We start from the raw sequence: 117,865 nt of genomic DNA, 5'->3' as shown, positions 1-117,865 counted from the left end.
ATGGGGAAAAGGCAGATGGGTGGAGATGAGTCCATGGCCAGATCAGCCATGATCTCATTGAATGGTGGAGCAGGCTCGACGGGCTAGATGGCCGACTCCTGCTCCCATTTCTTATGTTCTTATGTTCTTAACCGGGGGCGGGGGGTGGTTACTGGGTGACGCAGCTCGAAGAGCTGGAAGGGCCTATTCCATGCTGTATCTCAATAAATACCTAGTGTGTCTTTAAACTGTCGGAAGAAACCAGAGCACCCAGGGAAACGCACGCCTTCCACAGGGAGGATATACAAAGACTCCTTACAGATCAGCGCTGGAATTGAACCTAGAACTCTGGAATGCACCAAGCTGTAATAACATCCCACTAACCACTATACTACTGTGGCATCCATAATTTAACAATTACAACAATGTCAGGCAATTTGTGAGATGGTACACGGAGATCCCATCAGGTGGACTAAATGCACTCTAGAACATAGAACACAGACAGTACAGAACAGGGACAGCCTGATGTCCCCTGAACACAATCCTGAATTAAACTAAATTGCTTCTCTCCATACATGATCCATTCCCTGCGTACTCACCCGTTTGTCTAACAGCCTCTAAACACCCCTATCGTGTATGCCTGCACCACCACCCCTGACAGTCCGTTCTAGGCGCCCACCGCTCTGTGTAAAAATTTTGCTCTGCACATCTCCTTTGAATTTTGCTACTCTCACCTTGTATGCCAGACCGAGGTGGATCTGTGGAATTCATTGCCACAGGCAGCTGTGGAGGCCACATCATTGGGTATGTTTAAAGCGGAGATGTTTAATAGGTTCTTGATTTGGAGGAGTGTCAAAGGCTGCAAAGAGAGGGCAGAAGAATAGGATTGAAAGGGATAATAAATCAGCCATGACGGAATGATGGAGCAGATTCAATGGGCCGAATGTCCCAATTCTACTCTTATGTCTTATGCAGGTCCTCTAATATTTGACATTTCTATGCTGAGAAAGAGATTCTGATTGTCTGCCCTCACATCGTTTCATTTTATTTTATTTTTGCGTTTATTGAGATACAGTGTAGAACAGTTTCTTCCGGCCCTTCAAGCTGTGCTGCCCAGTAACTCCCGATTTATCCCTAGCCTAATCACGGGGACAACTTACAATGACCAATTAACCTACCAACCGGGACGCCTTTGGACTGTGGTGGGAAGCCTACGTGGTCAGGGGGAAAGTGTACAAACAGGCAGCTGCGGGAGTTGAACCCGGGTCGCTGGAACTGTAAAGTGTAGTGCTAACCACAACGCTACCATGCCTCCCATCGATTAAGTTGTGCGAAAAGGTAGCGTAACGCTGTTACATCACCAGTGATCATCGATTGGGGCTTTGATTCCAACCGCTGTCAGTAATGAGTTTGTATGTTTTCCCTGTGGCCATGTGGATCTCCTCTGGGTGCCCTGGTTTTCTCCCACAGTCCAAAGACGTCTGGGTTAGGGTTAGTCAGTTGTTGGCACGTTATGTTGACATCAAAAGTGTGGCAACATTGCAGGCTGCCCAGCACAATCCTTGCTGATTTGATTTGATGCATTTCACTGTATCTCTCAATGTTTCACTGTCCATGTGACAAATACAGCTAATCTTTATCTTTTGAAAAACTAAGTCTCCTCTCAGCCTCTGCCGAAAACAGCCCAAGCTTGTCCGACCTTTTCTTATAGTTCAGACTGTCTAATCCAGGCAACATCCTGGTGAACCTCGCCTGCACCCTCTCTACATTCTCAATGTCCTTCCTGTAATGGGGCAATCAGAACTACACACAATACTCCAAGTGCGACCTAAACAAGGTTTTATATAGCTGGAATGTGAAAGTCTTTTTGGCCAGATTTGCAGATGATACAAAAATAGGTGGAGGGGTATGTAGTGCCGAGGAAGCAGGAAGTCTGCAGGACTTAGACAGATTAGGAAAAAGTGGCAGATGCAATATTGTGCAGGGAAGTTATGCTAGAAGGAATAAAGGTGTGACTATTTTCTAAACGGGGAGAAAATTCAGACATCAGAGGCATAAAGGGACTTGGGAGCCTTCGTGCAGGATTCCATAAAACTTAACTTGTATGTTGAGGGCATTTCATTGAATCCTATCAAAATTTGAAAGGCCTGGATAGAGTAGATGTGGAGAGGACATTTCCTATGCTGCAGGAGTCCAGAACCAGAGAGCACAGCCTCAGAATAGAGGGACATCCATTTATAGCAGAGATGAAGAGGAATTTCTTTCAGCAGAAATTTATTGCTGCTGATGGCTGTGGAGACCAGTGATTGGGTATATTTAATACCAAGTTTGTATGACCTCCCTGGGAATCATATATATTTTCTTCGAGTGCTCCAGTTTGCTCCCACAGTCCAAAGACATACAACTGGTCACTGTCTATTTTCCAGTGATTGGACACTCTGTATTTGTCCTGGTAAATAGGTGGGCTTCTGGACAGCACGACTCTTTAGGCCAGAAGGGTCTGTTCCACAATGTAGCTTTACGTAAATAAACCAGCCATGATGGAGCAGACTCAATTGGCCAAATGGTCCAATTCTGCTCCGAAGGCTTATGGCTCACAATTAATAAATAAAATAAAAATAACTCCCTGGTGGAGTTCTGGGAAATTGTCTTATATGGACAGACCCTATTCTGTCTTCTGGCAACTGGAAGATCTCTCTACACCAACTCCAACAAAACATTCATTATTTGAAGCCCTTCAGACAGATCACCCCCTTCATCTTTCACTACTAAAGGCCCACCAGTGCCTTTACTTCCTGAGAAAACTAAAGAAATTTGGCCTGTCCCCTAAAACCCTCACTAATTTTTATAGATGCACCGTAGAAAGCATTCTTCTAGGGTGCATCACAACCTGATATGGAAGTTGTCCCGTCCAAGAACAGAAGAAGCTGCAGAAGATCGTGAACATGACACAGCACATCACACAAACCAATCTTCCATCCGTGGACTCACTTTACACCGCACGCTGTCGGAGCAATGCTGCCAGGATAATCAAGGACACGACCCAACCAGCCAACACACTTTTTGTCCCTCTTCCCTCTGGGAGAAGGTTCAGGAGCTTGAAGACTCATACAGCTAGATTTGGGAACAGCTTCTTTCCGACTGTGATAAGACTGCTGAACGGATCCTGACCTGGATCTGGGCCATACCCTCCAAATATACGGACCTGCCTCTCAGTTTTTTTGAACTACCTTACTTTCCATTTTTCCATTTTCTATTCATGACTTATAATTTAAATTTTTAATATTTACTATCGATTTGTAATCCAGGGAGCGGGAAGCACAGAATCAAATATCACAAACACAAAATAATCTGCAGATGCTGGGGTCAAAGCAACACTCACAACACGCTAGAGGAACTCAGCAGGTTGGGCAGCACTCGTGGAAACGATCAGTCAACGTTTCGGGCCGGATCCTGACGAAGGGCTCCGGCCCGAAACGTCGACCGATCTTTTCCACGGATGCTGCCCAACCTGCTGAGTTCCTCCAGCGTGTTGTCAGAATCAAATATTGCTGTGATGATTGTACGTTCTAGTATCAATTGTTTGGCGACAATAAAGTATAAAGTACTCCTGGTTAGTTCAACCTTTAATGGGGAGATTCTAGCAAAATAACAATGATTGAAATGAATGAGTGGACTAGCCACATCATGCTGTGGTTCAGACAGTAGCTGGCTGTAATGAAAAACCCAGACTGTGATATTCAGGATGTCAAAATCAGAATAAAAGAGGCAAACACAAACCGACAGGTAGTGGCATGCGGTGATCTGACAGGTATCTCAGAGGGAATCTTGGTCTGTGTGCGCAGAAGACAGCCAGCCCACTGCAATTGGATATACACCAAGGTAATCCATAAATCCTTCACAGTTTGGACAGCTTATAGAGCAATTAGCTTAGTCCACGGTGTATATCTGCACCACAAAATTGCAGCTGAAGCAGTATTGAGACCTGCCTCAACAGAATCCAGAAGGGAGACTGTTGGAAAATTACAATGGCATTGAAGGGACGCTGGTAAGTTAAGAACATCGAACATAAAACCATACGACATTTAGCAGGTTTAGCCCATTGAGTCTGATCTGTTGTTCCACCACGGCTGATTTATTATCCCTCTTAAACCCAATCTCCTGCCCTCTTCCCGTAACAGTTGACACCCTGACTAATCAAGAAACTATCAACTTCAACTTTAAATATACCCAATGACCTGGCCTCCGCAGGTGTCTGTGGCAATGAATTCCTCAGATTCACCGCCCTCTGACTAAGCAAATTCCTGCTCACCTCTGTTCCAAATGGATGTCCTTGACCTTTGTAGACAGCCAGTAAGGTGCAAGATCATAAAGAAGTAAGGCCAAGAGTCCATCTTACCATACCAGAATTTTGTAGCAGCCAGACTGTGAATTACATAAAATACGGTGTAAATTATAATCAGGAAGACATGAAGAAATAATAAGTTGTGCAAAAAGAGAGGAAAAAATAGTGAGGTAGTGAACATGGGTTCATTGTCCATTCAGAAATATGATGACAGAGGGAAGAAAACCGTTCTGAAAACGTCCAGAGCCTCCTCATCTTTCCTGTAATGGGGAGAATAGAACTGCACACATTACTCGAAACAAAAGCTTCATTTCACCTACAATCCCATCAACCCATACATACAGTACTGTGCAAAAGTCTTAGGCACATATATTTAGCTCGGGTGCCTCAGGCTTCTGCCCAGTACTGTATTTGTCAACGTGAAGCAGAGAACGAGTTTGTAAATCTGGTGGGAGCAAAAGATGTTGAGAATGGTGAAGGTAGAGCACTATGTGTGGGTAGGTGAAGGTGGGGAGTGAGGGCTGAGGGTGCTGCAGTTGTGGTGACACCCAGGCAAGGTCATTTGATTCCAATCAATAGTTTTATTGATCATTATAGAATGTGTCTCTAGTGCCTCCCCTCTCCCTTCTCCCTTCTCCCTTTCCCTCTCAGTCCACAATAGAGACCTGTATCAGAATTGGGTTTATCATCACTCACATTTTTTATTAGATTATGAAGACATGCAGTCCTCTTTTATTGTCATTTAGTAATGCATACATTAAGAAATGATACAATATTCCTCCAGTGTGATATCACAAAACAGGACAGACCAAGACTGAAAAAACTGACAAAACCACATAATTATAACATACAGTTACAACAGTGCAATAATACCATAACTTGATGAAGTCCATGAGCACAGTAAAAGTTCAAAGTCTCTCAAATGTCCTACATCTCACGCAGACGGAAGAAGGGAGAAAAACTCTCCCTGCCATGCCGACCACAATCCGACTCTGAGTCATCCGAAAACTTCGAGCTCTGATCAACTCTCCAACACCGAGTACTGAGCGCCATCTCTATCCGAACGATTCGACCTCCTTCTCGGTCGCCAAAAGCAGGCAAGGCTGGGGACTTTGAGGCCTACCCTCTGAAAGATTCCCGACCACGCAGTAATGACAGCAGCGGACGAGCGTTTCAGAAATTTCTCCAGATGTTCCTCTGTGATTTCACTTTGGTAGGTGAAAGCTGGAGTAGCTGATGAAGAACCACATGGACAGAGTAAGTACAGTCACAACCCTGGAGTCTGGGCGCTCACGCAGGCAGGCAGCTGAAAGAACGCAGTGATCACACGCGTAAGAATGGACATATTCCAGCCAATCAGGGTTTCTTTATGACTGCATTTAACTCCCTTCCTTTTGCTTCAGTGTTGTCAAGTCTTCATTGAAGCAGAGCAATGACAACGCTCCCTGCTTCCCTTAGTCCACGTTCCAGGAACAGAGGTTAGTGGTTCAGACAGACTCTGTTCAAGGAGCGGTATTAATTTAGTCTTGAGTTACTGCTTTCGAGACGCAGTGACGGCGTTAGTTTTAGGAGTGCTTTGACTGGCTGCATCGCAGCTTGGTATGGAAACACCAATGCCATTGAATAGAAGATCCTACAAAAGGTAGTGGATTTGTCCCAGTGCACCAAGTGTGAAGTCCTCCCAATCACTGAGTACACCTACACGGTCGTAGAAAAGCAGCATCCATCATCAAAGATCCTCACCACCCGGGCCACGTTTCTACCTCAGGTAGAAAGTGAAAAATGCTTCAGGACTCACAGCACCAGTTACAACCCCTCAACTATCAGGCTCCTGAACAAAAGGGGATAACTACCCTCATTTAAGGACTCTGTTATATTGTTACTTCATGCTTCATGGTTCCTTTAGGTTGTTATAGCCAGGGGTGGTATTGGTCATAAACTCCCAATGGCATGTGTTTCAAACAGCTTCTGACAGCCAAGTCCAGCTCCTGGCCTTCACATGTGGCTTAGTGACTAAGCCTGGCAGAACTGTTTCCACTGACAGGAGGAGCAGCAAAGGCGGATTACTGGTGCTTTAAAACCAGTCATCATGGAGAAGGAAAACTCTGATCTCAAACGTTTGCTGCCTGGTGCCAATACCCACTCATGGAGAAGGCATCAAGAGTAAACCCCGAGGGAAAAATCTGGAGTTGTAGTCCCTAAGGCAGTCCTACATTGAGTTCAACGCTGACTGGCAACTCCCGCGATGCTGCTGGTACCAAACTGTATCAGTCTCCGCCATTCCTTTGGATTCATCAGATCCACGGAGAGGGGTAGCCTGCCACATGGGCAACAGCCTGCTCTTCACATCGTACTGACCTGGCTTGTGTATCTAGACAACTGGGATGCAGTAAGGTCAACTCTGACTGATGAGGCCCTCACCTCACATGCTCGTTAATTATAGCTATTTATTTATATCTGCATTTCACCATTTGTTTAGTTAACAGTTCCTGGTGTTTACAGTTTATAGTTAATGTTTATAGATTTGCTGAGTTTGCCCACAGAAAAAAGAATCTCCGGGTTGTATGTGGTGACATGTATGTACTGTGATAATAAATTTTTACTACTTTACTTTATCCATCATCGGAGGTCCTCACCACCCAGGCAATGCTCTTTTCTCGCTGCTACCATCAGATAGAAAGTACGAGAGCCTCAGGACCCGCACTGTCAGGTTCCACAGCCAAGAGCCTCTTGAAGAAAAGTGGATAATTACACTCAAGCAACACACATCAAAGTTGCTGGTGAACGCAGCAGGTCAGGCAGCATCTCTAGGAAGAGGTACAGTCGACGTTTCAGGCCGAGACCCTTCGTCAGGACTAACTTACACTCAACTTCACATACCCCAACATTGAAATGTTCCCACAACCAATGATCTGACTTTAAGGACTCTTTACCTCTTTATCTCATGTTCTCATTATTTATTGCTATTTATTTATATTTGCATTTGCACAGTTTGTTGTCTTCTGCAATCCATTTGATCTTTCAATAATCCTGTTATAGTTACTGGTCTATAGATTTATAGGATCATGGAAATCTACAGCACATTACAGGCAATTCGGCCCACAATGTTGTGCCGACCATGTAACCTGCACTAGAAACTGCCCAGAACTACCCTACCACATAGCTTTCTATTTTTCTAAACCAGTATCTATCTAAGAGTCTCTCAAAATACCCTATTGTACCTGCCTCCACCACCGTCGCTGGAAGTGCATTCCACACACCCACGACTCTCTGTGTAAAAAACTTACCTCTGACATCCCCCTTGTACCTACTTCCAAGCACCTTAAAACTATGCCCCCTCGTGTTAGCCATTTCAGCCCCGGGAAAAAAGCCTCTGGCTATCCACTGCTATGACTTGCTGAGTATGCTTGCAGCAAAATGAATCTCAGGGTTGTATATGGTGACAATTATGTACTTTGATAATCAAATTTACTTTGAAACTTTGGTCAATGGGTAGACCCAGTTGGAGTCCAGGCAATGAAAGGCTGAGGAATGTTGCAAGATATCAGTTTGTGGGTTTCCTGTGTTCCGGCCTCTGAGAGCGGGATGTGTGATCCACGCGACTATGGAACAGGCTGCTCAGCCTCACAAGCACATGCAAGCACTTTTGAGAACACATACCACCAGACTCCAGGACAGCTTTTAGTTTATATATATATAAAAATATAAATATATTTCTCTCTCTCTCAGTCTCTCTCTATTTCTCTCTCTCTCTCACACACTCTCTCTATCTTCTCTCTCTCTATCTCTAATTCTCTCTCACTCACTCTCTATCTCTCACTCTCTTTCTCTCTCTCTATCTCTCACTCTCACTATCTCTCTCTCTCTCTCACTCACTCTCCCTCTCTCTCTACATATATAGACCCTCACCAATTTTTATAGATGCACCGTAGAAAGCATTCTTCTGTGGTGCATCACAACCTGGTATGGAAGTTGTCCTGTCCAAGATCGAAAGAAGCTGCAGAAGATCGTGAACACGGCGCAGCACATCACACAAACCAATCTTCCATCCTTGGACTCACTTTACACCGCACACTGTCGGAGCAGTGCTGCCAGGATAATCAAGGACACGACCCACCCAGCCAACACACTTTTCATCCCTCTTCCCTCCGGGAGAAGGCTCAGGAGCTTGAAGGCTTGTACGGCCAGATTTGGAAACAGCTTCTTTCCAACTGTGATAAGACTGCTGAACGGATCCTGACCCGGATCTGGGCCGTACCCTCCAAATATCCGGACCTGCCTCTCGGTTTTTTTGCACTACCTTACTTTCCATTTTTCTATTTTCTATTTATGATTTATAATTTAAATTTTTAATATTTACTATCAATTTGTAATTCAGGGAGCGGGAAGTGCAGAATCAAATATCGCTGTGATGATTGTACGTTCTAGTATCAATTGTTTGGCGACAATAAAGTATCACTGAACTCCTGTCAAGAACACTCAAAACTACACACGACAGATACCAGATCTCTCGATCACTGAAGGTATGAGTGGCGCATTAATCTCACAGCATGACTGGAGAATAGAGGAGGAAACGGGAGAGTGCAGGGAAGCCCCACAGGGTCACACGTAGAATGTACAAAACTCCACCCAATTTCAGCACAGTCCCACGTCACTGGAGGACTCATTTGGAGTTTCCGTGAGCAGCCTTGGGCCCCTTATTTAAGAATAAATGTACTGACATTGGCGAGGGTTCAGAGCAGGTTCACGAGAGTGATTCCAGGAATGACCGGGTTAACATATGAGCAGTGATAGAGGCTCTGGGCCTGTACAGTGGTATTTAGAAGAATGAGTGGGGATCTCACGGAAACCTATCGGATGTGGAAAAAACCAAGATAGAGTAAATGCGAAGAGGATGTTTCCTTTTGTAGGAGAGTCTAGGACCAGATGGCACAACCTCAAAATAGAAGGAAGTCCATTTAGAACAGAGATGAGGAGGAGTTGGTTTAGTCAGAGGGTGGTGAATCTGTGGAATTCGTTGCCTCAGGTGGCTGTGAAGGCCAGGTGTATTTAAGGTGGAGGCTAATAGGTTCCTGATTAGTCAGGGTGTGCAAGGTTATGGGGAGGAGTCAGGAGAATGGGGTTGAGAGGGAAATAGATCAGTCACGTTGAAACAGCACAGCAGATTCAATGGGCCGAGTGGCCTAATTCTGCTCCTATACCTTATGGTCTAACTGTTGTATTATTGTGTGAAAAATTGGTGACGAATCAACATATAGAAACAAGATTGAAAATCTTGTTGAATGGTGCTACAGCAAAACCTCGTACTCAACGTCAGCAAAACCAAACAGCTGAGTATTAACCTCCGGAAGAAGAAAGCTGGGTTCCATGAATCAAGCCTTGTTAGGGGATTGGAGGTGGAGAGGGTCAGCGACTTTAAATTCTTTGCTGCTGTTATATCAGGGTTGTCCTCAGACTGTTACGTGTCCAAAGTTTCATTTTCTTGGGAGTCCATAGTTTCGTTTACCGTGGGCGTCAAGTGTCCCCAGTTTCGTTTTACTGGGAGTCCACAGTTTCGTTTCTGTGAGCGTTACCTTATGACGTATGTCGACGGTATAAGAGAAATGTGGGCATTGTGCTGAGAAGGTCAAAGCAAAGAAAGAGAGAGAGTGAAGATCTCAGACATTGAGCTGTCCGGGAACAGCTAGGATTGGGTTAATCCGCGGCACACTGCATTGTGGAGACGTGTCTGTCCTTCGTATGATCCATGGGTGTGGATTTCATGACAGTCACTTTGTGAAATCGCTCTTCGTGGACTTCGGAACAGTATTCCTCGGCTGGGATATTCGGTAACTGTTTCTTCGTTCGCCAGCCATGGAATCTTTGGAATTCGTCGTGATCGCCTCGTCGCTGCATTGTGAATCCACAGGTCTCTCCTCTCACCTATTTCGTGAAGTACTGGGACTCTCTGAACTGCCACTTTAAAACTGAGCTTGAGTAAGATTTGTTAAGAACGGGTTCTAAGTTTGACTGTAAGGGAGCTATAGATGCATAGCACTGTTAACTTCTGTTTAAGAAAGTAGTTTGTTTAATTTTCTATATTTTTGAGTAGGTGTAAATAAATGTAGTGGTTTTGATATTAAAACCCAACTCAATTTGTCATCTCTTGCTGCTGGTACGTTACGAAATCGTAACAGGACCAGCACAGAAGTGCCATCGAAAAGAAGGAACAACAGTGCCTCTATTTTCTTAGAGGTTTGTGCAGATTTGCCGTGTCTTGTAAAACTTTGACAAACTTCTATAGATGCACAGTGGAGAGTATCCCAGCTGGTGATGGCCTGGCGTGGAAACACAAAAAGTGGTAGATACAGCCCAGTCCATCATGGGCAAAACCATTGCCACCACTGAGCACATTGACAAGAAGCCCTGCTGCAGGAGAGCAGCATCCGTCGTCAAAGACCCCCATCACCCAGGCCACGCTCTCTTCTCACTGCTGCCATCGGGAAGGAGGTACATGAGCCTCAGGACCCACGCTGGAACAATTATTACCCTACAACCATGAGACTCCTGGACCCCATGGATAACCTCACTCACCTCAACACTGAACTGATTCCACACCCCATGGACTCACTTTCAAGGACTCTGCAACTTGTGTTCTCAGTGTTCTGTATTTATTTATCTTACTTTCACAATTTGTCTTGTTTTGCACATTGGTTGTTTGTCAGTCTTTATTATAGTTTTTCATAAATTCTGCTGTATTTCTTTATTTTTCTGTAAAAATCTTCAAGAAAATGACTCTCAAGGTAGTATATGGTAACGTATACTCACTTTGATAATAAATTCGACTTTGATCCCATTTATTCAGTCCTGGTTTCGATCTTCATTTTCTGTTTCCCATTCATTTTATCTTCAAGTCAAGTCAAGTCACTTTTTATTGTCATTTCAACCATAACTGCTGGTACAGAACATAGTAAAAATGAGACAATGTTTTCCAGGACCATGGTGCTACATGAAACAATACAAAAACTACACTGAACTACGTAAGAAAAAAACACAAAAACTACACTAGACTAGAGACCTATCCAGGACTGCATAAAGTGCACAAGACAGTGCAGGCATTACAATAAATAATAAACAAGACAATAGGCACAGTAGAGGGCAGTAGGTTGGTGTCAGTCCAGGCTCTGGGTATTGAGGAGTCTGATGGTTTGGGGGAAGAAACTGTTACACAGTCTGGTCGTGAGAACCCGAATACTTCTGTACCTTTTGCCAGATGGCAGGAGGGAGAAGAGTTTATATGAGGGGTGCGTGGGCTCCTTCATAATGCTGTTTGCTTTGTGGATACAGCATGTGGTGTAAATATCTGTGATGGCGGGAAGAGAGACCCCAATGATCTTCTCAGCTGACCTCACTATCTGCTGCAGGGTCTTGCAATCTGAGATGGTGCAATTTCCGAACCAGGCCGTAGTGCAGCTGCTCAGGATGCTCTCAATACATCCTCTGTAGAATATGGTGAGGATGGGGGTGGGAGATGGACTTTTCTCAGCCTTTGCAGACAGTAGAGACGGGCTGGGTTTTCTTTTCTATGGAGCTGGTGTTGAAGGACCAGGTGAGATTCTCTGCCAGGCAAACACCAAGAAATTTGGTGCTTTTAACGATCTCTATGGAGGAGTCGTGAATGTTCAGCAGAGAGTGGTCAATCCGTGTCCTCCTGAAGTCAACAACCATCTCTTTTGTTTTCTTTCTGGGCTGTTTCAGCTCTCACAATGGCTATGGGTGAAACTCTCCCAAGATGCCATCTCACTGGGAAATTCATGGTCAGTTGTTGTAGCCATCTGAGTATTGATACTTACACCCCATGCACATACTTGGTCTGTTTACTGAACAGTTAGTGGAAAAAGCCACTTCACCTCGATATTTTATCCCTTTCCATCCATCCTGTCTGCATTTCTATTCTAGGAAATGATGGTGAGGAAACAGCTTCATTCACTGACATTGGTGTTGTGTACTGATAAGGAGCCAGATACAAATTTAAGCACAAAAGCAGGAAGCCTGACACAGAACTGTTTCCATTTCACTGAATGGTGCAAGGGATTTTTCAAAAAGAAACATTTTATTCTGTGAGAGAGGAGTGACCACCTCACAGCTGCTTGTCTTGTGCTCAGTTCTCGAGCTATTTGGAGGGACCGTCTCCGTTAAATTAACAATGGTTTACAACAATACTACAACCATCTTACAGATCCAGGAGATACGGAACGCACTCATGGGTAAGATGCACACATTTTATCTTTATCGGTAGGCTGAAGGGATGAGAAATAATCTTCCTTCATCGTTTTGATTCAGGAGTTTCAGCTGTATTGTGAAAACTCTACTGTCTATTTCTCTTTTGTCCTTATTTACTCCATTCCCTGACACTGTTTATCATTCTATTCTGTTCTCTCATTCATCCTCCTGTTCTCCCACACAAACTGGTGTCATCACATTCTTCTCTCTTCAGTCCTACTCCGGCATTTTACACGAACTCTCTCTGCCTGCCCATTCACCCCTCTCTTCCTCTCACTTCTCGTCAAGTTCCACATTTGCTTTGTTCCCAGCTCACTTCTCTCACTCTTATTCTGGATCTCTCTGCTTCATTTTCTCTCTTGTATTGAATCTCCCATTTCTTTGCTTGCTTTTCTTCCTGAATTTCAGTCCAATGTCCTTTCCCACATGTTCCCTCCCCTTCCCTATCTCCCCGCTCTCTCAATCTCTATTTCTCTCTTTCTTGTAATCTTCCACCCTCTGGCCCTCTATCCTCCCTCTCTCACACACACTCTCCCCTCTCTCACCCACTCTCCCCCCCATACACTCACCCCTCTCTCTCACACACTCACCCCTCTCTCTCACCCACTCTCCCCTCTCTCTCACACACTCTCCGCTCTCTCTCACACACACTCTCTCCCTCTCTCTCACACACACTCTCCCCTCACTCTCACACACTCTCTCCCCTCTCTCACACACACACACTCTCCCCTCTCTCTCACACACACTCTCCCCTCTCTCACACACACTCTCCCCTCTCTCACCCACTCTCCCCCCATACACTCACCCCTCTCTCTCACACATTCATCCCTCTGTCTCACCCACTCTCCCCCCCATACACTCTCCCCTCTCTCTCACACACACTCTCCCCTATCTCACCCAGTCTCCCCCCCATATGCTCACCCCTCTCTCTCATACACTCTCCCCTCTCTCTCACATACTCTCCCCTCTCTCTCACATACTCTCTCCCCTCTCTCTCACACACACTCTCCCCTCTCTCTCACCCACTCTCCCCCCTCTCATACACTCACCCTTCTCTCTCACACACACTCTCCCCTCTCACACCCACTCTTCCCCCTCTCATCCACTCTCCCCCCTCTCTCTCACACACTCTCCCCTCTCTCTCACACACACTCTCCCCTATCTCACCCAGTCTCCCCCCCATATGCTCACCCCTCTCTCTCACACACTCTCCCCTATCTCTCACACACTCTCTCCTCTCTCTCACACACACTCTCACTCTCTCTCACACACTCTCACTCTCTCTCACACACACTCTCCCTCTCTCTCACACACACACTCTCCCCTCTCTCTCACACACTCTCCCCTCTCTCTCACACACTCTCACACACACTCTCCCCTCTCTCTCACACACACACACTCTCCCTCTCTCTCACACACTCTCCCCTCTCTCTCACACACTCTCTCCCCCCCTCATACATTCTCCCCTCCCTCTCACACACTCTCTCCCCTCTCTTACACTCTCCCCTCTCTCTCACACACTCTCCCCTCTCTCTCACACACTCTCCCCTCTCTCTCACACACACTCTCCCCTCTCTCTCACACACTCTCCCCTCTCACACACACTCTCCCCTCTCTCACCCACTATCCCCCCAATACACTCACCCCTCTCTCTCTCACACACTCTCCTCTCTCTCACCCACTCTCCCCCCCCATACACTCTCCCCTCTCTCTCACACACACTCTCCCCTCTCTCACACACACACTCTCCCCTATCTCACCCAGTCTCCCCCCCATATGCTCACCCCTCTCTCTCACACACTCTCCCCTCTCTCTCACACACACTCTCACTCTCTCTCTCACACACTCTCCCCCCTCACACACTCTCTCCCCTCTCTCTCACACACTCTCCCCTCCCCTCTCTCTCACACACACTCTCTCCCTCTCACACACTCTCCTCTCTATCTCTCCACACTCTCTCCTCCCTCTCTCACACAGTCTCTCCCTCTCTCTCTCATACCTCTCTCTCTCACACACTCTCTCCCCTCTCTGTCACACACTCTCACTCTCTGTCTCACACACTCTCTCCCCTCTCTCTCACACACACTCTCACCTCTCTCTCACACACTCTCTCTCCCTCTCTCTCACACACTCTCTCCCCTCTCTCTCACACACACTCTCCCCTCTCTCTCACACACTCTCCCCTCTCTCTCTCACACACTCTCACTCTCTCTCTCACACACTCTCCCCTCTCTCTCTCACACACTCTCACTCTCTCTCTCACGCACTCTCTCTCCCTCTCTCTCACACACACTCTCCCCCCTCTCTCTCCCTTACCCCCTCTGCTTCCTTTCTTTCTGTCTTCTGTCCCTCCCCGCTGTTTCTCTCCGTCTTTCTCTCTCTCCCAGCTCTTTCTGTTTCCTTTCTTCCTCTCTTCCTCCCCTCCTTCTTCCTCTCCTGTCCTTTCCCTCACTTTCTTCCTTTCTTTTTCTTTCTTCCCTTCTGCATCTTTCTTTTCCATTTCCCCTCTCTCTTTCAATCTCTCTCACTCTCTCTCATTCCCCCTCCCTCGCTATCTGTCTCCCACTCTCTCTTTCTCTCTCCGTCTCCCCTCTCTCTCACACACACTCTCTCTCATCCACCATATTCAACCCCCTTCTCGCCTCTGCTGCCACTCTTTCTCTCTCAATAGCTCTATCTCTCTCTTTCTCACTCTTTCTGTCTGTCTGTCTCTCCCTACCCCTTCACCCTCCTCTCTCTGTTTCTTTCTAATTTTCATTTTTTCTCTCTTCCCTCCCTTCTGCTTCTTGCTTTTCCATTTTCCCCCCTCTCTCTCCCTCTCCCCCTCCCTCACGCTCCCTCCCTCTCTCTCCCTCTGTCTTTCTTTCTTCCTCTCCCCTTACTCTCCAGTTCACCTTTTTTCTTCCCTCTCCTCCTTCTCTCCCCTCCTCTCTCTTTCTCTCTCTCACTCTCTTTTTCTCTCTTCCCTCATCTTCTGACCCTCTCTCTTCTCCATTCTCTCCCCCTCTCTCTCCCTTTTTCTCTCAGAGGCTCTGTTCTTTATTGAAAGCTTTGATAGATATTTCTCAGCTCAATCGGGAATGTCTGAAGTTTGAAATGAGTTTTGAGTTTCATGAATATCCATTGGTTCTATGCTTCCTGCGTACACCTCTCACCTACGATCCTACAGCATGAAATCAGGGCCTTCAGTCCATCCTGCCTACACTAACCATCAACCACCTACCCATATGAATCCCATTTTCAGCACTCTGTCCATCACCTTCAATGTCATGGCATTTCAAGATCTTATCTAAACAGTTAAAAGTTCAAAGATCTCAAAGTAAATTTATTATTGAACTACATATATGTCACCATATACAACCCTGAGATTCCTTTTCCTGTGGGCATTCACAGTAAATATAAAGAATCACAACAGAATCGATGAAAAGCAGCACATGACAGAAACAGACAAACCGCAAAAGATAACAAATTGTGCAAATGCAAAAATAAAACAAAATAATAATAACAATAAATAAACAATGAGAATATATTGCTGTAGCGTCCTTGAAAGTCAGTCTCTAGGCCGTGCTGTGATGGGTGCCTGCAGTTACCCAGCCTGGCTCAGGAACCTGATGGATGAAGAGTAACAACTCTTCCTGAAGCTGGTGGAGTGGGTCCTAAGGCTCCTGTACCTCCTTCCTGATGGCAGCAATAAAAAGAGAGCATGGCCAGGATGTTGCAGGACGTTGATGAGGGATACTGCTTTCCTGTGGCGGTGTTCCTTGTAGGTGTGCTCAATATTTTGGACAACTTTACACGTGACAGACTGGGCTGCCCTTCAATGACATGAGGGTCCCTGCTCTGCCACCCCTGCAGGCTCAGCCACCCTCTAGATTTAAAAAAAAATCTTCCTCAAATCCCCTCTAAACCTCCTACCCATTGCCTTGAGCCTCTGCCCTCTAGACGGAGAGAAAAGAAATGCAATTTCTGGGAATCAGACGCAAAATGCTGGAGGACCTCAGCAGGTTGGATAGCATTGGTGGAAGGTAATAAGCAGCTGACATTTTGGGCTGGGACCCTCTTTATCAGGGCTGGAAAGGAATCGTGAAGAAGCCAGAGTAAGAAAATGGGGGTGCAAACTGGCAAGTGATATTTGAAGCCAGGTGAATGGGAAGCTGGATGGATGGGGAAGGGAGTTGTAGTGAGAAGCTGGAAGTTATTTGTGAGGCTCTTGTGGGAATCAAGTTCTGGTCTATTGCTTGGAAGGCAGCTGCAACCCCTGCTTTATCTCCATGACCCCAGATATTCCTTCCTCTCTCCTCCCATAAAGTCGGGGATACAAATTCAGTGCCTATAGTGGCGAAAAATAGATCCATAAACTAGCTTCATATGATCAATCTACAATCATCTCTTTCGTAAGTCAGGTTTAGATTTTCAGAGTCAGGTTCAATACACCGTGAAATTGTCGTGAAATTTGTTAACTTTGTGGAAGCAGTACAATGTAATGCCTAATAACAGAGAAAAAAGGAAAACAGTGAATTACTGTAAATATGTATATGAAATACTTAAATAAGTAGTGCAAAAGAAAGGAAATAATAAAAAAATAGTGAGGTGGTGTTCATGGGTTCAATGTCCATTCAGAAATCGGGTGGCAAAGTAGCAGAAGCTGTTTCCAATTCATTGAGTGTGTGCCTTCAGGCTCCTGTACCTTCTTCCTGATGGTATCAATGAGAAGAGGGCATGTCCTGGATGATGGGGGTCCTTAATGATGGATGTTGCCTTCCTGAGGCACCACTCCCTGAAGATGTCCCGGATGCACACATGTCAACTATTTGGGCTACGGTATTAATGGATTTGTGGCTAAATTTGCCAATGATACAAAGATAGGTGGAGGATCAGGTAGTGTTGAGGAAACAGAGAGCCTGCAGAGAGACTTAGACAGTGGGCAAAGAAGTGGCAAATGAAATACAGTGTTGGAAAGTGTACAGTCATGCACTTTGGTGAAAGAAATAAATGGGCAGACTATTATTTAGATGGGGAGTGAATTCAAAATGCAGAGGTGCAAAGGGACTTGGAAGTCCTTGTGCAAGATACCCTAAAGGTTAACCTCAAGGTTGAGTCAGTGGTGAAGAAGGCGAATGCAATGTTGGCATTCATTTCTAGAGGTATAGAATATAAGAGCAGGGATGTGATGTTGAGGGTCTATAAGGCACTCATGAGACCACACTTGGAGTATTGTGTGCAGATTTGGACTCCTTATTTTAGAAAGGATGTACTGACATTGGAGAGGGTTCAGAGAAGATTCACGAGAATAATTCCAGGAATGAAAGGGTTACCGTATGAGGAATGTCTGGCAGCTCTGGAGTTCAGGAGAATGAGGGGGGATCTCAGAGAAACATTCTGAATGTTAAAAGGCCTGAACCAATTAGATATTGTAAAGTTATTTCCCATGTTAGGGGAGTCTAGGACAAGAGGGCACGACTTCAGGATGGAAGGATGTCCATTTAGAACTGAGATGCGGAGAAATTACTTTAATCAGAGGGTGGTAAATCTGTGAAATTTGTTACCACGAGCAGCTGTGGAGGCCAAGTCATTGGGTGTATTTAAGGCAGAGATAGATAGGTTCTTGATTAGCCAGAGTATCAAAGGGTTTGGGGTGAAGGCAGGGGAGTGGGGATGACTGGAGGAATTGGATCAGCCCATGATTGAATGGTGGAGCAGACTCGACTGGCCCACTTCTGCTCCTATATCTTATGGTCTTATGATTCTATGGAGGCTAGTACCCATGATGGAGCTGCTGAGCCTACTGCTCTCTGCAGCTTACTTCAATCCTGTGCATAAGTCTCTCATACCAGAGAGTGGGCATGTGGCCAAGTGGTTAAGGCATTGGACTAGCGACCTGAAGGTCGTGAGTTCGAGCCCCAGCTGTGGGAACGCGTTGTGTCCTTGAGCAAGGCACTTAATCTCACATTGCCCTGCGACAACACTGGTGCCAAGCTGTATGGGTCCTAATGCCCTTCCCTTGGAGGTGTCGTGGAGAGGGGAGACTTGCAGCATGGGCAACTGCTAGTCTTCCATACAACCTTGCCCAGGCCTGTGCCCTGGAGAGTGAAGACTTTCCAGGCACAGATCCATGGTCTCGCAAGACTAACAGATGCCTTTACTTTACCAGAAAGTGGTTGAGCCAGTCAGAATGCTCTCCTCAGTACATCGGCAGAAAGTTGTGAGTGTTTTTGGTGACATACCAAATCTCTTCAAACTCCCAATGAAATATAGCTGATGTCTTGCTTTCTTTATAGTTGCATTGATATGTTGGGACCAGGTTAGGTCCTCAGAGATAGTAACACCCAGGAACTTGAAATTGCCGATGTTATGAAACTAACTTGTTATGTAAGTGGCTTCATGGGATGCACACAAGATAATGATATGGCAGACAGAATCTAGCTTGAGGTTATCTAGTTCGAGGCATGACTGCACAGGCGCGTGGACGTCAGCAAGTTAGACTGGCAGGAAGAATTTGAAAGGAGAGCATTTTTTTTTTCAGCGGTTTGATCGAGGGACAACTGTGCAGGCGCGTGAACTTCAGAGAGTTAGACCAGTGGGAAGGGTTTAAAAGGAAGATAGCTTTATAGAGCAGATGTTGGAGGAGTGGGCGTCAGAGTAAAGGGAGTCAGAGTAGGAGGGCTTTGGCTCAATGAGGCTTCGGTGATAGTGGGCTGAGGCGAGGTAGGTTACTTGTGAAGAATAGGAATAGTAAGTATGTCTGCGAGGCCAGTGTTCTGTAGTGGGTGTCGGATGTGGGATGTCCAGGAGACTCCCAACCTCCCAGAAGGCCACATTTACATCACGTTAATCGAGCTGCAACTCCTTAGGGATGGGGTTATGGAACTAGAGACGTAGCTTGATGACCTTCGTCTAGTCAGGGAAAGTAAGGTGGTGATAGAGAGGAGCGATAGGTAAGTAGTCACACTGGGGCCTCGGGAGGACAGATAAGTGGGTAACAGTCAGGAGAGGGAAGGGCAGGAGTCAGAGGCCAGAGAGCACCCCTGTGGCTGTCCCCCTTAACAGTAAGTACTCCTGTTTGAGTACTGTTGGGGGGGAGCAGCCTACCTGGGGGAAGCAACAGTGGCCATGCCTCTGGCACTGAGTCTGGCCCTGTAGCTCAGAAGGGTAGGGAAAGGAAGAAGATGGCAGTAGTGATAGGAGATTCTATAGTTAGGGGGTCAGACAGGTGATTCTGTGGAAGCCGGAAAGGAACATGGAAGGAAGTTTGCCTCCTAGTTGCCAGGGTTTGGGATGTTTCTAACCGTGTCCACAATATCCTGAAGTGGGAAGGAGAACAGCCAGAAATCGTGGTACATATTGATACCAATGACGTAGGTAGGAAAAGGGAAGAAGTCCTGAAAACAGACTACATGGAGTTAGGAAAGAAGCTGAGAAGCAGGACCTCAAAGGGAGCAATCTCGGGATTACTGCTTGTGCCACGCAACAGCAAGTATAGGAACTGAGTGAGGTGGAAGATAAATGCATGGCTGAGGGATTGAAGCAGGGGGCAGGGATTCAGGTTTCTGGATCATTGGGACCTCTTTTGGGGCAGGTGGTCTGTACAAAAAGGATGGATTGCACTTCAATCCGAAGGGGACCAATATCCTGGCAGGGAGGTTAAACTAGAATTGCTGGGGGATGGGAACCGAACTGAAGAGATGGAGGAAGGGGTGGTTGGCTCACAAATAAAGAAAGCTTGTAGACAGTGAGAGGGAGGATAGGCAGGTGATAGAGAAGAGATGCGCTCTTGAAGAGATGGTTTGAGATGTGTCTATTGTAATGCAAGGAGTATCATGAACAAAGTGGATGTGTTTAGAGCATGGATCAGCACTTGGAGCTATGATGTTGTGGCCATTACAGAGACTTGGATGGCTCAGGGGCAGGAATGGTTACTTAGAGTACCAGGCTTTAGATGTTTCAGGAAGTACAGGGAGGGAGGCAAAAGAGGTGGGGGCATGGCACTGTTGCTCAGAGATAGTGTCACGGCTGCAGAAAAGGAGGAAGTCATGGAGGGATTGTCTACTGAGTCTCTGTGGGTGGAATTTAGAAACAGGCAGGGGTCAAAAAGTCTACTGGGTGCTTTTTATAGACCACACAATAGTAACAGAGAGATCGAGGAGCAGATAGGGAGACAGATTCTGGAACAGTGCAGTAATAACAGCGTTGTCATAATGGGAGATTTTAATTTCCCCAATATTGATTGGCATCTCCCTAAAGCAAGGGGTTTAGATGGGGTGGAATTTGTGAGGTGTGTCCAGGAAGGTTTCCTGACACAGTATGTAGATGAGCCTACAAGAGGAGAGACTGTACTTGATCTGGTATTGAGAAATGAACCTGGTCAGGTGTCAAGTCTCTCAGTGGGAGAGCATTTTGGAGATAGTGATCACGATTCTACCTCCTTTACCATAGCATTGAAGAGGGATGGAACCAGACAAGTTAAGAAATCGTTTAACTGGAGTAAGGGGAAATATGACATTATCAGGCAGGAACTTGGAAGCATAAATTGAGAACAGATGTCCTCAGGGAAATGTACGGCAGAAGTGTGGCAAATGTTCAGGAGATATTTGCATGGCATTCTGCATAGGTACATTCCAATGAGATGGAAAGGATGGTAGGGTACAGGAACCGTGGTGTACAAAGACAGTTGTAAATCTAGTCAAGAAGAAAAGAAAAGCTCACGAAAGGTTCAAAAAACTAGGTAAAGATAGAGGTTCAGAAAATTATAAGGTTAGGAGGAAGGAGCCTAAGAATGAAATGAAGAGAGCCAGAAGGGGCCATGAGAAGACCTTAGCGAACAGGATTAAGGAAGATGCCAAGGCGTTCTACAAATATGTGAGGAGCAAGAGGATAAGACGTGAGAGAATAGGACCAATCAAATGTGTCAGTGGAAAAGTGTGTATGAAACTGGAGGAGGTAGCAGAGGTACTTAATGAGTACTTTGCTTCAGTATTCACTACGGAAAAGGATCTAGGTAATTGTAGGGATGACTTACAGTGGACTGAAAAGTTTGAGCATATAGACATTAAGAAAGAGGATGTGTTGGAGCTCTTGGAAAGCATCAAGTTGGATAAGTCACCAGGACTGGTCGAGATATACCCTAGGCTACTGTAGGAAGTGAGGGAGGAGACTGCAGAGCCTCTGGCAATGATCTTTGCATCATCAATGGGGACGGGAGAGGTTCCAGAGGATTGGAGGGTTGCAGATCTTGTTCCCTTATTCAAGAAAGGGAGTAGAGATAGCCCAGGAAATTATAGACCAGTGAGTCTTACTTCAGTAGTTGGTAAGTTGATGGAGAAGATCCTGAGAGGCAGGATTTATGAACATTTGAAGAGGCATAATATGATTAGGAATAGTCAGCATGGCTTTGTCAAAGGTAGGTCGTGCCTTACAAGCCTGATTGAACTTTTTGAGGATGTGACTAAATGCATTGGTGAAGGTAGAGCAGTAGATGTAGTGTATATGGATTTCAGCAAGGCATTAGCTGAGGTACCCCATGCAAGGCTTGTTGAGAAAGTCAGGAGACATGGGATCCAAGGGGACCTTGCTTTGTGGATCCAGAACTGTCTTGCCCACAGAAGGCAAAGAGTGGCTGTAGATGGGTCGTATTCTGCAAGGTGGTTGGTGACCAGTGGTGTGCCTCAGGGATCTGTTCTTGCACCCCTTCTCTTCATGATCTTTATAAATGACCTGGATGAGGAAGTGGAGGGATGGGTTAGTAAATTTTCTGATGACACAAAGATTGGCGGTGTTGTGGATAGTGTGGAGATCTGTCAGTGGTTACAGCCGAACAGATGCAAACCTTAGCAAAAGAAAAGCATTAGTATTTGGGACCAATGATAGCGTCATGATTAGTGCGACACTATTCCAACTCAGGGTGTCAGAGTCTGGAGCTCTAATACATCGTCCTCTGTAGGCAAATTTGAACATTCTCCCTGTGTGTGCGTGGGTTTCCTTCAGGTCCTTCCATCATGCAAAGATGTCCCAGTTAATAGGTAATTGGTTATGGTAAATTGTTCCATGATTAGGTTAGGGTTAAGTCAGTGGATTGCTGTTGGCATGGCTTGAATGGCCAGAAGTGCCTGGACTGCATCTTAAATAACTAAATATATAACATTCATGAAAAAGCATCCATAAGCACAGACTGACAAACAGTTTGGTAAGGAAAAAGGGGAAAATGCTGAATGCTCTAATAATGAAAGACTGGGAAGTACTGCTGTTCAGAGACCTGACACTAGTTATGGAAAGCATGTGCAATAAATTGTATGGAGGCTAAATGGTACCACTCCAGAGCGAATGAAGGGCTTTCAAGCTTGGGCTCCAAGACTCAACATACAAATTTATCTATCACACGTACGTCAAAACATACAGTGAAATAAGTCATTTGCCTCAACAAACAACAGTAGCTAAGGATGTGCTGGGGGCAGCCCACAAGTGTTGCCACACATTCTGGCACTAACATAGCCTGCCCACAGTGCTCGTCAGAACAACACTGAACACAACAAGCAACAAAATAGCAAAATAATCTCCTTTCCTCTACATCCCTCTCTCTCTCTCTCTCTCTCTCTCACACACGCGCGCACACACACACACACACACACACACGCACACGCACACACTCTCACATACACACAGACACCTCCAGCCCTAGGACAGGCCTCCATTTCCCAGTGGACTCAGGCTCACAGACGTTTAGCTATCAACTTCCATAAGACCATAAGACCATAAGACATAGGAGGAGAATTAGGCCATTCAGCCCATCGAGTCTGCTCCGCCATTCCATCATGGCTGATTTATTATCCCTCTCAACCCCATTCTTCAGCTGTCTCCTTGTAACCTTTGACACCCTAACTAACTAACCAATTTCCCCCGGGATCAATAAAGTATGACTATGACTAATCAAGAACCTATCAAACTCCGCTTTAAATACACTCAATGACTTGGCCTCCACAGCTGCCTGTGACAATGAATTCCATGGATTCACCACCCCAGGCTCACGGAGAATCAGAGATAAACAGATTCAGGGCTCCAGCCAATAGGCCTTGACTTCTGGAGCTCCGATTTAAACCTCAAGTCTCAAAATATAAACCTTGGACCGGAAATATTAACTCACTTTCTGGCTCCACAGATACAGGGTGTTATGTTTGTATTATAGAAATGCAACATGGGGAACTGCAGTAACCTAGTGGTTAGCATTACGCTATTATAGGTCGGGGCATTGGAATTTGGAGTTCACTCCTGGTGTCCTCTGCAAGGAGTTTGTACGTCCTTCATGTGTGCATGTGGGTTTCCTCTGGGTGCTCCAGATTCCCCCCATAGGCCTATTTAAGAGTTTCTTAAGCACCTCTGTCATATCTGCCTCTCTCGCCATCCCTGACTACACGTTCCAGGCACCCGCCACTCTCTGTAAAAAAAAAAACAACTTGCCCCAGATGTTTCCTTGGGACTTTACCCCTCTCACCTTAAATACATACCCTCTTGCAATAGACAGTTCAACTGTGGAAAAAGTACATCAGCTATGCCCTCCCACCATACCATCTATGCCCTTTGTCACAGAGCATAGAACATAGTATAAACACCGGAGGGTACAGGTTTAAGACAAGAAGCAGAAATTTGTGGATTCAGCCCAGTCCTTCACAGGTAAAGCCCTCTCCACCATTGAGCACATCTACACAGAGCATTGTCGCTGGAAAACAGCATCCATCAGCAAAGACGCCCACCATGTCAGGCCAAGCTCTCTTCCTGCAGCTGCCAGCGGGAAGGAGGTACCACAGGACCCACATCACCAGGTTGAAGAACAGTTACTACCCCTTAACCATTACGCTTTTGAACCAGAGGGGATAACTTCACTCAACTACACTCGCCCCATCACTGAACTGTTCCCATAACACACGGACACACTTTCAAGGACTCCTCATCTCATATTCTCAATATTATTTATTTATTTATGTATTGTGTTGGCACGTGGCCAAGTGGTTAAGGCGTTCATCTAGTGATCTGAAGGTCGCTAGCTCGAGCCTTGGCTGAAGCAGCGTGTATGTCCTTGAATAAGGCACTTAACCACATATTGCTCTGCAACAACACCAGTGCCAAGCTGTATGGGTCCTAATGCCCTTCCCTTGGACAACATCGGTGGCGTGGAGAGGGGAGACTTGCAGCATGGGCAGCTGCTGGTCTTCCATACAACCTTGCCCAGGCCTGCGCCCTGGAGAGTGAAGACTTTCCAGGCGCAGATCCATGGTCTCGTGAGACTAACAGATGCCTCTTTATTTATTATTCTTATTTTGTTTGTTTTTTGTTGTTTCTTTGCATTTATTGCAAATGCCCACAATTAAGTGAACCTCAGGGTTGTATATGGTGACATCTATGTACTTTGATAATGAATTACGTTGAACTTTGAATTATTTTACACAGGGTGGTGGGTGCCTGCAATGTGAGGTCTGGGGTCCTGTGGAAGACAGGTGTGCTAGCAGTGTTATAGAGAAATTTAGACAAGTACGTTTTTGTTTTTGTGAAATTGTTTATTCTCTGTAATTGTTGAATGTCATGCTAACACACGTCAAATTCCTAATACATATAAATGTATATGATGAATAAAGTTCATCTTTGATCTTTAATCTTTGTCATGAACAGGCAGAGATGGAGGGGTATGAGCAGGCAGATGTGATTGGATTAATGTAGCCTCATGACTGACACAGTTATGCACTTTTTCTATGCTATTCTGTTTTTCTTAACATACACCCAGTGATCACTTTACCAGGTACACGTGCTCATTAATGCAAATATCTAATCAGCCAATCAAGTGGCAGCAGTTCAATGCGTAAAAGCATGCAGCCATGGTCAAGAGGTTCAGTTGTTGTTTAGAATGGGGAAGAAGTGTGATCTGAGTGGCCGGACTGGTTCAAGCTGACAGGAAGCAACAGTAATTGAAATAGCCACACTTTAGAACCATGATGTGTAGAAGAGCAGCACTTTGAGGTAGATGGAGTGCAGTAACAGAAGGCCATTAGCATACGCTCCATTGCCAGTTCATTAGGTACAGGAGGTACCTAATAAAGTGGCCAGTGAGTCCATGTTAGCAATGTTTGAGGCATTTGGAAACATACATTTTCTTATTTTTCTATAATTTGTTACTCTTTATAATTGTTGAATGCTATTTTTTGTTGTATGCCGCGCCAACACACCACAGCAAATTCCTATACATGTAAAGGTATCTGGCAAGTAAAGTTGATCCTTAAAAAAACATAGATGGAAGGCAGATGGGATTAGATTTATATAGCCTTATGATTGACACAGGCATGAAGGGCTGAATGCTCGATCCCTAAGCTGTTCTTTATTTTAGAAACATAGAAACATAGAAAACCTACAGCACAATACAGGCCCTTCAGCCCATAATGCTGCGCCAAACATGTCCTTACTTTAGAAATTACCTTGGGTTACCCATAGCCCTCTATTTTTCTAAGCTCCATGTACCTATCCAGGAGCCTCTTAAACTACCCGGTTGTATCCGCCTCCACCACTGTTGCCGGCAGCTCATTCCAGGCATTCACCACTCTTTGCGTGAAAAACTTACCCGTGACATTTCCTCTGTATCTACTTCCAAGCACCTTAAAACTGTGCCTTCTTGTGTTAGTCATTTCAGCTCCGGGGAAAAGCCCCCGACTATCCATGTGATTAATGCCTCTCATCATCTTATACTCCTCTATCAGGTCACCTCTCATCTTCCGTCGCTCCAAGGAGAAAAGGCCAAGTTTATTCAACCTATTCTCAAAAGGCATGCTCCCCAATCCAGGCAACATCCTTGTAAATCACCTCTGCACCCTTTCTATGGTTTCCACATCCTTCCGAAAGTGAGGTGACCAGAACTGAGCACAGTACTTCAAGCAGGGTCTGACCAGGGTCCTATTTAGCTGTAACATTACCTCTTGGCTCTTAAACTCAATACCACAGTTGATGAAAGCCAATACATCGTATGCCTTCTTAACCACACAGTCAACTTGCGTAGCAACTTTGAGTGTCCTATGGATTCTCACCCCAAGATCCCTCTGATCCTCCACACTGCCAAGAGTCTTACCATTAATACTAAATTCTGCCATCATATTTGACCAACCAAAGTGAACCACCTCACACTTATCTGGCTTGAACTCCATCTGCCACTTCTCAACCCAGTTTTGCATCCTACCAATGTCCTGCTGTAACCTCTGACAACATAGAACATAGAACATAGAATAGTACAGCACACTACAGGTCCTTCGGCCCACAATGTTGTGCCGACCCTCAAACTCTGCCTCCCATATAAGCCCCCACCTTAAATTCCTCCATATACCTGTCTAGTAGTCTCTTAAACTTCACTAGTGTATCTGCCTCCACCACTGACTCAGGCAGTGCATTCCACGCACTAGCCACTCTCTGAGTAAAAAACCTTCCTCTAATCTTCCCCTTGAACTTCCCACCCCTTACCTTAAAGCTATGTTCTCTTATATTGAGCAGTGGTGCCCTGGGGAAGAGGTGCTGGCTATCCACTCTATCTATTCCTCTTATTATCTTGTACACCTCTATCATGTCTCCTCTCATCCTCCTTCTCTCCAAAGAGTAAAGCCCTAGCTCCCTTAATCTCTGATCATAATGCATACTTTCTAAACCAGGTAGCATCCTGGTAAATCTCCTCTGTACCCTTTCCAATGCTTCCACATCCTTCCTATAGTGAGGTGACCAGAACTGGACACAGTACTCCAAGTGTGGCCTAACCAGAGTTTTATACAGCTGCATCATTACATCGCGACTCTTAAACTCTATCCCTCGGCTTATGAAAGCTAACACCCCATAAGCTTTCTTAACTACCCTATCCACCTGTGAGACAACTTTCAGGGATCTGTGGACATGTACCCCGAGATCCCTCTGCTCCTCCACACTACCAAGTATCCTGCCATTTACTTTGTACTCTGCCTTGGAGTTTGTCCTTCCAAAGTGTACCACCTCACACTTCTCCGGGTTGAACTCCATCTGCCACTTCTCAGCCCACTTCTGCATCCTATCAATGTCTCTCTGCAATCTTTGACAATCCTCTACACTATCTACAACACCACCAACCTTTGTGTCGTCTGCAAACTTCCCAACCCACCCTTCTACCCCCACACCCAGGTCGTTAATAGAAATCATGAAAAGTAGAGGTCCCAGAACAGATCCTTGTGGGACACCACTAGTCACAATCCTCCAATCTGAATATACTCCCTCCACCACCACCCTCTGCCTTCTGCAGGCAAGCCAATTCTGAATCCACCTGGCCAAACTTCCCTGGATCCCATGCCTTCTAACTTTCTGAATAAGCCTACCGTGTGGAACCTTGTCAAATGCCTTACTAAAATCCATATAGGTCACATCCACTGCACTACCCTCATCTATATGCCTGGTCATCTCCTCGAAGAACTCTATCAGGCTTGTTAGACACGATCTGCCCTTCACAAAGCCAACCCTCCACACTATCCACAACACCCCAACCTTTGTGTTATCAGCACATTTACTAACCCATTCTTCCAATTCAGGTCATTTAAAAAGATCAGGAAGAGAAGGGGTCCCAGTACAGATCCCTGAGGCACACCGCTGGTCACCGACCCCCATGCAGAATATGAGCCATCTACAACACTCTTTGCCTTCTGTGGGCAAGCAAATTCTGGATCCACAAAGCAAGGTCCCCTTGGATGCCATGTCTCCTGACTTTCTCAATAAGCCTGGCATGGGGTGCCTTATCAAATGCCTTGCTGCAAACCATATACACTACATCTACTGCTCTACCTTCATCAATGCATTTAGTCACATCCTCAGAAAATTCAATCAGGCTCGTAAGGCACAACCTGCCTTTGACAAAGCCATGCTGACTATTCCTAATCATATTATGTCTCTCCAGATGTTCATAAATCCTGTCTCTCAGGATCTTCTCCATCAACTTACCAATGACTCAAGTAAGACTCACTGGTCTACAATTTCCTGGGCTATCTTACTCCCTTCCTTGAAAAGGGAACAACACCTGCAATCCTCCAATCCTCTGGAACTTCTTCCATCCCCATTGATGATGCAAAGATCATTGCCAGAGGCTCAGTAATTGCTTCACTCGCCTCCCACGGTAGCCTGGGGTATATCTCATCTGGTCCAGGAGACTCATCCAACTTGATGCTTTCCAAAAGATCCAGCACATTCTCTTTCTTAATGTCTATATGCTCAAGCTTTTCAGTCGGCTGTAAGTCATCCCTACAATTGCCAAGGTTATCTTCCATAGTGAATACTGAAGCAAAGTATTCATTAAGTACCTCTACTAACTCCTCCTGTTCCATACACATTTTTCCACTATCACACTTGATTGGTCCTATTCTGTTACATCTTATCCTTTTGCTCTTCACATTCTTGTAGAATACCTTAGTGTTTTCCTTAATCCTGCTTACCAAGGCCTTATCATGGCCCCTTCTGGCTCTCCTCATTTCATTCTTAAGCTCCTTTCTGCTAGTCTTATAATTTTCTAGATCTCTATCATTACCTAGTTTTTTGAACCTTTTGTAAGTTTGTCTTTTCTTCTTGACACAATTTACGCCATGGCCTTTGTACGCCATGGTTCCTGTACCCTACCATCCTTTCCATGTCTCATTGGAACGTACCTATGCAGAATGCCATGCAAATATCCCCTGAACATTTGCCATATTCCTGCCATACATTTCCCTGAGAACATCAGTTCCCAATTTATGCTTCCAAGTTTCTGCCTGTTAGCTTCATATTTCCCCTTACTCCAATTAAATGTTTCCCTAACTTGTCTTTCCTATCCCTCTCCAATGCTATAGTAAAGGAGATAGAATTGTGATCACTATCTCCAAAATGCTATCACACCGAGAGACTTGACACCTGACCAGATTCATCTCTCAATACCAGTTCAAGTACAGCCTCTCCTCTTGTAGGCTTATCTACATTCTGTGTCAGGAAACTTTCCTGAACACACCTAACAAACTCCACCCATCAAAACCCCTTGCACTAGGGAGGTGCTAATCAATATCGGGGAAATTAAATCTCCCATTACGACAACCCTGTTATTACTGCACTGTTCCAGAATCTGTCTCCCTATCTGCTCCTCAATGTCTCTATTACTATTGTGTGGTATATAAAGAACACCCAGTACAGTTAATGACCCCTTCCTGTTTCTAACTTCCACCCACAGAGACTCAGTAGACAATCCCTCCATGACCTCCTCCTTTTCTGCAGCCTTTCTGCAGCCATGACACTATCTCTGATTAGCAGTGCCACGCCCCCATCTCTTTTGTCTCCCTCCCTGTCCTTTCTGAAACATCTAAAATCTAGTACTCTAAGTAGCCATTCCTGCCTCTGCGCCATCCAAGTCTCTGTTATGGCCACAACATCATAGCTCCAAGTACTGATCCACATTCTAAGCTCATCCGCTTTGTTCGTTATACACCTTGCATTAAAATAGACACATCTCAAACCATCAGTCTGAGCGCATCCCTTCTCTATCACCTGCCTATTCTCCCTCTTGCACTGTCTACAAGCTTTCTCCATTTGTGAACCAACCACCCTTTCCTCCGTCTCTTCAGTTCAGTTCCCAGCCTCCAGCAATTCTAGTTTTGACTCTTCCCCAATAGCCTTAGCAAACCTCCCTGCCAGGATATTGGTCCCCCTCAGATTCAAGTGCAACCCATCCTTTTTGTACAGGTCACGCCTGTCCCTAAAGAGGTCCCAGTGATCCAGAAATCTGAATCCCTGCCCCCTGCTCCAATCCCTCAGCTATGCACTTATCCCCCAACTCACTCCATTCCAATACTCACTGTCGTGTGGCACAGGCAGTAATCTCGAGATTACTACCCTAATTTATATTTCTTTGTACTCCACCGCATATCAACAGCGACACAGTTTATGTCAAAAAAATGTGCTTTTGCATGGAAGAGCTTCCAACTTGTCTTCAACTATTGAAAATACATCAAGCTATAATAACAGTAACCACCCCCCTCCCCAAGCACAAAGAAGGTGAGACCTCTTAAATTACAGGGGAACAGACTCACTGTGTAGAAATAAATCTTGGGGCTTTCAATTAGCAAATTCATCTTTCATAGAATGGGAAAGTAACTGATTTCGAAAGTCAGACAGCACAGTCCCGGTTACATTTCTGATCTTTATAATTTATTTCCTTGTATTGAAAACCACAGAAATGTGAGTTCTGAAGATTTCAAAGTTCAACACTTGACCCCACCTTAAAACACAAAATCAACTTAGGTGTGCCTTTCAAGGAACTCATTCTTCAGCTGTTTTGCTGTCAGGGATGTTGTGGTTCAATAGAGAGGGCGATGGGACCTGGAATGCCTTCCAGGCATGCTGAAAACCTGCACTCCAGAGGGAGGTGCAGGGGCGCCACAGTGTGTTAGGAATGGCAGAGAGTTACTGATCGAAGTCACAGAATCACGGGATGGTATAAGAGAGGAACAGGCCCGCTGGATCAAATCAGCCATTACTGTCTGGTTTGGCGCAGTATCCTCCTACAATATATAAAAACTGCAGTCAACTGTCAGCTCCTTGGGAAAGAGCATTAGCTTCATTCTACCATCACCTCAGGTCCGGACCAAAGAAGAAGGCAGAGAAAATCATTGGTGGACACACCCACCCAGAACACTGCCCACTTCTGCTCACTTCTGGAAAACGCTGCGCGGCTACTAAGACAAAAACTTCACACCATCGGCGTGACACGGTAGCGTAGTGGCTAGCACAGTGCTTTACCGGATTCAGTTCCTGCCACTGCCTATAAGGAGTTTGTATGTTCCCGCTGTGATCGAGTTCCTCCCACAGTCCAAACACACACCAATTGGTAGGCTAATTGGTCATTGTAAATTAGATTAGATTAGATTATGAGGACACACAGTCCTCTTTTATTGTCGCAAACAACAGGAATTCTGCAGATGCTGGAAATTCAAGCAACACACATCAAAGTTGCTGGTGAACGCAGCAGGCCAGGCAGCATCTCTAGGAAGAGGTGCAGTCGACATTTCAGGCCGAGACCCTTCGTCAGGACTAACTGAAGGAAAAGTGAGTAAGGGATTTGAAATTTGGAGGGGGAGGGGGAGGGGGAGATCCAAAATGATAGGAGAAGACAGGAGGGGGAAGGATGGAGCCAAGAGCTGGACAGGTGATAGACAAAAGGGATACGAGAGGATCATGGGACAGGAGGTCCGGAAAGAAAGACAAGGGGGGGGAGGACCCAGAGGATGGGCAAGGGGTATATTCAGAGGGACAGAGGGAGAAAAAGGAGAGTGAGAGAAAGAATGTGTGTATAAAAATAAGTAACAGATGGGGTACGAGGGGGAGGTGGGGCATTAGCGGAAGTTAGAGAAGTCGATGTTCATGCCATCAGGTTGGAGGCTACCCAGACGGAATATAAGGTGTTGTTCATCCAACCTGAGCGTGGCTTCATCTTTACAGTAGAGGAGGCCGTGGATAGACATGTCAAATGGGAATGGGATGTGGAATTAAAATGTGTGGCCACTGGGAGATCCTGCTTTCTCTGGCGGACAGAGCATAGGTGTTCAGCAAAGTGGTCTCCCAGTCTGCGTCGGGTCTCGCCAATATATAAAAGGCCACATCGGGAGCACCGGATGCAGTATATCACCCCAGCCGACTCACAGGTGAAGTGTTGCCTCACCTGGAAGGACTGTTTGGGGCCCTGAATGGTGGTAAGGGAGGAAGTGTAAGGGCATGTGTAGCACTTGTTCTGCTTACACGGATAAGTGCCGGGAGGGAGATCAGTGGGGAGGGATGGGGGGGACGAATGGGCAAGGGAGTTGCGTAGGGAGCGATCCCTGCGGAATGCAGAGAGAGGGGGGGAGGGAAAGATGTGCTTAGTGGTGGGATCCCGTTGGAGGTGGCTTTTATTGTCATTTAGTAATGCATGCATTAAGAAATGATACAATATTCCTCTGGTGTGATGTCACAGAAACACAGAACAGCCCAAGACTGAAAAACTGACAAAAACAACATAATTATGACATATAGTTACAGCAATGCAAACAATACCATAACTTGATGAAGAACAAGCCGTGAGCACGGCAAAAAGTTCGAAGTCTCTCGAAAGTCCCAGGTTTCACGCAGACGGGAGAAGGAAGAAAACTCTCCCTGCCATACCCGACCACAGTCCAACTCTGAGTCGTCCGAAAACTTCGAGCCTCCGACCAGCCCTCCGACACCGAGTACTGAGCACCATCTCTGCCGAACGCTTTGACCCCCGCCTCGGTCGCCAGCAGCAGGCAAAGCCGAGGATTTTGGGGCCTTCCCTCCGGAGATTCTCGATCGTACAGTAGCAGCGGCAGCGAACCAGGCATTTCAGAAGTTTCTCCAGATGTTCCTCCATGCTCTCACGGCTGCCTCCATCAAATCAGAATTGTGCATGGCATCCTACTTACAAATATGATATCATTTCACCGGAGAGGCTACGCATGCTGCGATGTGCCGCCATCTTCTCCTCCTCCTCCGATTGTCCCATGATTAGGTGAGGGTTAAATCAGGAGATTGCTCCACAGTGCAGCTCGAAGGGCTGGAAGGGCCTATTCCACACTGTATCTCAATAAATAATTAAATTAATGAATGTTTATTCCCGTGGGTGGCTAATCTCATCACCATTCTAGTTAGCACCACCCCCTCTGTCTATTACCCCATCACTGAACAGTAGATACATTAAACAACATTTATAATGCTGGCTACAGTACAGTGCAAAAGTCTTAGGCACATATATACCGCTAGGGTGCCAAAGACTTGGATTGTATTTGACAATGTGGAGCGGAGAGCAAGTTTGTAAATGTGGTGGGAGCAAAGGCTGTTGGGGATGGTGAGGGTGGGGTGCCGTGGGAGGGGTGTGGACAGGTGGCAGAGTTGGAGTGCCAGGGGCAGGGGTGATGTGGGTACAGCCACACTCAGCCCTGAGACACCAGACAAGGTTAGTGCAATGCATAAAATTACTACAGTTCTTTGCAAAAGTCACTGTGTAGGATTCTTAATGTAATTTATAATTGTATTATTATGTAGTAGATATGTCCTAGAACCTGATTACAGTGGGATTGAAGATGTCGTTTCGTCTGGTGGTATCTGTTCTCAAGTGTCTGCATGTTCCTGTGAGTGTTCATGTTCCAGTGTTATTGTGGATCAAACATCCCACTCTCATAGGGGCAACATAGGAACCCTGCAAAATGATAACTTGCAACATTCCTCAAGGCGGAAGGAGAAGATGGCGGCACGACGCAACACACGTAGCCTCTCCGGTGAAATGATATCGTATTTGTAAGTAGGATGCCATGCACAATTCTGATTTGATGGAGACAGCCGTGAGAGCACGGAGGAACATCTGGAGAAACTTCTGAAATGCTTGGTTCGCCGCCGCTGCTACTGTGCGATCGAGAATCTCCGGAGGGAAGGTCCCAAAATCCTCGGCATTGTGGGCTGCTGGCGACTGAGGCTGGGGTCAAAGTGCTCGGCAGAGATGGTGCTCGGTGCTCAATGTTGGAGGGCTGGTTGGAGGCTCGAAGTTTTCGGATGACTCAGAGTCGGACTGTGGTCGGGCATGGCAGGGAGAGTTTTTCTTCCTTCTCCCATCTGCATTAGATGTGGGACTTTCGAGAGACTTTGAACTTTTTTTTACCGTGCTCATGGCCTGTTCTTCATCAAGTTACGGTATTGCTTGCACTGTTATAACCATATGTTATAATTATGTGGTTTTTGTCAGTTTTTTTAGTCTTGGTCTGTTCTGTGTTTCTGTGATATCACACCGGAGGAATATTGTATCATTTCTTAATGCATGCATTACTAAATGACAATAAAAGAGGACTGCGTGTCCTCATAATCTAATCTAATCTAATCTTTCATTGCCTGAACTCCAACTGCGTCTGCCCACTGACCATCTCTGAGTCTACTCAAGTCCAATTTCATCTTTAATTGTCAGTCAACCATACGCATGTATACAGCTAAATGAAACATTGTTTTTCCGGAGCCAAGATACAAATCACAGTACGTATAGTCACACACAGCGCATATAATTAACAATAGCACATACAGTGGCAAAATAATATTTATAAGTCTAAGTAAATAACACCAAGTTTTATAAAACTATTGAATGATTTATTAATTGCATGTACATTGAAACATACAGTGAAATGTGTCATTTGCACAACCTAAGGATGTGCTTGTGGTGCCAACATATCAGGTCCTACAATGCTCAACAGAACAACATAAGCAACAACGTCAACAACAAAACAAAGCAAAAATAGTAAACAAGCTCTTTGCTCAACACATAGATAGACAGGCTTCCAACACAAGGACAGGCCACCTCCAGGCCTCTGTTCCTTGACCCCAATCTTCAGGCATCCCTGGTATGATTAAATGTACTTTGACCTCACAACCCACCTCATTGTCTAACTGCATTATGCTCTTACACTTCATTTTACACTTTGTCATCATCAGGACCAGAATCAGGTTTATCATCACCGACATATGTCGTGCAATATGCTGTTTTGTGGCAGCTTTACATTACAATACATACTAATAAAATCTGTGAATGACAGTAAGTATATGCAGGTTGTCCACCAATTTTCCGGCAGCCTCGGTTCCTGAGCCTTGCTGGGTTAAAAGAGGTCACGCAATAATAATGGCAAAAGTGCACTGTGGAAGCTTAAAAAGGATCATTAATTAAACAAACATTAAATGTAAATTTATTAATTACCATGCTTACAAAGAATGTTGCTTCTCAGGTATCTTTTTAAACATTCCACCCAGGCGAAATTGTTTCATGTGTTTTGATCTCTCCCTGTGTAATTTTCCTTGCATCAAATAAAAATTCAGTAGTTCTTGTTCCGTCACAAAGATACATTTCTCTAACCCTTTGCTTAAGTCACCCAGCAACTCAATTAGCTTGATGATCTTTCAGTTTCATCTGTTCCATCATTATCGCTGCCATCTTCATCACTTACAGAGATTTTATCAGCATTCAGAACACTGTCCCATCATTTCCGGGTCTGTAAGGTGATGCACAATAGGTGTTTCATCATTGACAATCATCCACTCCCGTAGATTCCCTTCATTACGACTACTTACTATATCTTTGAAAGCAGGTCCTGTTAACATTTTTTGCACACATTGGCAAATCATGAACAACTACTTTCTCCTTTGGTACACAGAATCCTGTAAAATCATCGTCAAGCTTTTCTTCAGGCACATTATCAAATATCAAGGCAGGCCACAACTTGTGTTAGCCTGTAGCGGTGTGCTACACACAGCGCTAGAATAACCACACGGAGTCGGTGAGTTAGAGTTGCGATGAAAGAGATTTATTCAAACTTTGTAGCCTCGTTCAGTCTGCGGTAGTCACCGCATGGTCTCCAGCCCCCCGTTGCCTTGGGCACCATGTGAAGCGGGGAGGCCGATGGGCTGTCGGACCGTCGTATGATCCCTAATTCCTCCATCTTCTTGAACTCCTCCTTCGCCAGTCGGAGCTTGTCCAGGGGAAGCCTTCGAGGAAGGGCGTGGAGGGGTGGTCCCTGGGTCGGGATGTGGTGCTGTACTCCGTGTCTGGGCATGGCTGCCGTGAACTGCGGTGTCAGTACTGATGGGAAATCCGCCAGGACCCTGGTGAATTCATCATCGGTCAGCGTGATGGAGTCCAGGTGTGGGGCTGGCAACTGTGCTTCACCCAGGGAGAATGTTTGAAAAGTCTTGGCGTGGACTAATCGCTTCCCTTGCAGGTCGACCAGCAGGCTGTGGGCTCGTAGAAAATCCGCCCCCAGCAGTGGTTGGGCCACGGCGGCCAGTGTGAAGTCCCACGTGAACCGGCTGGAGCTGAATTGTAGCCGCACTGTGCAGGTGCCGTAGGTTCGTATTGTGCTGCCATTAGTGGCCCTCAGGGTGGGTCCCGGTTCTCCGTTGCGGGTGTCGTAACTCGTTGGAGGTAAGACGCTGATCTCCGCTCCGGTGTAGACCAAAAAGCGGCGTCCTGACTGCTTGTCCCAGACGTACAGGAGGCTGTCCTGATGACCAGCCGCCGTAGCCATCAGCGGCAGCTGGCCCTGGCGTTTCCCGGGAATTTGTAGGGTGGTCTGCAGCGACGGGCCTCTGTGCCCCACCACTGGTGGTAGAAGCACCATTGTTCGTTGGGCTCCTCACTCCCGTCGCCGGGTTTTGTAGGCTCTGCTGCTGGGCCTGGTCTGGTCTGTCGTTGGGCACGCGGCTTGGTGATCTGTGCGACGGATGCCCCTCTCTCTTTCCTGGCATTCCACAGCACATCTGCTCGGGCCGCCACCTCCCAGGGGTCGCTGAAATCTGCGTCGGACAGCAGCAGGCATATGTCCTCGGGCAGTTACTCTAGGAACGCCTGCTCAAACATGAGGCAGGGTTTGTGTCCTTCAGCTAGGGCCAGCATCTCGTTTATTAATGCTGACGGCGGCCTGTCTCCCAAACCATCCAGGTGCGGTAAGCGGCGTGCTCATTTGCGCCGTGAGAGTCCGAAAGTCCTTATGAGCAGGGCTTTGAATGCTGTGTATTTGCCGTTCTCCAGGGGCGACTGTATAAACTCCTCAACTTGTGCAGCTGTCTCCTGGTCGAGGGAGCTCAGCACGTAGTAGTAGCGAGTGGACTCCGAGGTTATCTGCCGAATGTGGAATTGAGCTTCTGCTTGTTCAAACCATAACTGGGGTCGCAGCGTCCAGAAGCTTGGCCGTTTCAACGAAACTGCGTGAACAGATGCAGCGTCGGTCATCTCTGGTCCAAATATCGTTTGGGCCGTCGGGGTCACCAGTTGTAGCGATGTGCTACACACAGCGCTAGAATAACCACACGGAGTCGGTGAGTTAGAGTTGCGATGAAAGAGATTTATTCAAACTTCGCGGCCTGCTTTAAAGCCTTCCCGTTCCCGCCCTCCCTGGGTGGGACTGCTGTGGGGAATGCATACTCCCAGACCCTTTCCGTGCGCGGGGTTTTCCCCCTGCTGGTGAAGATGGCCTGGCGCCCTTCTTGGGGCCGGCCCTCTGCCTGCGTGCGCTGTTGTGAGCCGGTTCGTGTGTGCCAGAAAGTGGGTCGCCGCAAGCCAATCTTTAGTGTTGAAGGTTCTACCTTCTCTCACCCTCGAGCAATGAACCAAAGAACGTCCTTCATGTTAAATTCTTTAATAAATGTCTGTACAGAATTACCAGCATTCACCTCATCTAACAGACGTTTCATGAAGAGTGAGCGATTACTTGGCCTCGTAATTTCATCCGAATTAAAAGAGGTGCCGAACCATCAGCTTCCGGTAAATCTTACTTCCTGTATTGTCCATGGCCGTAGCTGCAGATTTCAACTGCAGTAGTCTAAAACGTGAATATCTGATGATTCCGACCTGAGTTGCTCGCACATGCTGCCTTTTTAATGGTGTCCCGGAACTGTTGTAATGAACTGAGCGGTATGAAGGACGTGAACAAGTTTTGCACTGTACCTCAGTACACGTAACAATAATGTGACAAATTTACCAACTTACCCTGGAAGAAAACATCGTCCATTTTAGACTCCACACCAGACATAAAGAGTGGCAGGTGTGTGTAACACCCTGCCATAGGTGGTGGTATAGATGGATATATGAGAGGCATCTCAGAGACTCTTAGATAGGCACTTGGATGATAGAAAAATAGAGGCTATGTAGGAGCAGAGTGTTAGATTGATCTTGGAGCAGGTTAAAAGGAGGACACAGGATTGTTGTCTGTAGGGCCAATACTGTGCTGTAATATTCCTTGTTGTACGTTCTATGTGCATATAGAAGGGATTATCTTAATGTGCCATTGTATTAGGCAGAAACATAATGGGCCGAAGGGCCTGTAGACAATAGACAATAGGTGCAGGAGTAGACCATTCGGCCCTTCGAGCCAGCACCACCATTCACTGTGATCATGGCTGATCATCCACAATCAGTACCCTTTTCCTGCCTTCTCCCCATATCCCTTCACTCCGCCATCTTTAAGAGCTGTACTGAGCTGTAGTGCTCTATGTTCCTGTATAAGGCACTGGTGAGGCATCACTTGGAGTATTGTGAGCAGTTTTTGGCCTCTTGTTTCAGAAAAGATGTGCTGACACCAGAGACCGTTCAGAGGAGGCTCACAAGCATGTTACCGGGAACGAAAGGGTTACCACATGTGCAGTGATTGATAGCTATCGGTCCTGTACTCGCTGGATTTAGAAGAATGAGGGGAGGATCTCATTGAAATCTATTGAATGCTGAAAGGTAGAAGCAGCGGATGTGGAAAAGGATGCTTCCTAAGGTGGGGAAATCTAAGACTAGAGGGCACAGCCTCAGAATAGAGTGGAGTCCATTTAGAACGGAGATGAGGTGGAATTTCTTTAGCCGGAGAGTGGTGAATATGTGGAGTTCATTGCCACATTTGGCTGTGGAGGCCAAGTCATTGGATGTATATAAGGCAGAGGTTGATGGGTTCTTGATTAGTCAGGGTGTAAAAAGAGAAGGCAAGAGATTGGAGCTGAGAGAGAGAATTGGATCAGCCATGATGTAATGGTGGAGTAGACTCGATGGGCCAAATGGACTAATTCTACTCATTTGTCTTATGCTCTTATGATCTTATATTCTATGTTCTGTGTAACTTGACTTTGACTTTGACCTGGATTCCACCTGATATAGTATTCGTCTCCAGATAACGAAAAACAATTTCCCCCGGGATCAATAAAGTATGACTATGAGTATGACTATGACTAAAACCCCATATGACCAAATCACTTTCTCAATACATTGCACTGTTAACTTCCATTCTGCCTGGTTTGAGCTAACAGTCTTCTTTCATTACCATAAGGCAGTGGCCAAATCTTCTATCTGCATTGTGTTTATTCAACACAATTCAAACAGGATTCACAGGGAGTAGATGTGTTTCCTGGGGCTATTATCTCAGAGTCCCATTCACTTTTATGCATTTTTCTTTTTGTATTACCTCGGTGTTCTCATGAATGGAATGATCTGTCTGGGTGGCACGCAAGCACAATTTTTTCGCTGTACTTGTGACGATAACAAACCAGATGCAGGTTGATTTATCACACGTACATTAAAACATACAGTGAAATGTGTCACCTGCATTAAGACCATAAGATATAGGAGCAGAGTTAAGCCATTTGGCCCATCAGATCTGCTCTGCCATTTTATCACAGCTGATCCATTGTTCCTCTCAGCCCCAATTTCCTACCTTCTCCCCGCATCCCTTCATGCCCTGAGCAGTCAAGAATCCATTAACCTCTGTCTTAAATATACATAAAGACTTGGCCTCCCCAGCCGCCTGTGGCAAAGAATTTCACAGATTCTCCACACTCTGGCTAAAGAAACTCCTCCTCATCTCCATTTTAAAAGGACGTCCCTCTATCTTGAGGCTGAGTCCTCTGGTCTTAGTCTCTTCCACCATAGAAACATCCTCTCCATATTCACTCTATCAAGGACTTTCACCAATCAATAGGTTTCAATTAGCAACCAACAGTACCCACTGCTTGGGACAGCAGTGTGCTGGTTGTTAACACAAGCAAGGCATTTTACTCTGTGCTTTGATGCATGTGTGATAAGTAAATCTCAATCTTGAATCAGCATCAGAATCAGGTTTAAAATCATTGACATATGACATGAAAGTTGTTAATTTACGGCAGCAGAACACTGCAATGCACAATAATAAAAAACATCATTATGATTGCAATTTACAGAAAGAGGTATCGTTATCATAATGATGTGCCGTGTTGTACGACATAGGATGATGAATCTCATTTCTTGGCAAAGTTTTCTACAAAAGTAGTTTGCCATTGACGCCTTCCGGGCAGTGTCTTTACCAGACGGGTGACCTCAACCATTATCAATACTCCTCAGAGACTGTCAGCCTGGCCTCAGTGGTCGCATTGCCAGGACTCAATGGGTGCAGAGCAGGCTTGATGGGCCAAATGGCCAAATCCTGCTCCTATGGACTTGTGATATGTACCAGTGGCTCATACGACCATCCACAGCCTCCTCCAATGACGTCACGTGACCCTGACTGGTGCTGAACGTTCCCCAAGGGTAGCCTACAGGCTAGCAGAGGAAAGGAGCGCCTTTGGTAGATGTGTATCTCCACCCCGCCACCCAAAAAACGAGGTATATATGAAAAAGCAAATTAAATTAGTGCAAAAGGAGAAAGAAAAGTAGTGAGGTAGTGTTAATGGCTTCAATGCCCATTCAGAAATCTGATGTCGGGGGTGGAGGGGAAGAAGTTGTTCCTGAATCATTAAGTGTGTGCCTTCAGGCTCCTGTACCTCCCTGATCGCAGCAATAAGAAAAGAGCATGTCCTCAATGATGGACTTTGTCAGATTTTTCCTGTCAACTTGAACGAGAAGGTTGAATTGTGGGCCGAAGGGCCTGTTCCTGTGCTGTACTGTTCTATTGCAGTGCTTCCATTTGTGCTGTTCCGTGATGGATATCTGCCTTGGCACAGCCTGAGCCTCAGGTCTGGTCTTCCCCAACTGCGTCACACTGGAGCTCTCCTGTGTCTATCTGCTACACATTCAGGAACGGCCATGATTGCTCTCAGGAATGGGTGTGACATCTTCCTCATCATCTTAGGCCTCTGATCTAACAAAGTATTTACTGGAATTGGAGAGGGTCCAGAGGGGGTTCACAACAATATAAAAGCAAGGCTATACGTTGAGGATTTAAAAGGCACTGGTGAGGACTCACTTCATATATATATATTTTTACTGGGAATATTGTGAGCAGTTTTGGCACCCTTATTTAAGAAGGATGTGCTGACATTGGAGAGAGTTCAAAGGAGGTTCACAATAATTATTCTGGGATTAAAAGGCTTACTATATGAGGAATGCTTGATGGATCTGGGTCTGTACTCACTGCAGTTTAGGAGAATGAGGCGGGATCTCTTTGAGACCTATTGAATATTTGAAAGGTCGAGATAGAGTGGAAGTGGAGACGATGTTTCCTATAGTGGGGGAGTCTAGGACCAGAGGTCACAGCCTCAGTATAGAGGGGCATTCATTTAGAACGGAGATGAGGAGGAATTTGTTGAGGTAGAGGGTGGCAAAACTTATTGCCATGGGCAGCTGTAGAGGCGGTCCTTGATTATACTTAAAGCGGAGTTGAGAAGTTCTTGATTAGTTAGTAAACACAAAATAATCTGCAGATGCTGTGATCAAAGCAACACTTTCAGTACGCTGGATGAACTCAGCAGGTCGGGCAGCATCAGTTAGAAAAAATGAGTCGACGTTTCCAGTCGGAACCCTTCGTCTTGATTAGTTAGAGTGTCAGAGGTTACAGGGAAGAGGCAGAGAAATGGGATTGTGGGGGATACTGAGTCAGCCACGATAGAATGGCAGAGTAGACTCGATGAGCTGAATGGTCTAATTCTGCCATCATTTGTATCTTGGTCCTGCGGACCTGTCTGGACTTATTGTGTCCCAGTGATACTCAGGATCTAAAGTCAAGTCTCAGTGAAAGGAAAGTCATTGTCAAAGTGTGCTTACCATATACTACATTGAGTTTCAGTTTCCTGTGGGCATTCACAACAAAATAAAGAAATGCAATAGAATTTATGAAAAGCTATGCATAAATGAAGACTGACAAGCAACCAATGTGCAAAAAAGGCAAACTATGCAAATAAACAATGCAAAGAACATGAGTAGTTAAGTCCTTGAAACTGAGCCCATAGGCTGTGGAATCAGTTCAGAGATCAGGTGAGTGAAATTATCCACACTGATTCAAATACCTGAGTGTTGGAGGGTGATAACTGTTCCTGAACCTAGTGGTGTGGGACCTAAGGCTTCTGTATCTCCTTAGAGAAGAGTGCCTGGCCTGGATGGTGGGGGACCTTGATGATGGATTTTGCTTTCTTCTGGCAGTGTTCCATGCAGATTGGCTCAAAGCTAGGGAGAGCTTTCAAACTCTCGAATGGATCTCTCATATGCGAAAGATGAAACCTGTATCTCTCAAATCTACCTTATCATGCCTGTTGCACCTTATTGTCTCCCTGCTCTTCACTTTCTCTGTAACTGTAACACTTTATTATGTACTCTGATGTTTTTCGGCTACCTTGGTATCATTATGTATGGAACGATAGTTAGGATGGCACCTTGATACACATTTCACTAACAAACTAAAATACACCAATGCCAAATATGTCATCATTTGGTATGACTTCATTGGACAGTGTAACACAGGAACAGGCCTTTCAGTCTACAATATCAATGCCAACCACAATGCCAATTTTCCCTGTCTGCCTGCACATGGTCCATATTGCATCATTATTTGCATCTGGGTTTATTTAAAGCAGAGGTTGATAGGTCCTTAAGTAGTCAGGGTGTCAAAGGTTATGGGCGAAGGCAGGAGAATGGGGCTGAGAGGGAAAATAAATCAGTCATGTTTGAATGGTAGAGCAGACTTGAAGGGCTGAATGGCCCAATTCTTCTCCTATATCTAATGGACTTAAGTTCCATTAACTTCCAACTGTAACAGGCAGAAGGCAGGTGAATGGGGTTGAGGGGAAAAGTAAATTGGCTCTGGTGGAAAGTTGGATCAGACTTGAAGGACTGAATGACAAAATTCCGCTCCTGTATCTTTCAGTCTGTCATTCTGCTACCTGCTATCTGGTCTGGTTTACCACGTTGGCGAGACAGCAATGTCACACAACACTGAAAGTTCATGATTAATCATTATGTTGCTCTGTGCCTTTGCTACATTGAAAACTGGGGTGCAGAGACATGTCTGTCTTTGGCTTTGCAGAAAAAAATACTGAATAGCTGCATCTTGTTCACATTATGCAATTGAGAAGGTGTGCCGACGTGTCAAAGACTTGGAAATTGATCCTCAATAAAAAAACTGCTCATTGCTGTTAAAACAAGGCCAGATTTGAAAGAGCCACTTGTCTGATCCTCTTTTCAAATCATCTTGAACTAAATCAACTCAAGTGAAAAGCAGACTCCGTGGTATTTCTGAGTCTCCTTCTCCAGCTGCAACAAGCAAACAACTCTAATCTGTCTATCATCTGCTAATTATTGCTTGGAAATGAAAAATTATTCCCCATTATAGATGCTGCCTGACTTGCTGAGTTCCTCCAGCATTTTGTGTGTGTTGCTCTGGATTTCTAGCCTCTGCGGAGTCTCTTGTGGGTAAATGGACATTCTGCTCTGAACGTGGCAACGTAGATGGGAAATTGTTTTTTGTTACAGTTGCACCATAAATAATTAAATAGTAATAAAACCATAAATAGTAAACAGTAATATGTAAATTATGCCAGTAAATTATGAAATAAGTCCAGGACCAGCCTATTGACTCAGGGTGTCTGACCCTCCAAGGGAGGAGTTGTAAAGTTTGATGGCCACAGGCAGGAATGACTTCCTATGACGCTCTGTGCTGCATCTCGGTGGAATGAGTCTCTGGCTGAATGTACTCCTGTGCCCACCCAGTACATTATGTAGTGGATGGGAGACATTGTCCAAGATGGCATGCAACTTGGACAGCATCCTCTTTTCAGACACCACCGTCAGAGAGTCCAGTTCCATCCCCACAACATCACCAGCCTTACGAATGATTTTGTTGATTCTGTTGGTGTCTGCTACCCTCAGCCTGCTGCCCCAGCACACAACAGCAAACATGATAGCACTGGCCACCACAGACTCGTAGAACATTCTCAGCATCGTCCGGCAGATGTTAAAGGACCTCAGTCTCCTCAGGAAATAGAGACGGCTCTGACCCTTCTTGTAGACAGCCTCAGTGTTCTTTGACCAGTCCAGTTTATTCTCAATTCATATCCCCAGGTTTTTGTAATCCTCCACCATGTCTACGCTGACCCGTTGGATGGAAACAGGGGTCACCGGTACCTTAGCTCTCCTCAGGTCTACCACAGATAGACAGCACAAGATATGCTTGCCTTCATTAGTCAGAATATTGAGTTGGAACATCAGGTATAGCTGTACAAGGTGTTGGTGAGACTACACATGTGCAGTTCTGGTTACCATCTATAGGACTAGAAAATAAGAGCAAGGGTTATGATGAGGTTGTATAAGGCATTGGTGAGGCCAAATCTGGAGTATTGTGTTCAGTTTTGGTCACCAAATTACAGGAAGGATATAAATAAGGTTGAAAGAGTGCAGAGAAGGTTTACAAGGATGTTGCTGGGACTTGAGAAACTCAGTTACAGAGAAAGGTTGAATAGGTTAGGACTTTATTCCCTGGAGCGTAGAAGAATGAGGGGAGATTTGATAGAGGTATACAAAATTACGATGGATATACATAGAGTGAATGCAAGCAGGCTTTTTCCACTGAGGCAAGGGGAGAAAAAACCCAGAGGACATGGGTTAAGGGTGAGAGGGGAAAAGTTTAAAGGGACATTAGGGGGGGCTTCTTCACACAGAGAGAGGTGGGAGTATGGAATGAGCTGCCAGACGAGGTGGTAAATGCGGGTTCTTTTTTAACATTTAAGAATAAATTGGACAGATACATGGATGGGAGGTGTATGGAGGGATATGGTCCATGTGCAGGTCAGTGGGACTAGGCAGAAAATGGTTCGGCATAGCCAAGAAGGGCCAAAAGGCCTGTTTCTGTGCTGTAGTTTTTCTGTGGTTCTATGGTTCTATGGGTGTGATGCTGAGGCATTGGTCAGACTCCACAGAGTGTTGTGAGCAGATCTGGGCCTCTTATCTAAGAAAAAATGTGCCGACATTGCAAAGGGTCCAGAGGAAGTTCACAAGGATGATTCTGGGAATGAAAGGGTGAAGATATCAGGAGTGTTGATGACTATGTGTCTGTACTTGCTGGAGTTTAGAAGAATGAGGGGTGATCTCATTGAAACCAGGTGAATATTGAAAGGTCTAGATAGAGTGGAAGTGGAGAGGATGACACTTGTAGTGGGGGAATCTAGGAGCCTCAGTATAGAGGAGTGTCCATTTAGAAGAAGATAAGGAAGAATTTCTTTAGCCAGAGGGTGGTGAATCTGGAGAATTCATTGCCACAGGTAGTTGCAGAGGCTGCATCATTGGGTATATTTAAAGCAGAGGTTGATAGGTTCTTGATTAGTCATGACGTCAAAGTTTACGCGGAGAAGGCAGGAGAATGTGGTTGAGGGGGATAGTAAATCAGCCATGATGGAATGCTGGAGCAGGATTGATGGGATGAATGGTCTCATGATAGCAATGACATAATTCAAGATTCGAGTTTATTTGTCACGCGTACATCAAAAAATACAGCAAAATGTGTCGTTTGCGTTAACCACCAACACAGCTCTTGATGTGCAAGGGGTAGCTACAAGTGTCGCCACACATTCTATCAACAACACAGCAAGCCCATAATGCTCTGCAGAACAACACAGAACACAACAAGAAACAGGAAAACAAGCACCATTCTTCCCGCCCATCCAGTCCTACACAGTCCTCTAACCGCAGGACAGGCCGTCTTCTTGGGCCCCCAGCCTCCAAAGGACACACAAACATTGGGCCTTCAACTACCCCAACTGTCTTGCAGAGATTTTCAGACTTCAGATTGGGCAAAACGGCCTCGACTTCGGGACTTCCAGTTTGACCACCCGGGCCTAGAGCCTCGACATCACTGAACATCAGATCTCAAGCTCCAGACTCCTCGATGACAGGACCCTGAACACTAGATCTTGAACTCCAGTTCCACCAACTCACAAACCCCAAGGGGGTCAATGGACCTCGTTCTGAATGCCTGCACAGAACGCCGACTCCAGAACCCATCAACAACTCTCTGACACTGGGGGAGCCACCAGCTTTATCTATGCTGACCCAACATCTGGCTGGACATCCCAGCCTGGCTCATGAATGTCCAGTGTCTGCTTCACTGGCCTTCAACATGAAGGAGAGATATAAGACTCCGGCTGGTTCTCTAATTCTCTCACACCCCTGTCCAAAGGTAGGGTCTCAGGAGGTGACGAGAGGGCATACAGGAGTGAGATATGCCAACTAGTGCAATGGTACCACAGCAACAACCTGGCACTCAACGTCAGTAAGACAAAAGAGCTGATTGTGGACTTCCAGAAGGGTAAGATGAAGGAACACACACTAATTCTCACAGATGGATCAGAAGTGGAGAGAATGAGCAGCTTCAAGTTCCTCGGTGTCAAGATCTCTGAGCGTCTAACCTGGTCACAACATATTGATGTAGTCATAAAGAAGGCAAGACAGCGGCTATACTCCATTAGGAGTTTGAAGAGATTTGACATGTCAACAAATACACTCAAAATCTTCTATAGTTGTGCTGTGGAGAGCATTCTGACAGGCTGCATCACTGTCTGGTATGGAGGGGCTACTGTGCAGGACCGAAAGAAGCTGAAGGAGGCTGTAAATCTAGTCGGCTCCATCTTGGGTACTAGCCTGCAAAGTACCCAGGACATCTTTAGGGTGCGGTGCCTCCGAAAGGCAGCGTCCATTATTAAGGACCTCCAGCACCCAGGGCATACCCTTTCCTCACTGTTACCATCAGGTAGAAGGTGCAGAAGCCTGAAGGCACACACTCAGTGATTCAGGAACAGCTTCTCCTCTCTGCCATTCGATTCCTAAAGGGACATTGGAGCTTTGGACACTACCTCACTTTTTTAATATGCAGTATTTCTGTTTTTGCACATATTTTTAAATCTATTCAATATACGTAATTGACTTACTTGTTTATTTATTATTGTTTTATTTAATTTTTTTCTCTCTCTCTCTGCTAGATTATGTATTGCATTGAACTGCTGCTGCTAAGCTAACAAATTTCACGTTGCATGCCAATGATAATAAACCTGATTCTGATTTTGAAGCGAGTGATCATACACTTTCTGACACTGCAGTGTATTCCATCTGCTAATTCATTGCCCACTCTCCTAATCTGTCTAAATCATTGTGCAGCCTCCCTGCTTTCTCAACACTACACCAATCTTCATATTGTCCACAAACATGGTCACAAAACCGTCAATTCTGTCATCCAAATCATTGACATACAACATAAAAAGAAGTGGTCCCAACACCGACCCTTGCAGAACACCACAAGTCAGCGGCAGCCAATCATAAAAGGCTCCCTTTATTCCTATTCTTTGCCTCCTGACAATCAGCTAATCCTCTATCTGTGCTAGTATCTTTCTTGTGAGACCATGGGCTCTTACTTTGTTAAGCAGCCTCATGTGTGACACCTCGTCGAAGGCCTTTTGAATCTCCAAGGACACAGCATTCACAGATTTTCCTTTGTCTGTCCTACTAATTATTTTCTCAAAGAATTCCTACAGATTTGTCAGGAAAGATTTCCCCTGAAGGACTTTGGCCCTTTTTTATCATGTGCCTCCAAATACGCTGAAACCACATCCTTAACAATTGACTCCAACATTTTCCCAACAATGGAGGTCAGGTTAACTGGCCTATAGTTTCCTTTATTCTGCCTACGTCCCTTCTTAAAGAATGGAGTTGACATTTGCAATTTTCCATTCCTATAAAACTAGTTGAGAAACTATTGATTCTTGAAAGATCTTTTTTAATGCCTCCACAAACTCTCCAGCTACCTCTATCAGAACCCTGGGGTGTAGTCCATCTGGTCCTGGTGATCTTTCAGCCTGCTAAGCAGCTTCTTGGTACTGACTTCAATTTTGCCCTGTCATCTGCCTGTCATTCAAAATGCTAGAGGAACTCAGCAGGCCAGGCAGCATCTGTGGAAAAATGTACAGTCGACGTTTTGGGCCAAGACCCTTTGGTAGGACTGAAGAAAAAGAGATGAGGAGTAGATTTTAGTCATAGTCATAGTCATAGTCATACTTTATTGATCCCGGGGGAAATTGGTTTCGTTACAGTTGCACCATAAATAATAAATAGTAATAAAACCATAAATAGTTAAATAGTAATATCTAAATTATGCCAGTAAATTATGAAATAAGTCCAGGACCAGCCTATTGGCTCAGGGTGTCTGACCCTCCAAGGGAGGAGTTGTAAAGTTTGATGGCCACAGGCAGGAATGACTTCCTATGACGCTCTGTGTTGCATCTCGGTGGAATGAGTCGCTGGCTGAATGTACTCCTGTGCCCACCCAGTACATTATGTAGTGGATGGGAGACATTGTCCAAGATGGCATGCAACTTAGTCAGCATCCTCTTTTCAGACACCACCGTGAGAGAGTCCAGTTCCATCCCCACAACATCACTGGCCTTACGAATGAGTTTGTTGATGTCTGCTACCCTCAGCCTGCTGCCCCAGCACACAACAGTAAACATGATCGCACTGGCCACCACAGACTCATAGAATATCCTCAGCATCATCCAGCAGATGTTAAAGGACCTCAGTCTCCTCAGGAAATAGAGATGGCTCTGACCCTTCTTGTAGACAGCCTCAGTGTTCTTTGACCAGTCCAGTTTATTGTCAATTCATATGCCCAGGTATTTGTAATCCTCCACCATGTCCACACTGACCCCCTGGATGGAAACAGGGGTCACCGGTACCTTAGCTCTCCTCAGGTCTACCACCAGCTCCTTAGTCTTTTTCACATTAAGCTGCAGATAATTCTGCTCACACCATGTGACAACGTTTCCTACCGTAGCCCTGTACTCAGCCTCATCTCCCTTGCTGATGCATCCAACTATGGCAGAGTCATCAGAAAACTTCTGAAGATGACAAGACTCTGTGTAGTAGTTGAAGACCGAGGTGTATATGGTGAAGAGAAAGGGAGACAAGACAGTCCCCTGCGGAGCCCCAGTGCTGCTGATCATTCTGTCGGACACACAGTGTTGCAAGCACACGTACTGTGGTCTGCCACAGTACGTGTGCTTTTAAAGGTGGGGAGAGGAGAGAGAAAGAAAGACAAGGTGATAGGTGAAACCAGGAGGGGGGACAGATGAAGAAAAGAGCTGGGAAGTTGATTGGTGAAAGAGATACAAGGCTGGAGAAGGGAGAGTCTGACAGGAGGGGACAGAGGACCATGGAGAATAAAAATGGGGGGAGGAGTCCCAGAGGGAGGCGATGTGCAGGCATGGAGATAAGGTGAGAGAGGGAAAGGGGGATGGGGAATGGTGAAGCAGAGTGGGAGGGCGCATTATCAGAAGTTCAAGAAATCGATGTTCATACCATCAGGTTGGAGGCTACCCAGACAGAATATAAAGTACTGTTCCTCCAACCTGAGTGTGGTCTCATCACGACAGTAGAGGTGGCCATGGATAGACATATCAGAAAGGGAATGGGAAGTGGTATTAAAATGCGTGGCCACTGAGAGATTCGGCTTCTTCTGGTGGACTCCCAATCTACGTCGGGTCTGACCGATATATAGGAGGTCACACCGGGAGCACCGGACACAGTATATGACCCCAACAGACTCACAGGTGAAGTGTCGCCTCACCTGGAAGGACTGTTTGGGGCACTGAATGGTCGTGATGGAGAATGTGTAGGGGCAGCTTTAGCACTTGTTCCGCTTGCAAGGATAAATGCCAGGAGGGAGATCAGTGAGGAGGGACAAATGGAGAAGGGAGTCATGTGTGTTGCTTTGATTTCCAGCTTGAGCAGATTTTCTCTTGTTTGTGATCTGCCTGATAGTTCTCAGTCTCACTACACGTTGCATCTGCTTGTAGACCAAACGCCCCACCCTCAGCCCTATCATTCTGATTTCCATCCCCTGTCAAGTTAGTTCAAACCATCACCAACAGCTCTGGGAAACCTGTCCACAAAGATATTGGTCCCCCTCAGGTTCAGGTGTAACCCATCCCTTTTGTACAGGCCACACCTTCCCCAGGAGAGATTCCAATGATGCAGGAAGCTGATGTGCTACCCCCTGCACCACTTCCTCAGCTACATATTCATCTCCTAAGTTGTGCTATACTTATTAAGTTTTTTAAATGTCCTTAATGTATCGGTCTGAGTGGTGGGGTGGAGATATGTCTCCAGCTAAGGAGATGTAAGGAGCTCCTTCCCTCCGCTAACTTGCAGGTCATCCTTGGGCAAGGTGTAGCTGCCCCGCCTCACCCAATCCTGGTCACATGAACCCATGGAAGCAGGTGATGAGCAGCGGGTGCAGATCACAAGTCCTGGTTATGCGACTATTGACATCAGGCAGACCGTCTCTGAAGAGTATTGATAATGGCTGGAGTCAACTGTCTTGTAAAGTCACTGCCCAGAAGAAAGTAATAGCAAGCGCCCTCTGCAAAACAAAATTACCAAGAACGATCATGGTCAATGACCATGATCACCCGTATCATATGACAGGGCACATAATGAAGATGACGATGAATGTATCTGCCTCTATCACCACCCCACCCCTGGTAGTGCTTTCCTGTGTTAAAAACATCACCACTGACATGGGCTTTAAAATGGACGATGTTTTTTCTCAGGGTAAATTGGTAAATTTAAATTGGCAAATTGGTTTATGATTGTCACATATACCAAGGTATAGTGAAAAACTTGTCCTGTGTACTGTTCAGACTGATAAACTCAATACAACTTTGAGGAAGTACAAACTTAAACAATCACAAAATGCAAAACACCACATTTTTCTATCAGTCTGGTGCCCATGTAAGGTTTCTTAATATCTGCCCCTATCAACACTCCAGGCAGAGTTATTCACACACACACACACCACATTCTGTGTAACGAAAACTATCTCTGACATTTGTTATGTGTGTTCTTTAACAAAGACAAACTTGCGTGGGTAAAAACACGAAAACTGTTTTACTTACAGATTTACAGAATGGCTTTAGCTTGCCCACATCTCCAAGACCGTGTCTCCTGTTCACCAAAGTTACTTCCAGTTCTGGGTGAACCACCCGCATTGCACACTGGGAACTGAAATTCTTTATCATGTACAGACATAATAACACATCTTCCCCTTTAATGAAAACAAACATAATATTATGTCCACATAAATCTGCAAGACACAAAAATGCTTTTCCAACAATGATATTTACATAAACTTCTATTGTAATGAGCAAATTCCGCAGTCACTATTCACTCATCTACTTCCAATCCACCTCTTTGGTGGTGTAATGATCCCCTTCGGTCTGTTATTAGTCAGTCTCTGTTATTGTTCTTGCTGTGTAGCCATTATTTACTCCGTGGGGCTCTTAACTGAGTCTGTCTCATTTCAGAGAGCTCCTACTGTTGGCAGCATACCATATATAACAACTCCTCCTGTTGGTTTACATTGGACTGGTGCTATTGTTCTGACCTCAGGATCTCGCACGGGCTCCCCATTTTCCTTTTTATTTTTCCTCTTCAACTTCGGAGAGGATCGTGGAGATATTGTTGATTTCCAGTCTCTAACTGGAAAGTCAATGAGAGACAGATTTTGAACCAAAGCTGCATGATGTCGAAGCAAGACTGGCGACCTCTTCATCATGATCTCTCTGTTCAGCACTGGCATCCTGGTGTAGCTGGTACAGATGTCTATGGAAGGCGGAGTTCTTGTGCTTCTCTTGCATAATCCCTCTGGATCTCTCGCGGATGATGTAACAAGTTTCTCGAGTTACATTAGATAAGCATCCAAGGTCCTCAAAGACATTTGCGTACCCTTCCATGAGTGTTGCTTGGTCACCTTTAGTCTGTGAAGCCACTACAAATACTCTTTTCAACAAGCTGAGCTTTTCATGTGCACCTGAGATCTAATATTGGCTGTACTGTCTTTTCTACAATCAGTAGCTGTGCATTTAGGTGCTGTGCTTGAAGGTCATCATACAGTCTCCTTTTACTGGTACAGAGTAGCCTGTCACTTTTAATTTCACTGGGTACACCTTGCTCCTTACTTTGAGAGTCTTGTAATCATCCATGGATAACGGATTCTCCTGGGCTTTAGTGTCAAGCTTGAATGGAATTACTGTCCATTCACAGTTACTGGAACAACCCATTCTGACTTATCGGCACCAGCAGTCTGCAGAGAATCTACAAAGACTTCCTCCATTTCTTTAGCAACTATGTGCACCTTTCTCTTGGTAGCCCCAGCCTTGCAGCACTTTGCAAAACTATTCTTCTTCCCACAATTATTGCAGGACTTTCCATAGCAGCACACATCTCTGGGATGTTCCTACCTCCACATTTGCTGAATTTGCTGTTTGAGCCTACCTCTTTGCTTTGTTTTGCTTTGGGAAATGGTTTGTGCTCGGCCCCTCTGTTTTCACAGTATGCACTGTTTTTTTTTCTGCTTTGTTCAGCTCCTTAGCTTGTGCTCATGTGGTCTCCACTGCCCTACATATATTCAGAATCAAAATCAGATTTATTATCACTGGAATGTGTTGTGAAATTAGCAGCAACAGTTCACTACAATACATGATAATATAGAAAGAATAAATAAATAAATTGCAGTGCGTGTGTGTGTGTATATAGATAGATAGATAGATAGATGTGTTGGTGCATGGTCAAGTGGTTAAGGCATTCGTTTTATTCATTCATTGGGGGTTATATGGGAGGCAGGGTTGAGGGTCAGCACAACATTGTGGGCTGAAGGGCCTGTAATGTGCTGTACTATTCTATGTTCTATGTTCTAGTGATTTGAAGGTTGCTAGTTCAAGCCTTGGCTGAGGCAGCATGTGTATCCTTGAGCAAGGCACTTAACCACACATTGCTGTGCGACGACACCGGTGCCAAGCTGTATGGGTCCTAATGCCCTTCCCTTGGACAACATAGGTGTTGTGGAGAGAGGAGACTTGCAGCATGGGCAACTGCTGGTCTTCCATACAACCTTGTCCAGGCCTGCGCCCTGGAAACCTTCCAAGGCGCAAATCCATGGTCTCGTAAGACTAACGAATGCCTATAAAAATATATATTGAATAGATTAAAATAGTGCAAAAACAGAAATAATATATATTAAAAGAAAAGTGAGGTAGTGTTCATGGGTTCAATCGTTAGAACGTAGAAGATCGAGGGGAGATTTGATAGAGGTATACTAAATTATGAGAGGTACAGATAAGGTGTAGATAAGCAAACTTTTCCTACAGGGGTTACGTGAGATCAGAACTAGAGGTCATGGGCTAGGGGTGAAAGATGAAATGTTTAACAAGGACATAAGGAGCAACTTCTTCACTTAGGGGATGGTGACAGTGTGGAAAAAAGTATAAAATAAGTTTGGATAGATATATTAATGGTAGGTTTCTATACCTCCTTTCTGACAGTAACAATGGAAGAGGGCATGTCCTGGTTGATGGGGGTCCTCAATAATGGACGTCACCCTCTGAGGCACTGCTGCTTGAAGATGCCGTAGGTGCTATGGAAGCTGGTACCCAATATGGAGCTGACTAATTTTACATCTTCCTGTAGCTTCTTTTGATCCAGTGCAGTAGCCCATTCCCATGCCAGAGAGTGATGCAGCCTGTCAGAATGCTCTCCACGGTACATCTACAGAAGTTTTTGAGTGTTTCAGTTGACAAACCGAGTCTCTTCAAACTCCTAATGACATATAGCTGCTGTCCTGCCTTCTTTATAGCTGCATCAATATGTTGGGACAAGGTTAGATCCTCAGAGATCTTGACACCCAGGAACTTGAAATTGCTCTCTCTCCACTTCTGACCCTTCTATGGGGATTAGTTCATGTTCCCTTGTATTCACTGCCTTTTCTAGCATCATATCTTTTTTTTTATGGAGCAAGATTTCTCTGAGCCTAGTACTAGGATTCCACAAACTGTTTGTATCTAACCAGTAAGTCTCTCAACTCTCCAAACTCACAGAACTTGGAGTGAGAAGCTCAGCTAAGTATTGGTCAAAGTTAACACCTTGCTTCTGGTCACAGGATAGGAACTTGCATCCCGCAAACATGACGTTTTTACTTGGGACAAAATATTCCTCAAATTTTGGCATCTGAGTGTCCAATGTAATGGCTGTTTCATCAATTTGAAAGCTGTTGTAGATGTCCAAAATATATTCACCAATTACGTGTACAAAGACAGACACTTTCAATTTTTTCTCCACCCATCCAGCTGTGCTTTCTGCTAAGTATATACTGATTCACTGTTTGAAGCATTTCCAGTTACCTGTTAAGTTGCTGGTAAATTTCCACTAGTGATGGAGGACTTGGGTTATCCATTACGGGATTTTCGGTGTCTCTCACCTTAATCTCTTGGTGAACTTCTGGAATAATGTGCTGTGTCAGCAAGGTGGCTGCTGATCTCACTTGCTTCTTTTCCCCACGTAACCAATTTACCTGCTAACCCGTATGTCTATGGAAAGTGGCAGGAAACCAGAGCACCCAGAGAAGATCCACATGGTCACAGGGAGAACGTACAAATTCCTTATAGACAGCAGCAGGAATTCAACACAGGTTACCAGTGTTGTTATATTATTATGCTAATCCTTACACTATTGTGATTGGAGGAAAGTATGGGGGGGGATGTCAGAAGTAAGTTTTCTTACACAGAGAACAGTGAGTTCATGGAACACGATGAAATCTGCAGATGCTGGAAGTTCAAGCAACACACACAAAAAATGCTGGTGAACGCAGCAGGCCAGGCAGCATCTATAGGAAGAGGTACAGTCGACGTTTCGGGCCGAGACCCTTCGTCAGGACTAACTGAAAGAAGAGATAGTAAGGGATTTGAAAGTGGGAGGGGGAGAGGGAGGGGTAGATCCAAAATGATAGGAGAAGACACCTACGCTCTGTCTGCCAGAGAAAGCAGGATCTCCCAGTGGCCACACATTTTAATTCCACGTCCCATTCCCATTCTGATATGTCTATCCATGGCCTCCTCTACTGTCAAGATGAAGCCACACTCAGGTTGGAGAAACAACACTTTATATTCCGTCTGGGTAGCCTCCAACCTGATGACATGAACATTGACTTCTCTAACTTCTGTTAATGCCCCTCCTCCCCTTCTTACCCCATCCCTTATTTACTTAATTATTATTATTATTATTATTTTAATTTGCCCCCCCTTTTTTTCTCTCTCTCTTTTTTCTCCCTCTGTCCCTCTCACTATCACACCTTGCCCATCCTCTGAGCTTCCCCCTTTCTTTCTCTCTCGGCCTCCCGTCCCATGATCCCCTCCCTTCTCCAGCCTCGTATCCCTTTTGCCAATCACCCGTCCAGCTCTTGGCTCCATCCCTCCCCTTCCTGTCTTCTCCAAACATTTTGGATCTCCCCCTCCCGCTCCCACTTTCAAATCTCTTACTATTTCTTCTTTCAGTTAGTCCTAACGAAGGGTCTTGGCCCGAAACGTTGACTGTACCTCTTCCTATAGATGCTGCCTGGCCTGCTGCGTTCCACCAGCATTTTTTGTGTGTGTTGAGTGCATGGAACACACTGCAAAGGATGACGGTAAATGCAGGTACCATAGGGACAATTAAGACACTCATAGATAGGCACATGGATGACAGGAAATGGACAGCTAAGTGGGAGGGAAGGGTTAAGTTGACCTTATTGTACAAACGTAGATTGAAATGTCGGCACAACATTGTGGGCCAAATTTTCTGGTGTTCTAAGTTTTATTCAGAGCATACTCCAAACATAAAGACCAACAATAGGAGGAATGAACCAATTGGGTCTAATCCTGATCTGTGCAACAAATTATAGAGAGGCCTATTGGGAAAGGTTTGTTAGAGGGTTGGCCTCTGATTTCACAATAGCCAAAATAATTTGGAAGTATTTTGGTAATTCCTCAAAATTATACAATTTTGGCTCTGCAATTAAGTCTAAAAATATGAAAGTAATTTTTTTTTGGAAGGCTGTCTACAAGAATTTCTATAGGAAGTATAGTGCTGAAATTGCCATTATGATGGTGATTGTACCAATTTTAAATTGTTTTCTGTTCAGTCATTTGATTAATAAGAACGTTATTAAAGTCAAGTGGTTTAAATTATATCTAAAAACCACTTTACTGCTTTCATGACAACTTATTGTGCAGTATAAAGTACAGAGTGGAACAACTACGTTCTGTATTACTAATGGTACTTCTTTCATTCAAATTCTATCAATACCAGCTGTACCTTCACAGCCATATAGCTAAGGATGTAATGCTAAGGCTTAATAGGGCATTGGTTGGAGAGTATTTGAAGTATTGAGAGCAGTTTTCAGCCCCTAATCTAAGAAACAATGTGCTGATATTGGAGACTGTCCAGAAAAGGTTCAGAAGAATGATTTCACAACTGAAAGAGTTAATGTATAAGGAGCATTTGATGGCTCCAGGTTGTACTCACCGGAGTTTAGAAGAATGAGGGAGGGGATCTCATCGAAACCTGTCTAATTCTGAAAGGCCAAGATAGAGTGGATGTGTAGAGGATGCTTTTTACAGTGTGAGAGACTAGGGTCAGAGGGCACAGCCTCAGAATAGATGGATATACATTTATAATGGAGGTAAGAAGGAATTTATTCAGCAAGAGGGTGATGACTCTTAAACACAAGAGATCTTGCCGAGCATTTAAAAAAGGCATCCATGGATCATGGATCTGCGCCTGGAAAGTCTTCAGCCTCTAGGGCGCAGGCCTGGGCAAGGTTGTATGGAAGACCAGCAGTTGCCCATGCTGCAAGTCTCCCCTCTCCACGACACCAATGTTGTCCAAGGAAAGGGCATTAGGACCCATACAGCTTGGCACCAGTGTCGTCGCAGAGCAATGTGTGATTAAGTGCCTTGCTCAAGGACACAACATGCTGCCTCAGCTGAGGCTCGAACTCACAACCTTCAGGTCGCTAGTCCAATGCTTTAACCACTTGGCCGTGTGCCCACACTTGCCGATCATAAACCTGAGAAAATCTGCAAATCCAAAGCAACACATAAGCTGCTGGAGGAACTCGGCAAGTTAGGCAGAACCTATGGAAAGTACTCAGGACTGAGAAGGAAGGGGGGATGATGCCAGAATAAAAAGGTGGAGGAGGGGAATGAGGTCTAGCTGGAAGGTGACCGGTGAAGCCAGATGGGTGTGAAAGATAAAGGGCTGGAGAAGAAGGAATCTGATAAGAGAGGAGGATGCAGCATGGGAAAAAGGGAAGGAGGAAGGGTGCTGGGAAAAGTGATTGGCAGGTGAGAAGATGTAAAACGTCAGAGCGTGGAATAGAGGAAGGGGGGGAGAGAGAGTGAAATATTTTTTACTGGAAGGAGAAATCGATACTCATGCCATCAGGTTGAAGGTAGCCCAATTAGAATGTAAGGTGTTGTATCCCCACCCTGAAGGTGGTCTTCTCTTTGCACAAGAGGCGATCATAGGCCAACATGTTGGAACAGGAATAGGTATCAGAACTAAAATGGCTGGCCACCAGGGAGTTAAATTTTTGGTGGATGGAGGAAACGTGCACGACAAAGCAGTTCCCCAATTTATATTGGGTTACCAATGTCGAGGGGGCTGCATTGGGAGCACCTGACACAATAAAAGACCCTGGTAGATTTGTAGGTGAGTTGTTGCCTCATGTGGATGGGTTGTTAGAGGCCCTGAATGGAGGCGAGGGAGGATGTGAATGGGAGGTGTAGCACTTCTGCCACGTAGTATGAGGGAGATTAAGTGGTGGGGGGGGTAGGACTGAGTGAACAAGGGTATCACAGAGGCAGCAATCCCTGCAGAAAGCAGGAAGTGCGAGAAGGAGTGAGTAAAGGTGTGTTTGGTGGTAGGATCCTGTTGAAAATGGCAGAAGTTGTGGAGAACGATGTGTTGGATATGGAGGCTGGTGGGATGGTAGGTGAGGACAAGAGAAACTCAATCCCTGTTGAGATGGCAGGATGATGGGGTGAGGGAAGGGAGGAGATGTGGGTGAGGGATGCATCAATGGTAGAGGAAAGAGGTTATCTCTGATGTCTTGGAAGGGAAAGTCTCATCCTGGAAACAGATGTGTCAGATTCAAAGGAACTGTGAAAATGGAATGGTATTTTCACAGGGGACAGGGTGGGAAGAGGTTTGCCTCCAGTGGTGGAAACAGAACAAGGAAGGGGAGAGAGGTGTCGATGACGGACAAAGTGAATTTAGGGGCTGGGTTGAAGATGGAGGCAAAGTTAATGAAATTGAATCGATCAGCATGGGTGCATGAAGCAGCACCAATGCAGTCGTCAATGCAGCACAGAAAGAGATGGGGAGCATTACCAGCGAACATGGACTCTTCCATGTAGCCAGCAAAAAGGCAGGCATAGCTGGAGCCCATGTAGGTGCCCATGATTACCCCTAGAGTTTGGAGAAAGCCGGAGATGCTGAAAGGGAAATTGTTGAGGGTGAAGACCAGTCTTTCCAGACAAAGGATGGTGGCCGTGAAGGGGGACTAGTCAAGAAAGAGGAGAAAAGCTTCAAGGCCTTCCTGATAGGGTTAGAAGTGTACAGAGACTGGTCATTCATGATGAAAACTGAGGTGATCAGGGCCAAGGAATTGAAAGGAGTTGAGGGGATTGAGAGAACATGAAGTGTCACAGATGTAGGTGGGAAGGGACTGAACCAGGGAGGATAAAATGGAGTTGAGGTATGAGGACACAAGTTCAGTGGCGCAGGAGCAGACTGAAATAATGGCCCTACTTGGATAGTTTGGTACAGTATGTGAATTCTTGGTAGGAAGTAGAAATAAGTGGGGAAGTTAGTCTGGTGCTATGGATGAAAGATCTCTGGAGTTGATGAGGTTGAAGATGTTGTTGGAGACAATGTCCTGATGGTTCTGAATGAGTCCTTTTCAAGAGCTAAGTAAGAGGAGGTGTCTAAGAGTTGCCACCTGGCCTCAGCAAGGTAGAGTTCTGTCCACCACACTAGAACAGCACCCCATATGTCTGAGGGTTTGATCTTGGGATCGTTGAGGAGAAAGTGGGGAACAGTGTGTTCAGAGGAGGTATGTCTCGAAGAGGAGAGAGGAATGCTAAATTCAAGGTGGTTGATGCCTCATTGACGAGTAGAGGTGAAAAGATATAGAGCCAGACAGAGAAATGCCGCCACCTCCAGAATGAGGTGCCTAAGAAGAGAAGGAGGGACGGAGACTGGAGAAGAGTTCATCAGTGAGGGGTGGGGATTTTTGCCAAAGCAATGATTTCAGAGCCCGAGGCAATGGAAGAAGAGCTCAGCGTCGTGACAGCTGTGGAACTCACTGAGGCGCAGGCAAAGGGGACAAAGGTAAGACCCTTGCTGAGGACAGAACGTTTCACCTCAGAGAGGGGAAGGTAAGAGAGAATGGTGAAGACATGGCAGGGATTGGACTGGGATCGAAGAAGAAAGAGAGTTGGTGGCGTTAGAGGAGGGGCGAGGGCTGGGGTATTCAGAGAAGGTAGGGTTGGAGGAAAAGGGAGACTCCAAGGACCCAAGAGGCACTGGGCCAGCTTGAGAGACCTGAATCTGTGGAGTGGTGGTGAATCTTTGGAATTCATTGCCACAGATGACTGTGGAGGTCAAGTTATGGTGTATATTTGAAGTGGATCTTTAGAGGTTCCTAATTAGCAAAGGCATCAAAGGTCACTGGGAGAAGGCAGGAGAATTTAAATATTTATTTTTTGAGATATAGCATGGCCCTCCGAACCACACCATCCAGCAACCCCGGATTTAACCCTTGCCTAATCCCAGGACAATTTACAATGCCCAATGAATCTACTAACTGGTACCTCTTTGGACTGAGGAAGGAAAACGAAGTACCTGAAGAAAACCCACACGTTCCTCAGGGAGAACACACGGACTCCTTACCGATGACATCAGAATTGAACCCTGAAGTCAGATGCCATGAGCTGTAAGAGCGTCACTCCAACCACTACACTACCGTGGATGGGGTTGAGAGCGAGAATATATCAGCCATGATGATGATGGTAGAGGAAACTCGATGGGCCAAATGGCCTAATTCTGCTCCTATGTCCTAGGGTCGTATGGTCTAATCCAAAACTGGGCCAACTCTCCTTAAAGATACAAATAGACTGAACATTCCATGCTCAGACTTTCTCTGCAGTTCCTACACCTATTCCTCAATTGGAAACTTCTACTTAACGACCCAGTATTTGTTCATCAAGTCAAGGGAGTGATCTCTCTGCAATTTATGAAGACCTTTGCTTTGCTAAGTATTCACTGGTGGACTTCCTCTTGATATTTTCACCTGCAAAGGAATCAGAGTCAAAATCAGGTTTAATATCACCGACATTTGTCATGAAATTTGTTAACTTAACAAATTTATTATTTATAAATTCATAATAAATAAAATATAGAGAAAAAAACTGAAATACAGTAAGTATTGTATATGTTTGTCTATTAAATAGTTAAAATAAGTAGTACAAAAAAAGACAGAAATAAAAAGTAGTGAGGTAGTATTCAAGGGTTCAATTTCCATTTAGAAATCGGATGGCAGAGGGGAGGAAGCTGTCCTGAATCACCGAGTGTGTACCTTCAGGCTCCTGTATCTCTTTTCTGATGGTAGCAATGAGAAGAGGGTATGTCCTGAGTGATGGGGGTCCTTAATAACGGACACTGCCTTCTTAAGAAAACGCTCCTTGAAGATGTCATGGATATTATGGAGACTGGTACTCACGATGGTGCTGACTAATTTTACAAGTTTCTGCAACTTACTTTGAAAGGGACATGCTCCCTTTTGCATTTCGTCCATTGAAGGGTGTCAGCTCAAAATTTTGGCTCTTCAGTCCCCTCCAATGATGCTGCCGGATGTGTTGAAATCCTCCAGAACTTTATGTATGGTACTGAGCAGAATCCTGCCCTTAACCCTGTACCCTACCTTCATGTCTGATTGCCCAAAGTGTATCACCTTGTACTTTTCCAGATTGAACTCCATTGGCCACTTATCAGCCCAGCTTTGCATCCTGACTAATCACATCAAGTTTAGTTATCATTCAAGCCATACATAGATACAGCCGAACGAGACAGTGCTCCTCTGGGTCCAAGGTGTTAAACATTCAAAAGTAGCAAGCAAACGTTCAAAAAAAGTGAGCAACAAATTCAAAGAAGCATACTCATTTTATAAAAATATATATATATATATATCGTCCAAGGCCCCGAGCCCTGAGCGACATTGTCCGGCAATTGATGGTAAGGTCTCCCGGCAGTGTACAGATGCACGCAATCCAGCCTGTCATTCCACTGCTGGAGCGCAGGAGGGCATCCAAAGCATAGGATAGGCCAGGCTCCAGCCGAGCTCAACTATGTTGTTGCATCTCCACGTCTCTCAGCCGCTCTGCAGTGGCAGGCAAGCCTGAAGCGTGAGGCCTTGTTCTCACTGCAACCAAGGCTAAACAGCTCCCATGTCAACGATGGTTGTCCCATGTTGTCATAGGTTACAATGGGCTACACTGTAATCTATAACAACTTAAGACAACTTCAAATCCAACTTCAATTACTGCACAGAGTCTTGTCATCTTCAGAGGTTTTCTGACGACTCTGCCATAGTTGGATGCATCAGCAAGGGAGATGAGGCTGAGTACAGGGCTATGGTAGGAAACTTTGTCACATGGTGTGAGCAGAATTATCTGCAGCTTAATGTGAAAAAGACTAAGGAGCTGGTGGTAGACCTGAGGAGAACTAGGGTACCGGTGACCCCTGTTTCCATCCAGGGGGTCAGTGTGGACATGGTGGAGGATTACAAATACCTGGGGATACGAATTGTCAATAAACTGGACTGGTCAAAGAATATTGAGGCTGTCTACAAGAAGGATCAGAGCGGTCTCTATTTCCTGGGGAGACTGAGGTCCTTTAACATCTGCCAGACAATGCTGAGGATGTTCTATGAGTCTGTGGTGGCCAGTGCTATCATATTTGCTGTTGTGTGCTGGGGCAGCAGCTGAGGGTAGCAGACACCAACAGAATCAACAAACTCATTCGTAAGGCCAGTGATGTTGTGGGGATGGAACTGGACTCTCTTGACGGTGGTGTCTGAAAAGAGGACGCTGTCTAAGTTGCATGCCATCTTGGTCAATGTCTCCCATCCACTACATAATGTACTGGGTGGGCACAGGAGTACATTCAGCCAGAGACTCATTCCACCGAGATGCAACACAGAGCGTCATAGGAAGTCATTCCTGCCTGTGGCCATCAAACTTTACAACTCCTCTCTTGGAGGGTCAGACACCCTGAGCTGATAGGCTGGTCCTGGACTTATTTCATAATTTACTGGCATAATTTACATATTACTATTTAACTATTTATGGTTCTATTACTATTTATTATTTATGGGCAACTGTAATGAAAACCAATTTCCCCCTGGATCAATAGAGTATGACTATGACTATGACTTCATGTCAGCTGCAAACTTACTGACCCACGCTCCTTTTTCCTCAACCAAGTTATTTTTAAAACCCACAGAGGGAAGGGGTTCCAGAAGGGATCTCAGTGGAACACAGCCAGCTACCTATTATTCCTATTACTTTTCTTGAACAATGGAGCAACCCTCCATGTAGAATATACTCCATCTATGTCCACCCTCGGCCTCCTGTGGGCAAGCCATTTCCAAATCCATGCAGCCTTGTCTCTATGGATCTCACGCTTCATGGCGTTCTGGACGATCCCACCAAGGGCAACCTTCTCAGATGCTTCCTGACCCGCTGAGTTCCTCAAGCATGTTACATGTGGCAGTGCTGAGACTCCTGCTGTTGCCGCGGTAACCAATCCCAGAGGTTACCCGTTTGAGATGAGTGGAGGAAAGTATCGGGGGCGGTGTCAGAGGCAGCTGTTTTTTACATAGAGAGTGCTGGCTGTCAGGAGCACACTGCCAGGGATGGTGGTAGAGGCAGACTCTGTACATTAGGGACATTTAGGAGTCTCTTTGATAGATACTTGTATGTATAAAAAATAGAGGTTTATGAGCTCTGAATGAGGGAAAGGCTAGATTGATTGTGGAGCAGGTTTATACCGGCCAGTACAACATCATGAGCTGAAGGGCCTCTACTGTGCTATGCTATATTCTAAAACCATTTACCCACCATAGCTCTGTAGTACCTTGGTGATTCAAGACAGAATCAGAATCAGAATCAGGTTTATGCCATATGTTGCCAGAGGAGACATGATAGAGGTATACAAGATAATAAGAAGAATAGATAGAGTGGATAGTCAGCGCCTCTTCCCCAGGGCGCCACTGCTCAATACAAGAGGACATGGCTTTAAGGTAAGGGGTGGGAAGTTCAAGGGGGATATTAGAGGAAGGGTTTTTACTCAGAGAGTGGTTGGTGCGTGGAATGCACTGCCTGAGTCAGTGGTGGAGGCAGATACACTAGTGAAGTTTAAGAGACTACTAGACAGGTATATGGAGGAACTTAAGGTGGGGGTTATATGGGAGGCAGGGTTTGAGGGTCGGCACAACATTGTGGGCCGAAGGGCCTGTAATGTCCTGTACTGTTCTATATTCTATGAAATTTGTCACTATATGGCAGCAGTACATTGTAATACATAATAATAGAAGCTGCAAATCAGTTAGAAGTTTATATATATTTAAAGAGTTAAATTAAAGAAGTAGTGCATAAACAAAAGTAGTGAGGTAGTGTTCATGGGTTCGATGTCCATTCAGAAATCTGACGGCAGAGGGGAAAAAGTAATCTCTGAATCATTGAGTGTGTGCCTTCAAGCTCCTGCTTATGGTTGTTAAATATCTTGAGAGTATTTGTCTCCATTACCTCTTCAGAAAGTGCATTCCAGCCCCGCTCCCCACCCACCCCTCTTCACATCGGTGGCACAGCAGTGGAAACTGAGAAACTGCAGGGAGTGAACATCTCTCACAGCCTTTCATGGCCCCACATCCTCCACAGTTAAAAAAGTTCACCAACGCCTCTACTTTCTGAGGAGGCTGTTCCATTAATACACACGGCCTTCCACAGACGCGCTGTCGAGAGCATCCAAACATGCTGCGTCAAAGTGTGGTTGGAAACTGCACTGTAGCGGACAGGAGGGCTCTGCAACAGGTAGTTAAAACTGCTCAATGCATCACCAACACCAGCCTACCAACCGTCAAGGACGTATATACAGAAAGGTGCAAGAATTGGGTGGGATCCTTCAGCATTGACATGAAGGATCCCACCCAGCCAGCTCATGGACTGATCACCCCACTCCCATCAGGGAGGAGACCACACCAGGACTAACATATTCAAAAACAGGTAATTTCCCCAAGCAGTAAGGCTGACCAACACCTCCACCCTGTAACCCACCCCTCCACACCCCCAACCACCACTACTTCATCATTTCCTGTCAGAGTCACCTTATGTGCAGACACTCCTGTGCCTAGCATCACCTTAAGGTCATTAAATCAGTCTGTGTATTCTTATGTTTTTTTTTGTGTTTTCAATTGTGTTATTTTCGCTTATTGTGTCTTTTTATGCTGCATTGGGTCTGGAGTAACAATCATTTTGTTCTCCTTTACGCTTGTATACTGAATAATGTGAAGAAGCAGTCCCTACTGGATATTGTTAATGTACAATATTGCAGGTTTGATTCACTGATTTACTGGTGGTAAGCAGGGGCAGACATCAGGGGAGCTGCCTGGCCCCGGTTGTATCGAGGACCAGGCCTCAAGCCACTGTGCCGCCTGCTTACAGCCGCCAGAGAGAAGTGTCGGAGCTGGTGCTCTCCACCGGGGGTGATGTGGCACAGAGTCCAGGCAAAGTTCAGGAGTCGATACTGCCCCCTCGCCCCCAGTGCTCTCTCAGCAGAAAACATGCTGTAACATGGTTGACTGCAGATTTCTGCGGCATTCATGGACTCAGGGTCTGGACTATATATATTCTTTTGCATGCTAGTATTGTACTGATATCTTAAATGTACTTGCTGTCTTGTATGTGTGAGGGTTAAGCCTCAAGCCATGGTGTTGGCAGTTTAAGCTGCCAGAAGAGAGGTGTCAGAGCTTCTCTTGCCTGAACCTCTTGGGGAACTCTGAGACAGTGTGCCAGCAGCTCCTCTACATTGGAACATAGTGCTTCTTTCTTCGTCGCTCACAGTATTCAGTTACGCCTCATACTTAGACCTCGCACCAGCTTCTGTAACCATGTTATGTTTGTTCCTTAACAAAGACAAACTTGCACGGGTAAAAACACTAGAATTATTTTATTTACAGATTTACACAACGGTTTGAGCTTGACCCTATTTTACTCGGGACACTCTCCAGCCCACCTGGTCCAGATAGTGTATACAACAGGGATCTGAAAGTGGAAGCATGAGTATTGATCTTTCAAGAATCACTAGATTCTGGAATGGTTCTAGAAGAATGGAAAGTTGTAAATGTCATTCCACTCTTCAAGACCAGAGGGAGGCAGAAGAAATGTAACTATAGGCTAGCTGACCTGACCTCAGTGCCTGGAATCGATTATTAAGGATGAGGTATCAGGGTACTTGGAGGCACATGATAAAATAGGCAATAGAGAGCAAGGGAAAATCTTGGCTGACAAATCGGTTGGAATTTTTTGAAAAAATAGCAAGCAGAATAGACAAAGGAAAATCTTGGATTGTTGTGTACTTGGATTCTCAGAAGGCCTTTGACAAAGTGCCACAGATGAGGTTGCTTAACCATGGTTTCACAAAAAAGATTCTAGCACGGATAAAAGATTGGCTGACTGGCAAGAGGCAAAGAGTGGGAATAAAGGGAGCCTTTTCCGACTGGATGCGGTGACTAGTGGTGTTCCACAGGAGTCTGGGTTGGGATTGATTCTTTTTGCGTTATATGTCAATGATTTGGATGGCTTTGTTGCAAAGTTTGCAGACAACATGAGGGGAAGGGTTAGGTAGTTTTGAGAAAGTACAGAGGCTACAGAGAGACTTAGATTAGTAGAACGGGCACAGAAATGGTAGATGAAATACTGTGTCGAGAAGTGTATGGTCATGCACTTTGGTAGACGAAATGAAAGCGTTGACTATTTTCTAAATGGAGAGAAAATCCCAAAAGCTGAGGTACAAATGGACTTGGGTGTCCTTGTGCAGGCTTCCTAAAAGGTTAATTTGCAGTTTGAGTCTGTAGTGAGGAAGGAAAATGCGTTGTTAGAAATCATTTCTAAGAGGACTAGAATATAAAAGCAAGGATGTAATGTTGAGACTTTACAAAGCACTGATGAGGCCTCACTTGGAGTATTGTGAGCAGTTTTGGTCCCCTTATCTTAGAAAGGATATACTCATACTGGAGAGGGTTCAAAGAAGGTTCACAAAAATGATTCCAGGATTGAAAGGCTTGTCATATGAAGAGCATCTGATGGCTCTGGGCCTGTATTTATTAGAATTCAGAAGAATGAGAGGAGACCTCATTGAAACCTATCGAATGGTGAATGGTCCTGATAGAGTAGATGTGGAGAGGATGTTCCCTATGGAGGGAGAGTCTAAGACCAAGGACACAGCCTCAGAATAGAGGGGTGTCCTTTTAGGATGGAGATGAGGAGGAATTTCTTTAGCCAGAGAGTGGTGAATCTGTGAAATTCTTTGTCACAGGCAGCTGTGGAGGCCAGGTCTTTATGTATATTTAAGGCAGAGGTTGATAGATTCTTGATCGGTCAGGGCATGAAGGGATTCGGGGAGAAGGCAGGAAATTGGGGTAAGAGGAAAACTGGATCAGCCATGAGGAAATGGCAGGCCTGACATGGCCTAATTCTTAAGGCTTTATGGTCCTCGAGCCTGGTAGTACATGCTTTTAGGCACCTGTATCTTTGCCTAATGGGAGAGGGGAGAAATGGGAATGTCCAGGGTGGCTGGGATCCTTAATTATATTGGCTATTTACTGTATGCATATATGCACACACATATTAAGAAGACATTGGCAAACCCCTTCTGTAGTGAAATTTGTCAAGAACAATCATGGTCATGGAACAACCACTTTGAGGGGACTAGTGGATACAGCAAGCATGTAGTGTTGAGGCTTAATAAGGCACTGCTGAGGCCTCTCATAGAGTATTCTCAGCAGAATACCTGACTTTCCATTTTTCTATTTTTCTATTTATGATTTATAATTTAAATTTTTTAATATTCACTATCGATTTGTAATCCAGGGGGCAGGAAGCGCAGAACCAAATATTGCTATGATGATTGTACATTCTAGTATCAATTGTTTGGCGACAATAAAGTATAAAGTATACTCTTAAGGGACTGCCTGTCTGGTGTCAGTGGTCACATAACTGAGACTTGTGATATGCACCAGCTGCTTCTGCGATCATTCACCACCTGCTCTCATGGCTTCACGTGACCCTGATCGGGGTGGAGGGGGGGGGTGCTAAGCAGGTGCTACACCTTGCCCAAGGGTGACCTGCAGGCTCGCGGACGAAGAAGCGTCTTGCACCTCTTTTGTTAGAGATCTATTTCCACCCCGCCACCCTATTTCTATTTTGCCACATTTCGATTTGTTCTAATTTAAATAATTTGGATGTGATTGAATGTGCTCGTGCATTTACACTGAGGTTTCACATCGTTTGCTAGCTACTTAAATGTTCAGAGTCGAACAACACCTTTGGTATCCTGTGCAAGGTGGGTAAGAGGTGTAATCATGTTCACCCATGATAAGAGCATAAGATATTGGAGCAGAATTAGACCATGCACCCCAACTGGGTCTCCTCCACCATTCCATCATGGCTGATTTGTTATCCCTCTCAACTGCACTTCCATGCCTTCTCCCCATAACCTTTGCCTGAGAATCTACTACCCTCTGCTTTAAATATACCCTATCACTTGGCCTCCACAGCTGTCTGTGACAATGAATTCCACTACCTTCTGGTGAAAGAAATTCCTCCTCACCTCTGCTCTTTCTATTCTGAGGCTGTGCCCACTGCTCCTATACTTACTGACTGTAGGAAACATGATTTGCACATTCACTCTATTTAGGCCTTTCAATATTCAATAGATTTCAAGGGATCCCCTTCATTCTTCTAAGCTCCAGCGAGCACAGGCCCAGAGACATTAGACGCCCTCATTCATTAATTTTTCATTTCCAGAATCATTCTTGGACCCTCTCTAATGTCAGCTCATCCATTTTTAGATAAGTGGCCCAAAACTGTTCACAATACTCCAAATGCAGTCTGGCCAATGCCTTATAAAACTCTTGGGCGTGTAGCCCTCAGTATCCAAAAACTGGAGTCAAGACAACCTCTAGCACAGCACTTAGCATAATGCTTTGCAGTGTTAACAATCCAGGTTTAATTCCCACAACTCTCTGGAAGGTGTTTGTACATTGTTCCCATGGCCTTGTGGGTCTCCTCTGAGTACTGCAGTTTCCTCCCACAAACCAAAGACTTATGGGTTAGTAAGCTGTGGGCTAACAGATTCATTTTCACAGTGAGTATTACCAAAATCCCATGCCAACACTTACAATAATTAGATAATATTGGAAGTTTACACAGTTCAATACTAACTAAAGATGTACGGGCTTGGGTCAGTCATTTATGGGCATGTTATTGTGTGCAGTTTTGGTCCCCTAATCTGAGGAAAGACATTCTTGCCATAGAGGGAGTACAAAGAAGGTTCACCGGAGTGATTCCTGGGATGGCAGGACTTTCATATGATGGAAGACTGAATCGACTAGGCTTATACTCGCTGGAATTTAGAAGATTGACGGGGGATCTTATTGAAGCATATAAAATTCTAAAGGGATTGGACAGGCTAGATGCAGGAAGATTGTTCCCGATGTTGGGGAAGTCCAGAACAAGGGGTCACAGCTTGAGGATAAAGGGGAAGCCTTTTAGGACCGAGATGAGGAAAAACTTCTTCACACAGAGAGTGGTGAATCTGTGGAATTCTCTGCCACAGGAAACAGTTGAGGCCAGTTCATTGGCTATACTAAAGAGGGAGTTAGATATGGCCCTTGTGGCTAAAGGGATCAGGGGTATGGAGGGAAGGCTGGTACAGGGTTCTGAGTTGGATGATCAGCCATGATCATACTGAATGGCGGTGCAGGCTCAAAGGGCCGAATGGCCTACTCCTGCACCTATTTTCTATGTTTCTATATATTGACACCGGAAGCATGGCAACATGTACGGACTGCCCCCTAGTCCAGCTCATCCTGAGACTGTGTTGGTCCTCGTTACCAACAATACATTTCACTGTATGTTTTGATGTACAAATAAAGCCAATATTTAACCTCCCTGTGCAATGGCCAGGACAGTTTGTGCTGAGCACAAACATGTCAAGTCTGTATTCTGCTGGAGCAAACTGGGACTGACCAGAACATTTATATTCAACCACAAGATTTAAAACTGCTCCAGGAAGATCTGGCTGAAAAAGTATACTTACTGGTGCCACAAAGACTGCAACCCTTATGGCATCAGGGAAGCTCTTGGCTGAACAGCGATGTGTTCCAGTCCAACTTAGTCAATATGACATTAAAGTCATAGAGCACTACTGCACAGAAACAGGCCCTTTGGCCCATCTAGTCTGTGCCGAACTTTTATTCTGCCTACTCCTATCGACCTACACCTCGGCCATAGCACTTATGAAGTATCAAATTTATTTGCTATTTTCATTTACATGTGTTAGGAACTTGCTGTGGTGTGACATGCAACAACACAAAACAATAACATACAACAATCATCAAAGTTGCTGTTGAACGCAGCAGGCCAGGCAACATCTCTAGGAAGAGGTACAGTTGACATTTCAGGCCGAGACCCTTCGTCAGGACTAACTGAAGAAAGAGCTAGTAACAGATTTAAAAGTGGGAGGGGGAGAGGAAGATCCAAAATGATAGGAGAAGACAGGAGGGGGAGGGATGGAGCCAAGAGCTGGACAGGTGATTGGCAAAAGGGGTATGAGAGGATCATGGGACAGGAGGCCAAGGGAGAAGGAAAAGGGGGAGGGAAGGGTCTCGGTCTGAAAGTCGACTGTACCTCTTCCTAGGAAGAGTCTTGGCCTGAAACGTCAACTGTACCTCTTCCAACAGATGCTGCCTGGCCTGCTGCGTTCACCAGCAACTTTGATGTGTGTTGCTTGAATTTCCAGCATCTGCAGAATTCCTCGTGTTAACATACAACAATAACATTACAAATAAAGAATTTTATAAAATATAGGGTTTGAGGTTGATGCACAGTCCTGGAATAAAATGCACATAATCACTAGAATGTACTTACAATGCAAACAACATTATAATACGTGACTGAGGTAACATCTCATCCATGTCCCTATTCAAATTTCTCTTAAGTATTGCTATCAAACCCACATTCACCAGTCGTTCCACACTCTCACCACCCTCTGAGTGAAGAAGCTCCCCCTCATGTTGCCCTTAAACATTTCACTTTTCACCCTTAACCCATGACCTGTAGTTCAAGTCTCACCCACCCTCAGTGGAAAAACCCCATTTGCATTTACCCTAACTATTCGTTCATTCATGAGGTGCCATGTCGTATGACGTGGGCAGTCATGGTCTTTACGTGACCATGATTGTTCTCGGCATTTTTTTCTGCAGAAGTAGTTTGACATTGCCTTCTTCTGGGCCATGTCTTTACAAGGTGGGTGACCCAGCCATTATCAGAGACTGTCGTCAGAGATTGGCTGCCTGGCATCAGTGGTTGTATAACCAGGACTTGCGATATGTACCAGCTGCTCATACAACCGCCCGCCACCTGCTCTCTTGGCTTGACGTGATGCTGATCCCCCACCCCACCCCCCCCGATCAGGTACTACACCTTGGCCAAGGATGACCTGCAGGCTAGTGGAGGGAAAGAGCACTTTACACCTTCTTTGGTGGCGATGTATCTCCACTCTGCAACCCAGCCTGAACTATATATCACCTAATTTTATATACCCGTACCTTCATCAAATCTCCCCTAAATCTTCCACGTTTCAGGACATAAAGATCTAGTCTATTCAACATTTCCTTTTACCTCAGGTCCTCAAGTTCTGGCAATATCCTTGTAAATTTTCTTTGCATTTTGTTCAATCTTGTTCATATATTTCCTGTTGGTAAGTGACCAGAACTACACACAATACTCCAATTTTTAAATTCACCCCTGAGATCTTAGTGTCCCTGGCAAGAACAGCAATTACTACCAATCTGAGATCAAGCCAAAGTTCAGTTCATTGTCAGAAACACAAGTATACGTACGCACATGCACAGGGGGGCATTGAAAATCTTACTTACATCAGCACCAAAGGCCCATACCATCAGCTGAGCAACATTCACAAAACCAACTTAAATTAAACTATGCACAATTTTTTTAAAAAATTAGCAACAAAAAGAAATTTATTTTAGTACAAAATGCTCAGAGTGGTCATAGTATTGGGTACACACACACACACACACACACAAAGGAAGTCTACAGCTCAGGCAGCATCTCTGGAGGGGACTAAAGCACAGGCTAAAACCCCTTATCAGGATTGGAAGAGAAGGGGGTCAAAGACAGAATAAATTGGTCGGGAATAGGAAGGAGAACAAGCTGGCAGGTGATAGCTGAGACCGAGTGAGGGGGAAGATGGGTGGGTGGGAGAGAGGGGATGAAGGTGATAGGTGAAAGAGGTATCACCTTCCACCAATCTCTTATCACCTTCCAGTCTCTTAATTCATTCCCCCTCCCCCACCCACTTTCCCTCTCACCTGCAGAACCTCTTGTGTCTATAGTGTTGCTGAACTCTAGTGATTTCTGTTTTCCAGTTGATTGAATAACTGAATGGTTGACAGGAAGTAGCTGTCCCTGAACCTGCTGTTGTGGGGCTTCAGGCTTCTGTACCTCCTGCCCGATGGTAACTGCGAGAAGATGGCATGGCCCAGATGGTGGGGATTTTTGATGGCGAATGTTGCCTTCCTGATGTATCGCCTCATGTAGATATGGCTGATGGTAGGAAAGGATGCGCCTGTGGTGTATTGGGCTGAATCATAAACCACTGAACATTGAACAGTACTGACCCTTCAGCTCACAATGTTGTGTTGACCTTTTAACCTGCTCTAAAGTCATTCTAACAGATCCCTCCTAGATCACCCCCTATCTTTCTTTCATCCCTATCCCTATCTAAGAGTCTCTTAAATGTCCCTAATATATCTGCCTCTATCATCACCCCTGGCAGGGTGTTCCATGCACTCACCACTCCCCGTGTAAGAAACTTAACTCTGACAACCTCTGACATCCTTCCCCATACTTTCCTTCAATCTCCTTAGAAATATCCCCCCTCCTATTAGCTATTTTCACCCTGGGAAAAAAGTGGCTGTCTACTCGATCTATGCCTCTATCAAGTCACCTTACTCTGTTAGGTCTGCTTCAAAGAGAAAAGTCCCAGCTCACTCAGTGTATCCCCATGAGACATGCTCTCTAATCCAGGCAGCATCCTGGTAAATCTCCTCTGCCCCCTCTCTAAAGTGCCCACATCCATCCTGTAGTGAAGTCACTAGAAATGAACATAATACTGCAAGTGTTGGCTAACCAGGTTTTATAGAGTTGCAATGTTACCTCAGGGCTCTGGAACTCAATCTCCCAACTATCATGTGCGATCATGTTTGCTGTTGTGTGCTGGGGCAGCAGGCTGAGGGTAGCAGACACCAACAGAATCAACAAACTCATTCGTAAGGCCAGTGATGTTGTGGGGATGGAACCGGACTCTCTCACGGTGGTGTCTGAAAAGAGGATGCTGTCTAAGTTGCATGCCATCTTGGACAATGTCTCCCATCCACTACATAATGTATTGGGTGGGCACAGGAGTACATTCAGCCAGAGACTCATTCTACCGAGATGCAACACAGAGCGTCATAGGAAGTCATTCCTGCCTGTGGCCATCAAACTTTACAACTCCTCCCTTGGAGGGTCAGACACTCTGAGCCAATAGGCTGGTCCTGGACTTATTTCCTGGCATAATTTACATATTACTATTTAACTATTTATGGTTTTATTACTATTTAATTATTTATGGTGCAACCGTAACGAAAACCAATTTCCCCCGGGATCAATAAAGTATGACTATGACTAACACACCAGACACCTTCTGAACAACCCTACCAACCTGCATAGTTTACAGTCACTTAGATAGTCATAGTCAAATGGGACTGGATAAGAAAAGACATTGTGGTCTGCTTGGATAGACTGTACACTGACCAGTACTCTCCGCAGCTTTATAAGTTCCTGTGCATTCTAATTGCTGTACCAGAACGCGATGCAACCAGTCAGGACTCTTCTAACAGTACGTCTGCAGAAGTTTGTTAGAGTGTTCAGTGACAAGCCGTGCATCCCCAGAAAGGTAAGGTGCTAACGTGTTTTCCTGATAACTGCATCTATCACATCATCCAATATTGTTAGTGCCCAGAAAATTAAAGTTGCTGGCTCCCTCCACTACCAATTGCAAAATGCCCGTGAAAAGATCAAAATCAGGATCATGTTTATTATTACGAATATAAAGTATGTGGCGAAAGATATTTCAATATTATCTTTATTATAGGACCATAAGATGGTAAGATCTAGGAGCACATTGGGCCATTTGGTCCATTGAGTCTGCTTTGCCTTTTCATCATCACTGACCCTTTTCCCCTCTCAGCCCCAGTCTCCTGCCTTCTCCCTGTATCCATTCATGCCCTGACAAATCAAGAATCTATCAACATCTGCCTTAAATATACCCAATGACTTGGCCCGCATGGCTGCCTGTGGCAATGAACTCCACACATTCACCACTCTCTGGCTGATGAAATTCCTCCTCATCTCTGTCCTAAAAGGTCACACCTCTATCTTGAGGCTGTGTACTTTGATGTTAGGCTCTCCTACCACAGGAAATATCCTCTCCACATCCACTTTATCAAGGCCTTTCACCATTGAATAGGTTTCAATTATGTCACAACTCATTCTTCTGAATTTTAGTGAATACAGACCCAGAGCCATCAAACGCTCTTCATGTGACAAGCTGTTTAATCTTAGAATTATTTTCGTGAACTTCCTTTGAACCCTCTCCAGTTTCAGCACATCCCTTCTAAGACAAGGGGCCCAAACCTGCTCACAATGCTCCGTGATGCCTCACCAGTGCCTTATAAAACCTCAATATTTCATCCTTGCTTTTATATTCTAGTCCTCTTAAAATAAATGGTAACATCTCATTTGCCTTTCTCAACACAGAGTCATCCTGCAAATGAACCTTTCAGGAATCCTCCACAAGAACTTGCAAGTCCCCTTGCACCTCAAATATTTGTATTTTCTCTCCATTTAGAAAATAGTCAACCATTTCATTTCATCTACCAAAGTACATGAACATACATTTCTCAACACTGTATTCCATCTGCCACTTTTTTAAAACCATTCTCTTAATCTGTATAACTTCTTCTGTAGCCTCATACTTTTTCAAAACTACCTGCCCCTCCACCTATCTTTGTATCATCTGCATTGTATCATTATGGTGGAATTTCTTCAGCCAGGTAGTGGTGAATCTGTGGAAATCATTGCCACAAGTCATTTAACACACATAAAAGTTGCTGGTGAACGCAGCAGGCCAGGCAGCATCTCTAGGAAAAGGTGCAGTCGACGTTTCAGGCCGAGACCCTTCGCCAGCCTGGCGAAGGGTCTCGGCCTGAAACGTCGACCGCACCTTTTCCTAGAGATGCTGCCTGGCCTGCTGCGTTCACCAGCAACTTTTATGTGTGTTGCTTGAATTTCCAGCATCTGCAGAATTCCTGTTGTTGGCCACAAATCATTTGATGCATTTAAAACAGAGATTAATAAATTTTTGATTAGTCAGGTTGTTAAAGATTACAAGAAGTAAAGGAAAAGGGTGGAAAGAGAAAAAGTATTCAGCTGTGGTTTAGTGGCAGAGGATGACGCCCAGAAACTTGAAGCAGCTTTGCATTTACCCTATCTATACCCCTTATACTTTATCACACCTCTAGCAAATCTCCCCTCAATCTTCTAAATTCCAATTATTCTGGATAACTCAGGCCCTGCAGTCCCAGCAACATCCTTGTAAATTTTCCATGTAGTCTTTCATGTGGATAACAGCCACACCTTACCTTCATCCACTCTCCTGTTAACTTCCTCAAACAACTATAAGATTGGTCAGACATGATCTACACACACAAAGTCATGCTGACTATCCCTAATCAGTCCCTGTCTGTCCAAATAGTTCCATCTCCTGTCCCTTAGAATACCTTTCAATAACTTTACCACAATTGATATCACGCTCACAGGCCTATAAATTCTTGCCTAAATTTTAGAGCCTTTCTTAAAGCATAGAACAACATTAGCTATCCTCTAATCTTCCAATATCTCACCTGTCGCTAAGGATAATTTAAATATCTCTGCTAGGGCTCCAGAAATTTCTGTACTTTCCCCCCATAGGGTCCAAGGGAAAACCTTGTCTGGCCCTGGGGATTTATCCACCCTAATCTGCTTCAAGACAGAATACCCCTCCTCCTCTGTAATCTGTTCAGGAGTCTATGACCTCGCTGCTGATTTGCCTCGGTTCTCTAGACTCCGTGTCCATCCCCTGAGTAAATTCAGATGCAAAAAATCCATTCAAGATTTCCCTAATCTTTCTTGACTCCACGCATAGATTATCATTCTCATCTTCCAGAGGACCAATTTTGTCCCTTGCAATTATTTTGCTCTTAAGGTATCTGTAGAATCCTTCAGCTTGTCTGCTAGAGCAACTTCATGCTTCCTTATCTCCTTCCTGATTTCTTTCTGAAGTCTTCTCTTGCATTTCTTATACTCCATAAATACTTTATTTGTTCCCACCTGCCTATACTTGGTATGGACCTCCCTTTTTATTTAACCAGGGCATCAGTATCACATGAAAACCAAAGTTCTCTAAAACTGTTGTTTTTACCTTTTATTATGACAGGCACTTTGTACTCCCAAAATTTCACTGTTGAAGGTCTCCCACTAATCAAGTACACTTTTTCCAGAAAACAGCCTGTCCCCAGTTCAAACTTGCCAGATCATTTCTGCTATCATCAGAATTGGCCTTTTTTCAGTTTAGAATCTCAACCTACAAGCTAGACTAATCATTTTCCATATTAACTTGAAACTAATGGCATTATGATCACCAGATTTAAATTGGCCCACTGCACAAATTTTGTCACCTGCCCGGTCTCATTCCCTAATAGCAAGTTGAGTATGACACACTCTTTAGTTGTGATTATATGTACTGATGAAGGACATTTTCCTAAATATGTTTGACAAACCCTATCCCATCTAGCCCTTTTACTGTATAGGAATCCCAGTCAATATATGGAAAGCTAAAAACACCTGCTGTAACAAACTTAGATTTCTTTCAAGCAGTCTACAATCTCTCTACAAATTTGTAGCTCTAAGTCCTGCGGACTGTTGTGTGATCTATAATATATAAGACCATAAGACTTAGGAGAAGTGTTAGGCCATTTGGCCCACCGAGTCTACTCCACCATTTCATCATGGCTGATCCAATTTCCCTCTCTGCCACAATCTGCTGCCTCTTCCTATATCCCATCATACACAAGCTAGTCAAGAATGACTCAAACTCTGCCTTATATATATCCAATGTCTTGGCTTCCGCAGCCACCTGTGATCAGGATCTTTGGATTCAGGATTCGCCTGGCTAAAGGAATACATCCTCATTTCAGTCCTAAAAGGACACCATTATATTCTAAGACTGTGTCCTCTTACCTTAAAATTCCCACCTTAGGAATTATTCTATCTACATCCACTTTGTTGAAGACTTTCAGCATTCAATAGGTTTCAATGAGGTCACCCCTCATTCTTCTGAATTCCAGTAAGTACAAGCCTAGACCCATAAAAATGCTCTTCATAAGACAAAACCTTCAATCCCAGAATCATTTTTGTGAACATCCTTTGAACCCTCTCCAATGACATCACATCCTTTCTCAGCTAAGATGTGTAAAGCTGCTCACAATACTCCAAGTCAGGGCTCACCAGTACTTTATGAAGACTCTTCATTACATCATTGCTTTTATATTCTAGTCCACAAAACGATGGTGGAGACCTTTGATAGATTTTTTGCATCTGACTTTACTCAAAAGATGGACACAAAGTCTACAGATTACAATTGGAAATAGAAAAGGCGTGTCAAAGGGACAATATTATGATAGTCATGGGAGATTTTAACATACAGGTAAATTGGGAAAATCAGGTTGGTAATGGATCTTAAGGGAGTGAATTTGTTGAATGCCTATGAGATGGCTTCTTAGAGCAATTTGTTGTTGCGCCTACTGGGGGATCAGCTATACTGGATTGGGTGTTATGTAATGAACTGGTGGTGATTAGGGAGCTCAAGGTAAAGGAATACTTAGGAGACAGTGATCATAATACGATTGAACTCAACTTGAAATTTGATAGAGAGAAAGTAAAGTTTTGCATAGCAGAATTTCAGTGCAGTAAAGGAAATTACAGTGGTATGAGGGAGGAGTTGGCCATAGTAAATTGGAAGGAAATGCTGACAGGGAGGACAGCAGATCAGCAATGGCTTAAGTTTCTGGGAAAAATGAGCAAGGTACAGGATTGATGTATTCCAAAAACAAAGAAATATTCAAATGTCAAAATAGTACAACCGTGGCTGACAAGGGAGATCAAAGTTAATGTAAAAGCAAAAGAGATGGCATACAACACAGCAAAAATTAGCGAGAAGATAGAGGATTGGGAAACTTTTAAAACCTTACAGAAAGCAACTAAAAGAATCATTAGGAGGGAAAAGATGCAAGGTGAAAGCAAGCTAACTAACAAAATCAAAGTGGATAGAAAAATCTTTTTAAAGTATATAAAAAAATGGGAAATGAAAGTGGATGTAGGACTAACAAAATGCCGGAGGAACTCAGCAGGTGAGGCAGCATCTGGGGAAAGAGAATAGTTGACGTTTTGGGCTGAAATCCTTTGAATGTACTCTTTTCATGGACGCTGCCTGGCCTGCTGAGTTTCTCCAGCATTTTGTGTGTGTTGCTCAGATTTCCAGTATCTGCAGATTTTCGCTTGTTTATTAGTGGATGTAGGACTGCTAGAAAGTGAACCCAGAGAAATAATAACAAGGGACAAGGAGATGGCAGATGAACTACAAACGGTTTGTAAATGAGTGTTTTGCATCAGTCTTCACTGTGGAAGACACTAGCAGTGTGCCAGGTTTGAAGGGTGCAAGGGAAGAGAAGTGATTGCATTTACTATTACAAGGGAGAAGATGCTCAAAAAGCTGAAAGACTTAAAGGTACATAACTCACCTAGACCAGCTGAATTGCACCCTAGGGTTCTGAAAGAGGTAGCGGTAGAGACTGTGGACTCATTAGTAATGCTTTTTCAAGAATCATTGGACCCTAGCATGGTTCCGGTGGACTGGAAAATTGCAAATGTCATTCCACCTCTTTAAGAAAGGAAATTCTGGACTAGTTAGCCTGACCTCAGTGGTTAAAAAGATGTTGGAGTCAATTGTTAAGGATGAAGTTATGGAATACTTGGTGATACAGGACAAGATAGGACAAAGTCAGCATGGTTTTCTTAAGGGCAAACCTGTTGGAATTCTTTGAGGAGAATACAAGTAGGATAGATAAAGGGGATGCAGTGGATGCTATATAATTTGGGCTTTCAGAAGGCCTTTGACAAGGTTCCACACAGGAGGCTGCTTACCAAGTTAAGAGCCCATGGTATCACAGGAAAGTTAATAGCATGGTTAAGAGCATTGTGATAGGTAGGTGGCATTGAATGGGAATAAGAGGATCCTTTTCTGGTTGGCTGCCAGTGACTGATGGTGTCCGCAGAGGTCAGTGTTGAGACTACTTCCTTTTATGCTGTATATAAATGATTTAGATGATGGAATAGATGGCCTTTGTTGCCAAGTTTGCTGATGATACGAAGATTGGCAGAGGGGCAGGTAGTGTTGAGGAAACAGTTAGGAGGCAGAAGGACCGTCAGATTAGGAGGGTGGGTAAGAAAGTGGCAAATGAAATACAATGTTGGAAAATGCATGGTCATGCACTTTGGTAGGAGAAATAAATGAGCAGACTATTTTCCAAATGGGGAGAAAATCCAAGATAACTGAGATACAAAAGGAGTTGGGAGTCCTTGTGCAGACCACCCTAAATGTTAACTTGCAGTTTGAATTGATGGTGAGGAAGGCAATGGAGGAGGTTCACAAGGCTGATTCTAGGAATGAATGGGTTATTACTTGAGGAACATTTGATGGCTCTGGGCCTGTACTCACTGGAATTTAGAAGTATGAATGGGGGATCTCATTGAAACCATTCAAATTTAGAAAGGCCTAGACAGAGTAGATGTGAAAAGGATGTTTCCCATGGTGGGGGAGTCTAGAACAGGAGGGAACAGCCTCAGGATAGAGGAACATCCATTTAAATGTGGGAGGCAGAGAAATTTCTTTAGCCAGAGGGTGGTATATGTGTGGAATTTTTTACCACAATCTGCTGAGGAGGCCAGGTCGTTGGGTGTATTTAAGGCAGAGATTGATAGGTTTTTGATTGACCATGGCATCAAAAGTTATGAGGAGAAGGCTGGGGAGTGGGACTGAGAAGAGGAAAAGATGGATTAGCCATGATTGAATGGTGGAGCAGAGGCGATGGGCCAAATAGACTAATTCTGCTCCAATGTCTTATGGTCTTATGGTCACTTGAAATAAATGTTAACATTACATTTGCCTTCCTCAACACTGACTCACCTTGCAAATTAACCTTTAGTGAATCCTGCACAAAGTCTCCTTGCACCTCAGATTTTTGTATTTTCTCTCTCTTTAGAAAATAATCACCCCTTTTATTTCTTCTACCAAAGTGCATGATCCTACACGTCTCAACACTGTATTCCAGGGGTCCCCAACCTTTTTTTCACTGTGGACCGGTTTATTATTGACAATGTTCTTGCGGACCAGCCAACCCCGGGGGTGGGGGTGGGTAGGTAGGGTTGCCGATGGATAAGAGTAGCAGCCAAATACGTTGTGTTTACCTTGAGAAGACTACCATGACCATGAAGCCTTGCGCAGGCACCAGTGCGCATGTGTGTACGTGCCGATTTTTTTCTACAAATCATTTTTGGCAAATCTGTTCGGGGGGGCGGGGGGTGTTAATCACGACCGGAATATAGGTGATAAGTAGGTAATACACTCAATTTCGTTTCTAAAAGGGTTTATCTAACGAATTTAATATTAAACACACAGCGCATATTTTCCTCGCATGAATATAGTGATAAGTCAATGATAAGTCATTTATAATCAATAGCATCATAACATTTGAAGTAACGTTTGGATTTTAAACACACAGCACATATTTTTCCCGTATGAACATATAAAATCATTGCAACACACCAATATCGGTGAATCAGTGGGAGCCCTGGGCTTGTTTTCCTGCAACAAGACGGTCCCATCGAAGGGTGATGTGAGACAGCGATACTCGAAGGGGGTTCCTTATGTCCAGTCTATTCCGCAGTTTAGTTTTCGTTGCATTCATTGCAGAGATATGTTGGAAATGGAAGCAACGTTTTCAGTGCTTTCGTGGCTATCTCAGGATATTTAGCCTTGACTTTGATCCAGAATGCCTGCAGAGGTGTTATGTCAAACATACTTTTCAGCCCACTGTCATTTGCAAGCTCGAGGAGTTGACCTTCTTCCCGCTCTGACACGGATGACGCACGGGTAATGACCTCACGTGCGTTCAAGCTCAACAGTGGCCATGACAGGGAATGAGGAAAGGTGCAGTTGACTCATATCGCCAAATCATATTGTTTCCTCGCGGCCCGGTAGCACATGCTTTGCGGCCCAGTACCGATCCACGTCCCGGTAGTTGGGGACCACTGGCGTAGCCCATCTGCCACTTCTTTGCCCATTCTCATAATCTATCTAAGTCCTTCTGTCACCTCTCTACTTCCTCAAAACTGCACCTATCTTTGTATCATCTGCCAACTTAGCTACATCCAAATCATTGACATAGAACGTAAAATGAATCGGTCCCAACACAGATCCCTGCGCAACACCACTAGTCACCGGCAGCCAGTCAGAAAAGGCTCCCTTTATTCCCACTCTTTGCCTCCGGCCAATCATCCATGCTAGAATCTCTCCTGTAGTATCATGGGCTCGTAGCACGTTAAGCACCTTGTCAAAGGACTTCTGAAAATCCAAGAAATGTCTCTCCTTTGTCTTTCCCTTTCGATATTTCCTCAAAGAATTCCAACTGATTTGTCAGATAGGATTTTCCCTTGAGGAATCCATGCTGACTATGGCCTATTTTATCATGTGCCTCCAAGTACAGAGAAACCACATCCTTAACAGTTGAATCCAACACCTTCTCAACCACTGAGTTCAGACTAACAGACCTATAACTTCTTTTCTTCTGCCTTTCTCCCTTCTTAAAGAGTGGAGTGACATTTGCAATTTTCCATTCCTCCATAACCATGCCAGATTTAGTTGATTCTTGAAAGATCATTTCCAATGCCCCCACAGTCTCTTCAGCCACCTTTTTCTGAACCCTCGGGTGTACACCATCTGGTCCAGTTGACTTGGCTTCCTTTAGACCTTTCAGTTTCCCAAGAACCTTCTGCTTCGTAATGGAAACCTTTGCCCCCCGGCACTCTCAAACGTCTGGTATACTGTTAATATCTTCCACAGTGAAGACTGATGCAAAATATTTTTTACAGTTAGGCCACCATTTCCTTGACCCCCATCAGAACCTCTCCAGCATCAAATTTTCCAGCACTCCAATATCCACTCCCACATCTCTTTTACACTTTATGAATCTGATGAAACTTTTGGTATCCTCTTTAATATTATTGGCTAGCTTACCTTCGTATCCCATCTTTTCCTGCTTAGTTTTTATTTAGTTGCCTTATGTTGGTTTTTAAAAGCTTCCCACTAATTTTTGCTTTATTATATGCCCTCTCTTTGGCTTTTATGTTGGCTTTGACTTCTCTTGTTAGCCACAGTTCTGTCATCTTGCCCTTAGGATACTTCCTCCACCTAAGGATGTATATATCCTGTGCCTTCTGAATTGCTTCCTGAAACTCCAGCTGTTGCAGCTCTGCTGTCACCCCTGCTTCTGTTCTTTTCCAATCAATTCTGGCCAATTCCTCTCTCGTGCTTCTGTAATTCCCTTTACTCCATTGTAACATTGGTATACCTGAGTTTAGCTCCTTCTCAAATTTCAGGGTGAATTTGATCATCTTATGATCACTTTACCCAAAGTGTTCCTTTTCCTTAATCTCTCTAATCAATTCCAATTCATTGCACAACATCCAATCTAGAATGGCTGATTCCCTAGTGGTATCAACCATGAGCAATCCTAAAAAACCATCTTATAGGCATTCTAGAAACTCCCACCTCTTGGGATCCAGCACTATTCTGATTTTCACAATCTACCTCTATATTGAGATCCCCATGACCATTGTAGCATTGCCTCTTTGACATGCATTTCCTATCTCCTTTCGTAACTTGTAGGCCATGTCCTTTGTACTGTTTTGAGGTCTCTATATAACTCCTATCAGGGCCCTTTTGCCCTTGGAGTTCCTTAGCTCTACCCACAATGATGCAACAGCAACCAACCCTGTGTCACCTCTCTCTAATGATTTGATTTCATTTTTTACCAACAAAGCCATGCCACTCCCTCCGTCTACCTGCCTGTCCTTTTGATACAATGTGTATCTTTGGACGTTAAACTCCCAGCTTTAGTCTTCTTTAAGCCACAATTCCGTGATGTCCACAACGTCATAAGTGCCAAACTGTAACTGTGCTACACTTTCTCTACCTTATTCCGTACACAGAGCACATTCAAATATAACACCTTTGGTCTTATATTCACACTTTTAAATTTTCGATGCGCCCAGAGGTAACGCATGCAGTCATGGGGAGAATGTACAGTCTCCTTCCAAACTGTGGCAGGGATTGACCCCAGATCACTTGCACTGTAAAAGTGTAAAGCTACCCATGATGTTAGATGGTAAATTATTGAGATTTTTAGGGTTCCTGGCATTACTGGTAATGTCAGGCACCAATCCAACCTTTATATGGAGACCAAGTAATAAAGAAAGCTTAAACATTCAAGATTAGCTTTGTTTGTCACATGCACATCATAACAATGAAACATTCAGTGAAATGCTGCGTTTACGTCAATGAATACCACTGTCCGAGGATGTGCTGGGGGCGGCTCGCAAGTGTCGCCATGCTTCCAGTGCCCGTCCAATTACACCCATGTGGACCAATTAACCTACGAACCTCTGCATCTTTACAAGCTCCTTACGGGCTGTGGTGGAATGGAATCTGGGTCCGCGTTATTCTAACCAAGCCACCCCTTTCCCATACCAGGAGTTGGACTGAGGCCACCTGGGTGAAAACCAGGCATCCTAACTGCCAGGTACTAAATTATTGGGAATGTCATCACCAAACCAACACTGGAATGAAGAGTAAATGATGAGGATAGATTAAAGATTAAAGATTGCCTTTATTTATCCCACATACAGTGCCATGCAAAAGTCTTAGGCACATGTAAAAAAATTTTGGAAAGTGAAGATGCTGTCAAAAATAATGGATTGAAATGTACCTAAGTATCAAAATAAAATATTACAAAGAGCAGTAAACTGTACAAAATCTGAATCATATCAGTATCTGGTGTGACCACCCTCTTTGCCTTCAAAACTGCATCAATTCGCTTAGGTACACGGTCATGCAGTTTTATAAGAAAATCAGCTGGTAGGTTGTTTCAAACATCTCGGAGAACTTGCCACAGGTTTTCTGCCGACCTTGGCTGTCTCGCTTGCTTCTGTCTCTCCAGGTAGTCCCAGAGAGCCTCGAAGATGTTCAGATTAGGGCTCTGTGTCCACCATAGCATTGGAAACCAGAAATAAAAATCCAGAGTCCCCAAAACTTTTTCAAAGTACAATACATTGAAATATTGAAGTATACAGTGAAATGCATCACGTGCATCAACAATCAAAGGTTGTGCTGGGGGAAGCTTGCAATCATCACCACACTTGTAGTGCCAACATGGAATGCCCACAATTCACTAACCTTAATTATGCCTTTGGAATGTGGGAGAAAACCGTAGCAACTGGAGGAAATACGGGGGAGTAATGGCGAGAACATACGAACAGCTGTGGGAATCGAAGCTCAGTGGCTGGCATTGTAAAGCTACACCGCAGTTCTGCCCTGTAGGGAGAGTGGAGGGAGGGAAGAGTGGAGATCACTGCAAAAGGTGGAATTCTATTTATTTATTTTAGCTGTTTAGAAACATAGGAACATAGAAAATAGGTGCAAGAGTAGGCCATTCGGCCCTTCAAGCCTGCACCGCCATTCAGTACGATCATGGCTGATCATCCAACTCAGAACCCTGTACCAGCCTTCCCTCCATACCCCCTGATCCCTTTATCCACAAGGGCCATATCTAACTCCCTCTTAAATATAGCCAATGAACTGGCCTCAACTGTTTCCTGTGGCAGAGAATTCCACAGATTCACCACTCTCTGTGTGAAGAAGTTTTTCCTAATCTCGGTCCTAAAAGGCTTCCCCTTTATCCTCAAACTGTGAACCCTCGTTCTGGACTTCCCCAACATCGGGAACAATATTCCTGCATCTAGCCTGTCCAATCTCTTCAGGATTTTATACGTTTCAATCAGATCCCCCCTCAATCTTCTAAATTCCAACGAGTATAAGCCTAGTTGATCCAGTCTTTCATCATATGAAAGTCCTGCCATCCCAGGAATCAATCTGGTGAACCTTCGTTGTACTCCCTCTATGACAAGAATGTCTTTCCTCAGATTAGGGGACCAAAACTGCACACAATACTTATTGACAGATACAGAATGGTGACAAACCCTTTGGCACAATGAACCCACACTACTCCATTACAACGATGTGACCACTTAACCTACTAATGTGCATGTCTTTGGATTGTGGGAGGGAAGAGGTCACAGGGAGAACGCACAGGCTTCTTACAGACACCAGTGGGAATTGAACCCTGATCACCGGCACTGTGAAGCATTGCACTAACCGCTACACGACTCTGCCGGACTGTAGGGGGAAGGGAGAACAGACCATGTGGAAGGAGGGAATGCTGGGGATCATTGTGAAGGATGGATTGTTTTGTGGGAAGTGCAGGAAGTGACTCATATCTTTTTCATAATGGTGTTGTCTTCTCTTTCTTTCACTCAGATGGGATTGTCCTGTACTTCTGGGTGTCAGTCGTGATTGGGATTGTAATTGGCGTCTTCATCTGGATCCTGCTGGCAGTCCTGTCCTGCCAGAAGCAGGCGAGTGCCACCATCTCCCAGACCACGAGCCGCCGTTCCCGGACGTCTCCTCACAACGCGGTGCTGACGCGGAGCAGCTTCTATCGCAGCAACAGCTACGACAGGCACGGAGACAGCAACCTGCCCTTGGCGAGCACTCTCACGTTCCAACGTCAGTGGTCCCAGGACCACTCCGACAGCTATGACAGGAAGCAGATCTTCCGAGCCTCCACTTTCCACCCGTTTGCCCAGGATCCACTGGCCGACGAGCTGGGCGGGATTCCATCTTCCTCCGCCCCGCTCTGCACCGACACCTCTTCCAGCCTGAACTGCAACCTCAGCCCACAGGAGCACCACTGGTCGGAAGGCCGCAGCTATGATTGCCATTCCTCACAGACCCCGCCACCTGCCTACAAGTTCGTCGTAGAGCCATCCAAGAGGACCCTAGCGTAACACCTTCTCGGCTAGCAAGGGATGAGCAACCACAGCGCCCCCCAGTGCCCTGATTGTGAACATCAGGAATCTGAATCAGGATCAAGTTTAATATGACAGGCTTATGCTGTGAAATTTGTTACTTTTTGGCAGCAGTGCATTTCAATACATAAAAAAAACTATAAATTGCAATAAGAAATATATATATATATATAATTAAATTAAATAAGTAGTGCTAAAAAGAAAGAGCAAATTAAAATACATAGAAAGATAGTGTACATCTGTTCATTGTCCATTCAGAAATCTGATGGCAGAGGGGAAAAAGCTGTTCCTAAAATGTTGAATGTATGTCTTCAGGCTTCTGACCACCTCATTGAAGAGAGGGCATGTCCTGGGTGATGGATGCTGCCTTTTTAAGGCATCGCCTTTTGAAGCTGTCCTGGATGCTGGGGAGGCTAGTGTCCATGATGGAGCTGGCTGAGTTTACAACCTACTGCAGTCTTTTCCAATTCTTTGCAGTGGCCCCTCCATACCAGACGATGATGCAACCAGTTAGAATGCTCTCCAAGGTACATCAGTGCAAGTTTGCAAGTCTCTGGTGATATAACCAGTCTCCTTAAATGCCTAATGAAATGTAGCCACTGTATTTCTCGTCAGATTGTAGACGCTCTACTCAATTGGTCTGGTCAGAATGTACAACAGAAGAATTGTGAATAAAGCAACACTAATATGTTCAAAGGTCAAAGTTTAAAGTAAATTTATTTTCAAACTACATGTATATCACCAGGTACAACTCTGAGACTAATTTTCTTGTGGGTATTTATGGTAAATATGAGAAAGACAATCGAATCAATGAAAGACCAATATGCAAAAAAACCTGTGCAAATACAAATGAAAGAGAAAAGAGTAATAATAATAAAAATAATAATTACTATTATGATTATTATCCCCAGAACAGATGGTTCCTTGTGGCAATACAGGACCAGATGTTTAACACCAAAAATTATAAAAAATACATAACAAAAGATCAACAAATTCAAGACAATAAATGCAGAAAATACCGAGAAAAACCAGGAACAATCCAACACATTACAGGATCCTGATGGGTGAGATTTGCCCAGGACTCCATGATAACTTCCTTTCCCTTCATCCCCAAGCCAAGTAAACTCCGCCTAACAGTGGGGCCTCCATTTTCCATCTCCAATGTAAAATGGCAAGACCTCTGGGGCTTTCCACGAGCTGACTCGGCTCTGTTTCTTGGGCTACTGTGAGCAGTTTTTGGTCCCTTATCTTAGAAAGGTTGTGCAGAAACTGGAGAAAGTTCAAAGGAGGTTCAAAAGAAAATGATTCCAGGATTGAATAGCTTGACCTAGGACCAACCATCTTCAACTGCTTCATCAATGACCTTTCTTCCGTCATAAGGTCAGAAGTGGGGATGTTCACAGATGACTGCACAATGTTTTGCAGCATTCGTGACTCCTCAGATAGTGAAGCAGCTCATACCCAAATGCAACAGGACCTGGACAATATCCAGACTTGGGCTGACAAGTGGCAAGTAATATTTGAGCCACACGAGTGCCAGGCAATGACCATCTTCAACAAGAGAGGCTCTAACCATCATCCCCTTGACATTCAGTGGCATCGCCATCACTGAGTCCCCTACTATCAACATCCTGGGGGTTACCATTGACAGAAAACTGAACTGGTCTACCCATATAAACACCGTGGCTACTGGAGTAGGTCAAAGGCTAGGAATCCCGTGGCAAGTAACTCACCACCTGACTCCCAAAAGCCTGTCCACCAACTACAAGCTCAGGTCAGGAGTGTAATGGAATACTCGCCACTCGCCTGGATGACTGCAGCTCCATCAACACTCAAGAAGCTTGACACCATCCAGTACAAGGCAGCCCATTTGATTGGTACCCCTTCCACAAGCATCCAATCCCTCCACCATCAATGAACAGTTGCAGTATCTGCAAGATGGACTGCAACAACACACCAAAGTTCCTAAGGCAGAGCCTTCCAGACTCATGACCACTATCATCTAGAAGGACGAAAACAGCAGATACCTGGGAACACCACCACTTGGAAATCCTCTCCAAGTCACTCACCAAACTGACTTGGAGACGTATTGCTGTTCTTTCATTATTGCTGGGTCAAAATCAAGGAATTCCCTCCCTAACAGCACTGTGGGTGCACCTACACCTCAGGGACTGCAGCAGTTCAAGAAGGCAGCTCATCACGACCTTCTCAAGGGCAACTAGGAATGGGCAATAAATGTGATGTCCACAACCCATAAATGAATAAATTTTAAAAATATGAAGAGAGTTTGATGGCTCTGGGCCATCACTAGAATTCAAAAGGATGAGATGTGACCTAATTCACATAACCTATAGAATGGTGAAAGGCCATGTGGAGGGGATGTTTCCTTTGGTAGGAGAGCCTAAGACCAGAGGATACAGCCTCAGTATAGAGGAGCATCCAATTAGAACAGAGATAAGGAGCAATTTCTTTAGCCACAGGCAGCTGTGGAGGCCAAGTCTTTATGTATATTTAAGGTGGAGGTTGATAGATTCTTGATTGGTCAGGGCATGAAGAGATACGGGGAGAAAGCAGGAGATTGGGGCTGCGAGGAAAATTGGATCAGCCATGCAGAAATGGCAGAGCAGACTCAATGGGCCAAATGGCCTGATTCTGCTCCTATATCTTATGGTCTTATTGCTGTAATGCCAGCAGGGTCTCATTTGTTGGTCTCGGATCTAAAACAGAACCCCTCGCCAATTTACGCCAATTTATCCCGCTGACAGCAGTTTTGCCCAGTTATCTGCCTGTCCTTCCTCACAGTCTCACTACACACTGCATCAACTTGTATAGCCCTCTCAGCCCTCTCACTCCAGTTTCCAACACCCTGCCAAATTAATTTGAACTGTCCCCAACAGCTCCAGCAAACCTTCTCACAAGGATATTACCCCCCCCCATCCAGCCCCGTGGTTCAAGTGGAACCTATCTTTGTTGTATCAGTCAGAAGAGATCCCAATGACCAACAAAGCTGAAATATGTCCCTTGCACCAATTCCTCAGCCACGCATTCATCTGCAAAATCATCCTGTTCCTACCCTCACTAGCGCATAACACAGACAGCAATTCAGACAGTACTACCCTGGAGGTCCTGCTTTTCAGTTTTTGTCTTAACTCCCTGTATTTTTTCTTCAGGACCTCCTCCTTTTTCCTACCTACATTGTTGGCACCATTATGTATCATGACTTCCGGCTGCTCACTCTCCCCATTTAAAATAACATTGACCTGATCCCAGACAAACCCTGACCCTGGCATCTGGGAGGCAACATACCAGACTTTTACATCCACGGTATCTCCTGTCTGCTCCTCTAACTATGGAATCCCCTATCACAACAGCTCTCCTATTCTCCTTGCTTTCCCTTCTGAGACACAGAGCCAGACTCAGTGCCAGAGGCCCATTGTTTGCTAAGAGATCAGTTAACAAACTGTGAGACTCGTAACTAACCCACAGAGAAGAGAACTGAAGAGAAAGTTGTGACTAGCCCAGTGTGGACTCTACCTTGCCTCTCAGTGCGACACAGCCAAGAGAGGCAATGCTGGTGGAACGCAGCAGGCCAGGCAGCATCTATAAGAAGAGGTACAGGCGACGTTTCAGGCCGAGACCAAGAGAGGCAATGCAGGTCATGAAGTAAGAGAAGGGAATGAGATATTGATCTAGTCACCATGTGTAATAGCAATAATTTCCAAGGTCATTTCTCTTTGAAAATCCTCTTTTTATGACTTTTATATAAATGTACAACAGAGAACTGTACAACACAGTACAGGCGCTTCAACCCACAATGTTGTGCCAACTCTAAAATCAATCTAACCCTTCCCTCCCACATAACCCTCCACCTCTCTTTCATCCATGTGCCTCTCTAAGGGTCTCTTAAATGCCCCTAATGTATCTTTCCCCACCACCACCTCTAACATAGGATTCCATATATCCACCACTCTCTGTGTAAGATAAAACACCTCTGAAATCTACTCTAAACTTTCCTCCAATCGCCTTAAAATTATGCCACCTCATATTAACCATTTCCGCCCTGTGAAAAGGTATTTCTGTCCATTCGACCTGAGCCTCTTATCATCTTGTACATTTCTATCAAGTCACTTTTCCTCATATTGTCTAATCCAGGCAGCATCTTCTGAATGAAGAGGTCCACTAGACCCCCAGTCATGGTGTCACCCATAACGGACACAGCACCAACCCCCGAAACACTCCACTCGTCACAGGCCTCTTGGTCATAGAGGAGCTTTCTGTTTTTTTCCTGCAAAGACAATATCTAATTGAATTTACTACCTCATCTTGAAGGCCAATTGATTAAATATTTCTGACCAGCCTTCTATGTGGGACCTTATCACTGCCTTGCCTGGTATTAGACATGACCTATCATGCACAAAGCCATGCTGACTCTCCTGACCCAGTCCATGTCGACTAAAATACTCATATATTCAGTCCCTTAAAATACCCTCCAGTAACTTTGCCACTACTAATGTCAGGCTCACCGCCTATGTCTGATTCCGATAAAGGAGGAGGAGAAGATGGCGGCGCGACGCAGCTTGCGCGGCCATTCCGGTGAATGATATCTGTAATCTGTCAAGTAGGGTGCCGTGCACAATCCTGATCTGATGGAGACAGGTGTGACAGAACAGAGGAACATCAGGAGGAACTTTTGAAATGCCTTTTTCGCTGCCGCTGTTACTGTGTGATCCTGAATCTCTAGAGGGGAAGGCCCCGAATCCTCGGCTTTGCTTGTTGCTCGGCAGCCGGGACGGGGTCGAAGCGCTCGGCAGAGATGGTGCTCGGTGCTCGCTGTAGAAGGGCTGGTCGGAGGCTCGAAGTTTTCGGACGGACTCAGATTCGGCTGGGGTCGGGTGCTTCCAACGCATCGACAGTTGTCAGTGCCTGGAGGTTTATGGCAGAGAGAGTTTCTCCCTTTGGCCGCCTGCTATCGGGGACTATCGGGAGTCGATGGGAACTTTGAGACTTTTTTTTACCGAGCCCATAGTCTGTTGTTTATCAAATTATGGTATTGCTTTGCACTGTTGTAACTATATGTTATAATTATGTGGTTGTGTCAGTGTTAGCCTTTGGTTTGTCCTGTTTTTTTTGTGATATCACTCTGGAGGAACATTGTATCATTTCTTAATGCATGCATGCATTTCTAAATGACAATAAACGAGGACTGAATGTCCTCATAATCTAATCTAATCTAATCTGAAGAGAATCCGATTCTGATTCTGATATTATTTCTTGGTTTATTTTTAGAGCCTTTCTGAAGCAGCAGAACAACATTGGCTATCCTTCAACCCTCCAGTACCCTGTCACTAAGGATAATTTAAATATTTCTTGTAGAGGCCCTGAAATTTCTGCATTTGCCCCCCAAAGGATCTGAGGGGGCATTTTATCAGGCCTTAGGGATTTATCCACCTTAATTTGCCTAAAACAGCAAACACCTCCTCCTCTGTAATCTGTGTATGGTCCATGATGTTGCTGCTAATTTACCTCACTTCTAAAGTCTCCTGAGTAAAACTTCCATTTAGGATCTCCTCCATCTCTGTTGGCTCCATGCCTAGATTACTATTCGGATCTTCCAGAAGACCAACGTTGTCCCTTCCAATCCCTTTGCTCTTAACATGTCTGTATAATCCCTTACGATTGACTCTCCTTCACCTTCTCCGCTGTAGCAACCTCATGTCTTGTTTTATTCCTCTTGATTCCTTTCTCAAGTCCTCTTTTGCATTTCTTCTGCTCCATAAGTACCTCATTTGTTCCTGCATGCCTATACCGGCTATGTGCCTGCTTTTTTCCTTAACCAGAGCTTCAGTATCTCTTGAAAACCGAGTTTCCTTAAACCTGTCATCTTTACCTTTTATTTTGACAGGCACATACAAGCTTTGTTCTCTCAAAATTTCCCTTTTGAAGGCCTCACACTTACCAAGTACAGCTTTGCTAGAAAACATCCTGTCCCATTCCACCCTTTCTGATACCATCAAAAATTGCCTTTTTCCAATTTAGAAACTCAAACTGCAGACCATAATTATCCTTTTCCAGATTTACTTTGAAACTAATGGCATTATTAACTCTGCTAAAGTGTTCCCCTGCATAAACTTTGGCATCCGTCCTGAGATATTGTATCTTACACTCTCTCATTAGGACTTCTATGTACTGATTCAGGAAACTTTCCTGCTGAACACGTTTGGCAATTTCTAATGCATCTAGTTCTTTTATAGCATGGGAGATAATTGTCTTTCCAAGAAATGTTCCTGTACTCATTACTTTTGTTGGGAATCTGCACTGCCAGAAAGCTGGCATCAGAGAATGCAGAGCAACACACAGTAACTACCAGAAGAACTCAGCAGGTCGGGTAGCATCTATGAAAATAAATAAGCAGTCAACATTTCAGACCGAGCACCTTCTTCAAGAGCGGAAAGGAAAGGGGAAGATACCAGAATAAAAGGTGGGGGGAGTGGAAGAAGGACTAGATGGCAGGTGATAGGTGAAGGCAGGTCATTGAGAAAAGTAAAGGGTTGGAGAAGAATGAATCTGATCGGAGAGGAGAATATTGTAAGAGAAGAAGGAAAGGCACCAGGGGAGGCTATAAACAGGTGAGGAGAAGAGGTAAGAGGATAGAGTGAGGAATCGAGGAGGGAGGGGGAAGAGAAAATACCAGAGGTTCACACCAGCAGGATGGAGGCTACTCACCCTTCTCCACCCTGAGAGTGGCTTCATCGTGACATAAGAGGAGACCGTGGATCGACCTGGTCAACACTGGAATAGGGAGAGGAATCACCCGAAAATACCACTTTCAGTGAATGGAGTGGAGGTGCTTGGTCCTCAGTGTCCTGTGTGAATCATGCAAATATCACAAGAGTGATTACTCATTACCAGAATACTGAAAGCAGGCAGTTTATTCATTACTGATGTGATCAAATCTGGAGTACTCTGCTCATTGCATCTAGGTCAACATGTTCTGCGAGGGCTGTCAATATTAGAGAAACACCAACACCTTCTGCGGTTGGGTGTGAACATGGATGAGATGTCCTGGCTGTTGATACACAGACCAGAATCCAAGCCAGGGGAGTGCTATATGGAGAGAAAGTTAAAGATGCTGGGTCAGGTTAGATATGCAGTCAGAAAGTCAGGGAGTCATGTGGCACAGAACATGACCTTTGGCCCAAATAGTCCATGCCAACTAAGAGTCGCATTTGTCCAGATTTGATCCATTTCCCTCTATAAGGCCTCTGTAGCTGAAGGTTGACTATGGAACTTACATCCCAGTTGACTATGTGATACACAAGCCAAGACACATGCCAATACGCAAGCCAAGGCAACACAATATGGAGAGCAAGCTTTTGCCCATGCAGCAGGCTCCCCCTCTCCACACATCTGATGAATCCAAAGAAACAGCAAAGACTGATACAGTTTAACACCAGTGGCACTGCAGGAGTTGCCAGTCAGTGTTGAAATCAATGTAGGTCTGCTTTAGGGACGCCAGCTCTGGATTTTTGCTCAGGGTTTATTTTTGAAGCCTTCCCTATGTATGGGTCTTGTTATGTTTTATATATACACACACACATTCGTGTGCAGTTATTCTATACCGCACAACTACTATATACACATTCACAGAATCATAAAATAGTAACTTTTAAATTGATCTGTGAAGGATTTCTTACTCTTGTGGGACAATGTCTTTCCCGACAAGGGGCATCTCTCTGCTTGCTGGGTGAGAGTTGTGGCTGTGAAAAAGTCTCAGGTTCTGGGATCTCCTCTGTGGTGGTTCTTGGAGTCGACTCTATGACTGCAGGAAGTAATTCCGACAGCTCTGCGCTCCTTGCTTCTGGAGCAATTGACCCTGCGCCCCTCAATTGATCCATGTGCCTTCCTTCTCCAGATGATATCAGATACAATTTCCACTGCTTGGGAGGGTAATCCAGTTCTGTTCTCAATCCTGCTAAGTGCTCACTTTTGACCACCTCTGTAGTTCCTCACCAGGACTGCTTATCTAGGAGTGACACATCAAATCTCCTTAGTTGAGGAGCTCTCAGCTTGTGCTGCATACTCCTTCTGACATTGGGTTTGAGGGGTACAAGCAGGAGCACAAGGGGCGACTTGGGACCAGCATTGCTGATGAATTGTTGTTTGTGGAATGTGCAAAGAGAATATTGGTGAACTTCTCACTCAGAGTCAGTGTAATGTATTCTGTTGTCATTGCTCACAGTGCATTCTTTAGATTCTGCACAAGCTCTTGACAAACATTTTCATCAAGCCATTTGTAGCAGGGTAGTACAGTACATACATAATATGTCTTATTCCATTCATTTTCAATAATGTTTGAAGCTGTTCTGCAACAAACTGAGGTTGATTTTCACTAAGTGTCCTGAAACACCAGTCTTTGAGATGAAGCTCCTCAACACATCAACAGTATCTGAGACTATTGTGAACACTTCTGACCACTTTTAGTTAAATCCACTACCACCAAGAAATTTGTGCCCATGAATGGTCCAGCAAGATCCACATGGCTCCTCTGCCAGATCAATTCTGGCCATTCCCAGGGATGGAGTGGCACTGTTCTTGGTATCTTCTTGATGTGTTAGCATCCTGAATAGTGCATGGCAAGCTGCTTGATCTGCTGAACTATTCTGGGGCACCAGGCAAAACTTTGAGCCAATGCTTCAATTTTGGTTGCGTCTAGTTGGAAAGGGTACAGAGGAGATTTACCAGGATGCTGCCTGGTTTAGAGAGTATGGATTATGATCAGAGATTAAGGGAGCTAGGGCTTTACTCTTTGGAGAGAAGGAGGATGAGGGGAGACATGATAGAGGTATACAAGATATTAAGAGGAATAGTTAGAGTGGATAGCTAGCGCCTCTTCCCCAGGGCACCACTGCTCAATACAAGGGAACGTGATGCAAAGACTATGGGACATCACAAGAAAACTTCGCTGGACAATGTGGATCATAATGTGTGAGTGCATTGTCTGATGTCACCATTTCATTTATCTTTTGGAAAGCCACCTCATACTGCACTGTACCTTGCTATTTCTTCCAAATCTGTAGTGAAGAGTTCAAGGGGCAAAGTACAGTAGCCAGGTAATTGACAAATCCTAAAAAGGACCACAACTGTGACACATCCTTTGGCCTTGGGGCATCCACCACTACTTGAATTTTCTCAGAACAATTGTGTAATCCTTGTGTGTCAGTGGTGTGATCTCAGTAAGTGATGCTTGGTTTAAAGTATTCACACTTATTGTGTTGTGCTCTAAATCCATAATCTTCTAATCTTTTTAACACTGTCTTAAGGTTTTGGAGATGTTCTTTGTCATCCTCACCAGTAACAATCCTCATCCACGTAACAATGAGTCCCTGGGCAGCCCTACAGCACTTGGTTCATGGCTTTCTGCCAAAGTGCAGGTGCAGATGTTTCTCCAAAAATAAGCCTATTATAGTGATAAAGACCTTTCTGAGCATTTATCTCCATCTATAGGTAGACCTAGGCTATGTCTACTTTGCTGTTGGTTTTCCCTCCAGAAAGGCTTGCAAAGATATCCTCTATCCTAGGCAGTAGGTACTGATTTACTTATAGTAATGGATTTATGGTATTCTTAAAATTACCACCGATCCTGACAGACCCCTTCTTCTTGGCAACTGGGACCATTGGCACTGCTCATGGGCTCTATTCAACCTTGGAAAGAATTCCTTCACCTTCCAAGTGATCTAGCTCATTAGCTACTTTATCACAGATGGTATAAAGAATCAAGTGGACTTTGTAGAACTTGGTTGTGGCATTTTAATTTAACATTATTTTACTCCTGATTTGTTTGAGTTTTCCAATACCATCCTTTGAGACTTCTGGGGCATCATTCAGCACCCTTCTTAATTCTTTTTCAGTTCGCTCTATAGCATGGATATGGCATGCGAATAGTGGATGGGTCTCCAATCAAGTTTTAGTTGTCTCAGCCAATTACATACCCACGATACTAGTTCTCCTGTCTTTACTATATACAAGCCCAATGTGGCTTGGTGGTTGTTATAGGTCACTGGTATGAATGTCATTCTCACAGGAGTTATCTTTTCCCCAGTTCATTTATTTTTGTCTGCCCAACATTCTTTTTGTAAATGTCCTATTTTGTTGTAGTTTCTGCAAGTTTTGCCTTCCAATCTTCATTGGTCTGGTGTATATGAGTCCCTGCCACAACAGCAACACAATTTGTTCAGCCAGGCCAGTTTCTGTTTAGAAATTGAAACTTTATTGACACTCACTTCCATTCCTGATTGCAAATCACTCGCATCTCTGTCTGCTGATTCCATTGATAGAGCAATTTCAACCGCTCTTTTAAATGTGAGATGTGCTTCGGTTGGGAGCCTTTTTTGAGTGCTTTCTTGTAAGATTTCACAAACTAAATAATCTCTCAGTGCATCATTAATCCATTAGTGAACTGATAATATTCAAAAAAGTTCTTCAATTCAGCCACATATGCTGAAATTGACCCCATTTAGATTTCACTTATTAAATCTAAAGAATTCTGCAATCAACAATAGCTTCAGTTCTGAATGTTCTTGCATTACTTTTATGAAATAAGAAAAGCTCTTTCTGACTGATTTGGTTGGAGCAGTCAAGCTTCTAAGCAAACAGTATGCCTTTTCACATATTGCACTCAGCAAAACTGGACTTCTTTTCTCATTGGCTATTTCATTTGCTTCAAAATACACCTCAGTCTATTCACTATACGGCAGCCAGTTATCTGTTTATGTAATTTAACACATCTATCTTTCTGATGAAGCCTGTCATTTCTGCTTGTTTAAATATATGATTAAAACCACCTGGTACTCACTGTTTATGAACCCTGTTTTCTGCCTTTTTTTAACTTGTCCAATTCTTTCCTTTTCCAAAGAAACCATGTGATGCATTTTTTAAAACTCAAACACCTCACTACACTTCAACATATATATAGCTGTCTTGGGTTTGTTTGAAAACTTCTTTACCGTCACTCTTGTGTTTTGTGACTCCAAACCTTAACTGAACGGAAAACAGAATGTGGTGCTGTGATGACATAGGCCATTCACGTACTTTGACATATAACCCATAATGAAATATGTAAACAACAACATATATTTAATCAAACAATATTTTCACATATTACTCAAATATTAAATACACAACTGGTATAGCTGCAAGGCAGTGGAGGTTTGAGATCAAAGTTTTCCTTGTCCTAGATGAGCTGCCAAGCACAAGCACCGTCTGCCCAACATGACTGGTTTTAAGTGCCAGTAACCTGCCTTCCTCCCTTCCGCTGTCAGTAGGAATGGTTCTACTGAGCTTAGTACCTAAACCACACATAAAGCCCAGGAGTTGGACTTGGTTGTCTGAGGCTAATTGAGGCACATGCCATAGGGACCATTTAATAAGTGTTATTAAAATTATATTTTAGATACAAGAGAGTACAAACACTGGAATCTGGAGCAACAGACAATCTACTGGATGAACTCAATGGGTTGAGCAGCTTCTGTGGGGGAAATGGATTGTCAACACTATGGTTTGGAACCCTGTATCAGGACTGAGACTGGAGAGGGGAGGTGGCTGGTACTAAGGGAAGAAATGGAGTGGTGAGACAAGGAGCCAGTGGGTGCTGATGGAATGAGGAGTTTGATAGGTAGATTGAGCTAGGTAGGAGAGGGAAAGGGATGGCGTTGGAACACAGTGGCAGGTGGATGATGGATGGGAACAGACAAAAAAAAAAAAGGGAAGGGTGAGGCCAGTGGAGGGAGCGGAGGATAAAAGTGGAGACAGCAGCTGGGAGGTAAATGAGCAGGAATGCAAGGATTACCTGTACTGCACTTTGAGAAACCTGATAAAGAGACTTGGCCCAATATGTCAAATCTTTATTCCCCTCTATAAAGGCTGCCTAACCTGCTGAGTTTCTCCAATATTTTGTGTGTACTACTCTGGGTTTCCAGCATCTGTAGAATATATGGTGTTTACTCACCACAAACAGACATCTTTCCTACAAACACATTACACATTGACAGATAATCACTGGGTCCAAGGGATGATTCCAGTGCAGCAATCTTAATGTGGATGTTGAATTATTGTCAAGAAAGGCAGGAAGGTAATTTAAATGGTTTGTAATGTCCAGGGATGAGAAAAGAGTCAGGAAATAATTTCATAAAAACAAGAGACTCTGCAGATGCTGGAAATGCAAAGCATCACATACAAAATGCCGGAGAGACTGAGCTGGTCAGGCAGCAGAATAAGCTGCCGAAGTTTTGGGCCGAGAATTTCTGATTCTTCCAGCTAATCTATCTTTGGACATCCTTCCTCACTGCCTGCAACACCATGTTTGTGTCATCTTCAGTCTTACTAATCATGGAGCACATGTTCACGTCCAAGTCATATATCTCAAACGTCAAGCGTCCATGCATTAAGTAGAAAGCTACATTTCACCGCCAACCTTCTGCCCCACTATTGCCAAGATAAAAATGAATATCATCTTTTAAATCAAGTTACTTTAAATGCAAGAGATTCTGCAGTTACAGGAATTCCAGAGCGAGACACACAAAACACGGGAGGAACTCAGGATATCACAGTGCATCTATGGAAAGGAATGTGCAGTCAATGCTTCGGCCTGGTGTAGGGACTTCAGACCAGAATCAGGTTTAATATCACTTATTCATGTCTTGAAATTTGTTGCTTGGCAGCAGCAGTACGGTACATAAAATGAAGTAAATAAAGGTTACAATAAGAAATATGTACTGCATCTATAAAAAAATTAAGTAAGTCGTGAAAAAACTAGGGCAAAATTAGTGCGGTGCGTGCATGGGTTCATTGTCTATTCAGAAACCAGATGGTGGAAGGCGAAAGGCTGTAACTAAACAATCGACTGAGTGTCTCCTTGGTGGTAGCTCATTTTTATTATTTTCTCCACTGTTTATTTATTTAATAGTAATTTATTATCCTTGTATTCTGAGCTATTAGTTGTCCGTTGTATCTGATGATGACAGCTGTGTGGGAGAGTTTTTAAAGTGGAAAAGTTGCTCCACTGGGGAAGTTCCATTCTCTCAACCTCAGAATTCTGAGTACAGTGTTAGAAACAGTCATCACAACTGGAGTCTTCATCGATTGTAGCGAATCAGCATGATTCCTTCTGTGCTTTGTCATGCTTTTCACTCTCCATGAAGAATTGCAGAACCACCTTCCTGGCCGTTGGCTCTCACTGTTGATCTCATCCGCCCAGTTTGCCTGAGCTGATTTCACATGCTAGGGCAGGCAGGATTGGGTGTTGTGCAATGAACTGGAATTGATTAGAGAGCTTAAGGCAAAAGAACCTTTCAGGGTGAGTGATGATAATATGATAGAATTCACCCTGGAATTTGAGAAGGGGAAGCTAAAATCGGATTATCAATATTAGAGTGGAGTAAGGAGAATTACAGAGGCATGAGAGACGAGTTGGCTAGAAATGATTGGAAAAGAACACTGGCAGGGATGATGGCAGTATTGAAATGGCTGGAATTTCTGGAAGCAATTTGGAATGCTCAGGATATATACATCCTAAAGAGGAAAAAGTATTCTCAAGGCAAGATGGCACAACTATTGCTAACAAGAGAAGTCAAAGCCAAAGAGAGGGAATATACTTGAGCAAAAATTACTGGCAAGTTAAAGATTGGGAAGCTTTTAAAAACCAACAGGAGGCTACTAAAGAAGTCATTAAGAAAGAAAAAATGGGATTCAAAAATAAACTAGCAAATAATATTAAAGAGGATACCAAAAGTATTAAAGAGGATACAAAAGTAAACACGAGGAAATCTGCAGATGCTGGAATTTCAAGCAACACACACAAAAAGTGCTGGTGAACGCGGGAGGCCAGGCAGCATCTGTAGGAAGAGGTATGGCTGAGACCTGAAACGTCGACTATATCTCTTCCTATAGATGCTTGGCCTGCTGCGTTCACCAGCATTTTTTGTGTGTGTTGTAAGAAAAGCAAGAGTGGATATCGAACTGCTGGAAAATGATGCTGGAGAGGTAGTAACGGGGGACACAGAAATGGCGGATGAACTAAATAAGTATTTTGCATCAGCCTTCACTCTGGAAGACACTTGCAGTATGGCGGGAGTTCCATTTATCAGAGCTCCTGAAGCGTGTAAAGTTACTATAACTAGTGAGAAGGTTCTTGGGAAACTGGAAGTTCTAAAGGTAGATGAGTCACCTGGACTAGATAGTGTCTACCCCAGAGTTCTGAGAGAGGGGGCTGAGGAGATTGTGGAGACATTGGTAATGATCTGTCAAGAATCACTACATTCTAGAAAGGTTCTAGAAGACTGGAAAATTGCACACGTCACTCCACGTTCAAAAAGGTAGAGAAGGAGAAGAGAGGAAATTATAGGCCAGTTATTCTGACCACAGTGGTTGGGAAGATGTTGAAGCTGAATGTGGTTAAGGATGTGGTTTCAGGGTATTTGGAGGCACATGATTAAGTAAGCCATAGTCAGAATGGTTTCCTCAAGGGAAAATCTTGCCTGACAAATCTGTTGGATTTCCTTGAAGAAATAACAAGCAGGATAGACAAAGGAGAATTGGGTGATGTTGTGTACTTGGAGTTTCAAAAGGCCTTTGACAAGGTGCCACACTTAGAACCATAGAACACTACAACACAGAAAACAGGCCATTCGGCCCTTCTAATCTGTGCCAGAACATTATTCCGCTAGTCCCATTGACCTGCATCCAGTCCATAACCCTCCGGACCTCTCCCATCCATGTATCTTTCCAATTTATTCTTGACGCTTAAGAGTGAACCCGCATTTACCACGTCAGATGGCAGCTCGTTCCACACTCCCACCACTCTCTGAGTGAAGAAGTTCCCACTAATGTCCCCCCTAAACCTTTCCCCTTTCACCCTAAAGCCATGTCCTCTCGTATTTATCTCTCCTAATCTAAATGGAAAGAGCGTATTCACATTTACTCTGTCAATACCCCTCATAATTTTGTAAACCTCTGTCAAACCTCCCCCCCATTCTTCTATGCTCCAAGGAATAAAGTCATAACCCGTTCAATCTTTCCCTGTAACTTAACTCCTGAAGACCCAGCAACATCCTAGAAAATCTTCTCTGTACTCTTTCAATCTTACCAATATCCTTCCTATAGTTAGGTGACCAGAACTGCACACATTACTCCAAATTTGGCCTCACCAATGTCTTATACAACCTCCCCATAACATTCCATCTCCTATACTCAATACTTTGATTTATGAATCCCAGGATGCCAAAAGCCTTCTTTACAACCCTGTCTACCTGTGGCGCCACTTTTGGGGAATTATGTATCTGAACTCCCAGATCTCTTTGTTCCTCTGCACTCCTCAGTGCCCTACCATTTACTGTGTATGTCCTACCTTGATTTGTCCTTCCAAAATGCAACACCTCACACATGTCTGCATTAAATTCCATCTTGAGGCTGTTTAACAAGTTAAGAGCCCCCGATATTACAGGAAAGATACTAGCATGGATAAAGCAGTATCTGATTGGCAGGAAGTTAAGATTTGGAATAAAGGAAGCCTTTTCTGGTTTGCTGCTAGTTACTGGTGGTGTTCCATGGGGTTCTGAGTTGGGACCGCTTCTTCTTACATTATTCACCAGTGACTTGGATGACGGAATTGATGGCTTTGTTACAAAGTTTGTGGACCATACGTAGATAGATGGAAATACACACATTTAAGGCAGAGGTTGATAGACTCTTGATTGGTCAGGGCATGAGGGGATGGGGCTGAGAGGGAAAATGGGTCAGCCATGATAAAGTGCCAGAGCAGAGCAGACTCAATGGTCCAAGTGGCCTAATTCATGGACCCTGGCCAGATTTCAGAGGAGGAGGAGTTTGCTGTCCTGGGGCAAATTAGGGTGGATAAATCCCCAGAGCCTAATAAAGTGTATTCTCTGAACCTGTGTGAGGCAAGTGCAGAAGTGACAGGGACCCTAGTAGAGATATTTAAATCATCCTCAGCGACGGGTGAGCTCCCAGAGGATATAGGATAACCAATGTTCTTCTGCTATTCAAGAAAGGCTCTAAAAATAAACCAGGAATTTGTAGGTGGGTGAGTCTGATACAGTGGTTGGAAAGGTATTGGAAGTTATTCAAAGGAACCATATATATGAGTATTTGGATACGCATGGACTGATTAGGAATAGTCAGCATGGCTTTGTGCATAGTAGTTCACGTCTAACTAATCATACAGAGTTTTTTGAGAAAGTTATCAGGAAAGTTGCTGCGGGCAAGGCAGTGGATGAACAGTCTCTGCCTAAAATGTCGACTGCTTACTCTTTTCCATAGGTGCTGCCTGGCCTGATGAGCTCCTCCAGCATTTTGTTTGTATTGCTTTGGATTTCCAGCCTTTGCAGATTTTCTCGGGTAGTGGATTTTGTCTACATGGATGTTAGAAAGGCCTTTATCGAGGCCCCGCATGTGAGCCCGGTCGGTAAGATTCAGTGGCCCAGCGTTAGAAATGAGGTAGTTAGTTGGAGAAGCCAAGGAGTGTGAGGAGAGGGTTGCCTCTCTGACTGGAGGCTGGTGGCTAGTGGAGTGCCATAGGAATCATTGAAAGTGGTGGTACAGGTAGATAGATCTGTAAAGAATGCTTTGAGCACATTGGCCTTTATAAATCAAACTACTGAGTACAGGAGATGGGATGTTATGTTAAAGTTGTATAAGACATTGGTAAGGCCTAATTTGGAGTATTGTGTGCAGTTTTGTCACCTACCTACAGGAAAGATGTGAGTAAGGATTGCAGAGAAAATTTGTAAGGATTTTGTTGGGAGAGGAGGACCTGATTTACAAGGAAAGATTGAATAGTTTAAGACTTTATTGCTTGGAACAGGGAAGATTGAGGGGAGATTTGATAGAGGTATACAAAATTATGAGAGGTATAGATAGGATAAATGTAAGTAGGCTTTTTCTATTGAGGTTGGGTGGAACTACTGGGGACCATGGATTAAGGGTGAAAGGTGAAATGCTTATGGAGATCATGAGGGAAGGCTACTTCATTCAAAGGGTCATGAGAGTGCAGATCCATCTGCCAGGGCAAGTTGTGGATCGAATTTTAATTTCAATGTTTAAGAGAAGTTAGGGTAGGTACATGGCTAGTAGGGGTATGGATGGCTGTGGCCCAGGTGCAGGTCAATGGGACTAGACAGTTTAAAGGATTTGACACAGACTAGATGGGATGAAGGGCCTGTTTCTGTGTTATACTTTCCTATCAGTGTATAACTCAGTATGTCACCATACACAGCACTTGGATTCATTTTCTTGCAGGCATATTCAATAAATCTATAGAATAACAACCATAGTGGAATCAATGAAAGACTGCTTGACCTGCTCAATCAGCCAATGTGCAGAAGACAGCCAACTGTGGAAATACAAAAGAGAAAGAAATAATAATAATGAATAAATAAGCAATACATATCGAGTACACGAGATGAAAAGTCCTTATAAGCAAGACCATAGAATGTGCGAACATTTCAATGAAGGGGGCAAGTGAAGTTATCTCCTTTAGTTCAGGAGCCTGATTGTTGAGGGGTAGTAACTGTTCCTGAATCTGGTGGTGTGAGCCCGGAGTCTCCTGTATCTTCTTCCTGATGGCAGCAGCAAGAAGGGAGCATGTCCTTTGTGGTGGGGGTCCTTGATGATGGATGCTACTTTGCAGCAACATCATTTAATGTTGATGAGTCTTCCCCAGTTGGAAACCCTGGATAAACCATGAGATCCACGATCTGTTGAGGGCTTTATCAGAGCCATTCAGGCCTGGTGACCAAGAAAGTTACATGTGTTGCAGGTATGACATCTGGAATGACATCACATTATACTTATACGTTATACTTTATTATTTATTGTTGCCAAGCAATTGATACTAGAACGTACAATCATCACAGCGATATTTGATCCTGTGCTTTCCGCTCCCTGGATTACAAATATTAAATATTAAAAATAGTAAAAATTAGTAAATATTAAAAATTTAAATTATAAATCATAAATAGAAAATAGAAAAGAGAAAGTAAGGTAGTGCAAAAAAAAACTGAGAGGCAGGTCCGGATACTTGGAGGGTACGGCCCAGATCCGGGTCAGGACCTGTTCAGCAGTCTTATCACAGTTGGAAAGAAGCTGTTCCCAAATCTGGCCGTACAAATCTTCAAGCTCCTGAGCCTTCTCCCGGAGGGAAGAGGGACGAAAACTGTGTTGGCTGGGTGGGTCGTGTCCTTGATTATCCTGGCAGCACTGCTCCGACAGCGTGCGGTGTGAAGTGAGTCCAAGGACGGAAGCTTGGTTTGTGTGATGTGCTGGGCTGTGTTCACCATCTTCTGCAGCAGATATCAATTCCAGAATAAACTTAATCAATGAAGGATGCTCAACAGTTGTGGCAGGGTTTGAATACGATCACCTCTTATAAAGTGACATGGGAGACAGGTTGCATCACCATCTGGTGCGGGGGTGGGGTAGGGGGTGGCAACTGCAGAGGATCAAAATAAGCTGCAGAGAGATGTAAAATTAGTCAGCTCCGTCATCGGCACGAGCTTCCATGGTATCCAAGATACCTTCCAGGAGAGGTGCCTCAAAAAGGACCTCCACCACCAAAGACATGCCTTTTCTCATTGTTACCATCAGGAAGGAGGTACAGAAACCTAAAGACACACACTCGATTATTCAGGAACATCTTCTTCCCCTCTACAATTAAACCCATGAAAACTAACTCTTTACTTTTTTATTTCTGTTCTCGCAATCGACCTTCAGGAGGGTAAATCCACAAAAGAGCATCTGGCCCAGATGGGCTACCCAGCCAATTACTAATGATCTGCGTTGATCACCGACCTGGAGTGTTTACTGAAATCTTTAATCTCTTGCTTCAGCAGTCAGAGGTACCCACCTGCTTCAAGTAGGCTTTAATTATAATGGTGCCCAAGAAGAGCATGATGACCAACCTCAATGACTATCGCCCAGTAGTACTTACATCCACAGTGATGAAGTGTTTTGTGAGGTTGGTGATGATAAAACTCCTGCCCGAAAATGACTTAGATCTACTCCAAATGGTCTACTGGAGCAACAGAAACATAGAAACATAGAAAATAGGTGCAGGAGTAGGTCATTTTGCCCTTCGAGCCTGCACCACCATTCAGTATGATCATGGCGGATCATCCAACTCAGAACCCTGCACAGCCTTCCCTCCATACCCCCTGATCCCTTTAGCCACAAGGGCCATATCTAACTCCCTCTTAAATATAGCCAATGAACTGGCATCAACTGTTTCCTGTGGCAGAGAATTCCACAGATTCACCACTCTCTGTGTGAAGAAGTTTTTCCCAATCTCGGTTCTAAAAGGCTTCCCCTTTATCCTCAAACTGTGACCCCTCGTTCTGGACTTCCCCAACATCGGGAACAATCTTCCTGCATCTAGCCTGTCCAATCCCTTTAGGATTTTATACGTTTCAATAAGATCCCCCCTCAATCTTCTAAATTCCAGAGACTATAAGCCTAGTCAATCCAGTCTTTCATCATATGAAAATCCTGCCATCCCAGGAATCAATCTGGTGAATCTTCTCTGTACTCCCTCTATGGCAAGAATGTCTTTCATCAGATTAGGGGACCAAAACTGCACACAATACTCCAGGTGTGGTCTCACCAAGGCCTTGTACAACTGCAATAAGTCTACAGCAGATGTTATTTCATTGGCTCTTCATTCAACGCTGAAGAGCAGAGAGCAGATCTGTTCAGCAGAGAAGCATACATCAGGACTCAATACCTCAAAACTAATCAATTAGCTCCAAGACCATGACCTTAATTCCACTTTGTGCAATTGGATTCTCAATTTCCTCACTTGACGACCCCGGTCAGCTTGGATTGGCAACATTGCCTCCACAATCTCCATCAGCACAGGTGCACCACAAGCTTGTGTGCTTAGCTCCCTGCTCTACTTATGTCTGTGTGCCTAAGCACAGCTCCAATGCCATGTTCAAGTTTTCTGATATCATCACTGTTGCAGGCCGACTCAAAGGTGGTGACGAATCAGCACATAGGAGGAAGATTGAAAATCTAGCTGAGTGGTGCTACAGTAGCCTCTTACTCAACGTCTGCAAGACCGAGGAGCTGGTTATTGACTTCAGAAGAAGGAAACCAGAGGTCCAGGAGACAGTCCTTATCGGAGGATCGGGAGGTTCAGAGGGTCAGCAACTTTAAATTCCTCAGTGTATTTAAGGCGGAATTTGATCATTCCCTGATTGGTCAGGGTATCAAAGAAAGGGTATATGGCGAGAACACAGGTGTATGGGGTTGAGTGGGATCCAGGATCGGCCATGATGGAATGGCAGAGCAGACTCGATGGGCTGAATGGCCTCATTCTGCTCATGTGTCTTATGGTTTTATTATTTCGGAGGACCTGTCCTGGGTCCAGCAGATAAATGCAATTATGAAGAAAGCACATCAACTCCACTTGCCCCATCACTGAAATATTCCCACAACCAATGTACTCAATTTCAAAGACTCTTCATCTCAAGTTTTTGATATTTATTGCTTATTTACTCGTTGTGTCCTTGAGCAAGGCACTTAATCACACATTGCTCTGTGACAACGCTGGTGCCAAGCTGTATGGGTCCTAATGCCCTTCCCTTGGACAATATTGATGTCGTGGAGAGGGGAGACGTGCAGCATGGGCAACTGCTGGTCTTCCAAACAACCTTGCCCAGGCCTGCGCCCTGGAGAGTGAAGACTTTCCAGGCGTAGATCAAGACTAATGGATGCCTTAAAAAAATTTATTTATCAATATTTCTTTCTTTCTGCATCTGCACAGCTTGTTGTCATTTGCACACTGGGTGAACACCCAGGTTGGTGTGGTCTTTGATTCTGTTATGGTAATTATTCTATGGATTTATTTAGTATGCCCACAAAAATTTATCTCAGGGTTGTATAAGGTGATATGCATGTACTTTGATAATAAATTTAATTTGGACTTTGAACTTTAATAATAATATAAAACACACTATAAATAGTTTACTATATATATATATATAATTTGATTGTATGTCCATAGAGTAACACTAGGCTGTACGTAAGGTGACTTGGAGAAGGTAACTGGTTTTGATTTTGTGGTCCTAGTGTGGACGCAATGTAGACCTCCTCTCTAAGCCTCTAAGCGGGGTGGGATAAATTGTCTGTGGAATGACAGGAGGATGGATGTGCAAAGTCCACTCTCTTCAGTTTCCTGAGAAAGCAGAGCCATTGCTGAACTTTCTTGATTGTGTAGGACAGGAGTTCCTAACCTGGGGTCTACGGACCCCTTGCTTAATGGTCTTTATTCATGGCATAAAGAAGGTTGGGAACCCCTGATGTAGAATGTGTTCTGGAACACATACAGGGAAGCATACATTTATGCTTATATATATTAATGATTTAGATGAGGAAATTAAAAGTAACATTAGCAAATTTGCCGATGACACAAAGCTGGGTGGCAGTGTGAAATGTGAGGAGGATGTTATGAGAATGCAGGGTGACTCAGACAGGCTGGGTGAGTGGGCAGATGCAGTTTAATGTGGAAAAATGTGAGGTTATCCACTTTGGTGGCAAGAACAGGAAGGCAGATTATTATCTAAATGGAGTCAAGTTAGGAAAAGGGGAAGTACAACGAGATCTAGGTGTTCTTGTACATCAGTCACTGAAAGCAAGCATGCAAGTACAGCAGGCAGTGAAGAAAGCTAATGGCATGCTGGCCTTCATAACAAGGGGAATTGAGTATAAGAGCAAAGAGGTCCTTCTGCAGCTATACAGGGCCCTGGTGAGACACACCTGGAGTACTGTGTGCAGTTTTGGTCTCTAAATTTGAGGAAGGACATTCTTGCTATTGAGGGAGTGCAGTGTAGGTTCACAAGGTTAATTCCCAGGATGACAGGTCTGTCATATGTCAAAAGATTGGAGCGACTGGGCTTGTATACTCTGGAATTTAGAAGGCTGAGAGGGGATCTTATTGAAACATGTAAGATTATTAAGGGTTTGGACACGCTGCAGGCAGGAAGCATGTTCCCGCTGATGGGTGAGTCCAGAACCAGAGGCCACAGTTTAAGAATAAAGGGTAGGCCAAGTAGGACGGAGTTGAGGAAAAACTTTTTCACCCAGGGAGTGGTGGATATATGGAATGCTCTGCGCCAGAAGGCTGTGGGGGCCAAGTCCTTGGATGCTTTCAAGAAAGAGATGGATAGAGCTCTTAAAGATAGTGGAATCAAAGGTTATGCGGATAAGGCAGGAACTGGATACTGATTGTGGATGATCAGCCATGATCACAGTGAATGGCGGTGCTGGCTCGAAGGGCTGAATGGCCTACTCCTGCACCTATTGTCTATTGTCTATTGTCTATATCACTGTTCATTTAAATGATTAGATGTACAAGTGAGAACTTATGCTGATCTCTCTTTAAAAATTATAGCATATATCTAACTGTGTTTTATGTTGTCGAGACAGGGCTCTCAAGAAGAATACATCTGATAACACTGGACAGCAATTTTTTTTTTAAGTTTTGCTTCTACAGAAATTCTTTGTGGTCATGGTAGGCCACTTCAAGTGGAACACACTTATTATATATCAGACTACTTGTATCACATAGGAATTTAGAGAATCACAAAGTTAATATTTATTAAATATAATACATTTACTTGCATAATGGTGCTGACACGTTGCATGAGCTCAACTAAGCTAAAAATGTTTTGTTAATGATTTTCATTTGTACTCAGTGTCTGAGCCTTCTCGCTTAAGTGTCCAACAATAATCAGCCAGCATTGATGGATTCCAGTTGCCCTGATACAGTTTCTCCATGACCGCAACGTCCTGGTGAAACCTTTCACCATGCTCATCTCTGGCAGTGCCAAGATTTACAGGGAAGAAGTCTAAATGGGAATGCAGAAAATGAATCTTTAGTGACATGTTGCACTTCATGATTTTGTATGCTTGAAGCATGTTGTCAACCAGCTTCACTAGTTTGGTGCTCTGTAGTTGCCAAGAAAATTTTCCTTGAAACATCCTCGAGCTAAGAAAGGCGCAAACACCACCCAGCTGGAAGGAGGTTATAATCTCACCTATACCGAAAGAAGGCAAAGATAAAATGGAATGTGGGTCATTTAGACCAATATCTGTTCTTAATATCGATTATAGAATATTTTTTTAGATTATGAGAACACTCAGTCCTCTTTTATTGTCACTTAGAAATGCATACATGCATTAAGAAATTATACAATGTTTCTCCGGAGTGATATCACAGAAAACAGGACAAACCAAAGACTAACACTGATAGAACCACATAATTATAACATATAGTTACAGCAGTGCAAAGCAATACCATAATTTGATGAAGAACAAACCATGGGCACGGTAAATAAAGTCTCAAAAGTCCCTGAGTCGATCGACTCCTGAGTCCCCGATAGCGGCGGCAAAAGGGAGAAACTCCCTGTCATAAACCTCCAGGCACCGTCAACTTGCTGATGTCTTGGAAGCAGCTGACCACAGCCGACAATGAGTCCATCCATCCGAAAACTTCGAGCTCTCCGATACAGCCTCCCGAGCTCCATTCTCTGCCGAGCGCCTTCGACCTCACCCCGGCTGCTGAAACATGCAAAGCTGAGGATTTCAGGGCCTTCTGCTCTAGAGATTCCGGTTACTACACAGTAGCAGCGGCAGCGAAGTGGGCATTTCAGAAGTTTTCCAGATGTTCCTCCATACTCTCACGTCTGTCTCCACCAAATCAGAATTTTGCACGGTCCCCTACTTGACAGATAACAGACATCACCACCGAAGTGGCCGCACGCACTGCCGTTGTGTCACCATCTTCTCCTCCTCATGATGAATATTTATCTCCATCATGGCCAAACGATCAGAAGAGTTTCTACCCACTCTGATACATAATGATCAGACCAGTTTTATGCAACAACACCAAACACAAGACAATATACGAAGGACACTTCACATTATGGATCATACAAAAAAAATGAAATTGAAGCAATAGTGATAAGCGTGGAAGCTGAAAAGGCATTTGATTCGCTTAATTGGAATTTTTTTTACAGAGTTCTACATTGATTTGGTCTACATGACACAATTATTAAAACTATATGGGCACTATATGATAATCCTATTGCTAGGATTAAAATCAATGGATATTTATCTAATAGCTTTACCCTAGAAAGGGGCACGAGACAGGGTTGTGCATGGACACCTCTACTCTTCACATTATATCTGGAACCATTAGCTCAATACATCAGACAAAATGAAGATATCAGGGGAATTACTATTAAAGGGACAGAGCATAAATTGGCCTGTTATGCAGATGACATTTTGATCTACCTAGGGCAACCAACATACTCTTTACCTGAATTGATCTATCTCAGGCAACCAACCAACATAGCTTTGAACAATATGGCCAAGTTATCAGGATGCAAGATCAACATAGATAAAACGCAAGTACTTTCATATAACTATAGCCCATCAAGAGAAATTGAAAGTAGATATCCTTGGGCATGGCAAACAGAGTCTGTCAAATATTTGGGCATCATTATGCCAAAAGATTTGGCAAAATCATCAGAAAACAATTATCAGCCTATATATAAAAAAAATTAAGGAAGTTGTAAAAGGATGGAACCTAATTCCTTTTCTTGGTCTCAGTTCAAGGACTGAATCTATTAAAATGAATATACTGCCCAGACTACTGTATCTCTTTCACACCCTACCAATAGAGATTAACCAAAATCAATTCAATGAATGGAACAAGATGCTATCAAGATATATATGGCAAGGTCAAAGGCCGAGGGTTCATCTTAAAAACTTTGCAATTAGCCAAGGAAAAGGGCCTACCTTCTCTTAGAGATTATTATTTTGCAGCAAAGTTGAGAGCTGTGATATGCTGTTGCAACCCATCATATGACGCTCAATGGAAAAACATCGAGGAGAGGATACTTTCCATCCCCATACAGGCAACTTTGGCTGATAAAAACCTATGAAGTTACATAAATACTATTGATAACCCGTGGGTGAAATGTACTCTTAAAATATGGAAAACTATAATAAAAAATATAAACTAGAGAGAGACATTGCAAACACGAGGAAATCTGCAGATGCTGGAATTTCAAGCAACACACATAAAAGTTGCTGGTGAACGCAGCAGGCCAGGCAGCATCTCTAGGAAGAGGTACAGTCGACGTTTTTGACTGAGACCCTTCATCAGGACTAACTGAAAGAAGAGACATTGCAATTCTCAAATGGTGTACATATGACTCAGATTTTACACCGAATAAACTGGATGCTAGATTTAAGAACTGGACAGCTAAAGGAATAACAGCTATTTGCAATATAATGAAAGAAAGAACACTGTTCAGTTTTGAAATGCTCATAGAGAAATACTTATTAGAAAAACAAGATTTTTACCGGTATTTACAGATGCGACAGCATGTTAATAGGACGGTTAAAAAAATAACCAAGGCAAGTGCATGTCTGATAGAGCTATTTAGAAAAGCATATAATTCAGACAACGGTAGTAGAATAATTTCAAGCGCGTATAAGAGTTTGTCAAATCTTAAAAGACATTCAACTTCATACATTAAAACAAAATTGGACAAGGAAGGAGGGGTAGTAATATCTGAGGAAGACTGGGCAATAATATGGAGGTATCAATGGAAGTGTACCAGTTCCCAGAAATGGAGGGAGTTCGGGTGGAAAAACTTGGTAAGATATTTTATTACACCCTCTCAGAAATCCCATTATGATAGTAACCTCCCTGTTTGTTGGAGAAATTGTGGAAATCAAAATGCAAGCCATTATCATATTTTCTGGGAATGCCCCGTTATTAAAGACTACTGGAGTGGGTACATAATGCCCTGCAAGACATTTTTAAATGTGAAATACCCTTAGAAAGTAAGACCATATATTTTGGGTATATACCTCAAGAGTGGTTGAAAAGAGATAAATAATTAATGAATATACTGCTGATGGCTGGTAAAAAGACTCTTACCAGGAAATGGTTATCACAGGAGAGCCCAACTTTAAATGTATGGATAGAAATTACAATGGATATTTACAAAATAGAGAAGATAACAGCATCTGTTAATCATAAGTTGGAACAATTTGATTCATACTGGGAAAAATGGTTCAACTACGTAACACCTTATAGGCCTGATTTTATTCTCACAAAACAATGAATATGTTGTTAAAAAAAATCTCTCCCTACTTGTACATAGTTTTCTCCTTTTGCTTGTTCTTTCTTTCCTTTCTTTTCTATAGGTGTATACCTCAGATAAATATTATGTGGAGATTTGTGGCAAATATGATTGTATGAGATATATGTACGATATCTTAAATACGTCTTATGAAAATGTTTGTTTGATGAACTTCGATAAAAAAATAAATTACAAAAAAAGAAACATCTTCGAATGCCTTCCATGGTCCCACGGGAAGTTCTTCAGATTGCCTGTCATTGATGACCTGTTTGACTTGTAGACCAACAATAATGCCTTCCTTAACCATGGCTCCGAATGGTCCATGATGTTGCACAGACCTTTTATCCCACTCTAAGATCAATCTAACCCTTCCCTCACACATAACCCTCCATTTTTCTGTCATCCATGTGTGTCTATTAAATGTCACTAATGTATCTGTTTCTACCACCGCTCCTCTCCCCCCCCCCGCCGCCCCACCGCTGGCAGCTGATTCCATGCACCTACCACTCTCTGTGTAAAAAAACCCTGCCTCTGACATCCCCACAATACTTTCCTCCAACCTCCTTAAAACCATATTCTCTCACATAAGCTATTGCCAGGCTGGAAAAAAAAGGCAATGGTTGTTCACTATCTATGCCTCTATCATCTTATGGTGGATTTCTGTCATATACAACAATGACAGGATATCTGTGCAGGAGAGTTCTTATAAGCTGTTGCACTGGGGCAGTCTCAAACTTGAAAGTCCAAGTCCAGTGGTATGAGTAGTCGTCACAACTGGAGTCTTCCTTGGTTCCCAGTGGATGACTTTAACTTCTTCTGTGCCTTGCCATGCTCTTCGCTCCCCATGGAGCATCGCAGAAGCACCTTCCTGGCCAGTGGATCTTCCACCCATTCCGCCAGAGCTGCCTTCACATGCTAGGACAGGCATGTCCCTGTCCCACCAGGGAATGAGGCTACTGGCTATCCTCACCCTGGTTTAGTCCGCCTCTTGAAGCAGTGTACCACTCTGCAGTGGCTGCTGTTGCATGAAAGCAACTACTTGGAGTCACAGGTGAGATCTGAATGTCCGGTGGGGACTGAAGGTGAGTGAAGTGCCCCAGACTGGACACAACAAGGCCCTTCAACAAGCAGTGCTATCACTCGCTTGACAGCCCAAAGACCCTTATTATCTTACACAATGTTAACAAGTCTTCCCTCATCCTCCTTCACTGAAAAGAGAAGAGCCCTAGTTTGTTCAACCTATTCTCATAAGAAAGAAGAAAGGCATCCATTAGTCTTGCGAGACCATGGATCTGCGCCTGGAAAGTCTTCACTCTCCAGGGCGTAGGCCTGGGCAAGGTTGTATGGAAGACCAGCAGTTGCCCATGCTGCAAGTCTCCCCTCTCCATGACACCGATGTTGTCCAAGGGAAGGGCATTAGGACCCATACAGCTTGGCACCGGTGTCATCGCAGAGCAATGTGTGATTAAGTGCCTTGCTCAAGGACACATCACATTGCCTCAGCTGGGGCTCAAACTCACGACCTTCAGGTCGCTGGTCCAATGTCTTAACCACTTGGCCACGTGCCCACATTCTCATAAGACATGCCCTCTAATCCAGGCAACCTGTAGGATCTGGATTAGAGGATATGAGCTTTAAGGAGAAGTTAATTCTGATTATTTTGTCTGGTGTGGTGGATGATGAGGTGAAACATGATAGTTTTTAAGACTAATGAGGCATAGATAGGGTGTGCAGAATGCTTTTCATGGGATTTAAGTGTCAAGGACCAGAGAATGTGCATTTGAGGTGAGTGGGGAAAATTTAAAGGACAAACAAAATGCTGGAGGAACGCAGCAAGACAGGCAGCACCTACGGAAAGGTATAAGCAGTTGTTGCTTAAGGCCAATACCCTTCATCATGAGCCATGCTTGTATAACTGTGGATTTCCAATGTCTGTACAATCTCTTGTGTTTACAGTGTAAAAAAGATGTACAGGCAATGCTTTCTTTACACACTGGGTGGTGGGTTCCTAGAATGGGCTGCCAGGGGTACTGGTGGAATGCTGATAGGTACGTGAATGTTCAGTGAATGAAGGAATATGGACCATGTGGAGATGGAAGAGAAAATGTTTAATTTGGCATCTTGTTTGGCACAGACGAATTTGTCTGAAGGATCAGTTCCAGCACTGTAGTGGAACAAGTTGTTCCTTTCATGTGCTATTACAGGACAGGAATGGGAACTGGCTCTTCTCTGTATTGTCCTATTCTTCTGAACCAAGCTGAAAGTTGGAACATCTCTCCCTTGTGTGCAAGTCCAATCTGTGCCTCCAGCTGACCAGTTGGACGGTCAAAGTCCACAAGCAGAGCCTTGGCTCAGACATTTGCTACACATGGTGTTCTCAATAACTTCACAGTGCTGGGCATAGATTGTCTCCCTGTCTTTCTACTTTACAATAATTAATCACTAAGGCCATAAGACAAAAGAACAGAATGAGCCCATTCAGCCCATTGAGTCTGTTCCACCATTTCATATTGGCTGATTTATTTTCCCTCAATCCCATTCTCCTGCTTTCTTCCCAGAACATTTGTCACCCCGACAAATCAGGAAGCTATCAACCTCCACTTTGAATATCCTCAACAAGTCATCCTCCACAGTTTCCTGTGACAAAGAATTCCACAAATTCATCACCCACTGGCTAAGAAACTCCTTCTCATCTCTGTTCTAGAATATTTTTGATTCATTTTTTTATGGTTGAATTTCTAACCTTGAACCCACATCTGTGGTAAAACTTCAATTGTGATTGTAACTTGAAGTTTCTTCCCAGGTGGTATTAAGAATGATTGCATATGGGGGCATCCTTCATTGTATCCGCTCATGAAATTTAAATCTAAACATAGATTCATACAGTCAAAATGATACTATTAGCATCTTTCCTTTATATTGGTTAACATATTAATTACAAATGGCAAAAGTCTATGCTAATGAATCATCACCATCATCTTATGTGCATTGTCTTATGACGGGTGAAAATGGTCTTCCATCTGTCTTTAACATCCCCTCGACACCATTGTTCTCATTCTTTTCTCTATGCATAACCATAATTGTTCTTTTCTACAGAAGTGGTTTACCATTGCCGCCTTCTGGGCAAAGCCTTCACAAGATGGGTGACCCCAGCCATGATCAAAACTCTTCAGAGATTGTCTACCTGGCGTTAGTGGTCGCATATACAGAACTTGTGATATGCACTGGCTACTCATACCCCCACCCACCACCTGCTCCCGCAGCTTCAGGGGTCTAAGCAGGCGCTGCACCTGTTGCAAGGGTGACCTGAAGAAACATTTTTGTGATTTGAGACCATATGGAAAGAACATGACTCTGCAGACATTTCAAGTACACATCAAGATAATTGAGGTTAATTTAATCTTGAATTTCACTTTACTTCCTGAGAATGACATCTTTGTCCAGGTCATTTTCAGTTTAGGATATAAATACAAAACATAAATATAAATCCAAGGTCCCTTGGTGGACGAGAGAGGGGAATTAATATTGGATAATGAGGAAATAGCCAAGGCGTTGAATGACTATTTTGTGTCAATCTTCAGGTGGAGAACATATCTAACATGCCAAAGAGATATGATATAGATGGGATGAGAGGCGAGGACCTTGATACAGTAGCTATCACTAAAGAAGTAGTGCTGAGCAAACTTGTGGGTCTGAAGATAGATAGAAAAGCAAATTGTGCAGAAGATACAGAGAGTCTGCAGAGAGATATAGATAGGTTAAGTGAGTGGGCAAGAGTCTAGCAGATGGAGTACAACATTGGTAATTGCAAGGTCATCCACTTTGGAAGGAAAATTGGAAGATCAGATTATTATTTAAATGGTAAAAGATTACAGCATGCTGCTGTGCAGAGGGACTTGGGAGTGCTTGTGTATGAATCACAAAAGGTTGGTTTGCAGTGCAGCAGGCTATCAAAAAGGCAAATGGAATGTTGGCCTTCACTGATAGAAGGATTGAATTTAAGGGTAGGGAGGTTATGCTGCAATTGTACAGGGTACTGCTGAGGCTGCACCTAGAGTACTGCGTGCAGTTCTGGTCTCCTTAGTTGAGGAAGGATATACTGGCTTTGGAGGTGGTGCAGAGGAGGTTCACTAAGTTGATTCTAGAGATGAGGGGATTGGACTATAAGGAGAGATTGAGTCACCTGAGACTGTACTTGCTGGAATTCAGGAGGAGGAGAGGAGATCTTATAGAAACATATAAAATTATGGAAGGGGTAGATAAGATAGAGGCAGGAAAGTTGTTTCCACAGGTAGGTGAGACTAGAACTAGGGGACATAGCCTCAACATTATAGGGAGTAAACTTAGGACGGAGATGAGGAGGAATTGCTTTTCCCAGAGAGTGGTGGATCTATGGAATTCCCTGACTAATGAAGCAGTGGAGGCTGCCTCAGTAAATATACTTAAGACAAGGTTGGATAGACTTTTGCATAGTAGGGGAATTGGGAGTTATGGGGGAAAGGCAGGTAGGTGGAGATGAGTCCATGGCCAGATGAGCCATGATCTTATTGAATGGCAAAGCAGGCTTGACAGGTCAGATGTCCTAATCCTGCTCCTATCTCTTATGCTCTTAAAACAGCCCATTATTTTGAATGGGGTGTATGGGATGTCCAGGGAGGTGTAGTGCCTTGACTCATAGAAAGATACAGCACAGAAACAAGCCCTCTCTCCCATTAATCTGCACCCAGACCATAGTTCTCCGTATCCCTCCCATCCATATATCTATCCAAACTTTTGCTAAGCATTGAAATCAAAATCACATCAACAGCTTGAGTTGGAAGCTCATTCCACAATCTCATCACTCTAGAGAAGGAGCTTCCCCTCATGTTCCCCTTGAACATTTCACCTTTCACCCTTAACCCACAACCACTAGTTGCAGTCTCACCTGACCTCAGTGGAGAAGGCTTGCTTGCATATACCCTATCCATACCCCACATAATTTAACAGACTCTATCAAATCTCCCCTCAATATTCTACATCCTATGGAATAAAATTCAAAGCAGTTCAATCTTTCTTAATAATTCTGGTCCTCCAGTCCATGGAATATCCCTGTAAATTTTCTCTGTATTCTTTCAATCTTATTTACAACATTCCTCTAGAAAGGTGATCAAAACTGCACACAATACTCCAGTTTATGCCTCACCAACATCTTATACAATTTCAACTTAACATCCCATTTCCTGTACGCGATACTTTGACTTATGAAGGACAGTATGCCAAAAGCTTTCTTTACAACCCTCCCTACTCATGACACCACTTTCAACAAATTATGGACTTGTGTTCACAGATCCCTTTGCTCTACCACCCTCCTCCGTGCTCCACCACTCATTATGTAAGACATGCTCTGCTTGGTCCTCCCAAATTGCAACAATTGCATTAAATTCCATCTGACATCTTTGAGCCCTTTTTTTTCCAGATGGTCCAGATCCCACTGCAAGCTCTTTTAGTCTTTTGTGCTCTCCACTACACTCCCAACATTGGTGTTATCCGTTAATTTTCTTTTCCAGTTAATTACATTATCATCCAGATCATTGATATAGATGACAGGCAAAAATGGACCCAGCACCAATCCCTGTGATACTCCACTAGTCACAGGCCTCCAGTCAAAAAGGCAACC

The 117,865-nt window shown here is 44.3% G+C and overlaps 1 protein-coding gene across 1 annotated transcript; it reads left to right on the top strand.

The window, feature by feature from the left end:
• Nucleotides 1–12,348: 12,348 nt before the first annotated feature.
• On the top strand, nucleotides 12,349–86,677 carry LOC140201135 (myc target protein 1 homolog). The gene is made up of 2 exons (XM_072264771.1): nucleotides 12,349–12,570; nucleotides 85,431–86,677. Exons 1-2 carry the CDS (start codon nucleotides 12,510–12,512, stop codon nucleotides 85,958–85,960), a joined length of 591 nt encoding a protein of 196 aa, XP_072120872.1. The 5' UTR covers nucleotides 12,349–12,509; the 3' UTR covers nucleotides 85,961–86,677.
• Nucleotides 86,678–117,865: the final 31,188 nt, after the last annotated feature.

Source organism: Mobula birostris, chromosome 8 (assembly GCF_030028105.1).
Source record: "Mobula birostris isolate sMobBir1 chromosome 8, sMobBir1.hap1, whole genome shotgun sequence".
Classification (NCBI taxonomy): domain Eukaryota; kingdom Metazoa; phylum Chordata; class Chondrichthyes; order Myliobatiformes; family Myliobatidae; genus Mobula; species Mobula birostris.
The sequence above is the reverse complement of the archived record's forward strand: the minus strand, read 5'-3'. Positions and strand labels throughout refer to the sequence as shown.

What these genes read in the sequence shown, in the direction of transcription:
- LOC140201135 (XM_072264771.1), top strand. Translation starts at nt 12,510, where the DNA reads ATGGTTTACAACAATACTACAACCATCTTACAGATCCAGGAGATACGG. An exon ending in GATACGGAACGCACTCATGG is followed by an intron (nt 12,571 to 85,430) that starts GTAAGATGCACA and finishes TCTTTCACTCAG; the next exon opens with ATGGGATTGTCCTGTACTTC.